Source organism: Oncorhynchus gorbuscha, linkage group LG16, assembly GCF_021184085.1.
Source record: "Oncorhynchus gorbuscha isolate QuinsamMale2020 ecotype Even-year linkage group LG16, OgorEven_v1.0, whole genome shotgun sequence".
NCBI classification, from domain to species: Eukaryota; Metazoa; Chordata; class Actinopteri; order Salmoniformes; family Salmonidae; genus Oncorhynchus; species Oncorhynchus gorbuscha.
In genome coordinates this window covers 52,072,762-52,216,940 of record NC_060188.1, presented here as the reverse complement: position 1 = coordinate 52,216,940, position 144,179 = coordinate 52,072,762, and the positions used below count along the sequence as shown (strand labels likewise).

The window sequence follows — 144,179 nt, the reverse complement described above, 5'->3', positions numbered from 1 at the left end:
CACTGGGGGGTTATGTACCTTACTGTGATTGTTTTCAATTACAATAGTCAAAAAGAAACACAAATAGCTTCTTAACAAACACCAATATCTCAAGCAATAATTTTTATAGGACTGTCTGGGAGTGGTTTGACTTGGGAGAGGAAAACTGAATACTAGCTGTTATTGGCAGAGAGGTTTGGAACTCACTGTCTTTACCTAATTTACCACCTGGTGACATCACCAAGCAGGCCAAAACTCCATCGCAACAAAATAAGCTGAAATTTCAGACCTCTTATACTAAAAGGGCATTATCATAATTTTCTAGTATTTAATAGTATTATTCCAACATAGTGTGGAAATACATATAAACTACAGGATATCATGCTTTTGACTGTGCTGGGTCTTTAAGTGTATTTTTAACATGTGCAAATTTAGGAAATCTCAAAATGCTGTAGACCATTGGGGTTTTGAGTTCAAATCCCAGGTGAGAACATGTTGAATAATAATTATTGAATAAATAAACACAAATCTAATAATGTATGGCAAAGTGTATCAAATGTAGTATGTAAGTTGAAAATTAAACCATGAATTGATCAGTGGTTTTACCATTCAGGGCCTTGATGGGCTTGGCAACAGTAACAAGGGGTCACCTATAATGAAGCTAGGATGGCTGTGCCCTGGATAGAATGTGTTTTTGGTAAGACATTTTTTGGATAGTCCATCTGTAGATGCTCTTCAGACTATTAGTAACATTTCAACTAATTATCTGCTATCCCTAACCCTGGTTCTAACCCTTATCCTAACCCTAAACGTAACCCTTACCCTAACCCGAGCCCTAACCTTAACCTAAACCTTATTATAAACCTAACCCTAACTGTAACCGTAGCCAGCGGTTGCTTATCAACAGATAGTTTGTTGATAGTATGACCATATGTAGAACATCTACAGATGGAAAATCCGGACTATCCAAATAAAGTTCAACCTGTTTTTGGGTGGGGAGAGTATGTTTCTTTACGACCAATCGGTGACGTCCCCGGAACAAACCAGGAACGAGACAAAAACCTCCACGGGACCATGATAGAACATTCTAAGAGGAGGATTTCCCTGGAACAAACCAGGAACGAGACAAAAACCTCCACGGGACCATGATAGAACATTCTAAGAGGAGGATTTCCCTGGAACAAGCCGGGAACGAGACAAAAACCTCCACGGGACCATGATAGAACATTCTAAGAGGAGGATTTCCCTGGAACAAGCCGGGAACGAGACAAAAACCTCCACAGGACCATGATAGAACATTCTAAGAGGAGGATTTCCCCGGAACAAGCCGGGAACTAGACAAAAACCTCCACGGGACCATGATAGAACATTCTAAGAGGAGGATTTCCCTGGAACAAACCGTAGAACGAGACAAAAACCTCCACGGGACCATGATAGAACATTCTAAGAGGAGGATTTCCCTGGAACAAACCAGGAACTAGACAAAAACCTCCACGGGACCATGATAGAACATTCTAAGAGGAGGATTTCCCCTGAACAAGCCGGGAACGAGACAAAAACCTCCACGGGACCATGATAGAACATTCTAAGAGGAGGATTTCCCTGGAACAAACCAGGAACTAGACAAAACCTCCAGGGGACCATGACAGATAATCCCAAGAATGTCCTAAAAACGTCCTCAGGCACGTCTTCGGGACAAACCGGGAACTAGACAAAACCTGCCGGGGATCATGACACAGCATCCTGACCATTTTAGGAGACCATTTCGGGACAAAAAAAAGTGAAAACATTTTTAAAGCTCTGGGCCAATCACATACGGGCCTGTCTCGGCCAAAGAGGATGATCGCATTATTCAAGCAATTTGTGTTTTTTTTTAACAGATGGGGTTCTACTCAGTGTTTTTTTCTCAAATGTATGATTTGGCCACAAGTACAAGTAAAGAACAACAACATTATTTGGGTATGAGCAGTATATTATAATATATTGTAATTTTTTTTTTTAATGATTTACTTTAAGAAAAGCTCAAAAAAAATCCATAGAACCTTTAGCCATCATTTGTACTGAGAGCAAACTTGAGAGAGGAGGGGGGAGTCAAAGGTTGTGTTCTGTGAGACAAGTGTAACACCTGCTGGTACTCAGCAGTACTACTGGAGGGGATGCTGATGCGATGCAGCCCACTTGCAGTAGTTTTAGCTCTGTTAGAATACAATTGTCGCATTTTGGGGATAATATTGTGCAATATAGAAGGAGGCCCGACAAAAACAGAATAAAATATTATGCACTGCACACCTTTTCATCAGAATACTGGAGGTTGTTGGGTCAATATTGCTGTTGCCTCATCAAAACCAACTAAACTTAGTTATGACAACTACATTGAAACATTATACAAATGAATGTTCTTGGAAAGTTCATTTCTCGTCACACTGACTGATCCAAGAGTATTTTTTTTCTATATTGCCGTCATTGTAAAGCTAGCCATGACAAGAACTTAGTGAGTGCATCATGGAAAAAGTTGTCACAAAATTAGCTGACTCTGTTAATGGGCAATGTGTCAACAGGAAATATCCCACTAACATCACAACAGGACCTTCACCTCCAAAACCTGATGCAAAGGACACTCATTGAGCCACCAGCTGTCTCTCACTATCTTCTTCAAACAAACACCTCATGTGCTCTTTAGCATAGCTGAATCAGGAGCAGGTAGACCATACACAGGTCATCAATCCCTGGAATCGTCTGTATCTCAGACACAGGTCACATCAGTTATGTCCGATTCACTGGCCCTCTGCTTGGTCCACTAATGTCACTTAGTAAGACAAACATGCCTAACGAGGCGAACAACTGAATTGCCACTTACCATTTGATTTCATTGAGAGACTTCTCTTTTTTTTTCGCTGACACTGGCAAAGACCACAGGCCCTTGTTCCGAGACCCGTCTGCTCCAGCGGTATAAATGGGGGGAGGACCTGGTGTTCTGCCTCAACTAATTATTCCCTCAGCATTTTTGCTATTCTTCGACAGAGCTTCTTCACCACCACCAACTCCATAGGCAAGAGCTTGGGGGTCTATGCGTTTCACTGGAGGATTGGGAACGACAGTAGGGTTAGCGTGGTAGATCTGGGGGATGTAAATGCAACTAGAATATGAAAATGCCTCAGAACTCTTATCGTTTTTGTTGAACAAATGTATTTCTATATACTATGTCCTTTACTTCATCTAGAACCCAATAACTGTAGTTTTGTTGATGTAGGGATATGGTTTGTTTTAGAACATACTGAATGACAATATATCAACAGGATATGGGTCGTCGGCACAAAATGAGTTATATCAATCCAAGAACTAGAATAGAGATTGTTCTCATGCATTGCATGAAGCTCCCATAGTGTACTGGAAGCAGTGTGAACTTATCTGTTTCATTGTGTTTCCCTCATCCAGCCTACCATCACCATGGCCTTCTGGCTCCAAGCTGCATCTCTGCTGGTGTTGCTGGCGCTCTCCCCCGGGGCAGACGCTGCAGCTGCCCAGCACCTGTGTGGCTCTCACCTGGTGGACGCCCTCTATCTGGTGTGTGGAGAGAAAGGATTCTTTTACAACCCAAAGAGAGATGTGGATCCCCTTATAGGCAAGACACCTCTAGCACTGTCTGAATTCAAAAGGCTTCATAGCTGCTCGACAACTCAACTTGATCTAAGACCACAAGCTACTTTACTGTTTTTGTGTGTGTGTAGAAATGGCATGTAGGAAACTCATGGTCACTATGAATAACAATGTTGTGGAACAATGTATAACCTACAAATATTGAAATGAATGTGAAGGCAATGATGAGATACAGGGAAAGGCATAAACAGTAGTCCATACAACATATGCTGGTTTATGTTGTGCTATAGCACTCACTCAATATATTTTTCTCCTCTTGCAGGGTTCCTCTCTCCAAAATCAGCAAAGGAGAACGAAGATTACCCCTTCAAAGACCAGACGGAGATGATGGTAAAGAGAGGTATTGTAGAGCAGTGCTGTCACAAGCCCTGCAACATCTTCGACCTGCAAAACTACTGCAACTGAGACCTGTCGGACCACTTACCCTGCGTTCACCCACTGCCACGCTCAAATTCTCAGAGACAGCATCTTACTTAAAAGATTTGCAAACATGGAGTGCAAACAAGGAAAGGTCTACACGGGTTTTATTTTTTATTTATTGATTTTCCCCAGAGAATAAAGTTATATGAAATTAGCAAGGACTTTGAGTTTTCCTTTTGTGAATGGGACTTAGGTTCTGAGTAGGTTACTATGGCTTCTGTGCAAGTTGTGGTTTTGAGTTTACATGATATTGTAAATGCATATTGTGGTAATTCAGACATGTTCATATCATGTCCTCTTAGTTGCCTCGATTGTGTTACTATGCAGCTAAGAGCGGCCTTGCACAATGACCATTTTGTTCCTCTTTTTTCTCCCGGTATTGCATTATTTTGACTGTCTACCTTATCATAATCAACTAATATTACAGTGTTTTCAAAGATATTATGCTAACATCAGTAAGTGTTTTTGAGATAGGCCTATTGCACAGCTCCATTCACCTTGCTACTGTGCTTGGTTGATTCACCATCATGTTATAGCTCTCAGACAAGTGTTTGGTTTATGCAACTTTAGTTAGTATTTGATAATTATTATGCATTTGTCTGTCTTTAAAATTCATTCATTACTCAGTTCTGAACTCTTAATCACGTGGGCCCAGTTTTTCAAAACTTTTAATCTGGATCCGAGTGATCCGGATTCAGATCGATCGGGCTGTTTTTTTAGAAGAAAATAAAACTGATATAACCCTCTCACCAAAGGCTCAGATAAATCCGCGTGGAAATAATCATGAAAAGGATGAACTTGTATGAAATTGACTCGTTAGGGGGGAATGAGAAGCGAGGGATATTTACTAATAGATATTTAAAATGACAAACACACACGTAATACAATTTGACTGGGATGTGTTATTACTGTTATGAATAAAGACGATCAGAAATACAATACAATATAAAAAAGTATAAATAAAACCCCCGGGTATTAGAGTAGTCGACGGCCTGGTCGGAAGAGACCTGCAGTCTGTGGCCGCATTCTCCAGTTGTTTCCCCTGAGCCTACAAGTCTAGAGGAATTGTGACTCTTAAAACTCAGTCACTGGCACTGTTTAATCTAGCTGGCAAGCTAATGTTGGCGCGCATTGGAGCTTAATGATTGGCGATAGAAGACGAATGATTCAGCGAAGGAATGGGAAAACAAATGTTACTGGGAAACCATGTAGGCTTTCTGTTACATGTAGTATAGCAAAGTCATTTTCAGTTCGGATTGCTGCCACTAAAATGCCACACAGTAATCCTTACAAAAAAGTCGGAACGTTCGTTCAAATCGCTAACATGTTCGCCACAGACGGAAGCCTTGTTGAACTTACCTCCGTCTACATTAGTTCACATGAACGTAAACTTACATTAGTTCACATGAACGTAAACGTCAAAATACTTAAGTGGATGGTACATTAAAGAATTAAAACCAACACTAATTCTTAAACTATTGGCATGTTGTTTCTTTGAAGCTTGCACATGGAAGTAGTACAAGTGTTTGATGCGATGCAAACAACAGGCTTCATCAGAATAAGCATGCCCTCATGACAAGTAAACTAGTGTAAAGAACATCATGTACAAACACAGGAAATGTGTCAATCCTTGTTTTCTGTTGCCTAGAGTATCTAACCGGGATGTAAGGGATATTCAGAGTATTACCCAATCCACTTGTATATGAAGGAGACATGTCTCACTATAGGAGCACACATCACATTAGGAACTCCAGGTGTGTCAGAGGTCAGTAGTGTAGGAGCTTTCTTAGTTATTTGAGATATTCTTATCTCTGTTTCTGTTGCTTCTTCCGCTTCATTTCTTTCTTCAGTGGACTCATTTTCTTTCCTCCTGACCTCGCCACAGGTTCTCTGGTCATTACATTCTAAATGCAAAATGAAAGGTTCTGACATTTCTTCATCTTCTCTGTCTTGAAAAGTTGTCTTCAGCTGCTCTTCCTCCCGGGGAAGGACTGCCCGTTCCATGATCTCGCCATCACGGTTGACAACTCCATTGTGTCCTCCTCCCAGAGCGCTAAGAACCTTGGCGTGATCCTGGACAACACCCTGTCGTTCTCGACCAACATCAAGGCGGTGGCCCGTTCCTGTAGGTTCATGCTCTACAACATCCGCAGAGTACGACCCTGCCTCACACAGGAAGCGGCGCAGGTCCTAATCCAGGCACTTGTCATCTCCCGTCTGGATTACTGCAACTCGCTGTTGGCTGGGCTCCCTGCCTGTGCCATTAAACCCCTTCTACTCATCCAGAACGCTGCAGCCCGTCTGGTGTTCAACCTTCCCATGTTCTCTCACGTCACCCCGCTCCTCCGTTCTCTCCACTGGCTTCCAGTTGAAGCTCGCATCCGCTACAAGACCATGGTGCTTGCCTACGGAGCTGTGAGGGGAACGGCACCTCAGTACCTCCAGGCTCTGATCAGGCCCTACACCCAAACAAGGGCACTGCGTTCATCCACCTCTGGCCTGCTCGCCTCCCTACCACTGAGGAAGTACAGCTCCCGCTCAGCCCAGTCAAAACTGTTCGCTGCTCTGGCCCCCCCAATGGTGGAACAAACTACCTCACGACGCCAGGACAGCGGAGTCAATCACCACCTTCCGGAGACACCTGAAACCCCACCTCTTTAAGGAATACCTAGGATAGGATAAGTAATCCCTCTCACCCCCCCGCCTTTAAGATTTAGATGCACTATTGTAAAGTGACTGTTCCACTGGATGTCATAAGGTGAATGCACCAATTTGTAAGTCGCTCTGGATAAGAGCGTCTGCTAAATGACTTAAATGTAATGTAAATGTAAATCTTCTGAATCAACATTTTCAGATTTCTCTGGATTTTTCACATCCTCTTCCAGTTTTTCTTCTTCACTTGAAGTACAGCCTTCTGGCTTGTTCAATTCTTTCAACTTCTTTGCAGAGTTCTTCGACTCTGTGTTGTATCAGCGTCAGCCACAGATTCTAGGCACACTTGCATTGCTAGCAGTAACAGGTAATTCCGATGAAGGATTTTGATGGGTCCATCTCCATTTTCTGGCTTCAACCGGAACGCAGTTAAGTTGAATTATTGATTGTATTTTTGTTTATTCCATGTGCAACACTGTGTTGTTGTATTTGTAGAACTACTTTGTTTTATCTTGGCCAGGTCGCAGTTGTAAATGAGAACTTGTTCTCAACTAGCCTACCTGGTTAAATAAAGGTGAAATTAAAAATGTAAAAATAAAAGTTTGGCATTTGACTTTCAACAACATGCGGCGTAGAGGCCCAGCAATCTGCCAACTTGTGTATTCCTTTCAGTCCTAGATTCCGTATCAGGACTCTGTCTCTGGCGAATCTTGATCATTTTCTGTGTTGTCTATGTTCTGTTTTCCTGCAGTGGTCTCTGAGAGTTTGAATACAGCTTGCAACTCTTTATGTCAGACTTTTCTGATGCACCATCACTCGAGACTCCAAAGCATAGATCTACAGGTAACCTTGCTTCACGGCCAACATGATAAAGTACAGAGAATATCCGGTTGCTTCGTTCTGAGTGCAATTGTACAAATATACAAGATGTCTCAGGTTGAGGATCACCATAAAGGTTCATTTCTGATTCTTAGTAGGAAATACAAGCATCTTTTATACAGTGATCCGTATTGACTAGGACATTTGCTGTCTTACTGGAATCTGGTTCAATGGACAGAAAATCCAAAGTTCCGTCACTATGTATATGAGACAAGGGAGCAACTATTTTGAGTAGTGCGTTTCTATGGATACCGCGAGCACAGGATATGCAGTAGTCTTTGACCTCTGGTTTAATATGTGGCCTCTGGAAACGGTCTCTTACTAATCCATAAGTATTGTCGAAACCCCAGATGACCTGAGTCATCATGTAGTGACTTTAACACATGTAGTGATTTCAACCCCCAAACTTCTCTGGCAGAAGAAGCTGAGTTCAGTGAAGTCTGTTTGGAGGATTTGTATAGCAAAATATATGGCAAATAGAAATCCAATATGGATGGTGTTAAGAGATAGATGGGAGGGGTTGAATGGAGCTGAAGGGTGAGACTAATAACAACAAGAACACAAATGTAAAAGATATTGAGTCTGTAAAATGTATATAGGTTCAGAACTTTGTGAAGTTATATAGCAAATATAAATCAAACTGGATGGACATCAGAAATAGATGGGAGAGGTGGAGGTTAGAGGAAGGCCAGGACTAAAAACAAACCAAATATAACTTTTGTGAAATCGATTGTGTCCGTAAAATGTATATAGTAAGTATAAGCTGGAAGTAGAAGCCTAAGTGTTATTGTTTATTAGTTTCCTCCAATTAGGATACGGGTGGTAGGGTTTGCGGGATATGTATGTATGTATGTATGTATGTATGTATGTATGTATGTATGTATGTATGTATGTATGTATGTATGTATGTATGTATGTATGTATGTATGTATGTATGTATGTATGTATGTATGTATGTATGTATGTATGTATGTATGTATGTATGTATGTATGTATGTATGTATGTATGTATGTATGTATGTATGTATGTATGTATGTATGTATGTATGTATGTATGTATGTATGTATGTATGTATGTATGTATGTATGTATGTATGTATGTATGTATGTATGTATGTATGTATGTATGTATGTATGTATGTATGTGAATATATATATGGGTATATATATAAATATATTTACTAAACAAATATATGGGGGATTGGAAATGATGCAGACAATTAAGTTGATGGAAGTCACAATCTATCCGCAATATTAAAGCTGATCTACCCCCTAATACATTTAAAAAAGTGTACAGCACTCTGTCTTCAATCTTTAGTTTCTCCCATTCTCTTAGGAATACAGAGATGTCTGGATGTCCTGTGTTCATGACTCTCGTGACATCATAGTTTACTAGAGCTGACCACATCTCACCAATGCAGGGATGTTTTTGTTAAGATGCTGACCGCTCACTTGGACTCATTTTTGGCAACTGATGAGCGAGCACTCAATATAGTCAGGTTGTAGTATGATTGAGGAGTCGGTCTGATCCAAGAGTTGAAAACAAAATAATTTTTCTATTGTTTCGTTCTGAACAGAACCATCTTTTTTTGTTGTTCCGTTCCGCTGTTCCGAGCAGCAAAATAAAGTTCTAAACCAGTTCGAACCAAAAAAAAGCTCTCCATCACTCTCCTTGGTCAACAAGCCCTTACACAGCCTGGAGGTCTGTTTTGGGTCATTGTCCTGTTGAAAAACAAATGACAGTTCCACTAAGCGCAAACCAGACGGGATGGCACATCGCTGCAGAATGCTGTGGTAGCCATGCTGGTTAAGTGTGCCTTGAATTCTAAATAAATCTCAGACAGTGTCACCAGCAAATCCCCCCCACTATACATCTCCTCCTCTATGCTTCATGGCTGGAAACACGCATGCAGAAATAATCTGTTCACCTACTCTGCATCTCACAAAGACACAGCGGTTAGAACAAAAAATCTCAAATTTAGACAAATTTTATTTAATCAGGCAAGTCAGTTAAGAACAAATTCTTAACGACAGTTAACAAAATTTTCAATGACAGCCTGGGAACAGTGGGTTAACTGTCTGTTCAGGGGCAGAACGACAGATTTGAACTTGCAACCTTCCGGTAACTAGTCCAACGCTCTAACCACTAGGCTACCCTGCCTCCCCTTTTTTAAACAATTGGAGAGATTTCCTAATGTCCATTGCTTGTGTTTCTTGGCCCAAACAAGTCTCTTCTTCTCATTGGTGTCCTTTAGTTGTGGTTTCTTTGCAGCAATACGACCATGAAGGCCTGATTCACAAAGTATCCTCTGAACAGTTGTAACTCTGGGTCTTCCTTTCCTGTGGCGGTCCTCAGTTTGGTGATGGTTTTTGCAACTGCACTTGAAAAAACTTTCAAAGTTCTTGAAATTTTCCATATTGACTAACCTTCATGTCTTAATAACCTCTTGAAGCTAGGGGGCACATTTTTATTTTTGGAAAAATAACGTTCCCAAAGTAAACTGCCTATTTCTCAGGACCAGATGCTAGAATATGCATATAATTGACAGTTTAGGATAGAAAACACTCTAAAGTTTCCAAACTGTAAAAATATTGTCTGTGAGTATAACATAACTGATATTGCAGGCGAAATCCTGAGAAAAATCCAATCAGGAAGTGACTCTTATTTTGAAACCCCTGTCTTTCTATGCATCCCTATTGCCCATTGAAAGGGATATCAACCAGATTCCCTTTTCTGTGGCTTCCCTAAGGTGTCTACAGCCTTTAGACATAGTTTCAGGCCTTTATATTTTGGAGAATGAGCGTGAACGTCCACATTGCGTAAGTGGTCTGTTGTTGGCTCTCAGTGTGTTTTCTCGCAAAACAGAGAGGTAGCCATTTTTCCTCCTGGTCCTAGTGAAAAGCCAACTGTCCCAGTTGATATATTATCGAATAGATATTTGAATAGATATTATCCATTTCCGGTGGATTCCTAGGCATAACGCATCAAACTAACAGAGGTATTTGAATATAAATAAATATCTTTATGGAACAAAAGGAACATTTGCTGTCTAACTGGGAGTCTTGTGAGTGAAAACATCCGAAGCTCATCAAAGGTAAACGATTAATTTGATTAATCAAGGTTAAAGTAATGATGCACTATCATTTCACTTTGATTATTTGAGCTGTTCTTGCCATAATATGGACTTGGTCTTTTACCAAATAGGGCTATCTTCTGGATACCACCTCTACCTCTAACACAACTGACTGGCTCAAACACAATAAGAAAGAAAGAAATTCCACAAATTACCTTTTAACAAGGCACAACTCTTAATTAAAATGCATTCCAGTTAACTACCTCATGAAGCTGGTTGAGAGAATGCCAAGCATGTGCAAAGCTGTCATCAAGGCAAAGGGGGGCTACTTTGAAGAATCTCAAATATAAAATTATTATTGAGGTGTTTAGTACTTTTTTGGTTAGTACGTGATTACATATGTGTTATTTCATAGCTTTGATGTCTTCACTATTATTCTACAATGTAGAAAATAGTACAAAGAAAAACCCAGACAAGTACTTTGTTGGAAGCCACAATCTATTTGCATTATTAAAGCTGATTTACACCCTAAAAGAAATCTATAAAAAAATGACTTCACCAATGGATAGAGCAGCTTGCTATGGAGTGGGCAAGCTATGTTCATCCATTGGACAGACAAGTGTAGTGTATGGTGCGACATGCGACTGAAATTTTGCGTGTGAGGAGAGCGCTGGACATGAAGTTCTGGGCATCTTCTTGTTATGACATGCATCATTAGAATTATCTGTTGTCACCTCAAAACGTTTCTCCGTACAGGTAATTGTGCAGTTTATCAACGACGGCCCACTTCAAAACTTGAAATTCAAAGTTCAGACGGGGATGATCTTCTACTGATTAATGTGACTGGATGCAGGATTTGATCCTTGTATTCTCGTTATAGTATTCCGCCTAACGCTTAACCGCTTACACCGATATGTAGTATATATGGCTTTCAATAGCCTGCACCAGCCTGCACGTGTGCCGACACAGGTCTCGGCCATGTGGTTACTGCTTCAATCTTTGATTGATGGAGCCATTCAATCTTGGGAAATTGTGTGTCCAACATAGTTGACTGATGTTCAGCATAATTGACAAGGCAACGGGTGGCTATTTGAAGAATCTGAAATATAAAATGCATTCTGATTTGTTTAACACGTTTTTGGTTTAACGACATACCCAAATCTAACTGCCTGTTGCTCAGGCCCTGAAGCAAGGATATGCATATTCTTGGTACCATTTGCAAGGAAACACTTTGAAGTTTGTGGAAATATGAACTGAATGTAGGAGAATATAACACAATAGATCTGGTAGAAGAAAATACAAAGAAAAAACCAAGTTGAAGTGTAACTATGATGAAAATTACAGGCCTCTCTCATCTTTTTAAGTGGGAGAACTTTCACAATTGGTGGCTGACTAAATACTTTTTTGCCCCACTGTATATGTACCGACATTTGTTGTTTCTCTAAAATCTGCGATCTTGACATAACGACGCGCTGCATGATTTAAAACTGTCCCCTTGACGGAATGCCGATCCTTAAATTATTCAATGTTTGTTTACATTTACATTGTTTACAAACATTGGAATAAAACAAGCTTATATTTTGGGTTCTGATGGGGTATTACAGTTGAACGAATGGGTATATATAATTAATTTATGTCCAAAGATGGACAACTAAGGATTCTAGCTTTAAAGGCCCAGTGCAGTCAAAAAAAAACCATTTTGAAAAGACCCCCTAAAATGTTTGCCTGTTTTGGTGGGATGGAGTTATCTCCTTCCTTGTGACATCACCAGGTGCTGAATTAGTTAATAGACCAATAAGAAAGAGAGTTCCAAACATCTCTGCCAATAACTGCTAATTTTCAGTTTTCCCCTCCCAACAGGTGGAAATTATAGGCAATTAACAAGACACCCCCAATAAAGGAGTGGTTCTGCAGGTTGTGACCACAGACCACTTCTCAGTTCCTATGCTTCCTGGCTGATGTTTTGGTCACATTTGAATGCTGGCAGTGCTTTCACTCTAGTGGTAGCATGAGACGGAGTCTACAACCCACACAAGTGGCTCAGGTAGTGCAGCTCATCCAGGATGGACCATCAATGCGAGCTGTGGCAAGAAGGTTTGCTGTGTCTGTCAGCGTAGTGTCCAGAGCATGGAGGCGCTACCAGGAGACAAGCCAGTACATCAGGAGACGTGGAGGAGGCCGTAGGAGGGCAACAACCCAGCAACAGGATCGCTACCTCTGCCTTTGTGCAAGGAGGAGCAGGAGGAGCACTGCCAGAGCCCTGCAAAATGACCTCCAGCAGGCCACAAATGTGCATGTGTCTGCTCAAACGGTCAGAAACAGGTGAAAGCAGGTTTACATTGAGCACAAGTGACAGACGTGACAGTCTGGAGACGCCGTGGAGAACGTTCTGCTGCCTGCAACATCCTTCAGCATGACCAGTTTGGCGGTGGGTCAGTCATGGTGTGGGGTGGCATTTCTTTGGGGGGCCGCACAGCCCTCCATGTGCTCGCCAGAGGTAGCCTGACTGCCATTAGGTACCGAGATGAGATCCTCAGACCCCTTGTGAGACCATATGCTGGTGCGGTTGGCCCTGGGTTCCTCCTAATGCAAGACAATGCTAGACCTCATGTGGCTGGAGTGTGTCAGCAGTTCCTGAAAGAGGAAGGCATTGATGCTATGGACTGGCCCGCCCGTTCCCCAGACCTGAATCCAATTGAGCACATCTGGGACATCATGTCTCGCTCCATCCACCAACGCCACGTTGCACCACAGACTGTCCAGGAGTTGGCGGATGGTTTAGTCCAGGTCTGGGAGAAGATCCCTCAGGAGACCATCCGCCACCTCATCAGGAGCATGCCCAGGCGTTGTAGGGAGGTCATACAGGCACGTGGAGGCCACACACACTACTGAGCCTCATTTTGACTTGTTTTAAGGACATTACATCAAAGTTGGTGTGGTTTTCCACTTTAATTTTGAGTGTGACTCCAAATCCAGACCTCCATGGTTTGATAAATTTGATTTCCATTGATAATTTTTGTGTGATTTTGTTGTCAGCACATTCAACTATGTAAAGAAAAAGTATTTAATAAGAATATTTCATTCATCCAGATCTAGGATGTGTTATTTTAGTGTTACCTTTATTTTTTTTGAGCAGTGTACTTTAATTTACAGAAACGCCATGTATTTACTTAAAAAGTACATGGTAAATACACAATAATAGCATAATAGCTTTTATAAAGCTATCATGTTAAAAGTTATTGCACTCTGCTTGTTTTTCCAGGTTCCATAATAAGGCTGCTGTGTCTGTCATAGACTGCTGTTTGTATAGTCAATGGGGAGACAGGCCTACTTAACACCTCATTCACTGACAATCACAATGCCACTGAGACAGGGCTATATCAGCTGTCAGCAACAAATGGAGCAGCTATAACTTCTGGATTTGTTTGACCCTGGCAGTGCTGTCTGCCTTCTTGTTGGAGGAAGTGTGGTGCAAGAAGAAGGCTCTGCTTCGTCTAGCCTATTTTTTGCTCCTTTGCACCCCAGTAGCTCTACTTGTACATCTATAACCCCAGTTTTTAATTGCTGAATTGTAATTATTTCGCCACTATGGCCTATTTATTGCCATACCTCCCAAATCTTTGATTTTTCTATTGTGTTATTGACTGTTCGTTTGTTTATTCCATGTGTAACTGTCTTGTTTGTGTCGCACTGCTGTGCATTATCTTGTCCAGGTCACAGTTGTAAATGAGAACTTGTTCTCAACTGGCCGACCTGGTAAAATAAAGGTGAAATAAAAAAATATATTAAAATAGCCTGTAATGAACAGACAAGAGCAGGTGAGTGTCTTCTCAGGAAACAATTCATTGAAATGAAGTGGTATCGACTGACAGTAGTTCTGGCACTATGACCTTACAGTATGATATTTCAGCTATCCATAAGAAAAGAGAAATTGAACAGTACATCCAGCCACTGTTAAAGGTTGTTGTAGCACTCGAAACTGGACAGGAACCCTGACCGGAGCAATGCACTGTCTATAAAGGGTTCTCTTATTCGGTTATATAACATTTGATTGAACAAACTGTACTAGCATCAAGGTTTTCTGAGGGCATGACACAACTTTATGGCCTTTACAGGAGGTTGGAACTTAAAGTGATGTTTCACGTCAAGCAATCAATCAACTTCATTTGTTATTGCTTGATGTTATTTATTTGTTTGTCTTCTATTTTATTGAGTGCTTTGCCTGTGTTTGTGCAGGTGAAGGTGGTCATGAATATTTAAAGGACTGGCTATGGTGGGGTGGCCTTCTAACCAGTAAGTTTGTTTTGCCAAGTAGCAAAATCTACTCTCAATATTCGCCAGAAGCACTGTAGGGCTGGAAATTGCCAGGGACCTCACGATACAATATTATCACCATACTTAGGTGCCATCGTCAATCCACTTTTATTTTCCATTTGTTTGTCTTGTTTACCTACACACCTGGCTTTCATTTCCCTCATTAATTGTTGTATATTTAACCCTCTGTTCCCCCCATGTCTTTGTGTGGAATTGTTTGTTGTAAGTGCTTGTGCACATGTTGTGTTTTTTTTTTACAGTTACAATAAATGTTTGTTATTTTCTGCTTCCCCAGTGGGTGCCGGCGAAACGGCCAACTTTGCAGCATACATGTTTGCCCCAGCTACTGTGGTGATTCCTTTTGGCACTCTGAGTGTCATTATAAGGTACCCTTACCTCTCTGTTAGCTGGTTTATATCTACATACAGCTAGCTATCATTGCATTCTCTCAGGTGCTTCACTTTCCATGACTGGAAAACCGTATACCTATGTCACAAACCAGGTACCCATCCAACCTTTTTATGCGAGTAACAAGCAAAGTACATGTCTGATAAAAAATGTAACGACAGGCCTGATGGAAACAGAACATTTACGTCACGACTCCTACCAAAGGTAGCTCCCCGCTCGGCGGTCGTCGTCACCGGCCTACTAGCTGCCACTGATCCTTTTTTCCCCCTTGTCTGTTTATTAGTTACACCCTTGTCTGTTTATTAGCCCGCCTGCTGGGTGTGCAGGATTGTTTTCTGTGTACTATTGTGCACGCCTGTAAGTCACGGTTGTGCGTGTTTGTGTGTTTTTCTGGACAGTTTAGTTCACCGTGTTTTGGGGCATTTGTTTTGGGTGGCGTCGTTTTCACCTGTGTGGTGAATTAAAAAGTATCGCTACCCTGAACTCCCTGTTTCCTGCGCCTGACTTCTTCCTCCCACCACCCCGGGCATGACAATTTCCAAACGTCGACAGAACAAAATATGTGATCTTTTTGTGTCGCTAAAATTAACTATGCGAGAAATGTCGGTGGAAATGCTTTTATGTGCAAATATTGATACAATAACTATTATATCGAAGTGTACTTGGTGTCACGCGATGACATGTTGTGTGGTCCTCCCACTACGACTCGTCGGGAAAGCATGCAGTTTATTAGGATATAGAGTAAATAAATGATAATGAACATCACAGAGTGGTGAAAGTCTAAGGTGAGGAGCTTGATGCTCCTTTCCAATTAATATTGAGGGTCTTATTCTGGTGACATTGATCATCTATGCTTGGCTGCCATCTGACAAATATAACGTAGGCTATACCCGCACTGCATCTGCGAGCTGTTGGCGAGAGAGCCTGTGCCAATACCAAAATGTGCACAGTCGCTATACACTGAGTGTACAAACCATTAGGAACACCTGCTCTTTCCATGACATCGATTGACCAGGTGAATCCAGGTGAAAGATATGATCTCTTATTGATGTCACTTGTTAAATCCACTTCAATCAGTGTAGATAAAGTGGAGGAGACAAGTTAAAGGATTTTTAAGCCTTAAAACAATTGAGACATGGATGGTGTATGTGTGTCATTCAGAGGGTGAATTAGCAACACACAATATTTAAGTGCCTTTGAACATGGTATGATAGTAGGTGCCAAGCGAAATGGTTTCAGTGTGTCAAGAACTGCAACTCTGCTGGGTTTTTCGTGATCAACAGTTTCCCGCATATATCAAGAATGGTCCACCACCCAAAGGACATCCAGCCAACTTGACACAACTGTGGGAAACATTGGAGTCACCATGGGCCAGTATCCATGTGGAACCCTTTCGACACCTTGTAGAGTCTATGCCCCGATGAATTGAGGCTGTTCTGAGGAGGTGTTCCTAATGTTTTGTGAGAAATGCACCATTTTGTTTGTGAGAGCAGAGTAGAAAATGCCATAGAATATTTTTTATTCGGCACGGCTAAAGGTATTTTTATGTGCAATACCTCATCACGCACAGCCTTTTATCTGCCACAAGTCAATTTGATGGAAACATATCTCTGGTGGGAAAATTCACACATTGTTTATATGCAGATTTTAGAATATTCGCATGACAATCTGTTGCCAATTAGATGAAAGCCTAGCTAATGTTATCATGTTGTACCCTTATGTTGGTATATATGAACGAGTGCTGAGTGATTAGTGCTTTTTGAAGTCTGTTCATTTTTTTTACATTAAATGCGCTATGCATTATGTGGGTTCAATGCTGTAACAACACAGAATAAAACGATTAATACAAGTCTCATGATGGTAGTGACTGTCCGATACTGCTTATCACTTATTAACTATCATTTATTCACATTTGTTTTTATTTGATGACTTAATTATTTCATTCCAAGTCATCATCTCATCTCTATAGAGCTGCTGCCTATGCTGTCTGACAAAAAACAACAACATTATTTTAGGAGTTATTCAAAGTAAATCAACTTAAATCTGTTTTACCTCATTTCTACCACCATGTTACATGTGCAGTAAGAGTTTAAAAAACTATAGTCCACCTTTATTTGCTCAATACGAAAGTGGTCAGATGACGCAGATGCTAAGATACAGGACTGGTTTGCTACGACAGACTGGAATATGTTCCGGGATCATCTCTTGGCATCGAGGAGTATACCACATCAGTCACCGGGTTCATCAATAAAGCATCGATGACATTGTCCCCAGAGTGACCGTACGTACATACCCCAAACAGAAGCCATGGATTACAGGCAACTTCCTCACTGAGCTAAAGGGTAGAGCTGCCGCTTTCAAGGATCAGGACTCCAACCCACTAAGCCAATGTGAGTAAGACCTTTAAACAGGTCAATATTCACAAGACGGCAGGGCCAGACAGATTACCAGGATGTGTACACCGAGCAGGCACTGACCAACTGGCAAGTGTCACCACTGACATTTTCAACCTGTCCCTGGCCGAGTCTGTAATACCTACAGTTGAAGAAACAAAACAACCATTCATTGTGTAGCTAGGACCCTTGGGAATGCAAAGAGAGGAAGATCTTCAAAGGTAAGTGATTTATTTTATCGCTATTTGTGATTTTGTGACGCCTGTGCTGGTTTGAAAAAGTATTTTGATGTGGCGCACTGTCCTCAGATAATCGCATGGTATGCTTTCGCCGTAAGGCCTTTTTGAAATCTGACAATGCGGTTGGATTAACAAGAAGTTAAGCTTTTAAATGATGTAAGACACTTGTATTTTCATGAATGTTTAATATAACGATTTTGAATTTCGCGCTCTGCAATTTCACCGGATGTTGTCGTAGTGGAACGCTAGCGGGACACCGAGCCGTAAGAGGGCTTGTAAGTAAGCATTTCACGGTAAGGTCTACCCATGTTGTTTTCGGCGCATGTGACAAATAATATTTGATTTGATTTTGATAAATAAGGCATACTTTTATGGCTGCTAAATACCAACTATCAATCACTAAGATCATGTATTTTCAGGTAGAGATACCTCGCGAAGCAACTGCTCTTTAAATCAAATCAAATCAAATCCAATTTTATTTGTCACATACACATGGTTAGCAGATGTTAATGCGAGTGTAGCGAAATGCTTGTGCTTCTAGTTCCGACAATGCAGTGATAACCAACAAGTAATCTAACTAACAATTCCAAAACTACTGTCTTATACACAGTGTAAGGGGATAAAGAATATGTACATAAGTATATATGAATGAGTGATGGTACAGAGCAGCATACAGTAGATGGTATCGAGTACAGTATATACATATGAGATGAGTATGTAGACAAGTAAACAAAGTGGCATAGTTACGCCTCTCAACCACGCGTTCTTCTTTCTTCTCTTCATCTCCGTGTCTGCCCCATACGTGTCTGTAAGCGGCAATGGATTGTGGTCATTGTAGTTAATTACAATGTTTTCTGCGCTAAACTCTGGAGATTATCGGCCTGATGGAAACTACAACTCCCTACTACATCACACATTTCGGGCTTCATCTGATTTATCTCTAGAGAAACTGTGTATTGAGCTCACAGAAAAAAACTGAATGAAATGATTGGTCAGTTGCTTAAAAACCGAACATGCACTCAGAAATGTTAAAGTATTGAGAATATTTCTGGCCAAAACCTACCTAAAAAACAATTTAATTGTCAGGAGCTGGTCTGTGTAAGTCATTGTTTTACAGCAATCTGCTGTTTTGGGGTTTGCATTGATATTGAAATGACTGTAGTTGTGGCTTCTCTCTACGACTGAGCACCCCTGTTCATGATGCATCAAGGTATTTAAAAGGATATGGTTATTTCAAACCCAGTATCACAGATTATTGCGAAATAGACACAATTTGAAAATGTGCACAGGAACACGAAAAAGTATACTTTCTTTGTGTGCAGTACATGATTTTGCATACAGCGCATTTCAATCACAGATAGAGACAGTTAGTTACTTCAGACAGAAACAATAGGAGGGAAGTTGCTGGGGAGGATGAGTGGTTGTATAATGCTAATGTCTAGTAACACAAGAGTTGTGTGTTCGAATCTCATCGTGGACAACTTGAACTAATTAGCAACTACTTACTACTACTTACCATAGCAAAATTGTCAAAGGCTCCAGCCTCTGAGTAGCCATAGACTGTTCTCTCTGCTACTGCACGCCAAGTCTAGGTCCAAGAGGCTTCTAAAACAGCTTCTACACCCAAGCCATAAGACTACTGAACATCTAATCAAATGGCCACTCAGACTATTTGTATTGCCCCCCCCCCCTTTAAGCTGCTTTCTGTTATTATCTATGCATAAGTCACTTTAATAACTCTACGCACATGTATATATTACCTCGACTAACCAGTGCCCCCGCTAACTTTCTTATTTTTGTAGGTATTTTTCTTAAAACTGCGTTGTTGGTTAAGGGCTTGTAAGTAAGCATTTCACTGTTGTATTCAGCGCATAAAATTGGATTTGATTTTTAGCTACATTTCATATCTTTTGCAGAGGCATTGTTTTGTCTGAGTCACTTCCTTGTGTGTGTGTTTGTGTGTGATTGTGTCTGTGCGCACACGTGTGTGTGTGCCTGTACATGCGTGTGTGTGTTTGTTTTAGGAATTGGAGTCTAATAATTCAATCCACAGTATGTAGGATCTAATAATTTTGCTACAATATGAACACTATGATATTCTTCTTTGTAAACAGGATCCAGTACCATTTAAAATTGAAATAATTACTATAATGTGAAGTCATTATCCTTTTTCAACAATGTTCCTTATTGATTGAATGCCAACACAGAACCCCTTCAACTGTAACAGTGCAGTTGAACATTGAATTTATATTCAGTAAGTTATTCAGTGTACTTGTTTTGGACTCCTAACTAAATTCCACTATGAGACAACAAAAAAATCACTGCTTTCTTTCCAGGAGGAAGTGTGAACTGGTCCCAGTCAACAAAGAAGTGTCAGGTTTCTGCAGCACTGAGCTTTGTCAGGGGCAGAGCAGACTAATGATGTGGGTTTGTTATTAACGGCTGAGCTGAGAGCGGGACCATACTCTCTCAGACAGAGCCCAGGGACAGGTTGCTATAGAGCCCGCAGAAAGGTAACAGACTAACATAGTATTTATTTATTTTTTTACCTGTATTTAACAAAGCAAGTCAGTTGAGAACAAATTCTTATTTTCAATGACGGCCTAGGAACAGTGGGTTAACCGCCTGTTCAGGGGCAGAACGACACATTTGTACCTGCCACTCCAATATCAACCCTACGTAAAAAAAATACTACAGTTTACTATAGAATACTATACTACCTCGTATCCCTCGATCATGTAGTTTTTAGTATATAATATTGTAGTATACTGTAGAATACTATACCACACACTGTATTGATATGCTAATATTAGGTTTGCATATGCCTCGCCCCTTTCCCTCCCCCTCAATCCAAATTGTGCCACCCATGACTGAAAATCTACTGGCCAAGTATAGATCATATACTGTGTTCCTTACATGTTATAGGGAAAAAAAGCAGAAGTGCTGAACTGAGCTAGTCAGACTGCAATCTGACTGACCTACCTACCTACCTACCGGTTATGGATAATTTGTACTTTTAGAGTTTGTCCAGTAAGGAGAAAGCCCCCAAAAAATACACAAATGAGGGTTTCAGTGTGACAACACCATCACTCAAGTATCTAAAAGCCACAGGCAATGTAAGGGTTAATGGGTAGCCTAGTGTTACTAAGACATTGATTCTATCATATGGTAAACGAAGCCTGCTCTGGTTCCTTGTGTATCACTATCCCAGTCTCAGCGAGGTGTACTGTGGAGAGGGGAGCACGTTTCCCCCATTCTCACACTTCAATCCCTGTTCCCTTATGAAAATCCTCATCATATACAATTATCTGAACGTAATTCAAAATAATACCACCAATAATTTGTTAAAACGCTCGTGGTCACTGTCTGTTCTTTACGTTAAATATATGACTTTTAAATTATAATCTAAGGACTGTGTTTGGAGTTTTAGAACATTAGTGGTTCATGTTTCACATTGTGCATTTAATAATAAGCATACAGTAGAAAATAAAGCTTGACTGATAGCCAAACTTAATAGCTCAAATAAAAGCACCAAGACATAATGATGTCACAAGCAATACACAAGATGTCCAGTAGATGGAGATACGCACCCAGTTATAGACAAGTCTAACCATTCTTCTGGTTTAGGCTACTTATCACCCATACTAACATAGACGACAAGAACACAATACCAGCATGCAGAATAACAAATATCTTAAGTTCGTACATATTATACAAAAACAGCTTGGACTCTTAAGAGAAATGTCTACTTAGGGTGTATTAGGGACTATTGTACTATCTTGATATAGACGCATTAGCAGCCTACATTAGTGACAGGCAGTATGAACCAGTCAGCATCAGTCAAAGGTCAGGGTTGTGGCTTTGAACAAAGTAGTTTAACTGCACGATTTAGTTAATCAGCTCTTTGACTGTGAAGAGAGTTTATCCTTGTCTGATAATGTCCCAGAAGCACAAGCAATATGGAAATATATGACTTTTCTAAACTTTCCATCAATTTGCAATCAGTATAGCTAAGAGATGATCATCTTGTGTTTTTCTACTCCAATCATCGGCATTATGATTATGAAGAAGGGCTGATTATGTTCGGTGGCTAAGGAGGAGAAGGACTCATTCTGTTCTGTAATAGAAAATATGGAAGACATCGCTGTTGTTTGCTTCATTGACCATAATGTAGTGTTGATGAAGTGATTAGTTTCAGTCATTCATCAGCCAGTGCGTCAGTGAGCTCACCCTGTTCCTCTTCATGTTTATCAACCAGTTGGTTTCTGCCTTTGATGGTCATTTAAATCCCTAATCTTCTCACAGGGATTTGTCTCGTTGCCACTCAACTTGAAACAACATTCTGGTCACAGTAACATATTATGTTGTACTTCCCTCCTTCAATCGTTCTAGTTGTGTATAGTTACAAAAAAAACATGTTATTAACTGAAAGTGGCAAGGGATTAAATGCAGACTTCATAAATCTGCGCATATTTCCTTTTTTTGTAAAATGCCTTTTGTTCACCCTCATTGTGTGTTGTGTTAATTACTGCGATCACTCACCATTGAGTCCCGCTAGGGGTTTCAGCTGCCTCCCACTCAAATGAAGGATGCACAGAAACTAAATGATCAACTTAACCACGCTATAAGTTGTCTACCCCTGGCTAGATTCTACCAAGTGGAGAGATCTTTGTAATATTACTCATAAAGCTTACATGTAGCTAACCTTTACGTGTAGTAACTACAGTGCATTCAGAAAGTACTCAGATCTCTTGACTTTTTCCACAAAATGTGGAAAAAGTCAAGAGATCTGAGTATTCTGAAATTACATTTAACATTTACATTTAAGTCATTTAGCAGATGCTCTTATCCAGAGCGACTTACAAATTGATTAAATAAAACAATTCCTCGTCAATCTACACATAATTCCCCAGAATGACAAAGCGAAAACAGGTTTTTTTAAATGTTTGCAAATGTATAAAAATTACAAAACAGAAATAACTTATTTACATACTTTAAGTATTCAGGCACTTTGCTATGAGACTCGAATTGAGCTCAGTTGCATCCTGTTTCCATTGATCATCCTTGAATTGTTTATACAACTTGATTGGAGTCCACTTGTCCCACAGTTGACAGCGCATGTCAGAGCAAAAAAGACAGGATAGTGTCGAGGCACGGATCTGGTTAAGGGTACCCAAAAAAATCTGCAGCATTGAACACAATGGCCTCATCATTCTTAAGTGGAAGACGTTTGCAACCACCAAGACTCTTCCGAGAGCTGGCCGCTCGGCTAAACTGAGCAACCTGGGGAGAAGAGCCTTGGACAAGGAGGTGACCAAGAACCAGATGATCACTCTAACAGAGATCCAGAGTTCCTCTGTGGAGGAGAAAGTTACAGAAGGATAACCATCTCTGCAGTACTCCATCCAATCAGGCCTTTATTGTAGAGTGGCCAGACTGAAGCCACTCCTCAGTAAAAGGCACATGACAGCCCACTTGGAGTTGGCCAAAAAGCACATAAAGAGACCTCTCAGACCATGAGAAACAAGATACTCTGGTCTGATGAAACAAGATTGAACTCTTTGGCCTGAATGCCAAGTGTCACATCTGGAGGAAACCTGACACCATCCCTACAGTGAAAATGGTGGCGGCAGCTTCATTCGGTGGGGATGTTTTTCAGCGGCAGGGACTAGGAGACTAGTCAGGATCGAGTGAAAGATGAATGGAGAAAAGTACAGAGGGATCCTTGATGAAAACCTGCTCCAGAGCGCTCAGGACCACATACTGGGGCAAAGACCTTCCAGGACCTAAGACCTTCCAACAGGACAATGCAGGAGTGGCTTCGGGACAAGTCTCTGAATGTTCTTGAGTGGCCCAGCCATAGCCAGGAATTAAACCCAATCTCTGGAGAGACCTGAAAATAGTTGTAAAGTAAATAAAATAAAAACAGTATGGGGATGAGGTAGGTAGATTGGGTGGACTATTTACAGATAAACTATGTACAGCTGCAGCGATCTTTGGGTCTTTGGGTGTTTGAAATTCACTGCTCGATTGAGGGACCTTACAGTTAATTGTATATGTGGGGTACAGAGATGAGGTACTTATTAAAAAGTCCAAGCAACTTATTATGTGACTTGTTAAGCACATTTTTACTCCTACATTTATTTAGGCTTGCCATAACAAAGAGGTTCAATACTTACTGACTCAAGCCATTTCAGCTTTTCATTTTCAATACATTTGTTGAAATTAATACATAATGCCACTTTGATATTATGTGGTATTGTGTGTAGGCCAGTGACACAATCTCAATTTGATCCATTTTAAATTCAGGCTGTAACAAAACAATTTTTTTATTAAAAGGGGGTGTGAGTACTTTCTGAAGGCACTGCTACTACATGATATAGGCAGCAAGGATAGTTGTAATGCCTGTCATATAATTCCTTTGTGGATGTTTCAGAAGCTTGACGAGCATTTCTAATATGTTAGAAATGCTCGTCAAGCTTCTGCACTCACAACTCAATTATTTGTTGCCTAGAGACGTTCAAGCCTCTCCAGATGCAAGTGGACCTCCAATGCCACCATAATCTGATTAACTTCAATCAGGCATTTCCCTCTCCTAATACATAGAAGATGCATTAGACGTTGTGGAGCTGTCATCCTAAGTACATAAGGAAGAGGCATTATAAAGACTCCATATTTTTTGATGTGTGGTAAGGTCAAAGTGCACGTGTCCATGTGTTAAACATCTGGATGTCTAGGCTGCCAACCAGAGGCAACAGTTTTAAAGGAGTTTCTTTATGCACACTTTATGGACAACACAACCTGTCCAAATGGACCAACTTTAGGCCACCTGCTATTAGAGAAATCTCTGTGTCCAATAATGTCCAATCATCTTTGTGCACGGATTCGATCCCATGCCTTATGGCACACTTGATATCGTACAGTTTAACACTCAGTTTGAACACATTTCATAATATCACATTCTCAGCACATTGGGCTGTACAGGTGCATCAAAGCAGGGACCGAGAGACTGAAAAACAGCTTCTATATCAAGGCCATCAGACTATTAAACAGCCACCACTAACATTGAGTGGCTACTGCCAACACACTGACTCAACTCCAGCCACTTTAATAATGGGAATTGATGGAAATTCATGTAAAATATATCACTAGCCACTTTAAACAATGCTCCTTAATATAATGTTTATATATCCTACATTACTCATCTCATATGTATATGTATATGTATTCTTATTGGCAGACTCGACAGCCTTGGTTTCTAAAATGATTGCCTCGCCTGGTTTACCAACTATTTCTCTGATAGAGTTCAGTGTGTCAAATCGGAGGGCCTGTTGTCCGGACCTCTGACAGTCTCTATGGGTGTGCCACAGGGTTCAATTCTCGGGCCGACTCTCTTTTCTGTATACATCAATGATGCTCTTGCTGCTGGTGATTCTCTGATCCACCTCTATGCAGACGACACCATTCTGTATACTTCTGGCCCTTCCTTGGACACTGTGTTAACCTCCAGACGAGCTTCAATGCCATACAACTCTCCTTCCGTGGCCTCCAACTGCTCTTAAACGCAAGTAAAAACTAAATGCATGCTATTCAATCGATCACTGCCCGCACCTGCTCGCCCGTCCAGCATCACTACTCTGGACGGCTCTGACTTAGTGGACAACTACAAATACCTGGGTGTCTGGTTAGACTGTAAACTCTCCTTCCAGACTCACATTAAGCATCGCCAATCCAAAATTAAATCTAGAATCGGCTTCCTATATTGCAACAAAGCATCCTTCACTCATGCTGCCAAACATACCCTCGTAATACTGACCATCCTACTGATCCTCGACTTCAGTGATGTAATCTATAAAATAGCCTCAAACACTCTACTCAACAAACTGGATGCAGCCATCCGTTTTGTCACCAAAGCTGCATACACTACCCACCATTGCGACCTGTACGCTCTCGAGGTTGGCCCTCGCTTCATACTCGTCGCCAAATCCACTGGCTACAGGTTATCTACAAGTCTCTGCTGGTAAAGCCCCGCCTTATCTCATCACACTCACCATAGCAGCACCCACTCGTAGCACGCGCTCCAGCAGGTGTATCTCACTGGTCACCCCCAAAGCCAATTCCTCCTTTGGTCGACTTTCCTTCCAGTTCTCTGCTGCCCATGACTGGAACAAATTGCAAAAATCTCTGAATCTGGAGACTCACATCTCCCTCACTAGCTTTAAGCACCAGCTGTCAGAGCAGCTTACAGATCACTGCACCTATACATTTTTTATTTATTTTTTTCATTTAATTAACCTTTTTTTAACCAGGCAAGTCAGTTAAGAACAAATTCTTATTTGCCCATCTGTAAACAGCCCATCTATCTACCTACCTCATCCCCATACTGGTATTTATTTATTTTGCTCCTTTGCACCCCAGTATCTCTACCTGCACATTCATCTTCTGCCAATCTACCATTTCAGTGTTAATTGCTATATTGTAATTACTTCGCCAACATGGCCTATTTATTTCCTTAACTTACCTCATTTGCACTCACTGTATATAGACTTTTAGTTTTCTTTTGTTCTACTGTATTATTGACTGTATGTTTTGTTTATTACATGTGTAACTCTGTGTTGTTGTGTGTCGAATTGCTACACTTTATCTTGCAAATGCAAATGTTCTCAACTAGCCTACCTGGTTAAATAAATGTGAAACAAAATGTATATACTGTACTCTATATCAACTACTGCATCTTTATGTAATACATGTATCACTAGCCACTTTAAACTATGCCACTTTGTTTACAGTGCCTTGCGAAAGTATTCGGCCCCCTTGAACTTTGCGACCTTTTGCCACATTTCAGGCTTCAAACATAAAGATATAAAACTGTATTTTTTTGTGAAGAATCAACAACAAGTGGGACACAATCATGAAGTGGAACTCCATTTATTGGATATTTCCTTGTTCTTCATGATGCTCTCTGCGCTTTTAACGGACCTCTGAGACTATCACAGTGCAGGTGCATTTATACGGAGACTTGATTACACACAGGTGGATTGTATTTATCATCATTAGTCATTTAGGTCAACATTGGATCATTCAGAGATCCTCACTGAAATTCTGGAGAGCGTTTGCTGCACTGAAAGTAAAGGGGCTGAATAATTTTGCACAACCAATTTTTCAGTTTTTGATTTGTTAAAAAAGTTTGAAATATCCAATAAATGTCATTCCACTTCATGATTGTGTCCCACTTGTTGTTGATTCTTCACAAAAAAATACAGTTTTATATCTTTATGTTTGAAGCCTGAAATGTGGCAAAAGGTCGCAAAGTTCAAGGGGGCCGAATACTTTCGCAAGGCACTGTACATACCCTACATTACCCATCTCATATGTATACGTATATACTGTACTAGATACCATCTACTGCATCTTGCCTATGCCGTTCTGTACCATCACTCTTTCATATATCTTTATGTACATATTCTTTATCTCATTACACTTGTGTGTATAAGGTAATAGTTTTGGAATTGTTAGGTTAGATTACTCGTTGGTTATTACTGCATTGTCGGAACTAGGAGCACAAGCATTTCGCTACACTCGCATTAACATCTGCTAACCATGTGTATGTGACAAATAAATGTGATTTGATTTGATTTGAAGTTTACCATTGTGTAACAATAAGAGAGATGTAATGAAACAGAAACGCTTCTGACTCCGCAGCAATCAGGCTCATTCAAGGACTCAAGTCATGTCGGTAGAATTGCAAGGTTGGCATGGCAACATTTTTGGGGGACTGAAATGGAGAGGTAGAGTGTTAACACCTTGAACAATGAAGTTCTCCTTGAGTGTGTAACGATACTGCTGTGCTGCCTTGGCTCCCTAGCCCACTAGTCTAAGACCAGACACAGACAGTTGACATGATACAAGACAGGGTCATTCTTCTCCACCCTGGGCTCTGGGGAGATCTGCTTCATTAGCCCAGGCAGGCAGTAAGGGTCAGTCCACTCTGGAGGGACGAGCTATTGTTCATTTGTTGTCGCCACATGGAACGATGGCCAGAGGTTGACAACACATTAGATCACGTGATGTACAGAGTGATTTAGCCAGCGCTCATCTATCCTGGAGAGGTCTTAGATGAAGATGCTATGGTTTATACAGTGCGTACTGCAAGCATTGCATAAGGCACACGAGAGAAAATGAAAAAGTCAAGTCAACAACAACAGAAATCTTTCAGCTCCAAATTTCTCTTATCAGCTGTAACAATGCTCCTATAATGCTCCCCACTCATGAACTTATTCAACTGGAAGTGTGAAGGAGGGAGATGGAGAGAGCAAGCGAGGGATAATAAAGTGCTGTCATTATTGCGTGGTATATCAGGAATGGTGTCTTTTTTATTTGATAAATACTTGCAAATATTCCTGAATATTCCTGATGAAAAGGCACCTTTTCATATGAGCTTATGGCGTCTAGGTGATGTCAAGAATCAGCGAGCTCACTCTGTACATAGTGAGTTTGGGATTTCAGCTACAAACCTTTTAAGATGCAAAGGTGGGTGGAAGAGATAAGAGTGGTACACAATTATTCGATTTAAGAGCCCCATACTGTATGCACAAACTCATTTTACTCACAAAGGAAAATAAGTCACTTTACTACCTGTATGAAGATTTATAACTCTCAATAGCCTGTCAGTCCATGTCAAAAAGCCAGTTCATTCAAATTCAGAGGTTGGCAGTAAGTGTGACTGCAGATAAGGAGGGTTTTCTTTGGCGGATGATGGAGATCCGTTTGGCTCTCTAAAGCTAAACTATGAACTGCTTTAGAAGACGTCTAATGCTTGAAACTTGGAGAATACTGTCAACTAAAGCAGAATTTGATACTGAACAACAACAAACATGTATAAATGGTCTCACTATCAAACAGTCATGAAATAATAAAACAACAACATTAGCTTCGAGGAGACAACCAAGTGGGCGTAGAAATTTTCACTGGACCCAACGCTGCTAATAGAAATACAAGGGAGGGCATAAACATCATGTAAATAATTACGTTTATTCACAAATAAATCAGATGGCATAACAGAATAAAAAAAATGTTTAAAAAAAAAACTCAAATGTGTAGGCTCAGCCAAATTAAAACGCAAATAAACTATCTATTTTAGATCGGTAAAACAGATTCGATATGTGAATGCTTCCATACAGCCAGTACACAGTAGGTAGGGTAAAGCATAGCAGAGAGAACATTCGACCAACCTTTACTTGGCAATACTTAATTCCCGACTTGGAAGACTTCTAAACTTCCATGTCTAGTTGCAAGGGGTTCATTTGAATTTCGAAAACGCTCCATTATTAAATTCATGTTTTTCTCCATGAACTAATCCAACACTCTGTACCCCTGTGCACATTGTTAGATTACTTCCTCTCTTCCTAACACATATCAACTCAAAACAGGAAGGAAAAGTGGGATCCTTGGGATGTCCAATTCGGACGTCCCCCCATTGAAGGGTTAATGTAAGGGTTAAGGTTAAGGTTAGGGTTAGGTAAGGGTTATTATAGTTCAATTTTAGGGTAAGGGTAGGGTTTATGATTCGGGTTTAGGATAGAGATGTCCCATGGATCCGGTGTGGCTAGAGGGTGACCGGGGTGGAGCACAGAGACTATACACACTCAAGTAACCATGGAACCTTGTGGGTAACAACTATATGAAGGTGGCAGCAGGTAGCCTGGAAGTTAAGAGCGTTGGGCCAGTAACCAAAAGGTCGCTGGTTTGAATCCTTCAGTCGAGTAGATTAAACACAACATTTGTTGATGTGCCCTTGAGCAAGGCACTTAACCTCAATTGCTCCTGTAAATTGCTCTGGATGAGAGCATATGCTAAAATATAGAGAAAGACAGTTGAAGTTGGAAGTTTACATTCACCTCAGCCATATACATTTCAACTCCGTTTTTCACTATTCTTGACATTTAATCTTAATAAAAATTCCCTGTCTTAGATCAGGTAGGATCACCACTTTATTTTAAGAATGTGAAATGTCAGAATAAATAGAGAAAAGTATTTATTTCAGCTTTTACTTATTTCATCACATTCCCAGTGGGTCAGAAGTTTACATACACTCAATTAGTATTTGGTAGCATTGCCTATAAATTGTTTAACTTGGGTCAAACATTTCAGGTAGCCTTCCACAAGCATCCCACAATAATTTGGGTGAATTTTGGCCCATTCCCCCTGACAGAGCTGGTGTAACTGAGTCAGGTTTGTAGGCCTCCTTGCTCGCACATGCTTTTTCAGTTCTGCCCACAAATCTTCTGTGGGATTGAGGTCAGGGCTTTGTGATGACCACTCCAATACCTTGACTTTGTTGTCCTTAAGCCATTTTGCCACAACTTTGGAAGTATGCTTGGGGTCATTGTCCATTTGGAAGGCCCATTTGCGACAAAGCTTTAACTTCCTGATTGATGTATTGAGATGTTGCTTCAATATATTCACATAATTGTCCTTCCTCATTGTAATATTTGTGTTGTGGAGAAATGACCAGGCAGGAGACGGGAGTACAGTTAGTTTTCGTTTAGTCAAAACCCCTCGTTCTCTACAGTTCCCGGCACCCCAGTGCGCATGTGCATTTCCTATTAGGTGTAGTAACGTAACACTGTGTCACGTTCTGACCTTTATTTCCTTTGTTTTGTATTTATTTAGTATGGTCAGGGGGTGAGTTGGGTGGGCAGTCTATGTCTGTTCTATGTTTCGGCCTAGTATGGTTCTCAATCAGAGGCAGGTGTCATTAGTTGTCTCTGATTGAGAATCATACTTAGGTAGCCTGGGTTTCACTGTGTGTTTGTGGGTGATTGTTCCTGTCTCTGTGTTTGCACCAGATAGGACTGTTTTTGGTTTTCACACATTTATTGTTTTGTTAGTTATTTCACGTATAGTTCCTTCATTAAAGAACATGAATAACCACCACGCTGCATTTTGGTCCGCCTCTACTTCACCACAGGAAAACCCTTACACACTGCCGTAATGCATTACTGCTTAGTAACAGCACAGTAACTAATATAAACAGATGTAGATCCCAGATACTACACTTACGATGCCATATATTTTGTGAAGTGCACCAGTCCCTCCTGCAGCAAAGCACCCCCACAACATGCTGCCACCCCCGTGATTCACAGTTGGGATGGTGTTCTTCAGCTTGCAAGCATCCCCCTTTCTCCTCCAAACATAACAATGGTCATTATGGGCATGCAGTTCAATTTTTGTTTCATCAGACCAAAGGACACTTCTCCAAAAAGTACGATCTTTGTCCCACGTGCATTTGCAAACGTTAGTCTGGCTTTTTTTATGGCGGTTTGGACCAATGACTTCTTCCTTGCTGAGCTACCTTTCAGGTTATGTCGATATATGACTCATTTTACTGTGGATGCATGAACTTTTGTACCTGTTTCCTCCAGCATCTTCACAGCATCTTTGCTGTTGTTCTGTAATTGATTTGCACTTTTCACTCCTTCCTGAGCGGTATGATGGTTGCGTGGTCCCATGGTGTTTATACTTGTGTACTGTCGTTTGTACAGATGAACGTGGTACCTTCAGGCATTTGGAAATTGCTCCCAAGGATGAACCGCACTTGTGGAGGTCTAACATTTTTTTCTGAGGTCTTGGCTGATTTCTTTTGATTTTCCCATGATGTCAAGCAAATAGGCACTGAGTTTGAAGGTAGGCTTTGGAATACATCCACAAGTACACCTCCAATTGACTCAAATGTTGGCAATTAGCAATCAGAAGTCATGTCAAGCTGTTTAAAGGCACAGTCAACTTAGTTTACCTGTATGTAAACTTCTGAACGACTGGAATTGTGATAGTGAATTATAAGTCAAATAATCTGTCTGTAAGCAATTGTTGGAAAAAATTACTTGTGCCATGCACACTGTAGATGTCCTACCTTACTTGACAAATCTATAGTTTGTTAATGAGTGGTTGAGTGGTTGAAAACAAGTTTTAAAAACTCCAACCTACGTGTATGTAAACTTCCAACTTCAACTGTATGTGGTTAAACAGCTCCATATCCCTACAATGTGTATTGAGGTGATTTGTGTCACAAATAGGCCACTGCTGTACATAATGTAGGAAATAAACATGCTGTTTTCCAATCTGAGGCTATTCTGACATGTTGTCTGACATTTTAGACCAAGTGTGTAGATGATGTCCAATTTCATGCAAATTGGTTCAGTGGTTAATTCCATAGCCATTGATACAGGTGCTTCTTCACACAGGTAGACTTGAATCTGGGTGAATCTACATTACTGATTTCTACATAGATTTAAAAAAATTTAACTAGGCAAGTCAGTTAAGAACAAACTCTTATTTACATTGACGGCCTACCCCGGCCAAACCTGAACGACGCTAGGCAAATTGTACACCGCCTATGGGACTCCCAATCACGGTCGGATGTGATACAGCCTGGATTCAAACCAGGGACTGTTGTGATGCCTCTTGCACTGAGGTGCAGTGCCTTAGACCGCTGCGCCACTCAGGAGCCCACTCGGGATGCTGGAGTGCCTTATCAGTGGACAGCTGCTGGAACATCCGGGAGGGTCAATATGGTTTTACTTGAAACTCTTCTATATTTCGCTCTCAGACATTGTGATAAAGTTATTTTAGAATCCATTTTATCCTGTAGTGCTGCAATGCTGTGCAGATGATGTGTCTGTTATCTGTGTGCAGAGATATAGATCACCACCTCAAGCTGAACTTCGGCAAGACGGAGCTGCTCTTCCTCCCGGGGAAGGACTGCCCGTTCCATGATCTCGCCATCACGGTTGACAACTCCATTGTGTCCTCCTCCCAGAGCGCTAAGAACCTTGGCGTGATCCTGGACAACACCCTGTCGTTCTCAACTAACATCAAGGCGGTGGCCCGTTCCTGTAGGTTCATGCTCTACAACATCCGCAGAGTACGACCCTGCCTCACACAGGAAGCGGCGCAGGTCCTAATCCAGGCACTTGTCATCTCCCATCTGGATTACTGCAACTCGCTGTTGGCTGGGCTCCCTGCCTGTGCCATTAAACCCCTACAACTCATCCAGAATGCCGCAGCCCGTCTAGTGTTCAACCTTCCCAAGTTCTCTCACGTCACCCCGCTCCTCCGCTCTCTCCACTGGCTTCCAGTTGAAGCTCGCATCCGCTACAAGACCATGGTGCTTGCCTACGGAGCTGTGAGGGGAACGGCACCTCAGTACCTCCAGGCTCTGATCAGGCCCTACACCCAAATAAGGGCACTGCGTTCATCCACCTCTGGCCTGCTCACCTCCCTACCACTGAGGAAGTACAGTTCCCGCTCAGCCCAGTCAAAACTGTTCGCTGCTCTGGCTCCCCAATGGTGGAACAAACTCCCTCACGACGCCAGGACAGCGGAGTCAATCACCACCTTCCGGAGACACCTGAAACCCCACCTCTTTAAGGAATACCTAGGATAGGATAAAGTAATCCTTCTCACCCCCCTTCCCCCCTTAAAATATTTAGATGCTCTATTGTAAAGTGGCTGTTCAACTGGATGTCATAATGTGAATGCACCAATTTGTAAGTCGCTCTGGATAAGAGCGTCTGCTAAATGACTTAAATGTAATGTAAATGTAATATAGTAAGCTCATTGAATTAGATATTCATCTGAATAACATTTTTTACAGTGTGGGGTAGATCTACTAAACCATACTTGTACCGTAGGCATGTGCAGATACTGTACGAATTGTACTGGCACTGTATGTAGGCCTATGGAACATTGACATGCAGGAAACTGCAACATATAAAACATTAGAGGTTGCATTTGATCAGGTTAGATACTGGATCAATGTTGATGATTCACTTATGAACCAACTAGTGGAGCAACATCATCAGACTGTCTCTATATAGAGAACAAGCTAATAATACTAATAATACAATCTAAATCAGCAGAACATTTTATTCAAATATTTAACAAGTACCAAGATTTTTATTTAATTTTTTTATTTCACCTTTATTTAACCAGGTAGGCTAGTTGAGAACAAGTTCTCATTTGCAACTGCGACCTGGCCAAAATAAAGCATAGCAGTGTGAACAGACAACACAGAGTTACACATGGAGTAAACAATTAACAAGTCAATAACACAGTAGAAAAAAATGGGCAGTCTATATACAATGTGTGCAAAAGGCATGAGGAGGTAGGCGAATAATACAATTTTGCAGATTAACACTGGAGTGATAAATGATCAGATGGTCATGTACAGGTAGAGATATTGGTGTGCAAAAGAGCAGAAAAGTAAATAAATAAAAAAAAGTATAAAAACAGTATGGGAATGAGGTAGGTGAAAATGGGTGGGCTATTTACCAATAGACTATGTACAGCTACAGCAATCGGTTAGCTGCTCGGATAGCTGATGTTTGAAGTTGGTGAGGGAGATAAAAGTCTCCAACTTCAGTGATTTTTGCAGTTCGTTCCAGTCACAGGCAGCAGAGTACTGGAACGAAAGGCAGCCAAATGAGGCGTTGGCTTTAGGGATGATCAGTGAGATACACCTGCTGGAGCGCGTGCTACGGATGGGTGTTGCCATCGTGACCAGTGAACTGAGATAAGGCGGAGCTTTACCTAGCATGGACTTGTAGATGACCTGGAGCCAGTGGGTCTGGTGACGAATATGTAGTGAGGGCTAGCCGACTAGAGCATACAAGTCGCAGTGGTGGGTGGTATAAGGTGCTTTAGTGACAAAACGGATGGCATTGTGATAGACTGCATCCAGTTTGCTGAGTAGAGTGTTGGAAGCCATTTTGTAGATGACATCGCCGAAGTCGAGGATCGGTAGGATAGTCAGTTTTACTAGGGTAAGCTTGGCGGCGTGAGTGAAGGAGGCTTTGTTGCGGAATAGAAAGCCGACTCTTGATTTGATTTTCGATTGGAGATGTTTGATGTGAGTCTGGAAGGAGAGTTTGCAGTCTAGCCAGACACCTAGGTACTTATAGATGTCCACATATTCAAGGTCGGAACCATCCAGGGTGGTGATGCTAGTCGGGCATGCGGGTGCAGGCAGCGATCGGTTGAAAAGCATGCATTTGGTTTTAGTCGCGTTTAAGAGCAGTTGGAGGCCACGGAAGGAGTGCTGTATGGCATTGAAGCTCGTTTGGAGGTTAGATAGCACAGTGTCCAATGACGGGCCGAAAGTATATAGAATGGTGTCGTCTGCGTAGAGGTGGATCAGGGAATCGCCCGCAGCAAGAGCAACATCATTGATAGATACAGAGAAAAGAGTCAGATTGAAGTAGTGACTTAGCCCTGTGACACTACAAGACTTCCCCAGAAAGTTTTAATGAGGGAACAATATAACGTAATGACCCATTAACTCACAATTATGGGCTTCTCAACTAATTGCCAGCTCTTTTTTAGCGTGTGTCTCCCCTCCTGATGCCAGTGCAGTCATTAGTGTTGTGTTATGCTGTCTGGTGCCTCCAGTTCACAACACAAAGAACAAAAGGTCCTGGACCAGGCATAATCAACTAGATTCAGCTTGAGCGGATCATTTGTAGATTGCAAATTCACAGCAAGAAGCCCAAACAAGCCCCCTTTTTGCCCTCAGAACAGCCTCAATTCGTCAGGGCAGGTCATGTTGACTCCAATGCTTCCCACGGTTTTTGTCAAGTTCACTGGATGTCCTTTGGGTGGTGGACCATTCTTTATACACAAAGGAAACTGTTGAGCGTGAAAAACCCGGCAGCGTTGCAGTTCCTTGACTCAAACTGATGTGCCAGGCAACTACTACCATACCCTGTTCAAAGGCGCTTAAATATTTTGTCTTGCCAATTCACCCTCTGAATGGCACACATACACAATCCATGTCTCAGTTGTCTCCAAGTTTAAAAATCCTTCTTTAACATCTACACTGACAAAGAGATTTAACAAGTGACATCAATAAGGCATCATTGCCTTGATTCACCTGGTCAGTGTCAGTGTCATACTCAGTGTATATCTCTCTGTTACGTGTGGGGATACTTTGGAACAGATTTCCAAAATTATAATCACTTGGATATGCTTGTGTTTTTATAGTCCATTATGTACAACAATAAAAAATAAATGATCAGTATCCAGTTGAGGAACCCCGTCCTATATGTTTGATGAATTGGACATTTTGTCTCTTTGAAGAGTAAAAACTCTTTTACTCAGAGAAAATAACAGAAAGAAAGGAACAGAAAGGAACAGAGGGAAACAGACAGATAAAATCTAAAACACTGCCATTTGAGGCCCAGTAGGTTTCAGCTAGCCCTGAAATTGGATCAAGTCTGAACCTTTTTGTCTTTCTTTTAAAACCACAAAAAATGCCTCAGGATGTTTCCTGTGTTTGATATCGAGTGAAAATGGGCTGGGGTTTCTCCGACAGCGCCTTGCCTGGAAAGGTCAGCTCCGTGGGGGAAATTAAAGTGAGAACAAATGTGGCATTTATTATGATCAATACCCCACTTTGGGCCAACAGGAAGAGTCTCCCAGCACAGCAGGCCATGTGAAAAGAAGACCATTGAGACACTGATCTATGTACTCAACACCAAACACACATTCATGTACTGGTACTCACCTGTAGGAAAATCAGGAGAGGGTAAATAGGAGAAAGGTTTTACTCCTACATAAGTAATGAGGTGGGATCCACTTGATACCTCCAGTTTCACATACACCATCAGGCCTTTTGTGAGGATTCTAAAAGGCACTCTTAAAACAATTACCCATCTTCAGTTCACTGATTTAATGACACTATAGACCATAGAGATGCACCCAAGGGGAGAGTTTCTTTCTCTCTCCACAGACTATTTTCACTCTTAGCCTCATCATCCATCCTCCATAGAGCGCTGAGTAAAGGAAAAGAGAATCCAGACAATCCCAGTCATGTGGTTACAAAAGTTATTTTATTGAGAGCACTGTTACTAAACAAAGTTTTATTTCCCCACCTATTGAAATCCAAGTCACATCTTGGATTAGTCTTTTCTAAAAGCTATCTCTTGAGACAAATGTGAACACAAAGACATAAGGTAGCTGTTTCTTGCATTTTTAGAAGTAAATTAAACGAAGTAGTGGCAGACCAAAAATAGTATTTAAAGGACAACATACATTGAAATCTCACTATAAATGCACAAAATGAATTGGACTGAAAATAGATTAAAACAAAACTGTCTGAACCAATAGTCAACTGAATGGAACACTATTTCAATATCATCAGGGTGTCTGCACATATAGTTCATATCATACAAATGTGGATATTATTATAATTTTTTTAAAACAAATTAATTAAGGTACAAAAACATTTTCAGTTATGTGACACTCCCTTTTATTGTGCTATGCCATAGATGATGACAAATAGGGAGAAAATTGTATAGAATACAATTACTCTCAAGTCATACAGTAAAATATTAGGTGATGGATAGTAACAGATATGATGGATGGCTGCTCAGTGGACTATGAGATGCTTTCCCTTAACAGTAGAATACCATGTATAATATACAGTGTGTATTTTGAGTCCATTTTAAGAGTGTTCTTAAAAGGGAATGTTTATCACAAATCCATTCATGTACTGGTACTCACCTTAGATGTACTATGGATCAGCTGTGGGAAACTGTCTTCAATCATATGCCTTATTTCAAAATCACCATCCACAAATTAATTTAGTAGGTTTAAAAGAATGAAACGTTAGTGGATTTGTAGAGTTAAATAAAAAGGCACACCTTCATTTGTGGGCTAATTCTGCCATCCTATCACATCCCCTCATTTGCAGTTCTAAAGCCACTCTATTAATCATCTCATTAATGTCAAAGATGTTAAACCACTAGATGTTGTACTGCCATCTACTTACCAGCTAATTGGTAGTGGAACATTTCCATCTCTTTGTCAATGGCTTATACTTCAACCCTGAAGTATTAATGGCAAAATGCATCATGAAATAGCAGGTAGAAATTATAATCTCTTCTATCTGTATCCGTTTAATCTCTTCTATCCGTTTAATCCTTTCACCTTAGTTTGAAATCTAGTTGGATTCGTCACGTCACTGCACTTAAAGGATATCACTGTGGTATCAAATGACAGGTTAATAGATTGCCTACAGACTGGCGGTTTAAAACATTTATGAACAACAGAGAAAATGGTTGGGAAATATGTCATGTCTGCACAAAAACCTAGCTCGAAATAGTCATTTCAAAATGTCACATTTTTCTCCAGGTCAGGTGTTGAGCAAATTAGAGAGGACATCTGTAAGTAGGTGGCATTCCATTTCAATGGAGTGACATTAACAGAATGACAAAACAAAATCATCCAGTCCTGTGATGTGTCCTTCCAGTGCAAACATACAACAATACTTTTATTCAGTCTACTGTATGCATCTATAGATGGTGTACTAAGTGGATGTGAGCCATATGTTTGGATTTGGAAATGCTTGGATCTTTGTGTCTCAAGGAACAAAACCACTGTTCAGTATAAGGCAGACGACATAGCTGTACATGACTGTTATTGACATATCAAAATAAACAAGACAAACTGAATTGGCATAGTGCAATAAGTGTCACTATTCTTGGGTTGGGGGAAGAGCTTCTCTTTTTAGATACACCCCGAAATTATGCCCTCGATCAAAGTCCAAGACAGCCTCTTTATTGCAGCAGAAGAGATCCGGATAAATCTCTTTAGACAAGTCATTTTGTTCGTATTTTCTATCTTCAGGAGTCCAGCGTGAGCAGTCAGTGAATCCTCTTGGCAGTAGTTCAGTGGCGGTCGAGCGAAATGCCGCAGTGCAACACTTTCCCACCTTCTCTTTTTCCTTTCCTCGTTTTTGTGGGGTTTGGGGAAAGGCTGCCCGATCACATGCCCGTGGTGCTCAGGCCCATGCCCGCCTGGCTCATGCAGGGGAGAGTCTGTGCAGCTTTGGGGAAGTCATGGGCGACCAGCCGTCCGTTCTCTCCCCCGCTCCCTGTCCTGGTCATTCTGCTCAGGGTGGAGCTCAGCATGGCTGCATCAATGATTTGCTGCATGGGAGAGTTTCATTACACTACTGTGTTACATAACAACAACACAAAGAAATACATGATAGTTACACATGAACTCTCCTGAACTCCACTAAGGTAATCTGTTGAACTATTGAACTCTACTGAGTTAATCTACTGAACTCTACTGGGTTCATTTTCCTTTTCTGAGTTCAATCCTTCGGTTATGCGTAAAAACAATACAAAATTACTTGAAACAGCCACTAAGTTATCATCATCGATTCAGTGACCTTGTATAAAGCAGGGATTTGCAAACAGACAATCCTGACTTCTGTACTCTTGAGTCACTCAGTTGCTTTTATTCCCTCGTAAACTCTTGTGAAAGATGAGAGCATGAACTCTGCTTATTTCTCTCTGTTTATTTCACACAGTGGAGAGCCATGTGCAATAATTGTAGCATGCAAAATATGAGGCCGAACCCATAACAATAATGCAAGCAGAACCGCGCGGCGCTAGCTCCCAGCCTACTCTCTTTTGCATTAGTTTAACATAATGAAACCCTGTAGGCTTGAAACTGGAGCTAATGATCTAGATGTGGGCTGCTACATCCTCTGTGTATAAATGATTTAAATCCAGCACACTTCAATGGATTCCGAGGATTATGCTCTTCGGATGATGCAGACTAATTGGTATATTCGCAGCAGCGATTTGTGGCTGTGATACTTTAAACACAGCAGTTATGTGATTCTGCTGTCTACACGACATGACAAGGAAACATTTTCAACAGAACGGCTGTTCATGCTGGAGAGTTGAACGTGTACTGTAAAGCAGGCATGGAATCATATATACATTCAAATATAATCCCGTCATTAAATCACTTCTGCTGCTCATTTGCAACAACAACAAAAAAGTCCCTAGTTTCAAGTCTTCTCAACTGATGTAATTGGATGTTCGTTTTTTTTTTATATATAAATACATTCAAAACCGAAACGTTGTTTGGCAATCCCTGCACTGGCTGTAAGTAGCTCTGGATAAGAGGCTCTGCTAAATTAATACAATGTTGTTGTTTTTATTATACATTCTAATATTAAGCATTAAGATCCTGAGGTTAATGAGAAGTGGCAAATGAAAGTTATATACAAGTCTGAACTAACTCTGATAAGATGAAAAGATACCCACATCTTTGATCTAAATAGGAACTTCTACTCTAGCATGATCAAATGCATCTGCCAGTTTAAAATGTGATTGTTTTCAAGGGTCACCAGAGATGGCGACCACAAACATTAACACAGGCGTCTCTATTCCCAGAAGATACAAATACACCACAAGGGGAGAATAAGTACTGTACAACTAAGAGGTGGTGTGACATATTCTCCACCTACACACAAACTCTTCAGCACAATTACTCAAATCATAGTCATCTCGTAGCTGTAGGACTGCACAGAACCCTTCATTAAAGCAACTCTGTGCCCCACAAAGTGTGTTAGTCTTCAGTCCTGTAGTTGACTGGGATGTACAGAATCTCTGTATGAGTCATAGGGGGCGGCATAAGTAGACAATAATGGGTGCCAATGTAGAGTCATGAATATTGGCTCTTATTACATTACAGAGCCTTCGTCATTGCATAACGGTTATGGCAAGCGCTGCCTGTAGTCCTGCACTTACCTTCATCCTCCTGGACTCAATCCTGGACTTGTAACAGAACTCGACCAAGGCCACGAGCATAGCCAGCCCCAGCCCACCAATCAAGATGTAGAACACCCCAGCCACATTGCTGAGGCTCAGAGCACTGGTCTTGTCCTACAGACACAGAGACACAGGGTGAGCTGCATCAAATCACGCCCAAGAGACACACCACAGCACATCATAATACACAAGTATAAAAGGTAGGATAAACATACAACTGCTCTCTAAGGCTACTACACTGTCATAGTGACCTTATACGGCGCATACCATTAAGCATGCCTTCATGATTAATCAACAGGCTATTGTTTATCACCTATAAAGGTGCTGGCATGTCTTTCTAATTTAAGTGACTCCTATCAACAACAAACTTGATACAGTATGTGTCTAAGACTGACGGAAACATGCAGAGTCATGCATATCTAACAAGCTTGGGGTGAACATATCCTCAGAAAGTAGCGAATTCATGTGCATTTATGGTATACTGTATCTTTTACATGACATCATTTACACTCAGTCAAAATCACATATGCATTAAAAACCATGAATTCCATTCTACATCTCCTCGCTTATTTATTTATCCTTTACTTAAACCAGGAAGTCCCAGATTTATATGTAGTTGGTGTTGTGTATTCTAAATAGAGTGGAATCATGCAAGAGGAAAAAAGGTCATTGTTTTAGGTTTACTTCATAGGTAGGGGTATCTCTATAAAATATCATTACATTTTCAAATAAATGCACCAAATAAGGGAGGGCAATTGGTTCCGACAAACCATAGTAGTCATGACACCACAAGAGGGTTGTGCCAATCCATGACATTCATGGTCTGGGTTTGGTGGCCACCAGGCCGTGCCTTGGGTCTTATACAATAGCATGCACACTGTCTAAATAAAAGACAGAGACGAGGAAAACAGCACTAGAGGGGCCGATTCTGGGAGAGAAAATCGAGATAAGGAGTTGGTCTCGTATCAAGGGCTTTCTCTCCGCACCGTCATTTACACTTGTGTCTCTTTATTCGATTTTGAAAGTTAAGATCACAAATCAATCAAAATTAAATTCAGTCAGCAAACTGTGAATACTTTGTCCGTTGGTAACTCAAGAATATCCCAGGAATTGGAAAAGTTGGCATTGGAGCTGACAGTAACTTTATGGGTTTTAGCCATGTTTTTCATATACTATACAACTTCTGTTGTTATCATCACAATTGGCTGCATCAGCATTAGCTACACGGATTTTGGAGAAGAGAATCCAACACTAGGTATACGTTTTGGTTAGATGAAACAAGCATTTGCCAAGATCTAATTACGGGCCCGTTGACTTATCCATAGGACGTGAGGACACGGCAATTAACACTAATCACTAAGGTGTCTGAGTTCCACAGCTGACATGAATCGCAGTTATAAGGACACCAGTTTGGGTAAATGGCAGATTGGAGACAAAGAGAAAAAGTGCTGAGTGCTAGGGAGGGGGACGAGGGACCTTACAGAAGTGCTAATGCTCAATCTTGGTGTTAAGTATAGGACCAACACATGGACTGACCTTTCTTCCGGAGTCCTTGCTTCCACACTCTCCCTTATCGTACCACCATTTGTTCTTTAGTTTGTCTAAGACGGCTTGCTCATTGAGTTTCAACACCGCTAGGTTTACGGGGATTCTTCAACCAGGGAAATAACATAAATAACATTACCCATGTTATCTTATGTTATTCAGCACATAGTAAACATACACCCATTATTATGTATAGATATCTAGATAGATAAACAAAAAAAACACAATCACAACTTCAAACTGTCACTGCCAAAGTGATATGCATTAATACTCCATCTAGCTTTGTGTCCTTTCTCCCTACTGCAAGATGTGTATTACTATATCACTTTGGGTAACCGGCAAAATGTAAACACTCAGATATGCAAACCTGTCAATTATGGTTGCTCTATAAAGACAGTAGTTGAGAAAACATACTCAAAACTGTGTTCTTTCGGGGATTGCTAATACAACTACTTTGAAAGTAAACGGCACATTTTTGAAGAATTTATAATACAGTGTAGTTCTACGGTTACTCAAACTAACGTCACCAAGGACGACGGGGGGATTTGTGGTATTGCAGCCAGTGTGTTTTCCAAGGTACATTGCCGGTTACCCCCATCGTCGTGGTTACCCGCTAGGTTTCTCATACTGGGGCTGACCTTGGAATCACCTCCCCCGCTGCCGCATTCGCCCTTGTCGTACCACCATTTGTTTTTCAATTTGTCCAACAGGCCCTGCTCGTTCAGTTTTAACACTGCCAAGTTTACTGGGTTTCTTGAAATGATAATAGAATAATACTGGTCAGCATTTATGGAGATGTGATATGTGGTGTGTGGCAGAGGTGGTTCAGAAATAAGGTCTAAATGCGAAAAAGTCGGTATTGTCGTCAGAACAATGAGGAATGTATACAAAAAAATAAGTAACTAATAATGTGGCTGACACTGTACAATTAAGAAAAACATTTGTTTCTAGTATGTCAAAATGATATAATATGGCTAAACCATGACAGATTTTACCAAGCAAGACAAGGATTCTAGGTCGGAGAGCTATACATGTCAGTGATAGTCTTAGATTTTGGTGTGTGATTATATCGTTCCATGAACAATTCCTGAAATAAGTAGTTCCCTGGATAAGGAAAAGACGTAAATAGCCAACTTGCTGATTCACTTTGCAATATTCAGTTTCCGTCAGTCATCATTCATTCATTGTGTTATTGTTGTGGTCAAGGAGCACCATCCAAAGTCTTCACCCTTTGCTATTGCTGATCCACTGTGGACAACCCTCTCATTACTAACATGGCAGAAAGTGCTGCTGAAAAGAAGACTAATGGAAACATATAGCAGCATGAACCTCAGCAAGCTAGAGTCTTTCTCAGTAAAACCCCTGAATTCTTTCTTATCCAGAGAGAATTGGAAAGAAAGAGGTCAGTCTGCCTTTTGGGTGAGAAAAAGAAATCCACATCCTGTATTAGGATTAGTAGCATTTATCTTTGAGAGCATCGGTTTTCTTGTGATGCAGCTGACAAAATAAAGGGATGTGAGTGACGTTGATGTGGGGAAAAACAGGAAGGGAGAACATTACGTTTTCAACAGGTAAGGCAAGTTTAGGCAAGGTTGAGATGGAATGGTGGGCCACATCAGAAGAATAGCAGTGAATGACTCTTGGTCCAGTTGTGTTTCATGGATATTATGGAGAACTGATTACAGTTTACAACTTCATGATGGTGGATAAGGGTGTTGTCCGAATCTGACAGAGCAACATTGGTCGTATTTAGAACTCATGGTGAAGAGATTTTCCAAATGATCAAAAACAAAGCTCATATAGAATACTGTGCATCTGATGTGGCACAGTTGTTACAGTTCCTACAGTAGTTATTTCAACAGCATTTTCTACTTCCAACACACACAGACAATCATTAAAGTGCAAATATAGTACACTGTGGCATGGTGATCATTGATTGGTTAGAGCTAGTTTTAGATGGTTCGTTCTCAAGAGCAAGATGTTTACAACTTCAAGAATATAGAATAGGAAACCATCAATCCCATATACAGTACGTAACTCCAAATAAAGATCAATTCACATAATTGGCTCAGAATTTGATAGCGAATTTCAATTCCCAGCCACAGTGTGATACCAGACAGTTAATCTCAGAGCATGTATGAGGCAGTCCAGTCTGTACCAGCCATCACATCAGTGAGTGTAACTATGAAAGCCTTTGTGAAACACCACTCTCTTCAGTCACATTGATAAACATCTTATATGTGTATCAAACAAATGTGATGCAGGTAATGTGGAAATGGTACACTATAAACTAGGTAAATGACATGAGTGATCAATCCAAAAGGCTGCTAGGTGTGGTTGCCAAAGCCTATGGGCTTTGCGATTGGTTCATGAAAGACATGTTAATATGAGGAAAATAAAATCGGATTGAACACAGATGCATGGAAAGTGGTGAAACTCATGACTTCCTAAATTTGACATAAATAAAACTGGGTTACAGTGCCTTTGCCCTGAAATAACTAGGCAAATACTGGGTAATAATTGGTTTTTGGTACTAAAAATAAAATGTTAATTAAATCATGAGAGATGTTACAGGAAAGGTAACAACTAAAATGTACGATTCTATTTCTCGGGCTGTTTCTTGCAAAAATTCTGATTTGATATTTACTACCAAAGTACTCCTCTCTTGTAGTGTCTCCATTGTCTACTGTGTTTCCAAATTCATCCGTGTAACAGCACCACAGAGCTCGAGGATAAAAAGCTGCAGGTAGTAACATCAGGGCTTCGTTTAAAGTTCCTTTTAATTGGCTTTCATGTACTATATTTCAAGACTGAATTTATATTGTCATAACCGTTGTCGTCCCGTTTGCCTAGTTATTTAATGGAGAAAGACATTGTGACATGATATTGTATGAATAAGTAAAAGGACTGAACAGTCATGCTTCCAACATAAGTAGGTGTTGATGATACTTTATTAACTGAGTTGAGACAGTGGGGACACAAGCATTCTAGAATTCTGGTGAGAGTGGTTACAAACCATAAGTACAGTATAGTTATCTATGGCTGAATGAGATCTCACTATACCACTACATTAACTATTATGTAAGTATTATGCATTATTACTGAAACAGACAAAACGTGCATAATTTACCCATGAATTGTGAAATTAATATAACATTTAACTAAATGTATTGAAGCAATTATCTCTTCACTCATTATTATCTACATTAGAATTACATCTGAAAAATAATTTATAATTTATGTAAGCTCACTCACCTCATTGGGTCTTTGGCATTCACATGTAAAACACAACACGTGGTCGATCGTCATGGTGATGTGACCATCCTGTAATTACCTTAGTGCTGATCCCTTGGGCGTGGCAATGCCGTATCCTTTAGAGTCCAGGTTCCCGCCCACCTTCATAGTGTCACATGGTTTCCTCTGCTCGATGTACTCGTTCATGGTGGACTCCAGCAGGTAAGCATACCTCCCTTTGGACTTCCTGACCCGCACCACGCCCTCGTCTGTGGTCTTCACAAACACTGACGGGTCGGCAGACTTCATGTAGGACCACATCTTCTCAAACACGGCGATCTTCGATCTCTGGGGTGCAAAAACATGAATGACTTGAGTGAACTATAAAGGCTACAGATGTGCTCTTTGAGAATGTAACCGTCACATCAGATACTATATAGCCACATCATGACTTCCTCCAGAGTGGCGCAGCGGTCTAAGGCGTCACTACAGACCCTGGTTCGATCCTGGGTGTGATCGGGAGTTCCATAGGTTAGCGCACAATTGGCCCAGCGTCATCCGGGTAAGGGGAGGGTTTAGCCGGGGTAGGCCGTCATTGTAAATAAGAATTTGTTCTTAACTGACTTGCCTAGTTAAATAAAGGTTAAATATATATATTTTTTAAATGACTATTCTTTTTCAGTGATAACATCTAGAGGCCCAAAAATGTGTCAATGACTCCAGTCACCCAAGTCATAGACTGTTTTCTCTGCTACCGCACGGCAAACGGTACCGGAGCGCCAAGTCTATGTCCAAAAGGCTCCTAAACAGCTTCTACCCCCAAGCCATAAGACTGCTGAACAATTAATGTTTTCTTAACTATTTCTTGAACTGTTAAGGACTAGTAAGTAAGCATTTCACGGTAAAGTCTACACCTGTTGCATTCAGTGCATGTGACAAATACAATTAGAGTTGACTTGATTAGAGCAGCAGCTCACCCTGAAGAACTCTTTGGTGGAGCCTCCGTCTAGGGTACCATAGGCGATCTCTGTCTGCTTGGCCAGGTCCTCAGCACTCTCTATGGGCGACACCATCCTCTCCACTGTGAGGAAAGCAGCCAGGTTGGCCGTGTAGGAGGAGATGATGATGAGGGTGAAGAACCACCACACGCCCCCCACGATGCGACCAGAGAGGGACCTAGAGAGAAGAGAGAGGTATCTTTAATTATCAAAACACTGCCAATTTGCGATAGAAGCAAATGAAAAGGCAAAGTGCTGCGTGAGGTGAGTGACAAATCCATTTTTCAAGAGTAAAACTAATCGTTTGTCGGCACACAATGACACTGCATTGCGTTCTGTTGACACTACGGATAACCACTCGATCAATTGGATAATCATAGTTTCTCACAATGCCACAGGTATAGTGAGATTTCTAACATACACAATATGAGCAAAAGATATGCTCTTAAAATAGAGAGAGGGGGGCGTGTTTGCGCCACAGGGTTTTTTCCTCACTGTCGTTGTACCGTTGGTACTTTATATAGGAGTAGAGATTTCTTCGGTGGGTTGGGACATATAATAAACGAGTTTCCTTGTTCTCCTGACTTCTGCACCTACCTCTTCTTAGGAGGCACCTAACACTTCCATTCAACTTTTACGGTAACAAAAACCCTCATTTGCTGTATGATTTGGAAATGTTGGAACTGGGCCATGTCAGTTTCTAAAAGAAAGCACAATGGCTAATCTTTTGCAGTGACTTTCAAACTGAAAAAGCAACCCGCTTATAAGTGCCAAACACTGGCCGCACAATCTGCAAGATCGATGGTAATATTCAAACAATTTCCATGTAAACGCTGCCTACAGCCCACACGTCTATGCAAAAGACGAATGATTGTGTTTCTATCTCCTGCCTCTGTATAGGCTCTGAGATTAAACAGGCTATGATGTTGCACTGCTTACACACAGAAATGCTGTAGCCTACCGATACTGTCAAATATTTTAAATAGGCTATTGGTCTATTTACTTTTGAGCGTGGTCGACTATCAAATGAGCGATGGATAAATGGTAGCCTAATATTTGTTGTGTAGCGGGAATAAACCAGTCTTGTCAGAAAAGGAGAAACATGCCCTGTAATATGATTGATTTAGGCCTTTATAATAAAAATAAAATATATTAGGTGGGATGCTGCTATTTGATCTCCTCCAATGGCAAATGTATCTGTTTTATCATTAGGCCTACATTTATGTTTTTATTAGACTACCATTATTATAATTCCTGTGCATCAAACAACGCTATTTTCCCCAAAATGACTATATTTGCTTGCAATACAGTTTATCAACCGCTAGAAATTGTGCGTGCGCATGGTTTGAGATTTGCGTGTAGATACGCATACTTTCTCGTCAAGTTCAAAAAGGGATCAACACCAACCTTTGCGGGAAAACTGGCGCACGCAAACCTTTGATAAATGAGGACCCTGAACCCATCCTAGGTCTAAATCTGAGAGCCTTCTTACGTTCTGCTACAAATGTGTTCCAAACCACAGCAGGGACAGAGAGATGCAGCAGCATGTCTGCCCCAAAGATCACAGCGTCGCTGCGAAACAGTGATCACATTTATGTAAACAGAAACATGTATTGTTGGATTGTCTTTTGTAGGCTGCACCCATCCAATTAGTATGCATTGTATGAAACAATCTTCTCAAATTCAGGCAGATCAGGCGTAAACAAACATGAAAGTTGTGTGGGCCGAGGGGAAGATGGGGAAAGCTGATAGATCTGTAGCAAATGGCGTTCAGCCTTAGAGGAGCACTGAGGGTAAATGCAGATTTCTCAAAGATGACACTTCTCTCTTGGAAGCAGCAAGGCAGCTAACCATAGCAGAGTAATTGTGTGAAAATAAAAATAGCAAAGTGTTGTTCTCTGTTGTCTTAATCAAAGCAGAGGATAAGCTGACTCCAATATTTTGGATTCACCCTGCATATTCGGGGAGAAGAACATCCTCACCCACAGACCTGTTTCCAAATCCAGAAATCACTGCAACCGTTTCTCTGGAAGATTTGCTGAACAAAAGCTTGTTTTATTGCCCCGAATCCCTGCTGCACAATGCAGCTCACACACTAAAAGAGAATTTAAAAACAGCAACAACAGAGGGAGCCCAGGAATAGGGGTGGGGGGGGGGGGTGGCATGTGAGAATGCCACTGATAATACCAACAAAGGAAAGCAAAAACAACTAGAGAAGTACATTTCCAGAAGAAAATGTGTGTTTGCTAGCTTGTGGTTGTGAAATAACTTATAGTACTGGACGTAACTTCAGTAGTAATGGTAGTGACTTGTTATAGTTGAAAAAGTAGGCACATGGGAGAATTGATAGATTGATTAATTGATTGAATAATTCATAGGATATGATAGCTTGAACATGTGAAAGTTGTTTTGGTGTCTCTCTCTTAAACGATTCAAGAGTTGGTGGGTTATTTTATGCTAATTTATGCAAATATAGATGTTAACGTTGTTTAAATGTTTGTCGATTATATTGTTAAAGAGCAGTCGCATTTAACATGTTTACCACTGTGTTTTTATAGTTGGCATTGAACCCATTAATTTATATGCTAATTTACGCAACTTAAATTGCTTTGTAGTTCATAAAGATTTGAAAGTGTCATGTTTGTCATTTATTATCATGTCTTGTCCCTGTGCTCCCCATTCTATTCGTTTCCCTCTGCTGGTCTTATTTGGTTCTTTCCCTCCTTCTATCCCTCTCTCTCCCCCTCCCTCTCTCACTCTCTCGCTCTCTCTTCTCTCTATCGTTCCGTTCCTGCTCCCAGCTGTTCCTATTCCCCTAATCATCATTTAGTCTTCCCACACCTGTTCCCGATCCTTTCCCCTGATTAGAGTCCCTATTTATTCCTTTGTGTTCCGTTCCTGTCCCGTCGGTTCCTTGTTTAGTATTCACCATGCTGTGATTGCGTTTCGCCCTGTCCTGTCGTGTTTTTGCTGTGATTGTGTATCGCCCTGTCCTGTCGTGTTTTTGCCTTCATCAGATGCTGCGTGTGAGCAGGTGTCTCTATCAACTACGGCCTGCGCCTACCCGGCGACCTGCAGTCTGTGGCCGCTTCTCCAGTTATTTCCCCTCTACAGACTAGAGGATTTCTGTTATTCCCTGTTTGGACTTAAATAAACTCTGTTTCTGTTAAGTCGCTTTTGGGTCCTCTTTCACCTGCATGACAGAAGGAACCGACCAAGGAATGGACCCAGCGACTTCAGACGCTCGTTACACTGCCGTCGAGATCCAAGGAGCCATGCTCGGCAGACACGAGCAGGAATTGTCTGCTGCTCGCCATGCCGTGGAGAACCTGGCCGCTCAGGTTTCCGACCTCTCTGGACAGTTCCAGAGTCTACGTCTCGTGCCACCTGTTACTTCCTGGCCTGCCGAGCCTCCAGAACCTAGGGTTAATAACCCACCTTGCTACTCCGGGCAGCCCACTGAGTGCCGCTCCTTTCTCACGCAGTGTGAGATTGTGTTCTCTCTCCAACCCAACACATACTCTAGAGAGAGCTCGGGTTGCTTACGTCATTTCACTCCTTACTGGCCGGGCTCGAGAATGGGGCACAGCTATCTGGGAGGCAAGGGCTGATTGCTCTAACAAGTTCCAGAACTTTAAAGAGGAGATGATTCGGGTTTTTGACCGTTCAGTTTTTGGTAGGGAGGCTTCTAGGGCCCTGGCTTCCTTATGCCAAGGTGAACGGTCCATAACGGATTATTCTATTGAGTTTCGCACTCTTGCTGCCTCTAGTGAGTGGAACGAGCCGGCGCTGCTCGCTCGTTTTCTGGAGGGACTCCACGCAGTGGTTAAGGATGAGATTCTCTCCCGGGAGGTTCCTTCAGATGTGGACTCTTTGATTGCTCTCGCCATCCGCATAGAACGACGGGTAGATCTTCGTCACCGGGCTCGTGGAAGAGAGCTCGCATCAACGGTGTTTCCCTGCTCCGCATCGCAACCATCTCCCTCCTCTGGCTCAGAGTCTGAGCCCATGCAGCTGGGAGGGATTCGCATCTCGACTAAGGAGAGGGAACGGAGGATCACCAACCGCCTGTGCCTCTATTGCGGAGTTGCTGGACATTTTGTTTATTCATGTCCAGTAAAGCCAGAGCTCATCTGTAAGCGGAGGGCTACAGGTGAGCGCAACTACTCAAGTCTCTCCATCAAAATCCTGTACTACTTTGTCGGTCCATCTACGCTGGACCGGTTCGGGTGCTACATGTAGTGCCTTGATAGACTCTGGGGCTGAGGGTTGTTTCATGGACGAAGCATGGGTTCGGAAACATGACATTCCTTTCAGAGAGTTAGATAAGCCTACGCCCATGTTCGCCTTAGATGGTAGTCATCTTCCCAGTATCAGATTTGAGACACTACCTTTAACCCTCACAGTATCTGGTAACCACAGTGAGACTATTTCTTTTTTGATTTTTCGTTCACCGTTTACACCTGTTGTTTTGGGTCATCCCTGGCTAGTATGTCATAATCCTTCTATTAATTGGTCTAGTAATTCTATCCTATCCTGGAACGTTTCTTGTCATGTGAAGTGTTTAATGTCTGCCATCCCTCCCGTTTCTTCTGTCCCTACTTCTCAGGAGGAACCTGGCGATTTGACAGGAGTGCCGGAGGAATATCATGATCTGCGCACGGTTTTCAGTCGGTCCCGAGCCAACTCCCTTCCTCCTCACCGGTCGTATGATTGTAGTATTGATCTCCTTCCGGGGACCACTCCTCCTCGAGGTAGACTATACTCTCTGTCGGCTCCCGAACGTAAGGCTCTCGAGGATTATTTGTCTGTGTCTCTTGACGCCGGTACCATAGTGCCTTCTTCTTCTCCGGCCGGGCGGGGTTCTTTTTGTTAAGAAGAAGGACGGTACTCTGCGCCCCTGCGTGGATTATCGAGGGCTGAATGACATAACGGTTAAGAATCGTTATCCGCTTCCCCTTATGTCATCAGCCTTCGAGATTCTGCAGGGAGCCAGGTGCTTTACTAAGTTGGACCTTCGTAACGCTTACCATCTCGTGCGCATCAGAGAGGGGGACGAGTGGAAAACGGCGTTTAACACTCCGTTAGGGCATTTTGAGTACCGGGTTCTGCCGTTCGGTCTCGCCAATGCGCCAGCTGTTTTTCAGGCATTAGTTAATGATGTTCTGAGAGACATGCTGAACATTTTTGTTTTTGTCTATCTTGACGATATCCTGATTTTTCTCCGTCACTCGAGATTCATGTTCAGCACGTTCGACGTGTTCTACAGCGCCTTTTAGAATTGTCTCTACGTAAAGGCTGAGAAGTGCTCTTTTCATGTCTCCTCCGTTACTTTTCTCGGTTCCGTTATTTCCGCTGAAGGCATTCAGATGGATTCCGCTAAGGTCCAAGCTGTCAGTGATTGGCCCGTTCAAGGTCACGTGTCGAGTTGCAGCGCTTTTTAGGTTTCGCTAATTTCTATCGGCGTTTCATTCGTAATTTCGGTCAAGTTGCTGCCCCTCTCACAGCTCTTACTTCTGTCAAGACGTGTTTTAACAGGGAGCTTTTGATCTTCTAAAAGAACGTTTTACGTCCGCTCCTATCCTCGTTACTCCTGACGTCACTAGACAATTCATTGTCGAGGTTGACGCTTCAGAGGTAGGCGTGGGAGCCATTCTATCCCAGCGCTTCCAGTCTGACGATAAGGTTCATCCTTGCGCTTATTTTTCTCATCGCCTGTCGCCATCTGAGCGCAACTATGATGTGGGTAACCGTGAACTGCTCGCCATCCGCTTAGCCCTAGGCGAATGGCGACAGTGGTTGGAGGGGGCGACCGTTCCTTTTGTCGTTTGGACAGACCATAAGAACCTTGAGTACATCCGTTCTGCCAAACGACTTAATGCCCGTCAAGCTCGTTGGGCGTTGTTTTTCGCTCGTTTCGAGTTTGTGATTTCTTACCGTCCGGGTAGCAAGAACACCAAGCCTGATGCCTTATCCCGTCTGTTTAGTTCTTCTGTGGCTTCTACTGATCCCGAGGGGATTCTTCCTTATGGGCGTGTTGTCGGGTTAACAGTCTGGGGAATTGAAAGACAGGTTAAGCAAGCACTCACGCACACTGCGTCGCCGCGCGCTTGTCCTAGTAACCTCCTTTTCGTTCCTGTTTCCACTCGTCTGGCTGTTCTTCAGTGGGCTCACTCTGCCAAGTTAGCTGGTCATCCCGGTGTTCGAGGCACTCTTGCGTCTATTCACCAGCGCTTTTGGTGGCCGACTCAGGAGCGTGACACGCGCCGTTTCGTGGCTGCTTGTTCGGACTGCGCGCAGACTAAGTCGGGTAACTCTCCTCCTGCCGGTCGTCTCAGACCGCTCCCCATTCCTTCTCGACCATGGTCTCACATTGCCTTAGACTTCATTACCGGTCTGCCTTTGTCTGCGGGGAAGACTGTGATTCTGACGGTTGTCGATAGGTTCTCTAAGGCGGCACATTTCATTCCCCTCGCTAAACTTCCTTCCGCTAAGGAGACGGCACAAATCATTATTGAGAATGTATTCAGAATTCATGGCCTCCCGTTAGACGCCGTTTCAGACAGAGGCCCGCAATTCACGTCACAGTTTTGGAGGGAGTTCTGTCGTTTGATTGGTGCGTCCGTCAGTCTCTCTTCCGGGTTTCATCCCCAGTCTAACGGTCAAGCAGAGAGGGCCAATCAGACGATTGGTCGCATACTACGCAGCCTTTCTTTCAGAAACCCTGCGTCTTGGGCAGAACAGCTCCCCTGGGCAGAATACGCTCACAATTCGCTTCCTTCGTCTGCTACCGGGTTATCTCCGTTTCAGAGTAGTCTGGGTTACCAGCCTCCTCTGTTCTCATCCCAGCTTGCCGAGTCCAGCGTTCCCTCCGCTCAAGCGTTTGTCCAACGTTGTGAGCGCACCTGGAGGAGGGTGAGGTCTGCACTTTGCCGTTACAGGGCACAGACGGTTAAACGCAGGATTAAGAGTCCAAGGTATTGTTGCGGCCAGAGAGTGTGGCTTTCCACTCGCAACCTTCCTCTTACGACAGCTTCTCGTAAGTTGACTCCGCGGTTCATTGGTCCGTTCCGTGTCTCCCAGGTCGTCAATCCTGTCGCTGTGCGACTGCTTCTTCCGCGACATCTTCGTCGCGTCCATCCTGTCTTCCATGTCTCCTGTGTTAAGCCCTTTCTTCGCACCCCCGTTCGTCTTCCCTCCCCCTCCCGTCCTTGTCGAGAGCGCACCTATTTACAAGGTACATAAGATCATGGACATGCGTTCTCGGGACGGGGTCACCAATACTTAGTGGATTGGGAGGGTTACGGTCCTGAGGAGAGGAGTTGGGTTCCGTCTCGGGACGTGCTGGACCGTTCACTCATCGATGATTTCCTCCGTTGCCGCCAGGATTCCTCCTCGAGTGCGCCAGGAGGCGCTCGGTGAGTGGGGGTACTGTCATGTTTGTCATTTATTATCATGTCTTGTCCCTGTGCTCCCCATTCTATTCGTTTCCCTCTGCTGGTCTTATTTGGTTCTTTCCCTCCTTCTATCCCTCTCTCTCCCCTCCCTCTCTCACTCTCTCGCTCTCTCTTCTCTCTATCGTTCCGTTCCTGCTCCCAGCTGTTCCTATTCCCCTAATCATCATTTAGTCTTCCCACACCTGTTCCCGATCCTTTCCCCTGATTAGAGTCCCTATTTATTCCTTTGTGTTCCGTTCCTGTCCCGTCGGTTCCTTGTTTAGTATTCACCATGCTGTGATTGCGTTTCGCCCTGTCCTGTCGTGTTTTTGCTGTGATTGTGTATCGCCCTGTCCTGTCGTGTTTTTTGCCTTCATCAGATGCTGCGTGTGAGCAGGTGTCTCTATCAACTACGGCCTGCGCCTACCCGAAGCGACCTGCAGTCTGTGGCCGCTTCTCCAGTTATTTCCCCTCTACAGACTAGAGGATTTCTGTTATTCCCTGTTTGGACTTAAATAAACTCTGTTTCTGTTAAGTCGCTTTTGGGTCCTCTTTCACCTGCATGACAGAAAGTTGGTCTTGTAATTGGCCAAGGAGCAGGACCATTTGGAATAGCTACCACTGTATTCCCATGGTTCTTATTCAAACCCATGTTATTTTATGCAAATCATCATATTTGTAATTGTTATTGTTGAAAAAAAATGTATAGTATAAAAAATCTGAATGCAAACGATATAAGTTGGGTCAGTCTGAATATCTCAACGATGGTTTGGTGTTGATTGGTTAAACGGTGAAAGAGGAGATGGGTCTAGAATTTGTATTTTTTTTATCATTCAAGTCTCGCCCCTTTTTGCAATTGAAATGCATTGGTAGCTAATTTAAGACAGAGCAATTAGAGACAGAGAAATTAAATAATGAAGTTCATTTAGAGTTTCGATCTTGAACGGTTAGAAAGTACTGTGGCAATCTACCTCTTATTGTCACCATTTACTCTAATGTAAATATTGTACGTTTTAAATGCATAGCAAAAAGTATAAATTGTATCAAAAAGCCTTTGATATGAAATCTAAGCAGGGTCGTTCTCAGCATCTTATCGTTGGTTTAAACGGTGAAAGAGGAGATGCGTATCCATTTTCAAATGTTTCACCATTCAAGTCTATAGCTGTTGACTTGCATTGAGTTTTATGCAAATATGGTTGTAGTACAAAAAGTAGGAGGTTTCAAAAAGACGTTCTTAAGGAACCTGAAGTGGTCTGTCAGCACATTCTAACGTTGATTTGGTGTTAATAACATAAGCAGTTTAAGCGCTGGATAGAGCGGAATAATAATAACGTAAGTTTGTAAGAAATCTAGAGTGTTCTTTCCTTCAGCAGGCACACTAATAAGCCATTTCTTCTTTTCAACTTCAATTCATGACAGCTAACAGGCACAAGAACTGGACACAGGGGAATGCTCCAGGTCCAGCCACAAGATGGGAAAAACCTCAGCATGGTCGTCCAGTTACACTTCCAGCATGTTAGCGGCGGGGAACTCTTCTAAAATTGACATTTTGTTTACTTACATTTTCATGAAAATGCAACTAACGGGTCAGCAGGGTTGATATTAATGTTAATGCTATAACACTGCCATCAATTCAATATAAGAGGTAATGAGATACAATAACGATACACAAAATTGCCAATGGCAACAGTAAAATGAAAATTACATAATTTCCCAAGTGTGTGCTACAGAAAACACATGCCCACACGCATACACACACACACGCACACACACTAAGTTCTCCATCACGGTGAACTGTCCTCTCCAAACATTTGAGCTCATCAGAGGGAGGCAGTGTTATGTCAGTAGGTCTTTCAGCCAAGTCTGAGCAGGTAACGAGTCTCCAGAGGTCTGTATTATCTGAACAGGACAGTGCAATGATAGCAGTACACAGCTCAGATGTGACGGTCATCTCCGTTTTTGACAGAACTATTGTTCTCTTAAACAATGTTGAGCATGTCATAACACTCAGGGTGACTGGGTCACCTCTGCACTGTGAAAGGGCTGTGAGGCACGCAGGGTTGGGTTTGTGTGTGTGTGTGTGTGTGTGTGTGTGTGTGTGTGTGTGTGTGTGTGTGTGTGTGTGTGTGTGTGTGTGTGTGTGTGTGTGTGTGTGTGTGTGTGTGTGTGTGTGTGTGTGTGTGTGTGTGTGTGTGTGTGTGTGTGTGTGTGTGTGTGTGTGTGTGTGTGTGTGTGTGTGTGTGTGTGTGTGTGTGTGTGTGTGTGTGTGTGTGTGTGTGTGTGCGTGTGTGGGTCGGAGAAACAGTGTGTACTGTAAAAGGAGGAGAATGTGTGAGTGTGTAAAAGTTTGTAGCTATGGGATGGCTGGGTGTTGGGGTGTGTGTGTAACAGCAGAGCTGAAATGACAGGCTGTGCCTGGGGGAGGAAGAGGAGCGTCTGGGCATCTGGTCACGCTGATCACATCTGCCTGGGGCCTGGAGATCTGACCCTTTCAAGACCATGGCTCACTGCAGACACAGGCAGGAGGACAGGGAGACTAGCCAATGATTACACAGTGATCCTTCTCCACTGTGTACACCAGCGGAGGCTCCTCAGAAGAAGGAATGGGAGGACCATCCTCTTCAGTGAATTTCATTTTTATTTATTTACAATATAACATTACTGCATGATTGTAGTTTACTAATGCTTCAGTTCCATTAGCTATGTTGTCTATGACATTACTTTCTCTAATAAGGTGACAACGATGTAGGCTCTGTGTAGAAGTTATGATATGGTTTGGCTTGGAAACGTTTTGTCGCCTGGTCACATACAGCTGATGTGTTGTGCATTTAAGTCCACAACCAAGGGAAAAGGTGAGAGGAGGAGAGTGTGTAGATGCGAGAAGGAATACAACGTGGCTGCTATGGAAGTGAACTGTTTTTACAAGTGATCAGGGGTGTATTCATTCCGCCGATTCTGTTGCAAAAAAAATGCTTATTAAATGGAAGCAAATGGAACAAAACGGGGATAAACATAACTGAATTTGTCTAATAGAACATTCTCATTTGCAACTGCTGGACTAATAATTACACCCTAAATCAGCTAGATGCAGGCAAGAGTGTGCAAGGTGGTATTGAATGTGTGACTGTCCAAGTGTCACCTCCAAAAAACTTATTGACCTACGTTATAAACTTTCATTCACAGGCTAGGTTGTAGCAACCTCATGATGTGTATAGGAAAATCTTGAGTATCATGTTGTAGCTTAAACCTATCACTGTTACATTGAACTGGGTGAATGGAATATGAATGACAGTCATCCAATATGTTGTAAAAGAAATGAGGCCATGCTCATTGAAAAAAGAAAGAAAACAAGTGTCCTCTCATCTTAAATGGCACCGACCGCTACTGGTGTGCACACACATACACATTTATTTCAGTAAATTGATATCACCCTGGCTAGTGGCAAAATATGTGCTGTCAGAAGAAGCCAGATTATATTTAATTATATTAAAACCCATCTTAACCCTTTCACAACTCATCTATCTACAGAAGCCTCTTATGACATAGGTAAGTATGCGATACTTGTCCAGTAAATTACATTAATATGGTGTGAAACGTTACAGTAATGTTAGAGGTGCAGCACACATTCATCCAGCAATAGAAGAGGAGTGTATGAGACAGAGTGAGAGGGGTGAGGGCTGGCGAAGGTGTTCATAATCAACACGGTCACTTCTTCACTGCCTCACTCAATCCCTCAGTAAAACTCAAACTATTATATTGCCTCATTGAATGGGAGAGAATCCCATCAGCTTTACACAGGGGAGAACAAAAAGGTTAGTGTTTGCTCTAAATAAGGAATACCTTCCTAATATTGAGTTGCACCTCACCCTTTTGTCCTCGGAATAGCCTCAATTCCTTGGTGTATGGATTCTACAAAGTGTAGAAAGCATTCTAGGGGGATGCTGGCTCATGTTGACTCCAATGCTTCCCATTGTCATGCTGGTAAAAGAGGACCCAAAAGCGACTTAACAGAAGCAGAGTTTAATAATGTTCAAAACGGAATAACTGACATCCTCTAGATTTGTAGAGGGGAAAACAACTGGAGAAGCGGCCACAGACTGCAGGTCGCTTCGGGTAGGCGCAGGCCGTAGTCGACTGAGACACCTGCTCACACGCAGCGTCTGATGAAGGCACAAAACACGACAGAACAGGGTGATACACAATCACGGCAAAAAACACGACAGGACAGGGCGAAACGCAATCACAGCATGGAATATACAATATAAGGAACCGACGGAACAGGAACGGATTACAAAGGAATAAATAGGGAATCTAATCAGGGGAAAGGATCGGAACAGGTGTGGGAAGACTAAATGATGATTAGGGGAATAGGAACAGCTGGGAGCAGGAACGGAACGACAGAGAGAAGAGAGAGCGAGAGAGTGAGAGAGGGAGGGGAGAGAGAGGGATAGAACCAAACAAGACCAGCAGAGGGAAACGAATAGCATGGGGAGCACAGGGACAAGACATGACAATAAATGACAAACATGACAGTACCCCCACTCACCGAGCGCCTCCTGGCGCACTCGAGGAGGAATCCTGGCGGCAACGGAGGAAATCATCGATGAGCGAACGGTCCAGCACGTCCCGAGACGGAACCCAACTCCTCTCCTCAGGACCGTAACCCTCCCAATCCACTAGGTATTGGTGACCCCGTCCCCGAGAACGCATGTCCATAATTTTATGTACCTTGTAAATAGGTGCGCTCTCGACAAGGACGGGAGGGGGAGGGAAGACGAACGGGGTGCGAAGAAAGGGCTTAACACAGGAGACATGGAAGACAGGATGGACGCGACGAAGATGTCGCGGAAGAAGCAGTCGCACAGCGACAGGATTGACGACCTGGGAGACACGGAACGGACCAATGAACCGCGGAGTCAACTTACGAGAAGCTGTCGTAAGAGGAAGGTTGCGAGTGGAAAGCCACACTCTCTGGCCGCAACAATACCTTGGACTCTTAATCCTGCGTTTATTGGCGGCTCTCACCGTCTGTGCCCTGTAACGGCAAAGTGCAGACCTCACCCTCCTCCAGGTGCGCTCACAACGTTGGACAAACGCTTGAGCGGAGGGAACGCTGGACTCGGCAAGCTGGGATGAGAACAGAGGAGGCTGGTAACCCAGACTACTCTGAAACGGAGATAACCCGGTAGCAGACGAAGGAAGCGAATTGTGAGCGTATTCTGCCCAGGGGAGCTGTTCTGCCCAAGACGCAGGGTTTCTGAAAGAAAGGCTGCGTAGTATGCGACCAATCGTCTGATTGGCCCTCTCTGCTTGACCGTTAGACTGGGGATGAAACCCGGAAGAGAGACTGACGGACGCACCAATCAAACGACAGAACTCCCTCCAAAACTGTGACGTGAATTGCGGACCTCTGTCTGAAACGGCGTCTAACGGGAGGCCATGAATTCTGAATACATTCTCAATAATGATTTGTGCCGTCTCCTTAGCGGAAGGAAGTTTAGCGAGGGAATGAAATGTGCCGCCTTAGAGAACCTATCGACAACCGTCAGAATCACAGTCTTCCCCGCAGACAAAGGCAGACCGGTAATGAAGTCTAAGGCAATGTGAGACCATGGTCGAGAAGGAATGGGGAGCGGTCTGAGACGACCGGCAGGAGGAGAGTTACCCGACTTAGTCTGCGCGCAGTCCGAACAGGCAGCCACGAAACGGCGCGTGTCACGCTCCTGAGTCGGCCACCAAAAGCGCTGGCGAATAGACGCAAGAGTGCCTCGAACACCGGGATGACCCGCTAACTTGGCAGAGTGAGCCCACTGAAGAACAGCCAGACGAGTGGAAACAGGAACGAAAAGGAGGTTACTAGGACAAGCGCGCGGCGACGCAGTGTGCGTGAGTGCTTGCTTAACCTGTCTTTCAATTCCCCAGACTGTTAACCCGACAACACGCCCATAAGGAAGAATCCCCTCGGGATCAGTAGAAGCCACAGAAGAACTAAACAGACGGGATAAGGCATCAGGCTTGGTGTTCTTGCTACCCGGACGGTAAGAAATCACAAACTCGAAACGAGCGAAAAACAACGCCCAACGAGCTTGACGGGCATTAAGTCGTTTGGCAGAACGGATGTACTCAAGGTTCTTATGGTCTGTCCAAACGACAAAAGGAACGGTCGCCCCCTCCAACCACTGTCGCCATTCGCCTAGGGCTAAGCGGATGGCGAGCAGTTCACGGTTACCCACATCATAGTTGCGCTCAGATGGCGACAGGCGATGAGAAAAATAAGCGCAAGGATGAACCTTATCGTCAGACTGGAAGCGCTGGGATAGAATGGCTCCCACGCCTACCTCTGAAGCGTCAACCTCGACAATGAATTGTCTAGTGACGTCAGGAGTAACGAGGATAGGAGCGGACGTAAAACGTTCTTTTAGAAGATCAAAAGCTCCCTGGGCGGAACCGGACCACTTAAAACACGTCTTGACAGAAGTAAGAGCTGTGAGAGGGGCAGCAACTTGACCGAAATTACGAATGAAACGCCGATAGAAATTAGCGAAACCTAAAAAGCGCTGCAACTCGACACGTGACCTTGGAACGGGCCAATCACTGACAGCTTGGACCTTAGCGGAATCCATCTGAATGCCTTCAGCGGAAATAACAGAACCGAGAAAAGTAACGGAGGAGACATGAAAAGAGCACTTCTCAGCCTTTACGTAGAGACAATTCTCTAAAAGGCGCTGTAGAACACGTCGAACGTGCTGAACATGAATCTCGAGTGACGGAGAAAAAATCAGGATATCGTCAAGATAGACAAAAACAAAAATGTTCAGCATGTCTCTCAGAACATCATTAACTAATGCCTGAAAAACAGCTGGCGCATTGGCGAGACCGAACGGCAGAACCCGGTACTCAAAATGCCCTAACGGAGTATTAAACGCCGTTTTCCACTCGTCCCCCTCTCTGATGCGCACGAGATGGTAAGCGTTACGAAGGTCCAACTTAGTAAAGCACCTGGCTCCCTGCAGAATCTCGAAGGCTGATGACATAAGGGGAAGCGGATAACGATTCTTAACCGTTATGTCATTCAGCCCTCGATAATCCACGCAGGGGCGCAGAGTACCGTCCTTCTTCTTAACAAAAAAGAACCCCGCCCCGGCCGGAGAGGAAGAAGGCACTATGGTGCCGGCGTCAAGAGACACAGACAAATAATCCTCGAGAGCCTTACGTTCGGGAGCCGACAGAGAGTATAGTCTACCTCGAGGAGGAGTGGTCCCCGGAAGGAGATCAATACTACAATCATACGACCGGTGAGGAGGAAGGGAGTTGGCTCGGGACCGACTGAAGACCGTGCGCAGATCATGATATTCCTCCGGCACTCCTGTCAAATCGCCAGGTTCCTCCTGAGAAGTAGGGACAGAAGAAATGGGAGGGATGGCAGACATTAAACACTTCACATGACAAGAAACGTTCCAGGATAGGATAGAATTACTAGACCAATTAATAGAAGGATTATGACATACAAGCCAGGGGTGACCCAAAACAACAGGTGTAAACGGTGAACGGAAAATCAAAAAGACATAGTCTCACTGTGGTTACCAGATACTGTGAGAGTTAAAGGTAGTGTCTCAAACTTGATACTGGGAAGATGACTACCATCTAAGGCAAACATGGGCGTAGGCCTGTCTAACGGTCTGAAAGGAATGTTATGTTTCCGAGCCCATGCTTCGTCCATGAAACAACCCTCAGCCCCAGAGTCAATCAAAGCACTGCATGTAGCACCGAACCGGTCCAGCGTAGATGGACCGACATAGTAGTACAAGATCTAGATGAAGGGACCTGAGTAGTAGCGCTCACCAGTAGCCCTCCGCTTACTGATGGGCTCTGGCCTCTTACTGGACATGAAATAACAAAATGTCCAGCAACTCCGCAATAGAGGCACAGGCGGTTGGTGATCCTCTGTTCCCTCTCCTTATTCGAGATGCGAATCCCTCCCAGCTGCATGGGCTCAGTCTCAAAGCCAGAGGAGGGAGATGGTTGCGATGCGGAGCAGGGAAACACCGTTGATGCGAGCTCTCTTCCACGAGCCCGGTGACGAAGATCTACCCGTCGTTCTATGCGGATGGCGAGAGCAATCAAAGAGTCCACATCTGAAGGAACCTCCCGGGAAAGAATCTCATCCTTAACCGCTGCGTGGAGTCCCTCCAGAAAACGAGCGAGCAGCGCCGGCTCGTTCCACTCACTAGAGGCAGCAAGAGTGCGAAACTCAATGGAATAATCCGTTATGGACCGTTCACCTTGGCATAAGGAAGCCAGGGCCCTAGAAGCCTCCTCACCAAAAACTGAACGGTCAAAAACCCGAATCATCTCCTCTTTAAAGTTCTGGAATCTGTTAGAGCAATCAGCCCTTGCCTCCCAGATAGCTGTGCCCCATTCTCGAGCCCGGCCAGTAAGGAGTGAAATGACGTAAGCAACCCGAGCTCTCTCTCTAGAGTATGTGTGGGGTTGGAGAGAGAACACAATCTCACACTGCGTGAGAAAGGAGCGGCACTCAGTGGGCTGCCCGGAGTAGCAAGGTGGGTTATTAACCCTGGGTTCTGGAGGCTCGGCAGGCCAGGGAGTAACAGGTGGCACGAGACGTAGACTCTGGAACTGTCCAGAGAGGTCGGAAACCTGAGCGGCCAGGTTCTCCACGGCATGGCGAGCAGCAGACAATTCCTGCTCGTGTCTGCCGAGCATGGCTCCTTGGAACTCGACGGCAGTGTAACGAGCGTCTGAAGTCGCTGGGTCCATTCCTTGGTCGGTTCCTTCTGTCATGCTGGTAAAAGAGGACCCAAAAGCGACTTAACAGAAGCAGAGTTTAATAATGTTCAAAACGGAATAACTGACATCCTCTAGATTTGTAGAGGGGAAAACAACTGGAGAAGCGGCCACAGACTGCAGGTCGCTTCGGGTAGGCGCAGGCCGTAGTCGACTGAGACACCTGCTCACACGCAGCGTCTGATGAAGGCACAAAACACGACAGAACAGGGTGATACACAATCACGGCAAAAAACACGACAGGACAGGGCGAAACGCAATCACAGCATGGAATATACAATATAAGGAACCGACGGAACAGGAACGGATTACAAAGGAATAAATAGGGAATCTAATCAGGGGAAAGGATCGGGAACAGGTGTGGGAAGACTAAATGATGATTAGGGGAATAGGAACAGCTGGGAGCAGGAACGGAACGACAGAGAGAAGAGAGAGCGAGAGAGTGAGAGAGGGAGGGGGAGAGAGAGGGATAGAACCAAACAAGACCAGCAGAGGGAAACGAATAGCATGGGGAGCACAGGGACAAGACATGACAATAAATGACAAACATGACACCCATAGTTGTGTCAAGTTGGCTGGATGTCCTTTGGGTGGTGGACCATCATTGATATACAAGAGTAACTGTTGAGCATGAAAAAGTCAGCAGCGTTGCAGCTCTTGACACAAATTGGTGCGCCTGGCAACTACTACCATACCCTGTTCAGGCGCTTAAATATTTCATCTTGCCAATTCACCCTCTAAATGGCACACATAGACAATCCATGTATCAATTGTCTCAAGTTGTGAAAATCCTTCTATAAAACCTGTTTGGGATAGGGGGCAACATTTTCACATTCGGATGAAAAGCGTGCCCAGAGTAAACATGGCGGGCATGTTGTGGAGGAAACAGTAGTCAGAAATAGCATAATAAATATTCACTTACCTTTGATGATGCACTCCCAGGAATCCCAGTTCCACAATAAATGTTTGTCATGGCTTGTTTTTGTGTCTGAGCGCCGTACTCAGATTATTGCATGGTGTGCTTTTTTGTAAAGCTTTTTTGAAATCTGACACAGCGGTTGCATTAACCTTTTCATTTTTGGAAAAATAACGTTCCCGTAGTAAACGGGATATTTTGTCAGGACAAGATGCTAGAATATGCATATAATTGACAGCTTAGGATAGAAAACACTCTAAAGTTTCCAAAACTGTAAAAATATTGTCTGTGAGTATAACAGAACTGACATTGCAGGCGAAAGCCTGAGAAAAATCCAATCCAGAAGTGCCTCATGTTTTGAAAGCGCTGCGATCCAATGTGTCCCCATTGAGCAGTGAATGGGCTATCAACCAGATTACATTTACATTTTACATTTAAGTCATTTAGCAGATGCTCTTATCCAGAGCGAGATTACTCTTTCTCCATATTCTCGAAGGTGTATACAGCATTGTGACGTAGTTTTACGCATTTATGTTGAAGAATACCCGTAGGCGGTTACATTGCGCAAGTGGTCACCTGATGCTCCCAGAGAGATTCTCGCGTAAAATACAGAGGTAGCCATTACTCCAATTGGTCCTACTGAAAAACGAATTGTCCCGATGGATATATTATCGAATAGATATTTGAAAAACACCTTGAGGATTGATTATAAACAACTTTGCCATGTTTCTGTTGCTATTATGGAGCTAATTTGGAATATTTTTCGCCATTTTTGTGACTGCAATTTCCGGGCAATTTCTCAGCCAAACGCGAAGAACAAACGGAGCTATTTCGCCTACAAAAATAATATTTTGGGAAAAAAGGAACATTTGCTATCTAACTGGGAGTCTCGTGAGTGAAAACATCCGAAGCTCATCAAAGGTAAACAATTTAATTTGATTGTTTTTCTGATTTCCGTGACCAAGTTATCTGCTGCTAGCTGGACAAAATGCTATGCTAGGCTATCGATAAACATATTTTGAAAATCTGAGATGACAGGGTGATTAACAAAAGGCTAATATGTGTCTCAATATATTTCATTTGTGATTTTCTAGTAATATTTATGTCCGTTGCGTTATGCTAATTAGTGTCAGATGATGACAACGGTCCCGTTCACGGGATGGGGTGTCACTAGAGGTTAAGGAGAAGTATATCTTTAATTCTGTGCATAACACTTGTATCTTTTATCAAAGTTTATGATAAGTATTTCTGTAAATTGATGTGGTTCTGCAAATTCGCCGGATGTTTTCGAGGCACAACATTACTGAACATAACGCGCCAATGTAAACTGAGACTTTTGGATATAAATATGAACTTTATTGAACAAAACATACATGTATTGTGTAACATGAAGTCCTACCAGTGCCATCTGATGAAGATCATTAAAGGTTGGTGAAACATTTTATCTCTATTTATGCTTTGTGTGACTCCTCTCTTTGTCTGGTAAATGGCTGTATGTTTTTTGGTGACTAGGCTCTGACCTAACATAATCATATGGTGTGCTTTCGCTGTAAAGCCTTTTTGAAATCGGGCACGATGGGTAGATTAACAAGATTTTAACCTATGTCCTCCCATTCATCTACACTGATTGAAGTGGATTAAAACAAGTGACATCAATAAGGGATCATAGTTTTCACCTGGATTCACCTGGTCAGTATGTCATGGAAAGAGCAGGTGTTGTTAATGTTTTATATACTCAGTATACATACTGAATTAATTAATTAATGATGGATGGATTAATGCAGCTTTATGTCTGTTAAACGAATCAGTAATCTGTAATCAGCATGCATTAAGACGTCACACACAGATATTTACCTCAGAAGTTAAACTAGGCGTTAAGCGGCTCCTGTGGGTTGCAATGTTACCAGCCCTCTCCAAGTGGCAGTGCTGACATTTACAGAGAACAAACACATTTTTACCATGAATAAATAGCTGGGGTTTGCCCACAAAGCTGCTCCTTCCGTCTCCCATTGCTCTTGTAAAGATGTTGTTCTTCAAAGTCACGTTTCGATCTGGCTGTTTGGAGATTATCATCATTATGCACAACATGGCAGGTCTGCTAGTTACCGCATTCTCTGACAAATAACATCCTGCCAAACGCAGCTGGCCAACCAGTCTTTAAACTGCTCCCTCAGAGCTGTTGTCTATATATAACATTTGAGTTGTTGCACTGCAGGCCTTCTCACTGAACTCCCCAGCATGGGTAGCTAGTTGACCTTTCTATTTATACTGACCTTCAGGTGACCTTTCACAATCCCCCACATCTCAGCAGCAAATTAGACCCCCTCAGAGATACAGTACCATCACTGTAGTGTACATACTCGCCCAGCCTCACGTTGCACACCGTGAAATGTATGCAATACTGAAGAACCTACATGTGTATACAAAACACTTAGAACACCTGCAACTCAATACTAGGAAGGTGCTCCTAATGTTTGGTATACTTAGTGCAGATTCTTGCCGTAAACAATCTCAGAATGAGAAAGAACGAAGCATAAGAGTCTTCAAACTAATAGGAGATGTGTTCTTATATAAGTAGTACCTCCATTGTGATGTGTTACTGATTAAGAGACCCACTATGTGTGAGAGACATGAATGTAGCTTATCTGTGCTCTGGCCCCATGGGTAAAGAGCTCCTCATCCCACTGAATTCTTTCATCACTGTCTGACCCCCTGAGGTAGCAGGGAGGTGAATCACCACTGTGTCAGGTAGACCTCCTCTCCTCTGACAGCCTAGGAGACAAAGTCAAATCACCCGTCTGCCCAGAGGCTTAGACTATGAAACCTGAGAGACAGACAGAGAAAGAGGGAGAGAGAGCGGGAGAGCGCTCCCAAGCAAGTCAACTGAGGAGAAGGCACTTAAATGTTGGGCAAAATAGCAGATAAGAGAAGATCAATGCATTTGTAAAGATTTGATTTAGAGCAATCACCCATCTGCAGTACACCACCATGCCTGGTCGGAGAGTATAAAGTGACAGAGGAAAATAAACATGTACAGTACAAACTAAGACGGAGTGCTTGGGAGGTTCTTCTCCTGAAGCTTAACCATTCTGGCAGAGCTAAACGGACGCATCTAAGACAGGGAAAACAACATCTGTCACAGGCAGCTTTCTGCAACTGTAATCTAATTTGAGCCCATTAGTTCCCCCAAAGTAAAAGGATACACATGTCCTACCTAAATGACGGTGGCTGAGGAGCCAGCAGTTAGCACAAGCCAAGCGCCCAGAGGAGGGGGAGGCAGTGAGCCATCAGCAGGAACTTCACCAAACTGACCTGCACTATTGATCTTGTAAAGAATACCCATATGACTTTATGAGTGGATAAACGTATAATACACAAATGTTAACTTCTTCGAGATAGGGGGCGCTCTTTTAATTTTTGGATAAAAAAAACATTCCCGTTTTAAACAAGATATTTTGTCACGAAAAGATGCTTGACTATGCATGTAATTGACAGCTTTGGAAAGAAAAACTCTGACGTTTCCAAAACTGCAAAGATATTATCTGTGAGTGCCCCAGAACTAATGCTACAGGCGAAACCAAGATTAAATTTCATACAGGAAATGGTCCAGATTTTGAATGCGCTGTGTTCCAATGTCTCCTTATATGGCTGTGAATGCGCCAGGAATGAGCCTGCACTTTCTGTCATTTCCACAAGATGTCTGCAGCATTGTGACGTATTTGTAGGCATATCATTGGAAGATTGACCATAAGAGACTACATTTACCAGGTGTCCGCCCGGTGTCCTCCGTCGAAATTATTGCATAATCTCCAGCGCCATGCGCGTTTCCATTTTCTTCAGAGCAGAAAGTCAACTGCCACGAATGATTTATCATCAATAGATATGTGAAAAACACCTTGAGGATTGATTCTAAACAACGTTTGCCATGTTTCTGTCGATATTATGGAGTTCATTTGGAAAAAAGTTTGTGTTGTAATGACTTAATTTTCTGTTTTTTTTTCGTAGCCAAACGTGATGAACAAAATGGAGCGATTTGTCCTACACAAATAAGATTTTTGGAAAAACTGAACATTTGCTATCTAACTGAGAGTCTCCTCATTGAAAACATCTGAAGTTCTTCAAAGGTAAATTATTTTATTTGAATTCTTTTCTTGTTTTTGTGAAAATGTTGCATGCTGAATGCTAGGCTTAATGCTATGCTAGCTATCAATACTCTTACACAAATGCTTGTTTAGCTATGGTTCAAAAGCATATTTTGAAAATCTGAGATGACAGTGTTGTTAACAAAAGGCTAAGCTTGAGAGCTAATATATTTATTTAATTTCATTTGCGATTTTCATGAATAGTTAACGTTGCGTTATGCTAATGAGCTTGCGGCTATAATTACACTCCTGGATACAGGTTTTTTCCGTAGCCAAACGTGATGAACAAAACGGAGCGATTTCTCCCACGCAAATAATCTTTTTGGAAAAACTGAACATTTGCTATCTAACTGAGAGTCTCCTCATTGAAAACATCTGAAGTTCTTCAAAGGTAAATTATTTTATTTGAATGCTTTTCTTGTTTTTGTGAAAATGTTGCATGCTGAATGCTAGGCTTAATGCTATGCTAGCTATCAATACTCTTACACAAATGCTTGTTTAGCTATGGTTCAAAAGCATATTTTGAAAATCTGAGATGACAGTGTTGTTATCAAAAGGCTAAGCTTGAGAGCTAATATATTTATTTCATTTCATTTGCGATTTTCATGAATAGTTAAGGTTGCGTTATGGTAATGAGCTTAAGGCTGGTTATGGTTATGGTAATGAGCTTGAGGCTATAAATAGGATTGCTCGTCGCAACAGGTTTACTGAGCTGAGGTGACAGTGGAATATGAAAGAACAAAGGATGCCAGGCGAGGATCAGAGTGTCTTTACGCAGGACAGTATGGTCAGTTGAAAACAAAGGCGCAGGGCAGGGAATTGTGATAATGAGAATGGAACTCCTGCCCTATGCCAAGAGAGCAGTACGTAAGGAGACACAAAGCAATTGCAATCCAATATGTGTCTGTCATTTCCTTTCTGTGAGATACAGAGGTGGCACAATGACAAAAAAGGGTTGCTTCATTGTTAACTCACTGGAAGGAATGCATCAGGTAAAGCACCATAACCCAAAATCTATCTAGTTACTCCAATCTACTTACAGATAATCAGCATGAAAAAGAAACACTCTTTTGTGTCCCCAAAAATAACACTATCTTAAGGAAACCTTTGGATCTCCTCTCTGAGAAGCGTCTGTTGATGTCCCTGTCTGCCCTGCTAAGAGCACAACAAGCCCCTCCAAAAGCAGCCTCCTGGCCCGGACTGGACTCTGTGCACTGGACTCTATGGACTGGGCCCTGGGGCTTGACCTGGACTAGGATACCCCTGGCCTGGGTCTGGCCCGGACCTCGTTACTACTGCCGTGGGTTGTCAATAGAACAAAACCTCCTCAAGGCCCAGTCCAGCCATAGTGTCTGCCAGTCAGTCTGTCACTCTGCTCTGCTTCTGTTCTGTTCTGTAGGATGCCTCTGTATCCTGTCTGCTGATGACTCATCTCCGCTGTCTTCACTGTGGGGTAATTATTGTAACTACTTTTGTTCTTGACCTAGTTCATCACCATGTTGAAGGGGGTATGGGGGGGACAATGCATTTCATCACACTGGAGGATTTATCTTTAGCAGAGTGCAGTTGCAGTAGATCGACAATGGTCACCTGCCTTTATCAGTTCAAATGTTTTCACGCATTACCTGAGTTAATTGTATTTTCATTACCTTGGTATTAATCATAATAATGTATTTTGTTGTAAGACATTGTATGGAGGATCTCACCGTTAACAAATACTGTATTACTCAAGTACAACAATAAATTTAAAAAACACAATTCAAGATTATGTCTGCTGATGATGACACATAGTAATACTGATGAATGAGGAAAGGACGTTAACGTTGTTAATAGAAACACTACAGTTAACAGCAGGGGTAGAAAACAGATCACCTACCTTGGCGAGATGTCACAGCCCTGCTGCATGAAGGCGCCCAGAGAGAACCACAAGCTGTTGAATATCCCAAACTCATTGGTGTGCCCCTCGTTCTGCCCCTGGCCCGGTCCCTGTCCTTGGCCCTGGTTTTGGCCCTGTTGGGACTGGGACTGACCTGGCTCTCTCCGGGGACTGGAGGACGATGGCTGGTTGTGCTGCTGTCTCTGCTGCTGCTCTTGACCCTCCTCCCCATCGGAGTCGTCCCCCTGCCACTCGTACGGGCTGAAGCGACTGACCAGGAAGAGAACCACGCTCACGCCGATGTAAGCAAACACAATGCACATCCAGATCTCGTAGGCCAGAGGATCCAGGAAGGAAAAGACTCCAGGTTTGGACTTGGTAGGCTTCTTGATCATGATGGAGATGCCCAGGGACATGAAGGGCTTGGAGAAGTCGATCACCTCCTCTCTTACCAGGGTGATGGTCAACGGGGCTACTGCCACATCCGCTTTCTAGGAGGCAAGGAGATAATTACGTGTTTATCTATGTATACATCAATTCAAATCAATTCACCAACAGTATCCCTACACTCAGAAATCCCATCTCTGTACTCGTCCTTGGACCCATAAAGTCTTCAAGTGGAGATGACAAAATTATTTCCTAAGGTGAGGTGAAGGAATGTAAATAACTATTCCCATGGGCAGTGATTAGCATACACAACAGTAATAGTAAACTCTCTTTTCATAAGAGAGGACTTTCTGAGATAACTCTCTCTAGAGAGCTCCAGCTTACATAAACACTCAGTCTTTTCAAGCTGAATAATAATGAATCGCTTTCAAGAAATATTAGGCTTACTACTCTGAGAGAAAAAACAAAACCCTTCCAAGCGAGACTTGATTTGGTTGAGTCCACCCAGCACCTCTGTCATTGTATGGACAGAACATATTCTACATTACCCTAGACCAAACTGTTAGAGCGTATCTTTCATCTCAAGTTCCTGAGGGCAGAGAAATAGGGTTTGACATGAATCCCATGAAAAATTGAAGATATGGGAAGTGACAGTTTGGTAAGGGACATTTTCAATAACAGACTTCCTGGAATACATATCCAGCTACTGTATTGTGCTCATTCTGTTGCCTGTTACTAAACTTTTTGGGGGGGTAACGGGCAACAGCTTTCGACTATTTGGTACCTTACCACTTCAACATTGACAGCCTGTCTGGGCCCATCTTTGTGTAGTTATGTTTTGACATTGAGGGAGCTGCTGGACATGTAAAGTGAGAGGTATAGTATACCTTTGTCAGAACATATCTTAAGCTCATAGGGACACATTGTGTCCTGGCTGAAGCCAAGCTGTGACACACTTCTCCGACACATTGTTATTCTTCTCAAAGATTTTCATGTTAACCCTACATAGTATTGGAAAGAAATAAACTGCACCACAGAATGTCCTTTGGCTACAGCAGCAACATAACGTACAATGTAGATCTGTACGTGTTCCAGCGAACAGAACAGTATTTATACGAAAAGCCACATTGAATTTGTTTTGTGTATTTAGTATGTGACAAACATCCACTAATGAGATCATTGTCTTTTGTAGACATTTGTTAGGTTAAAAATAGGTTTAAAGTAGTGTCTGGTTGAATATTGAAGCATATCACTGGGGAAGAGCTATAGTGAAGGTTGTGATGCAGGTATTCCCAAACTGAGGTATGCCCAAATCAAATCCAATTTTATTTGTCACATACACATGGTTAGCAGATGTTAATCCAGGTGTAGCGAAATGCTTGTGCTTCCAGTTCCAACCATGCAGTAATATCTAACAAGTAATCTAACCTAACAATTTCACAAGAACTACCTTATACACACAAGTGTAAAGGAATGAATAAGAATATGTTCATAAAAATATATGAATGAGTGTATCAAGGCTGTCGGTAACTGGTGAAAGGAGTCAGGCGCAAGAGAGCTGAGATGCGTGGACAAGGTATTTAATACAAGATAGCACCAGTATAAACACAATACTATGGTGCGGGAAAAATACCGGTACCAGGAAATAAACGGGCATAATAACAAAACCCAGCAACAAAATACCAGCCGTCAGTAACAGCCTGAACAATAAAACAAACACGCACACAAACGTGGGGGAAACCAGAGGGTTAAATAATGAACATGTAATGGGGAATTGAAACCAGGTGTGTAGAAAACAAAGACAAAACAAATGGAAAATGAAAAGTGTATCGGCGTTGGCTAGAAGGCCAGTGACGTTGACCGCCGAACGCCGCTCGAACAAGAAGAGGGACCGACTCCGGCGGAAGTCGTGACAGAGTGATGGTCGAACGGCATAGGTAAGATGCAGTAGATGGTATAGAGTACAGTATATACATATGAGATGAGTAATGTAGGGTATGTAAACATTATATAAAGTGTGGTACACGCAATGCCGTTGGAGGTACGCCAAATAAAAATGTGATTCACATTTTTTCTTCACATTTTCAAACAGTCCATTTATATTTTCTAACGGGGCTATACATTTGGATGAGTTTTTTTCCCTCACCTGAGTAGCCTTGTTTCTCTGCCAAAAATCGAATTAAACCATCTAGTTTTCAGTGAAATAACAACACAATGTCAAATACAGGTAGCTTAGTCAAATAATGAACATAAATGACATTAACCGTTACTCTCTCGCGGGAATTCCACTAACAGTCCGTATGTAGCCAAACGTAGCTGTGGCTCATGTTGGTATCTGTACTGATGGCGCAAAAGCCATGACAGGGAGACATAGTGGACTGGTAACGCGCATGCAAGTAGTTGTTCCCGACGCCACTTGGGTACACTGCAGCATCCACGAAGAGGCTCTTGCTGCCAAGGGAATGCCTGGCAGCTTGAAAGATGTTTTGGACACTACAGTGAAAATGGTTAACTTTGTTAAAGCAAGGCCCCTGAACTCTCGTGTATTTTCTGCATTATGCAATGATATGGGCATGTAACGCTTTTATAACATACAGAAGTGCGCTGGTTATCAAGGGGCCAAGTATTGACAATTTTTTTTAAATTGAGAGACGAGCTTAAAGTTTTCTTTACTGACCATAATTTTCACTTGTCAGACCGCTTGCACGATGACGAGTTTCTCACAACTGGCCAACTGGGTGATGTTTTTTCTCGCCTGAATGATCTGAATCTTGGATTACAGGGACTCTCTGTATCTATATTCAATGTGCGGGACAAAATTGAGGCTATGATTAAGAAGTTGGGGCTCTTCTCTGTCTGCATTAACAAGGACAACACACAGTTATTTTCATCATTGTGTGATTTTTTTGTGTGAAAATGAACTCAAGCTTACGGACAATGTCAAATGTGTTATAGCGAAGCACCTGAGCGAGTTGGGTGCTCAATTACTCAGGTAGTTTCCCGAAATGGATGACACAAACAACTGGATTCTTTATTCCTTTCATGCCCTGCCTCTAGTCCACTTACCGATATCTGAACAAGAACAAGTCTCATTGAAATTGCAACAAGCAGTTCTGTGTGTGTGGCAGGCTTATAATGATGGCAAAAAACAACATTTGAGAGTGTGCTGACCCTGGTGCTAGAGGGGGTACGCAGCTGGAGGTTGAATGTTTGAAGGGGTACAGGACTATAACAAGTTTGGGAATAGGGATGGTACAATCGTGTGTACTGTTGCAAACATTGTACCACATTTGCAGCATTCTATTTTAGTTACTGCCAACTTTATAAACCGAATGAGCGGTTACATTAAGAATGAGTCAGGCTGTGTCAACTTAAAAAGCTATTATTGTCCTTGCCATTGGATGAATTCCATGGACTGCTGTGTTGTCGGAGAGTGTATGATAAACACATGTGTCCTCTTAGAGCGTAGTGAGGTGCCTGGTATGTTCATGAGATGGTTACTAACCCCATAAACCAGCTCGCCCACCATCCCGTTCCACATCTTGGACTCAGCGTCTCTGGCTCCGTACTTGCCATCGCTTACGACCTCTAGCTTATAGGTGTAGCCCACATGCTTGGCGATCTCGGCAGCCAGCTCCACACAATAGCCCTCATACTTATCGTTCCCCACCAGCTGCTCGTGGTTCTTCTTTAGCATCACATATGGCGATTCCTTGGAAACATGAAGGACAACATTGATGCCTGGTTCTTTTACATTTTCATCACATACTGCATGCATTCACCATGACTCTTTCAGGGGCATTTATTATTAAGCTTTCCTTGTCTACCTTTCGTTGGGATAATGTAGACGATACGGTATACTATATCACCTTCTATGCAAACATTGGTGGTATAGTGCAATTTTTTTTATGATGTCAGAATTTCTCAATCAAAGTACTGACAGATGTAGCCTATTGAATATCATTGTAGAATAGGCCTATGCATAAGATGCATCCCCCAATTGCAACATCTGCCTATGACCACAGAAAGCATGAAGACAATATGATATTTTGAATATCCTCAAACAACAAGTTAGGCATAGGCCTACCTGATTTCAAAATAGGCCATTATCACTGTCAATCGTGAATGATTATTCTTCACGTTTTACCAGTGAAATATCCAAACTGCATGCCAATCATTTGATCTCAATCAGTTTCATGGGAATATGCATTTAGATCTTCTTGAACGACCGTTTCATGAGCAAATGAAAGCAAATGATGTTAACAAACTATTAGCCTTTCTTGTAGGCTTATTTTGTTTAAATCAAAGCATTTATCCTGCCCGGTGGCGCGTGCAGTTGATTTCTTTTTGGTCTATTCAGCTTCAGATAAGGTGTTTTTGGTGTAACATATTATAGGCATACAGGATATGCTATTATACCGAACCAAAATATAAACGCAACATGCAACAATCTGTCAATTAGGGCCTAATGGGAATACAGATATGCATCTGTTGGTCACAGACACCTTAAAAAAAGGTAGGGGTGTGGGTCAGAAAACCAGTCTATCTGGTGTGACCTCCATTTTCTTGCCCCATGCATTCGTGACATATCTCCTTCACATACAGTTGATCAGGCTGTTGATTGTGGCCTGTGGAATTGTCCCACTCCTCTTTGGCTGTGTGAAGTTGCTGGATATTGACGGGAACTGGAACACACTGTCGTACATGTCAATCCAGAGCATCCCAAACATGCATAAATGGGTGACATGTCTTAGAGAACTGGGAGGATTTCAGCTTCCAGGAATTGTGTACAGATCCTTGTGACATGGGGCTGTGCATTATCATGCTGAAACATGAGATGATGGCGTGGATGAATGGCATGACATCGATAAAATGCAATTGAGTTTGTGGTCCGTAGCTTATGCCTGCCCATACCATAACCCCACCGCCACCATGGGGCACTCTGTTCACAACGTTGACATCAGCAAACCGCTTGCCCACACAACGCCAGACATGTGGTCTGCGGTTGTGAGGCCTGTTGGACATACTGCCAAATTCTCTAAAATGACATTGGAGACAGCTTATGGTAGAGAAATTAACATTAAATTCTCTGGCAACAGCTCTGGTGGACATTCCTGCAGTCAGCATGCCAATTTCACTCCCCCTCAAAACTTGAGACATCTGTGGCATTGTGTTGTGTGACAAAACTGCACATTTGAGATCGGCCTTTTATTGTACCAAGCACAAGTTGCACCTGTGTAATTATCATGCTATTTAATCAGCTTCTTGATATGCCACACCTGTCATGTGGATGGATTATCTTGGCAATGGAGAAATGCTCACAAACAGGGATGGTAACAAATTTGTGCACAACATTTGAGAGAAAAACGTTTTTGAGTATGAAAAATGTCTGTGATTTGACATGTTAGCTCATGAATCATGGGACCAAGACTTTATATTTTGTTCAGTGTATATTTGGTTCTGTTATGTAAAATACTAATGAATCATTATGTGATCTTGCAAGACATTGATTTAGCTTTGGTGTACCTTTACTAATCGAGCATCATTGTGAGAAGTGAGAAGTTTCTATTTGTAATATTATTATTATTATTAAGTGAGGAGTCGAACTAATAGGCAACAGATCTTGATGAGGGTTATTTTAAGCGATTTGAACAAGCTTTGAATCGTGGTGGTGAAAGAACAGTACCGTAACCAAGTGCTCGCATATCGTTCTGGGCTCCACTGCGCAAGAGGAGTCCCATGGAGCTTTATGAACGGCAAGGCAGACACGCTGTAAATTTGGATCCTTGATCTCGTTGGTGTGATGATGAGGTTCATGCGGTGGATCAGTTTGTCTGAATACGCAACAGAGGTAGTACTTTTCTGTAAGCTAAGCTCTCGGACAGTAGGGCGAGTTCAAGTGCGTCATACGTTAGCCCCAAGTCCATAATAAACTGTTTTGAGGACAGCCGTTTTAGAAACCCCTGGTAGAGTATTCTGTCTATCTTGCTATGTTGGATTTGGTCCGCTCAAAGTGCTCAAGCGTCTGACCGACGGGCCTCCGCACACACACGATTACAGTTATTCATAATTCACGCCACTGCCAGAGAGAGAGAGAGAGGACAGGGAGGAAACCATCATTTACCTACCTATAGGCTGCAATAGCCTACATATTTATGTAGTTACTCGTTCTATCGTTTTCATGGAATTTTTGTGGTAATTAAATCAGAATAAAATGTACTGAAATATTTTTACCAGGCGTGCTACAGCAGCACTACATCCCTGACCATGGGGCTTCACACCAATGTATGTACGTTTCTTTGTGTAGCCTACAGGAAGAGGCCTTCAAATGGCATTATTCATGGCCACCCTCTCGCACCGTCTCCTTAGTGTGGGTTGACTCAGATATGATGGGCGAGCAGCACTCCTGCTATTTCTGGCTGGCCAGGCCGGGGTGACTGTAAAGGGGCTGTGTGGAGCTCTGCCCTCCAGATAAAGCAGAACAGAGTTGCTGTGAAAACAGCCCTCATGACAAGGCTACAGGTGGACACAGCATAGCGTACAATCTGGAAATAGACCATAGTGTGGTCGAGATGGTGGTGTCAAAAGGACAGAATTGAGAGTTTAGATTAAGCCTGAAGCATTTTGAAACATGTAGATAACTTGACCCACTGGAATTGATAGACCATTTCAACAGGGATTGCTTACATGCTTACATGGATGAATGTGCTGTACAAAATAGAAACCCTGCAATTAGGATATGAAAAGTTTAAATAAATACACTCTCCAATTTCTCTGGGATAGTTGCCAATCATTTCTATCCCTTTGTGAATCTAACCAAAAAAATCCCTATTTTTCAGTATAGCCTTTACACCTGGCAGTCATTCTCATGCCAGTTCGTTCGACTGGCAGTGTTATTCAGCACAGCTGACGGGACTGATCAGAGGTGACCTGAACCTCTCTGATGTGTTGATATGGCAGAGCTACAACGGAGAAGCTGAATGCAGTCACCATGCAGAAAGGGAAAGAGCATCATCAGCAGGCTTGCCAACTCTGACCGCTCGGACTTCATAGCCAGGCAGGAGAGTCGCTTCTGGGACAGCCCTCAAAGACACACTAATACCACGGCTTCTGCTGCCAGGGCATTGTCATATGACAACATGAGAGAATTTGTGTATCTGTTCTTTTGCTGCAGCTACCTTCTGTTTACAAAGCTGTGCAGATATCACGAGGGCCAAAAAAATACCGACAGTTCTCAGGACTTTGTAACATCATACTGCACTGCCATACTGCCACATGGGTTGATAAAAGCGACTACTGTTCTGTTTCCGTACCAAACGCAGCTTTCAACAACTGTCATCTTTTGGTCCATGGAACATTATCACCATACAAACACAGAGCCTTTCAGTGAAGCTAGTGAGACTCACAAGGATAGTGGTCACAACGTATGTCCTGTTTTGCAGTCCGAAGAATTCTTCAACCACCGGCGTGTATACGGCTGTGTTCACATAGTTCTCATTCTCATTCCAGTAGCCCACCTGCAGTCGGAAGAGGTACAGTATGTCAACACACATAGCAGAGGAAATCCTACATTTCTATTTATAGTGTAATTTGTATGAATATACTGTAGTGTATTGTGGGGATAAGCACATCCCTTAACTCATATGGTTAATCCCCTAGCTAGTCCTTAAGCCATACTCCGTGATAACCAACGCCTCTTACTGTACTTCTTGGCCAGCCTGTCCTATTCTCAGGTTGTAAGACTGTCTTGGTGATAACATTAAAGAGAAATATACAGCCATCTTAATGCACAAACTCCCTGCATACTAAATGATAAGAGGAATTTGCTCCACATATGCAAGATCACTAAGTTCTATAGCTAATGTGACTCTGGTTGTCATGTGAAATATAAATGGGTATATTATAAACTCAAAGAACTAAGGTAACTCATTTTCTGATTCAATGTAAAGAAATGATTTGCATATGAATAACATAATATGAAAATTCTGACATGACGTGAACATTGGAGACAATGCCATTTAGTTAATTTTACTGTTATGTTTTGCTTGGCTCCGGCTGTTCTTGATGCTGGGCATATTGTTAGTAAATGACCAGTCCATTTCTATTGAAAAATCTTTTGTCATTAACATTAAATCAATCATTAAATCAAACATTTAAATCAAATTGGATGGATTCATTCTACTGTGTCTGTGTTTAGGTCAAATATCATACAGTATACTGTCTAACTGTACACAATAGATTTCCCCTGAGAATGATAAAGAGGTTGATTGATAATTATAGAGATTATAGACAAGTCCTGATTCACCTTCAGTGGTCCACTTGGGCTCAGCTCCATTATGCTGACCGTGAAGTTGGTCCGATGGCCTTTCTCGTTAAACTGGACATGTCCAGTCAATCCCTCAATCCGAACCTGTGGGACAAACCAGATATAGACCAGGATTGGTATGAAGAACTGCTAATAGATTAACGCTCAAGGCTTTTTAAGTACAGTACACAAAGAAATCAACATCTGCTACATTTCACACAATACTGTATACATCATCATAGCTACAAGCAAAAATAGCATGACATCATTTTTCTTATCTCAAGAACACAAGATTGCTATCTCAGGATTATAATATTACCAGTTGGTTGGGTTGACATTGCATGATGTCTAACATAATATAAGTCTCCAGGTCACAAGATAACTATCTAAGAATTACATATTGCTCATAGGCTTGCAATTGCTGTTTCTCAAAATGTTGGTGTGCCTGAAACTGGAGTGTTTAACGCAATAGTACTTCATTAAGATGGTATTGTATTTGATTTAATTGTATTTTATTGTATTGTACAGCATTTATCATAGTCATACATGATTCATTACATGTGCGGCTAGTATTGAGTTTGAATCAAAGTCATTGTCATCCAGCTGTGGCTGTGGAGTGTGTGATGCTAACTGCCTACCTGCTGTAGGGCTCTCTGGATGTCGATACCCTGGCCCCAGGGAGCTGGTGGGTTGGCCAGACACTCCCCAGCATTACCTCGCCGGGAAATGTCAATACGCTGCTTCCGAAGGTTCTGAAACGCAGTTGCCATGACGCTCACTCCGTCGTATGTGAGGGCTCCTGTGTACTGAGAGGGCAAATCCGAGGAGGCAACACATATGTGTTTATTGTAACCTTGAACACTTGAATAGGGAGATCTCTGAACAATGAGACAGTTCGATCATACCTTCAGTCTTCCTTTGGGTAGTTTGAGGTCTTTGCTGTCAAAGTCCACCCACTCTTCTATGGCCTTGCTGACATTTTCGTCAGAGTAGTTCATTAGCTGGAACCCAGTGATATTGGCACCACTCTTCTGGAACTCGGTGAAGTTCATGTCCAAAAAGCCCTAGGAAAGAAACCGAAGCAAACTTGAGCTAAGTAAACAAAACAGAGCCAAAAATGTCCCAGCCGTAATGATGGTGCAGATAATTGTATGACAGTCTCTTTTCAGAGTGCTGGTATTGAAAGTTTTGATTTCTCAGAGCTGCTATTCAGCTGTTCAACTCCACTTGAGAAGCCAGAGATTAAAAGTCCACGCAATCATTACAAATCTATGAAGCGCAGGACAAAAAAAAACACTTTTCTACAGTTCGACGAGCAATCTCCGCAGCTGTCTTTTTCAACTTCATCTGCCCACTTTTGTTACATGGATTTACAAATATGACTACTTATATTCATGCAAAGATAGAATAACACAGTTGTTTCAAGTCAAACACAGGACGACACTCTGACAGTCTTCAAGCACGCGGGTAAGTGTGCATACTAAAACACACAACAGACACACATCAAGAAAATTGCCTGAGGACTTCAAATTGGTACTTCAAAATTGAATTGTTCCTAGTGCTGTCTTTGATTGACGTAGGGATATGGTGGGCAACCATGTGGGAGAGACTCCCCTCACCGTATTTGCATTTAATTACCTGCTCCTGAGTCTAAGAGCATCAAACTACATTAAACCTCCCATCTGGAGTCATACTGCAGCTTGCCTTGGAAACAGGCTTCAGCAGACACTATTTTAATGCTTTCTTTGAATGATAAAAAGTCCCATATTCACATATTTCATTCTTACCCCGAGGCTACAATTAATCAGAAGAACGCTGGAAGTATAGGGGGATCTTCACACGTTGATAACTAAGATCAAGTCTTGTTACATAGGCCATGCTTAATCAATAAAGAGAGGTAGTGTGAATGTGTTTGTGAATTTATGTTTGTGTGTGTGTGTGTGTGTGTGTGCCCCCCTCCAGAAAATATCTCCCATGGTAATGAACCACAGGGATCCTATTCACACAGAGTGTTGCATCTTGCTGCCTTTATGATCATCATTATTCTAGAGTTGACAGCTCCCCCGTTTACTGGACCCAATTATAAGCTAAGAAATCCTACTTGTACAATTGCAGTTTTGGGGTGTTTCTTTTTCCTATAGCACAATCCAATTATGAATTTAACAATCCTGCCTGTGAAGTCACTTTTTTTTCTTCTCTGTTTCACAGTCCAATTATGAGGTCTACCACAAATGTTTCCAGATCTCTGAGTTGAGCCCTCTAGAGTACACTTTTAAACCATGCTCTTGACATGCAACCTCAAGCCAAACATACTGCATCCTCTCCTAAAGAAGTACTCCGTATAACACACCTAAATGTTAACCCAACATACCACTAAAGCAAAATGCTAGCTTGTTGCCTCTAGGGCGACAGTTAACTTCAGATCTCTGTATGAAGCTATGCTAACGTGAGAGTCAACCATAGCAATACAATAACTCACTAGACACTACAGTTCTATTTCTATGGAAACGTCTATGCTTACAGTACACCTGGATACAGTAAGTGTAAATGCAGAAGAATTCGAACAGAGTCCCTTCTGCCTCATATTTATTGTATCTACTATAAGCTCATAAGGTCCCTGCTGAATTTGATTTACCATCACAGTGCTTATCATTTTAGCCTACTAACAATAATAAAGTGATGGTGGCCAATGAATATAAACATCAAGCAATGAATTGATTCCATTAATAATGGAGGAATAACTTCTGTTTAGTTATGCAAAGGAAACACACACAAGCGCGCACACACACACACACACACACACACACACACACACACACACACACACACACACACACACACACACACACACACACACACACACACACACACACACACACACACACACACACACACACACACACACATTTTCCTACACATAAAAAGCTCAGAGCCTTGCAATTCCTTGCAGGAGGATCATTCCCTTGCTCAGCGGGTAATCAGCCATCTGTCTACATTGTGTTCTGCATAGACAAGCAGAAGAGCTACAGTCAGTCAGATTCAGAGAAGATGAAGAGGCACCAATACATGGAACAACGCCACCATCGATTAATCTAAACAATCAGTTTCTATCAATGCTGCATACATTTAAGCTACAGTTGTGCTTCAAAGTTTTTGATTCGTCAGAGGGGATGGAGTTATTATTTTACTTCTCACTGTGGCATCTGTAGTGTTTGTGAACAAAACAAATTCATACAACTTTCACAGTAGTGTTTCCTTACTGGGAGTTTCACTAATATCTACGATGACATTTGAAATAGATTGAAAATAAATAATGAAATTGTATTATGCAATGGATCTTGCATATTGCATTAAAGCTTCCATCATTTCAGAGACTTACCAGGTTTGCCAATATGTAGTGATACTTTTTTAGGTTTTTCTTCTGAGCAGCGATCTGGAAAGGATAATAGAAATGAAAATGATGTCATTTGGATCATGCATTTTGCATCACATCTAATGAAGGTGAGGCTATTTCATTACAGATGTGGATTGAAGCATCCCATTAATCGTGGTCATCCCAAAATAGGAGCTAATTGGTCCCATATTTGAGGAATTAATTGTTCATCACCCATCTCTGCCTGGATGTCGGAGTAAAATATCAGGGCTCAGTAGAAAATTTGCAGCTGGAACAACTCACTGTGGAGGGCTGGGAAGGATCTGGCATATGTCATTGTGGGAAGCCCAATTAGATCTTTAATGAATACATGTGCACGATCTGCATCAAAATCACTAGTACCCCTGTGATTGACAGGCCCGGGACAGCCTCTGGTTGGGGGACACAAAATGAAGCAGCCGTCAGGGTTAATTGAGCCTGACCACTGATTTCCAAATGCTCATCTGAAACCTACATGTTTGTGAACATACTAATTTCACTAGCTCTCTGCTGTTCAGACACCATGGCTGCGTTTACACAGGCAGCCCATCTCGTATCTTTTTCTACTAATTGGTATTTTCCAATAATTGGCAAAGGAACAGAATCGTGTGACCTGTTGGCAAAGTGGACACAGAGGAACATGTATGAGTACAGGGCCTGTTCTGCTCAATATCACGTTGATGTCATCTAATTCTAACATCAGCATACAGCTTCTGTCCATTGGAAAATGACAGTACTAAAGAGATCTTACATAGCTCAAAGGAACTGTTCTCTCTCTCTAAAACAAGATACACAACATTTATCAAAAGATTTTTGATGGTTTCAAAAGATTTAAAAAAATATATATATACACTGTATATATTTTTAAATATACTCACTGTGGGGATGACATTACCAGTACAGTAAATAACTTTTACCAGGGAACTGCTGTTGTTCCCGGAGAACTGACTGATGTTATGATCTAAAATCATACATATATCCTTCTCTTCACTACAGACCTCTCTCCACTATCCCCTGTCCAGAGACTGGCAAAGTATAGCACAGAGACACCATCAACATTACATGTTCAAACTGAACCCTTTTAACCCCTTTACACTCAGGGGAATTGGACTATATGGATAGGGCTAAAATGAAGTGTTTTGTGCAGAAGAAATATGGAAATGCATAACCATGGTTCCAATTTTAAATACAGAACAGTTGAGATTATGGGAACATTAGACTAAATGTCAGGACACAACAGTTCACTTGACACAAGAGGGAATACAAACATTACTTGATTTGATGTGCATTTGATATTTACTGTACTTTTTGCTGCATTTGTTGATAACTAAATCTGAAAATACACTCAGTAACAATATTCTTGGAAAATTTGGGGTAGGAACTGTCCAAAGTGTGCACAGTTCCTAAGTAATTTCAATGCACTTTGGTGACTCAAAGAGTCTTCAACCACAAGGTGCTTTTTGAGCTCTCCTAGCTGTGTCGTTGAGGAACTAAAACAAGCCCACCTAGTTTTGGCCTGCATCTCCGCCTTTACACAATTACTGTAGTTTACACAATCCAAAAACAGCCCATTATAAATCTCAATCTGGGTCAGGGGGAATCATTTGGAAGCGTGTTCTATTGCCAACATGACTAGTTAAATTATAAAATACAATCTTAGTGTTAGGCTTTCACAAGGCAATTCAGAGAAGCGGGTTGTCATTATGTGCAGTCCATCTCAAAATTTCTTAAAAATACAAACATAGGCATTCTTGTAACTGTACATCAAACCGTGTATATCACATGAGTTTTATGGAAATGTGAAGTGCACTTTGACTCACTGATGTTTGGCTTGTTTGTGACATTAAAGCAGAATTTATAATCTTTAATGTCTCATCTTTCAAAATACATTGAGTCCTCGTAATTTGGGGGACAGCAGCTGCTAGGGGACCAGGAACCACCGGCCTGAGAAGGGAGACATGAAACGAGTGTGAGATACGGTAGTGACTGGGCAGCTGTAACCTAACCCCGAGCTTCTCCATGAAGGCCCTCCATACTCGTGATGTGAATTGGGGGCCACGGTCGGAGACGATGTCCTCCGGAAGGCCATAATGCCGGAAGACCTGCTGGAAGAATGCCTCAGCAACCTGGAGAGCAGTGGGGAGACCTGACTTCACAATCTATCCACCACCACTAGAATGGTGGTGAAACCGTCAGAGGGGAGATCAGTTACAAAGTCAATGGATAGATGAGACCAGGGTTGCTGAGGCACGGGAAGCAGTAGGAACTTCCCTGCTGGAGCATTCCAGGGAGAGATGATTTTGGCACATACGGAACAAGTGACATCATGTGCCAAGGTGGGCCACCAGTACTTCTCAGTGATGGAGTGGATGGTGCGAGAAATACCTGGATGTCCAGCAATGACAGTGGGGTGTGCCCAGGTCAGCAGCCGATCCCTTATCCTTGTAGGAACGTAGGTGTTCCCGGCAGGACAGTTCAGGGTTGCGGGCTCCCTGGCGGCTCTCCACATATATGTCCCAGACCACAGGAGCTACTAAGTCCAAGACCACAGGAGCTACTACTCAGGAGGATAGGATTATAGGCTTACTCAGGACAGGGCCCTCTCCTGAATCGTAGAGGTGGGACAAGGAATCGGCCTTGGTGTTCTTTGAGCCTGGGCGACAGATTAGTGTGAAGTTAAACCTGGTGAAGAAAAGGGCCCACCTGGCTTGGCGCAGATTCAGTCTCTGTCCATATGTACTCCAGGTTCCAATGGTCGGTGATAATGATGAATGGTTCCCCTGTCATTGAGACAAAACTGCCCCACGCCTACCTCGGTAGTGTCCACCACCAACACAAAGGATATAGTGGGAGCTGGATGTTTCAGCACTGGGGTGATGAAACATCCCTTGAGAAGACAAAAGGCCTCATCGGCTGCTGGACCCTCCCTTAAGGAGAGAGCTGAAATTCCTCATGATCGACGGTAGAAGTAGGCAAACTTCTAAAACCGTTATAACTATTTAAGTGTGGTTGGGATTGGCCATAACCTGACTGCATCTACTTTCATGTCATCCATCTTCACTCCCTGCTGGCTGATTTGGTAACCCAAGAAGGAGACCGCCCTCTGATGGAATTGACACTTCTCAGCCTTGACGAACAGTTGATGGGCTAGGAGGCGTTCCAGGACTGCTCGAACATGTGTGATGTGATCCTCCAGATTAACCAAGTAGATGAAGATGTCATCAATGTATACGATCACCTGGCATCTGAGCATGTCCCTGACCACCTCGTTGACGAATGCCAGGAACACTGATGGAGCATTGGCAAAGCCAAAAGGCATCACCAAGTACTCGTACTGAACAGACATTGTGCTGAATGCAGTCTTCCACTCATCCTCCTCCCGGATGCGGATGAGATTGTAGGCACTCCGCAGGTCCAATTTGGTGAAGAAGCGGGCCCCGTGGAGCTGCTCGACGGCAGACGGCACCAATACTTCTTTGAGTCCTCTGTAACCAGTGTAATCCTCCACCCTTCTTGGCCACAAAGAAGAACCCAGCTGACGCAGGAGATGTAGAGGTGCTGATGAACCACTGTTGGAGTGCCTCCTGAATGTAATCCTCCATGGCCTGGGTCTCAGCCACAGACATAGGGCAGATGCATCTGCGTGGAGGTGTTGCATCAGCAAGCAGGTTGATGGCACAGTCCCAGGGGCAATGGGGGAGATAGGTGGCCCGGGTCTTGGAGAATACCTCCCTCAGATCCTGGTATACCTCCGGGATGTTGGGCTGAAAGGCAACCAAAAGGCTCTCAACCGACATGGAACCACAGGGAACAGGGCAACAGGTCCTCTGACATTCAGGTGACCAGTCTGTGATTCTCATCCTCGACCATGAAATGGTGTGGTTATGGCGTTGAAGTCAAGGGAGCCAGAGGATGATCTTGTGAACTGGTGATGAAGGGGATATTCTCCTGATGATTGGACTCCACAGTGAGGGTAAGCGGTTGAGTGATGTGTGTAATGGTTCCGGATCCTAATAGCCGACAATCAGGGTCTTGCACCGGAAAAGGAGAGGAGGGCGTGTGTGAAGTAATATTGAGAGAGGCGGCAAGGGTCTGATCCAGAAAATTCCCTGCGGCACCGGAATCCACTAAAACTGTTGACACAGGACATGAGGGACAGTTTATTGTGTTATTAGCTTGTTTATTTTTTACTTAATGTGTAACTCTGTGTTGTTGTCTGTGTCACACTGCTTTGCTTTATCTTAGCCAGGTCGCAGTTGTAAATGAGAACTTGTTCTCAACTAGCCTACCTGGTTAAATAAAGGTGAAATAAAATAAAAATAAAAAGTCAACCAACGAGATGGACACCAAAAAAATAGCCTAGCAGGAAGTGATGAAGATGGAATATTAGCTCCTGGCCCAGAGGATGGCAGATCACGTGACCGTCCCGCTATTCTAGTAGATCCAGGATTTGGATGTGCTGGACACCGCTGGAGTCTGTGCCCTCCTTCACCACAGTTCATACAGAGCTCCAGTTGTATCAGTCTGCAGCGCTCCGCCGCAGGGAGGTGTGTGACCCCTACCTCCATGGGTTCAGGCTCTGATTCCGAGTTTTCGCTGAAGGAGGGAAAGAAGCGATGAGAATGCCGACACTCCTGGAAAAGGTTATGAGCGCGTCCAGGGTAAGGCTGTCGTCCCGGCAGGCCAATTCCGTCTGGACCTCGTTGTGCAAACCTCTTCTAAATAGCATGCGAAGTGCTGGAAGGTGAGCGCGTACTCAGCAGCCACCTGATCTCCCTGCCGTGATTTAAGTAGATGCTCACCTCCCTCTCTACCCTCCGGAAGATCAAAGATCCATTTAAACAGAGCCATGAACCCCTCATGAATTTAGCTCCTCTCCTCGACCGCCGTAGCCCATTCCAATGCCCGTCCTGTCAGCAGAGAAATAACCGTGGCAACCTTACACCTCTCGGTGGTAGGGGTTTCCATCTGGTGTGTAAAATAAAGTGTGATGACAGTATTTGGATTGGGTACTGTCATATTTCTCTGGGAGGGATAAATGGGCATCGCTGCCCTGAGCAGTTTGCTGAATGGGCTGTTGGGCTGGCTCACTGGGTAGGCTGGTTCTAGAGTATTCTCCTGGAAATGTTTGAGATCCTACAAACTGCGAAGGACCTCATCCATGGGCATCCCCAATTGTGCCAGCTGGTCATGGTGCTGAAGCAGAAGGTAACCCTGTTCGTCGACCGTCTGAGAGATATCCAATTTTCCTGCTGCTTCCATTTTTTTGTTGGTAACAATGACACCATGAGGAAAGACACAGGTCAAACCTTTAATGAACAAGACAGCGTGCCAGAAGCGAGGTAACATGAACACAGGTGCAGTACCAACTGAGGAATGAACAAAAGGGACCTATAAAGGGGAGGTAATGAGGTCCAGGTGTGAGTCATAATGATGAGTGCCAGGTGTGCGTAATGATGAGTGCCAGGTGTACGCAATGATGATTCCCAGGACCGGTGGTTAGTATTCCGGCACCGTCGCACGCCGGAGGGGAGGAGCAGGAATAGATATGACACTTAAGAGGAGAAAGGGTTATTTTGTCACTCTAGCTGAGTGGTCCTCTTGTTGGAGTGAACCCATCCCACCATTGAAGTAATGTGTCTAGTTTACATCTATCTCCCTTTTCATTACTGGACAGTCTGTCAATCCAATGTTATTTACCAGGTTGAGGATCATGTTGAGTCTCTCCAGCTCACAGTCCAGGATGATGTTGTACTCCTTCTTCTTCTCTAGGTCCTGAACCACCTTCAAGAAGGCCGTCTGATCCATACCACTGTCCAGGTTCACTGATGTCACCTGCCATGTCTTCTCTGCTGCAGTGTCCAGAATCTTCTGGAGTACTGTCAGGCCTAAATGACAAGACAAACACCAAAGGTAAATACTAATTAGTCTGGGCATATTTGAGTAATTAAACCAAACTTAGGTCTATATATATTTATTTTCATCCTTTGTAGCCACTTAAATTGCATTTACACCTGCTTACTTGACTTCACCTACTGTATGGAGCAAGTCACAACAACGTTTTGAATTAACAGAGTTGATTTTCTCTAATCAGCTTCTATAGTAGAGTGCCTTCATAAAGTACTCACACCCTTTGACAGTATGAATTTTAAAAAGTATTACTTTAAGATTTTGTGTAACTGGCCTACACAGAATACCCCAAAATGTCAAAGTGGAAATATATATTTTTCAAAAATGTATTACAAATGAAAAGCAGAGTCAATAAGTATTCAACCCATTTGTTATGGCAAGCCTAAATAAGTTCAGGAGTAACAATGTGCTTAACAAGTCATATAATAAGCTGCATGGGCTCACTCTGTGGATAATGATTGAACATGATTTTAGAATGACTACTTCATCGATGTACCTCACACATACAATCATCTGTAATGTCCTTCAGTCGAGCAGTGAATTTCAAACACAGATTCAACCACAAAGACCAGGGATGTTTTCCAATGCCTCTCAAAGAAGGGCACCTATTGGTAGATGGGTAAAAAACAAACAATGAATATCCCTTTGAGCATATTAATTACACTTTGGATGGTGTCTCAATACACCCAGTCACTACAAAGATACAGGCGTCCTTCCTAACTCAGTTGCCGAAGAGGAAGGAAACTGCTTAGGGATTTCAATGGTGACTTTAAAACAAATACAGAGTTGAATAGCTGTGATAGGAGAAAACTGAGGATGGAACAACATTGTAGTTGCTCCAAAATTACTAAACTAAATGACAGAGTGAAAAGGAAGCCTGCACAGAACCCAAATATTCCAAAACATGCATCCTATTTGCAAGGCACTAAAGTAAAACTGCTAAAAATGTGTCAAATAAATGTACTTTATGTCCTGAATACAACACATTATGTTTTGGGCAAATCCAACACATCACTGAGGAATGCTCTCCATATTTTCAAGCATGGTGGTGGATGCATCATGTTATGGGTATGGGTTATGGGTTATGCTTGTCATCGGCAATAACAAGGGAGTTTTTTGGGGGGACAATAAAGTGAGGGGCGCCACCAACCCAGAAGATTGGGTGATCTCGCTCTCCGGGGCCAACTTGAGTAGTCTTTAATCAGGTCAATACCCACAAGGCCGCGGGGCCCGATGGTATTTCAGGGTGCATTCTCAGAGCATTCGCAGAACAGCTAACCGATATACTCAAGGTCATTTTCAACCTCTCCTTGTCCCAGTCTGTAATCCCCACATGTTTTAAGATGGACATAATCTGTTCCCAGGAACTCAAAGGCTTCATGCCACAATGAGTACCGGCTTTAGCACTCATATCTGTAATAATGAAGTGCTTTGGCGAGGCTGGTTATGAGACAAATCAACTAGATCCACTCCAATTTGCATACCGCCATAGACAACGCAATCTCAATTGCACCCCACACTGTACTCACCCAACCTAGATAAGAGGAATACCTATGTGAAAACTGCTGTTCATTGTTTACAGCTCACTGTTCAACACCATTGTCCCCTCCAAGCTTGTCACCAAGCTTAAGAAACTGATGGAGTGAGACTGAACACCTCCATCTGCAAACTGGATCTTGGACTTCCTGATGGGCCGACCCCAGGTGGAGAGGGTAGGCAAGCTGACCCTCAACACGGGGACCCTACAGGGGTGTATGCTTAGTCCCATCCTGTACACCATGTTGACCCACCATCACAAGTTTGCTGACGACACGACTTGGTAGGCCTGATGACTGGCGACGATGAGAGCCTACAGGGAGGTGGTCAGTGACCTGGCAGTGTGGGGCTGGAAGAACTACAGCAAATTTGGGCATGAGCACGCCCTCATCCACATTGACGGGGCTGCAGTGAAGCAGTGTCAAGAGCTTCAAGTTCCTCATGTCGAAATCACTAAGAACTTAAAATGGTCCGCACACATACGCGCAGTCGTGAAAAAGGCGCGTTGAAAAGGTTTGGCATGGGCCGTCAGACCCTAAAAAATACATACAGTTGCACCATTGAGAGCATCTTAGCTGGCTGCATCACTGCTTGGTATGAAAATAGCACCGCCCTCAATTGCATGGCGCTACAGAAGGTGGTGCGGACAGACCATTATGTCACTGGCGCCGAGCTTCCTGCCAACCAGAACCTCTATATCAGGCAGTGTGAAAGGAAGGCCTGGAAAATTGTTGACAACTTCAACCACCCAAGCCATAGACTGTTCTCTCTGCTTCCGCACGACAAGCGTGCATCAAGTCTGACATCAACAGGCTCCTGAACAGGTTATGATCCCCATACCATATGACTGCTAAATAGCTAACAGCTGAGTTGACATTTTCTATTTTATTCCTATTTTTTTCACTGTCTATTCACAGGGCCCTACACACTAATCACATTGATGCTCCAACACACATACAAACACTCACTCCATCATTTGCTCTCACACACATAACATTCACATGCACGTATAGTTGTTTTCAACTCTCTAGAGACAGCAGGAGTGGTAGAGATCGGCTATGAAAAGCCAACTGACATTTATTCCTGAGGTGCCTGACTTGCTGCACCCTCGACAACTATTGTGATTATTATTATTTGACCATGCTGGTCATTTATGAACATTTGAACATCTTGGCCATGTTCTGTTATAATCTCCACACGGCACAGCCAGAAGAGGACTGAACTCATAGCCTGGTTCCTCTCTAGGTTTTGGCCTTTCTAGGGAGTTTTTCCTAGCCACCGTACTTCTACACCTGCATTGCTTGCTGTTTGGGGTTTTAGGCTGGGTTTCTGTACAGCACTCTGAGATATCAGCTGATGTACGAAGGGCTATATAAATACATTTGATTTAGATTTTTTTTGTGACTCTACACAGATCCACTCCCATACAATCATCATATACACATTCCCAGTGGGTCAGAAGTTTACATACACTCAATTAGTATCCGGTAGCATTTAAATTTAAATTGTTTAACGAGGGTCAAACATTACGGGAAGCCTTCCACAAGCTTCCCACAATTAGTTGGGTGAACTTTGGCCCATTCCTCCTGACAGAGCTGGTGTAACTGAGTCAGGTTTGTATGCCTCCTTGCTCGCACATGCTTTTTCAGTTCTGCCCACGAATGGTCTATAGGATTGAGGTCAGGGTTTTGAGATGGCCACTCCAATACCCTGACTTTGTTGTCCTTCAGCCATTTTGCCACAACTTTGGAAGTATGCTTGGGGTCATTGTCCATTTGGAAGACCCATTTGCGACCAAGCTTTAACTTCCTGACTGATGTCTTGAGATGTTGCTTCAATATTTCCACATAATTGTCCTGCCTCATGATGCCATCTATTTTGTGAAGTGCACCAGTCCCTCCTGCAGCAAAGCACCCCCACAACATAATGTTGACACCCCCGTGCCTCACGGTTAGGATGGTGTTCTTCGGCTTGCAAGCCTCCCCCCTTTTTCCTCCAAACATAATGATGGTCATTATGGCCAAACAGTTATATTTTTGTTTCATCAGACCAGAGGATATTTCTCCAAATGTACGATCATTGTCCCCATGTGCAGTTGCAAACGGTAGTCTGGCTTTTTTAATGGCGATATTGGCGTAGTGGCTTCTTCCTTGCTGAGCGGCCTTTCAGGTTATGTCAATATAAAACTTGTTTTACTGTGGATATAGAAACTTTTGCACCTGTTTCCTCCAGCATCTTCAAAAGGTCCTTTGCTGTTGTTCTGGGATTGATTTGCACTTTTCGCACCACAGTACGTTCATCTCTAGGAGACAGAACGCGTGGTCCCATGGTGTTTATAATTGCGTACTATTGTTTGTACAGATGAACGTGGTACCTTCAGGTGTTTGGAAACTGCTCCAAAGGATGAACCAGACTTGTGGAGGTCTACAATTCTTTTCTGAGGTCTTGGCTGATTTCTTTTGATTTTCCCATGATGTCAAGCAAAAAGGCACTGAGTTTGAAGATAGGCCTTGAAATACATCCACATGTACATCTCCAATTGAATCAAATGATGTCAATTAGCCTATCAGAAGCTTCTAAAGCCATGACATAATTTTCTGGAATTTTCCAAGCTGTTTAAAGGCACAGTCAACTTAGTGTATGTAAGCTTCTGACCCACTGGAATTGTGATACAGTGAATTTTAAGTGAAGTAATCTCTGTAAACAATTGTTGGAAAAATGACTTGTAATCATGCACAAAGTAGATCTCCGAATCGATTTACCAAAACTATAGTTTGTTAACAAGACATTTGTGGAGATGATGAAAAACGAGTTTTAATGTCTCCAAGTGTATGTAAACTTCAAACTTTAACTGTATACTACCACCGTTCGAAAGCTTGGGGTCACTTAGAAATGTCCTTGTTTTTGAAAGAAAAGCACATTAAAATAACACCAAGTTCATTAAAAATACAGTGTAGACATTGTTAATGTTGTAAATGACTATTGTGGCTGGAAACTGCTTTTTAAAAGATATTATGAATAGCTACATAGGCGTACAGTCTAAAAAAAAAGGCCAGTTTTATTGCTTCTTTAATCAGGACAACAGTTTTCAGCTGTGCTAACATAATAACAAAAGTGATTTATAATGATCAATTAGCCCTTTAAAATAATAAACTTGGGTTAGCTAACACAACATGTATGTATGTATGTATGTATGTATGTATGTATGTATGTATGTATGTATGTATGTATGTATGTATGTATGTATGTATGTATGTATGTATGTATGTATGTATGTATGTATGTATGTATGTATGTATGTATGTATGTATGTATGTATGTATGTATGTATGTATGTATGTATGTATGTATGTATGTATGTATGTATGTATGTATGTATGTATGTATGTATGTATGTATGTATGTATGTATGTATGTATGTATGTATGTATGTATGTATGTATGTATGTATGTCGATCCAGTATTTTAAATATGGTACTGGTACTGACCCTGTATAGTATACTTGCTTACTTTATCATGTTCTTATTCTTATTTCTCCTGTGTTTTGGTTTTAACTTGTTATTTTTAGTTTTACATTGTTATTGTTACTGCATTGTTGGATTTAGAGCTTGCAACAAAGGCATTTTACTGTACATGTGCATGTGATATTAAAACTAGAGCTAAGCACAGGCAAAATCCCACAGGAAAACCTGGTTCAGTTTGCTTTCCAACAGACACTAGGAGCCAAATTCACCTTTCAGCAGGACAATAACCCATAACACAGGGCCAAATGTACATTGCAGCTGATTACCAAGATGTCATTGAATGTTCCTACGTGGCCTAGTTACAGTTTTGAATTGAATTGGCTTGAAAATCTATGGCAAGACGTGGCTGTCGAGCAATAATCAACTTGACAGAGCTTGAAGAATTTTGTACAATCCCGGTGTGCAAAGCTCTTCCAGATTTACCCGGAAAGACTTGCAGCTGTAATCACTGCCAAATGTGTTTCTAACATGTTTATTTTTCAATACATTTACAAAAAACATTAAAAAACATGTTGTTTTCACTTTATGGGGTATTGTGTGTGTGTGTAGATGGGTGAGAAAAAAACAAACAATTGAATTGTGTACTCTTGCCTTTAAATCCACCTTGGTAAATAAATAGGTATTATAAATTCCTAATACTTTTTGATCAGAAGTGGTTTGTTTAGCACAGTGCCACTGAATAGAGGGAACAGAGGATATCACCGAGCTAAACAGCAGACTGTGTGCGAGGCAGAGCTGCGCAGGTTGTTTTCACACCAGTCACCTGAAATCACTGTCACCACACCTAAAATTGACAGCCAAGCTGAGGCACCATGCTGCTGTCTGCATGCCTATTTATTCTCCTCAGCCAAATTATATGTGCTGCTTCGTATCTGCTTTCCCAAAGGCCCAAAGTTTAAAAAGGGACACATTTAGCATTTCAAATGCCCCCCCCCCCCGTTTAATACTGGAAATGGAAAGGCTAGAGTATTTTGCAATGAGGAAGACAAGGAGGAAGTATGTTTGAAGACAGTTAATCTGAAGACATTATGCAGTTGGGGGTGATCATAGTAAAAAGAGCCTATGAAGTGGAGGGAACTACTTCAGTGGCCCCCCTCTCCCCTTCCTTCCCCCATTCACGTCTCTTCTCTCCTTGAGGTACACGACTTGGAACTTAGATGGGTGACGTGCGACTGCAGCTGAACCATTTGAATTAATGCCTTTCCTTCCCTGTATCACTGCCTTTCCTTCCCTGTATCACTGCCTTTCCTTCCCTGTATCACTGCCTTTCCTTCCCTGTATCAATGCCTTTCCTTCCCTGTATCAATGCCTTTCCTTCCCTGTATCAATGCCTTTCCTTCCCTGTATCAATGCCTTTCCTTCCCTGTATCAATGCCTTTCCTTCCCTGTATCAATGCCTTTCCTTCCCTGTATCAATAACACCAGCACATCAATATTCCCCCCCATATAAATTCTCTCCGATTTATGTTCACCCGTATGTTTAATGATGTGGTGGAGGAAGTGAGGCTTGGGTTTTCTTTCTCGTGTGCCCTTCGGTTTATGTAAATCCGTTTTGAAGCAGAAGTATTAGCATGAAAATAAGGATCTTCTGTTCTGAGACATTGTTTCTGACATATCGTACACTCCCCTACACATTTAATGTACTTGGACAGTGAAGCTAAAATGTTTAATTTGGCTCTATATTCCGGCATTTGTCTTGATAAAATGTGTCATATAGAGGTGACACTGCAGAATGTCACCTTTAATTTGATGTTATTTTCATACATATTTTTTACCACTTAGAAATGAAAGCACTATATATATACAGTTGAAGTCGGAAGTTTACATACACTGAGGTTGGAGTCATCGTTTTTCAACCACTCCACAAATTCCTTGTTAACAAACTATAGATTTGGCAAGTCGGTTAGGACATCTACTTAGTGCATGATACAAGTAATTTTTCCAACAATTGTTAACAGACTGATTATTTCACTTATAATTCACTGTATTACAATTCCAGTGGGATAGAAGCTTACATACACTAAGTTGACTGTGCCTTTAAACAGCTTGGAAAATTCCAGAAAATTATGTCATTGCTTTAGAAGCTTCAGAGAGGCTAATTGAAATGATTTGATTCAATTGGAGGTGTACCTGTGGATGTACTTCAAGGCCTACCTTCAAACTCAGTGCCCGTTTGCTTGACATCATGGGAAAAACAAAAGAAATCAGCCAAGACCTCAGAAAATTTGTAGACCTCAAAGTCTGGTTCATCCTTGGAAGCAATTTCCAAATGCCTGAATTTCCAAATACTCTTCAAAGAGGCCCCCATTCACCTTTATCTCAGGGCCAGAGTGACTGTCTTCAAATGACATTTTTGATCAAATCAGACAGCCTCCTACAAAGTACCACTGCTAGGCAATCTTGTTAAGGCAACAATTAACAATAGAGCTAAAACAAAAGTATCAGATGCAATTTAAACACACCACCTTCAGCTCTGACCTGAAAATGACCAACCTGATAAATTACTTTATAATTCATCAGGTTAGTAGGCATTTTCATATGTTATAGTATAGAGGCAATTCCAGGCATTGTAAAAAGGCAAGCCGCCACCTTTAGGATTTGGTTGGAGGATCGCATTCGACTTTTAGGTGCCTTCACCTCCACCTACTGTACTGGTGTTTGACCTACCTACATTAAATTCTTCTTATGGTAATATAAAATTATTAGCCCTCTCAACAACAACAAAAACACCACCCCATTCCACTATTTAACCCTATCTAATCCTCCTCCAGACCAACGTTCTGAGAGGACAGAACCCTCCGAACTCTGTCTTTCTGCCCCTGAGAAAGGCAGTTAAACCGGGTGCCGATGACGTGGATGTCGATTCCGAGGGGTTTGGTTAAATGCGGAAGACACATTTCAGTTGAATGCATTCAGTTGTACAACTGACTAGGTATGCCCATTTCCTTTTACCACTCAACACCCACTGCAACTGTTTTGTAGTAAATCCTCGTAATCCTAAGTACTTCTCAGCTGGTGCCACCACAACCTCTATTTTCTGTGACTTCTGATCCATTTATGCAGTACAATTGACAAGCATGGCTATGAATGCTAAAGAGCCCACCTTACTGAAGCACATACTCTTCCCATCGCTCTCTGTCTACTCACAGGAATCCTTTCAGTATCCTTCACCTTGCAACCATCTTCCTCTACCACACTCTTCACTGCTTCGGCATACAACACTTTCTCTACTACTCTAACCCTGGCAACCTCAACCTGCCTTTCTCTCATTGGACACCTCGGGTCTCCAGCCCCATTGGCACCCCCACAACGTTCTTCACTGATACCACACATTCCTTCATCTCATGCCCTCCTGCACACTTTTCATAACTAGGAATCTCTCTTCTACACACTGCTGCAACATGCACATAAACATGACACCTTAAACATTGTAGTATTTCAAAACAAAAGCTCTCAAGGGATAACTTACACTTCCTAACTTGTCCTTGTCAGGCAAAGACTCTACATCAAAACACAGCAGGACAGACAATCCCTTCTTTGTTTCCCCACGCTCTCCACCGGGGGTCTGCATCGCACCAAATGGCGGGCATCACAGACACCGGCAATATTACATTTCTATTCCTCCTCAACACTCAATGCCACCTCTGTTATCACTTCTTTCAAAGGAGCCCTGCTCCGGAGAGCAAAGAAAGTCACATTTCTTGTCCCTAATCACGTGATCCGTAGCACCCTCTCCATCTGGACTGAAGAAACACAATAAATCATCACTATTCCACTCCGAGTTACTCTCACCAACTCAAAAGTTCCTTACACCACATATGGATCAGCCAAAATGCAAGGATCGATTCTCGCTACAAATCTCACTCCCACTGAGCCAGAATTATCCTTTTCCTCGGGACGAGGCCCGTCCTCACCGCACGTACTACATCCATACTTTCGGCAGGTTCCATCTCTGAGAAACGAGAACCTGTATGCCTCTTTTTGCACTTGGCACCAACCTTCCTCACCACACCGCTTCCCTCTACACTCAGCTCCTTCTCAGCAGTCATCACTGTACCGCCCCCACAATTCATTTGTCCTCAATCTCTTCACGTTCACTTTCCTTCTCTAACTCTTCCAAAAGTTCTGTGCGATCCTCCATTCCGTATTCCCTCAAAACATAACTGCCTTGAGCAAGGCAGTTAACCCCTAACAATTGCTCCCTGGGTGCAGATGATGTTGATTAAGGTAGCCCAACAAATCCTCCTTGGCATGAACAAAGTGGGAGATGATTTCTTTAGTTGTGATGTGGGACAGATTGTTGTTGTTTTTCTCTGGCCCTCTGTTTATAGTAGTATATGTTGTCTGAATCAACCAGTGGGCGACCTCAGTACCAAAGTCCTCAGAATTCTCTCTAAAACAACAGCTTTGTTCAGAAGGAAGAGCATAAGATGACATGTAGGTCTGTGTAGAGAAGAAATTAAATATAGATCTCTTTCTACACCGCATATGATTTGCATAAACATTAACAATGCATATCATTTACCAAAAATACCCAAGTACACCCAAATGGAGATCATACATTTGGAACCACAGCAAGCTGCTGCCTTTCTATATCAAGCTATCACTGCAGTCGATGTAGTAATGCACTCATACAATTAGTCACAGCTTTTAATTTGTATGCAGATAGAGCAATTACATCATGCATTCGTGATGCACAGGGCTAAGACTTTTCCTGGCCATGTGACCTGACAAGGAAAATCTCCTAGTGATGTGTGCTATGTATAATAATTTTGCCTTTGCATTCACTAGCAGTAAAAACAAAATATTTCATGCTCTGATAGAGATTGAATGGTTATCTAAGTCTGTTATTTTCTGTCATATATAGAAACAGAAAGTGACGTTTTTCTAATTTTAGTTGCGACATGGATTACGCAACAGATGACAAAAGTAGGTTGTCAGAAGTAACAGTGAGGTTTAAATGCAATTAATGTGAATTAAAACACTATGTCGAATCAAATGTTTAAACTGCCTCTGCTCGCCTTGCAATACACTTCCTGTCGTCTCTGTACAGGCACATAGAGCTCGTCTCAGCAGCTGTGAAATTGTCTCACACCGGAGAGCAAACCAGCTTTATCGTCCACTGAGCAGCACTAACCTGCAGATAAACTAGGGAGACAAACGCTGTGCACCCTCTATCTGTCTAGCGCTAGCAACGCGTCACACCACTGCAGCAGTGAAACGGAAGAGATCAGTGTTGGGATTGGCAAAGAAAGCAGCCTGGGCTCCTATCGGTCCCTTTCTCTGCTGCTTTCACTGACCTGCCCATCACAGCTCCTCTAAAATGTCGCACAAACCCAAATTCAATTTCTGCACTGTCTCTATTTGTGTAGTGTAGATTTTGTAACCCCGATATACAGTGCGGATTTTGGTCTTTATAATATAGACCCTGTCTAGGTTAAGAGGCTGAGCCTTTGTTGAGAAACAATAGCGTTGTCTTCCTTTTCACTATTGCAAACATATGTGTAAACTGGCAAGGAGGAGCCAGAAAACTGGATTACAATTATAAAGTCACGGAAAACAAAAGATACCATACAACACAAAAAGTAAAAAACAAGTTAAACCTTTTACAGTCCTCTTGTAGTCTGTGAGGGCAATCATTAGGGCCAGGACGATACCCGTATCGTGATACTAGTTAGTATCTAGGCAAGGAATTTAACTTCTTTAGAAATGCAGCCCTAATGTTGTAAATAAACATCAGGACGTTGTTGTCATCCAGAGTCACATGTATTTATTTTCCAATCTATAACACACAATACTTTACATTCAGAAGGTTTTTTAAAGGACCAAAGAGGTTAGGTCTGCTTCATGTTTGAAGTTCAGTCATGGGGGAAAAAAATATTGTGAAACTGCTATCGTTCCAGCCCTAGCAATCATACTGTAATGTAACACTTAAGGGAAAGTGGGATACCTAGTCAGTTGTACAACGGAATGCAATCTTCCACATTTAACCCCTCTGAATCAGAGCTGCCTTACACTTATATCATCTGCATGCGGAGAGCAGTTGTTGGGGTTTAACTGCCTTGCTCAGGGGCTGAACTACAGAATTTTACCTTGTCAGCTCAGGGATTTTATCCAGCAACCTTTCAGTTACTGGCCCAATTGTCCTACCCACCAGACTACGGGGAATCATGTCTTGCCGTATGGTTACAAAACTGTTCTCTGGAGTCTAGCCTTGAGGCGTCACACTACGGAGCAGGGCAGTGTGGCTTCTCGAGGCCTGAGCTCTGGCTTTAGTGTTAGAGTAATGCAGGAGTGATTCATCTCTGGTTATATCCTGAAGAGTACATATGTAATGTAAGCCTCAGCGCACGCACACACACACACATTACACATAGTCACAGACATAAACATTGGAGTGAAGTTCCCTAAAAGGCTTAAATAACCACTGACTGTGCAGTGCAGTATCCAGGCAACAGGGCTTGAATCAATGGCGGTGAGGGGGGTGTGTCACTCGGATGTGTCATGAAGAAGTCGACAACCTTGAGTTCCTTGTCCAAGACTAAAGCGCTACGGCTAGATAAACAAATCGATGGAGCATTTGTCCCGCTGCATGGATCTCACCGGAAATATACAACAACAAAAAACGATCCATGGTCAAAGAACCACTTATGTGCAGATCAGACTGTACATGTTAAAAAATAAGCAAGCAAGTACACATTATGTAATTATATTTGTTCATCTACGGTTCAGACACTTAGGTCTACATGTCCTGGGCACATCCACTGCATCAACCAGACTCTGCATCATTAAGCAGTTCACATCTCCTACTAGCTGCATCTGTTTCTGATGGCACTGAAGTTGAGTGAAGGTTACAGTTGAGTGGCTGCAAATTGAAGAGGAACACGCACCAGGGGCTCATTTCCCATAGGAGACCATCGCAGTTAAATATGCCCATCCAAGCACAAAATGTGCATTGAGGACGTACAGTTTACAGAGTACAGCTTACACATCTAGAGGAGCTTCTGGCAGAATACCAAACAATGCATTTAACAAACACAAATACATCCACAGATATCCACATATACAGCATGGCAACACTCAGTAGTCAGAGGGGAAACAGTACAGCAAACTTTAATTGGACGAATCTGACTGTACAACATTCCAAACCATTTCAATTAATGCCACTCTGAACTGAGAGAGAATACACCTAACAAATATCAACAATATATCCACAAATACTTCAATAATATAACGTATCCAGAATAATAGCAATTGCAGAGACGCTTGAGCTTAACATTGATCAACTGTGCTTTATCTGTGTATTGTGAAAGTATGCATCTCTTTTTGCCAAGTAGCCTAGTGTACAGTTTGACTGTCTCAAGAGGTTCCACAAAACAAAAATGACCGAATGATGAGCAGTACCTGAATGTGAGCTGTACATGTAAACGAACTTGGTCCATTTGTAGTGCTGGATCAGGGCAATGAGGGGCTCCTGGAGTTCCGGTCTCAGCTGGATCACAAACTGGTTGTTGGTTTCTATGGGGAAACTGGGTGTCACAAAGCAGACGTGGAGAGCCCCACAGAATGACATGAGCATGTTCATGGTCTTCCTGTCATACAGTCCGATGATGGCGTAGACTCCTTTGGAAAACTGTGAACAAACTGTGGAGAGGAGAAAAGAAAGAATGGGAAAGGTGATCACATCTGATTGCTATGTTTATTCATAGAAAAGACTGAACAGACAGGAAATCGGTGAGACATTAGAATGGGTGAAGGCATACATGTTAACTCCCCTAGAACAGAGACGGGACCGCCTTAAGTAGGCCCGGGGATACATTTATTTTAAAGGAACTCAGTCGGGGTCTCAACTTACTGTATACACAAAGTGCAAATTCTAAATGTGTTTGTGCATCAGCAATTTTTCTCGTATGTCAGTCACTGATAGTCACTCAATTGGCCCGTGTCAGCAAAAAAAAACAAATGTGATTGGTTAATTAGGCTAGCCAGCTTTCTAAGCGTGTAGTGATCATGGTTGAATTACCGACCCCGGTGGCCCCCACTCTCGGATATCATGTGAAAAACTGCAAACATTTCTCTCCACCCTATGGATCAGTAGAATTGCATAAAATTACTTATGAAATTTCTAAATCTTCTCTCTGCCCAATGGCAATTTTTTTAAATTGCAGCAAACTTGCTTTAAAGCAAACATTTTCTTTACTATTCATGGCAAAAGTTGTAGACTTGGAGGAATTTACTATAAAACATAACATTTTTCTCTCCTCTGTCGAGGAAACAGTCCTACTTGTATGGGAACATCATATCAGGAATGCAACATAGTATTATCCCAGCAAACAGGGAACATTTCCTGAACATTAGCTAAGATTCCCATTAAGTTCTATTTAGGGTTTTATCTATTGGGATTATAATGCTTTTGATAAATGAAAATGTTATTTAATTATTTTAAATGAAATATCCTTGGAATGTTCTCCTAGCATTCACTGAAATGTTGTGCACAACATCTGTACCAACCACCATAGAACATTCCCAAAATGTTCTCATTAGGTTTCCAGGTGATAACACAATGTACCTGTAATGTTTTCCCAGCAAACCAAAATTTGATTTGGAAAGTTCCCAGAACATTCGTCAAGGTTGTGGCAAATGTTTTCGTAACACAAAAACTGTCCAGTTGTTCTGTTGATTAAACCATGTTTGTCCTCTCCTCTTTTGACCTCACCCTCTCACCTTCCCCCCCTACTCACAAGGCAGGCAATACGCTCGACCTCATCTTTACTAGATGCTGTTCTTCCACTAACCTCATTGCAACTCCCCTCCAAGTCTCCGACCACTACCTTGTATCCTTTTCCCTCTCGCTCTCATCCAACACTTCCCACACTGCCCCTACTCGGATGGTATCGCGCCGTCCCAACCTTCGCTCTCTCTCCCCCGCTACTCTCTCCTCTTCCATCCTATCATCTCTTCCCTCTGCTCAAACCTTCTCCAACCTATCTCCTGATTCTGCCTCCTCAACCCTCCTCTCCTCCCTTTCTGCATCCTTTGACTCTCTATGTCCCCTATCTTCCAGGCCGGCTCGGTCCTCCCCTCCCGCTCCGTGGCTTGACGACTCAATGCGAGCTCACAGAACAGGGCTCCGGAAGGCCGAGCGGAAATGGAGGAAAAGTTCGCCTCCCTGCGGACCTGGCATCCTTTCACTCCCTCCTCTCTACATTTTCCTCCTCTGTCTCTGCTGCTAAAGCCACTTTCTACCACTCTAAATTCCAAGCATCTGCCTCTAACCCTAGGAAACTCTTTGCCACATTCTCCTCCCTCCTGAATCCTCCTCCCCCTCCCCCCTCCTCCCTCTCTGCAGATGACTTCGTCAACCATTTTGAAAAGAAGATCGACGACATCCGATCCTCGTTTGCTAAGTCAAACAACACCGCTGGTTCTGCTCACACTGCCCTACCCTGTGCTCTGACCTCTTTCTCCCCTCTCTCTCCAGATGAAATCTCGCGTCTTGTGACGGCCGGCCGCCCAACAACCTGCCCGCTCGACCCTATCCCCTCCTCTCTTCTCCAGACCATTTCCGGAGACCTTCTCCCTTACCTCACCTCGCTCATCAACTTATCCCTGACCGCTGGCTACGTCCCTTCCGTCTTCAAGAGAGCGAGAGTTGCACCCCTTCTGAAAAAACCTACACTCGATCCCTCCGATGTCAACAACTACAGACCAGTATCCCTTCTTTCTTTTCTCTCCAAAACTCTTGAACGTGCCGTCCTTGGTCAGCTCTCCCGCTATCTCTCTCAGAATGACCTTCTTGATCCAAATCAGTCAGGTTTCAAGACTAGTCATTCAACTGAGACTGCTCTTCTCTGTATCACGGAGGCGCTCCGCACCGCTAAAGCTAACTCTCTCTCCTCTGCTCTCATCCTTCTAGACCTATCGGCTGCCTTCGATACTGTGAACCATCAGATCCTCCTCTCCACCCTCTCCGAGTTGGGCATCTCCGGCGCGGCCCTATTTGGATTGCGTCCTACCTGACAGGTCGCTCCTACCAGGTGGCGTGGCGAGAATCTGTCTCCTCACCACGCGCTCTCACCACTGGTGTCCCCCAGGGCTCTGTTCTAGGCCCTCTCCTATTCTCGCTATACACCAAGTCACTTGGCTCTGTCATAACCTCACATGGTCTCTCCTATCATTGCTATGCAGACGACACACAATTAATCTTCTCCTTTCCCCTTCTGATGACCAGGTTTAAATCTCTGCATGTCTGGCAGACATATCAGTGTGGATGACGGATCACCACCTCAAGCTGAACTTCGGCAAGACGGAGCTGCTCTTCCTCCCGGGAAGGACTGCCCGTTCCATGATCTCGCCATCACGGTTGACAACTCCATTGTGTCCTCCTCCCAGAGCGCTAAGAACCTTGGCGTGATCCTGGACAACAAACTGTCGTTCTCAACTAATATCAAGGCGGTGGCCCGTTCCTGTAGGTTCATGCTCTACAACATCCGCAGAGTACGACCCTGCCTCACACAGGAAGCGGCGCAGGTCCTAATCCAGGCACTTGTCATCTCCCGTCTGGATTACTGCAACTCGCTGTTGGCTGGGCTCCCTGCCTGTGCCATTAAACCCCTACAACTCATCCAGAACGCCGCAGCCCGTCTAGTGTTCAACCTTCCCAAGTTCTCTCACGTCACCCCGCTCCTCCGCTCTCTCCACTGGCTTCCAGTTGAAGTCGCATCCGCTACAAGACCAACGGAGCTGTGAGGGGAACGGCACCTCAGTACCTCCAGGCTCTGATCAGGCCCTACACCCAAATAAGGGCACTGCGTTCATCCACCTCTGGCCTGCTCGCCTCCCTACCACTGAGGAAGTACAGTTCCCGCTCAGCTCAGTCAAAACTGTTCGCTGCTCTGGCTCCCCAATGGTGGAACAAACTCCCTCACGACGCCAGGACAGCGGAGTCAATCACCACCTTCCGGAGACACCTGAAACCCCACCTCTTTAAGGAATACCTAGGATAGGATAAAGTAATCCTTCTCACCCCCCTTAAAATATTTAGATGCACTATTGTAAAGTGGTTGTTCCACTGGATGTCATAAGGTGAATGCACCAATTTGTAAGTCGCTCTGGATAAGAGCGTCTGCTAAATGACTTAAATGTAAATGTATGAAACATTTGCCAGAACACATTTTGTCTGTTCTTTCACAGAATGTTTCATTAGGTTGTGAGAACAGTCGGGTTGGGTACATTGTGGGGTCATCACAAAATATATGTTCCTAAAACCCCAAACCTGTCCTGTTGTGTGAATGATTATACAATGTTTATTTTAGGCTGCAAAAAACAGTCACCTGATGTTACAAGAACATTCTCAGAACACATTTTGTCTGATATGTAAAGGTTCTCAGAATGTTTCCTTGGGTTTTGGGAACATTGTGGGGATATGACTAGAGTTCCAAAACACAAAAGTGACTGAAACATGGTCCTGCTCCTCTTTTTTTAACCAGCTCATGTTTAAAACAAATACGATGTGTTAAAACACCACTGGAGATACAGCTCAATACTATACCTGCGCCTCTGCTCTAGCCATTTTGTTTGCCTCCCTGTTGTGCTGTCTACCCATCTCAGCATCTTCTCTGCTGTCATTACGTGCTTCTTCTTGTTCTCTGTCTGTCTTAATGCCTTTATGTTATTAAAGCCAAGTTAATGACTTAAGATAAATTGCAAATTAGTGCCTGTCATGTCTTTTCCTACCATAAGTTTGAATTAATATTACAGGGCTCCCGACTAACATTTTCCCCTGGTATCACTGGTGCCATTAACTTTTACAGTTTGTGGGACCAGCCCCTGATTTTGTCGGACCCAAAATCATTAGTAATCATCTTGTGAAGTCATTCATAGTGCTTTATCAAGAAGTATGATACATAGCCTACTGGGGTATTCAATAAATTAATAGTTTCCTCTAACAGCTCCAGGCAGGAATGCATGATTCAAGATATTTGAATGGGCAACTTTAATCCAGTGATTATCATTCATTTTGGGTTGACAATTAGACTATAGTTACTGTCAAAATATAGAGATGAATCTTTATGTGCACTAACTAATATCCAAGCTGGTCATTAGAAATAGACATTGATTTGAAAAGGTCGTAGAACGTCCATATATACATTTACAAATGTAAAAAAGATCGCCCAGCGCTGGGCGAGAGCGAACTCATAGATCATCCTGATCTCGCAGGCTTACATTCTGTTTTGCCACAAGTATAGTCTGGCCACGACCAGATTCAAACTATTTGAGCCCCTCCCTTCCATCCACTGTATGGCCAGACCAATCGGCATCCTCTGATCATCTGTGGTTTGCAGAAGTCAAATCATAACAAAACTGTCTGCTCTTGAGGAGGTTGGTGTTGATGCTAGTATAGCAGCAGTTATATCAGAACTGGAGGGCATAACTTAATTGAAAGAAAATAAAATAACAGCATTGAAGGCTTTTCTCAGGAGTGAAGACATATTTGCTCTACTCCCGACTGAAGTTCGCCAAGAGCTTGATTTACCAGCTAGCTCTGTTTGGTAGACAAGAAAATGTGGAAGATCGAGTATCGACATTGATCGCCCTCAAAGAAGTTCACATCACATACACATAGTAAATATACATTTGGAATGTATTCAGACCCGTTGACTTTTTCCACAATTACTTTACAGGCTTATTCTAAAATTGATTAAATTGTTGTTTCCCTCCTCAATCTAGTTACCCCATAATAACAAAGCAAAAACTGTTTTTTAGAAATTTGGGCATATGTTTTACAAATAAAAACTGAAATATAACATTTACATAAGTATTCAGACCCTTTGCTCAGTACATATTACAGCCTCAAGTCATCTTGGGTATGATGCTACAAGCTTGGTACACTTGTATTTGGGGAGTTTCTTCCATTCTTCTCTGCAGATCCTCAAGCTCTGTTGGGTTGGATGGGGAGCGTCGCTGCACAGCAATCTTTTTCAGGTCTCTCCAGAGATGTTCGATCGGGTTCAAGTCCGGGCTCTGACTGGGCCACTCAAGGACATTCAGAGACTTATCCCGAAACCTCTCCTGCATTGTCTTGTCTGTTTTGCTTAGGGATATTGTCCTGTTGGAAGGTGAACCTTTGCCCCCAGTCTGAGGTCCTGAGCGCTCTGGAGAAGGTTTTCAACAAGGATCTCTGTTCATCTTTCCCACGATCCTGACTAGTCTCCCTGTCCCTCAAGATGAAAAACATCCCACAGCATGATGCTGCCACCACCATGCTTCACTGTAGGGATTTTGCCAGGTTTCCTCCAGACATGACACTTGGCATTCAGGCCAAAGTGTTCAATATTGGTTTCATCAGGCAAGAGAATCTTGTTTCTCATGGTCTGAGAGTTCCTTAGGTGCCTTTTGGCAAACTCCAAGAGGGCTGTCATGTGCCTTTTACTGATGAGTGTCTTCTGTCTGGCCACTCTACCATAAAGGCCTGATTGGTGGAGTGCTGTAGCGATGGGCGTCCTTATGGAAGGTTCTCCACAGAGGAGCTCTGTCAGAGTGACCATCAGGTTCTTGATCAGAACCAAGAACCTGTTGCATAATTTGCATAATTGCATAATTTGATATCAAACGAGTCCTTGCTATTGATAAATAACAATACTGTGCAGTCGCCTACATCGACCTGGCCAAGGCTTTCAACTCTGTCAATCACTGTATTCTTATCAGTAGACTCAACAGCCTTGGTTTCTCTAATGAGTGCCTCGCCTGGTTCACTAACTACTTCTCAGATAGAGTTCAGTGTGTTAAATCGTAGGGCCTGCTATCCGGACCTCTGGCATTCTCTATGGAGGTGCCACAGGGTTCAATTCTCGGGCTGACTTTTTCTCTGTATATCAATGATGTCGCTCTTCCTGTGGGTGATTCTTTGATCCACCTCTATGCAGAGGACACCATTCTGTATACATCTGGCCCTTTGGACACTGTTTTAACAAACCTCCAAACAAGCTTCAACGCCATACAACACTCCTTCCGTGGCATCCAACTGCTCTTAAATGCTAGTAAAACAAGATGCATGCTCTTCAATCGATCGCTGCCCGCCCAACTAGCATCACTACTATGGACGGTTCCGACTTAGAATATGAGGACAACTATAAATACCCAGGTGTCTGGCTAGACTGTAAACTCTCCTTATTAAGCATCTCCAATCCGAAGATAAATCTAGAATCGGCTTCCTATTTCGCAACAAAGCCCCCTTCACTCATGCAGCCAAACATCTCCCTCACTAACTTTAAGCGTCAGCTGGCAGAGCAGCTTACCTATTGCTGCAGCTGTACACAGCCCATCTGTAAATAGCCCATCCAACCAACCAACTATCTACCTCATCCCAATATTTGTTTTTGTTTTTCTGCTCTTTTGCACGCCAGTATTTCTACTTGCACATCTATCACTCCAGTGTAATTTGCTATATTGTAACTACTTCGTCGCCTTACTTCCTTAGTTAATTTGCACCCACTGTATACAGATGTTTCTATTATGTTATTGACTGTATGATTGTTTATCCCATGTGCAACTGTTGTTTGTGTCGCACTGCTTTGCTTTATCTTGGCCAGGTTGTAGTTGAAAATGAGAACTTGCTCTCAACTGGCCTACCTTGTGAAATATATATATATATTTTTTAAGTTGAACATTAATTGTACTCCTAGCTAGCAGTGGATAAATAACAGGCCTTCTCAAAGACAATTAGCAAACTATAGCTTGCTATATGACTTGCTCTAACATAGCGTTGACAATATGATGACTTCTGTTTGCAAGTGCATAAATATGGATGTTATTGATATACTTTCTCATGTAGAGTCTTTTGGCTCTTATTTTTTTTCAAGTCAAATTTTTGTCACATGCTTCGTAAACAACAGGTGTAAACTAACAGTGAAATGCTTACTTATGGGTCCTTCCCAACAATGCAGAATACAATAAAACAATTCAATAATAACAGAAAAACATAGTAACACGAGGAATAAATACACAATGAGAAATGATAACTTGGCTAAATACATGGGGTACCAGTTGTTTTTATATATTTTTTTATTTCACCTTTATTTAACCAGGTAGGCAAGTTGAGAGCAAGTTCTCATTTACAATTGCGACCTGGCCAAGATAAAGCAAAGCAGTTCGACACATACAACGACACAGAGTTACACATGGAGTAAAACAAACATACAGTCAATAATACAGTATAAACAAGTCTATATATGATGTGAGCAAATGAGGTGAGAAGGGAGGTAAAGGCAAAAAAAGGCCATGGTGCAAATTAAATACAATATAGCAAGTAAAACACTGGAATGGTAGATTTGCAGTGGAAGAATGTGCAAAGTAGAAATAAAAATAATGGGGCGCAAAGGAGCAAAATAAATAAATAAATAAATAAAATAAATACAGTAGGGAAAGAGGTAGTTGTTTGGGCTAAATTATAGGTGGGCTATGTACAAGTGTAGTAATCTGTGAGCTGCTCTGACAGTTGGTGCTTAAAGCTAGTGAGGGAGATAAGTGTTTCCAGTTTCAGAGATTTTTGTAGTTCGTTCCAGTACTGAGTTTGTGTGCAGGGTTACAGCAGCATAACACCCTGCATCCCACTGCCTGCTTACCTCTGGAGATAAGCAAGGTTAGTCCTGGATGGGAGACCAGATGCTGCTGGAAGTGGTGTTGGAGGGCCAGAACGAGGCACTCTTTCCTCTGGTCTAAACACATATATATCTCAATTCCCCTGGGCAGTGATTGCGGACATTATCCTGTATAGAGTGCTGTCTCTTGGATAGGAAATTAAATGGGTGTCCTGACTCTGTGGTCACTAAAAATGCCATGGCACTTATCGTAAGAGTAGGGGTGTTAACCCCGGTGTCCTGGCTAAATTCCCAATCTGGCTCTCATACCATCATTTCCACCTAATCATCCCCAGCTTCCAAATTGGCTCATTCCTCTACACTGTAACTATTCCCCAGGTTGTTTCCGTAAATGAGAATGTGTTCTCAGTCAACTTACCTGGTAAAATAAGGTTTAAATACAACATGTAAATGTGTACATAGGAGAGAAGTGAATAGGCGACAGGATAGATACTAGACAGTAGGTGTGTATGTGTTGGAGTGTCAGTGTTGGTGCATCGAGTCAAAAAGGGTTAGTGCAAGGGTCAAAGCAGATAGTTTGCTAAAATAGTCCGGGTAGCTATTTGGTTATCTTATGGCTTGGGGGTATTTGCATTTGTATTTGGTATCTACACTACTCTACTACATCATATATACAACACAACATCCATGTGTAGTGTGTGTGTATAGTGCATATGTTATCATGTGTATGTGTGTGTCTCCTCACAGTTCCTGCTGTTCCATAAGGTGTATTTTGTATCTGGTTTTTCAATCTCATTTTTCTGCTTGCAAGAGTTACAGTACCTGATGTGGAATAGAGTTCCATGTAGTCATGGCTCAATGTAGTACTGTGCACCTCCCATAGTCTGTTCTGGACTTGGGGACAGTGAAGAGACCTCTGGTGGCATGTCTTGTGGGGTATACAGGGGTGTCTGAGCTCTATGCTAGTAGTTTTTACAGACAGCTCAGTGCATTCAACATGTCAAAACTTCTCACAAATACAAGAAGTGATGAAGTGAGTCTGTCCTCTACTTTGAGCCAGGAGAGATTGACATGCAGAATAATGTTAGCTCTCCTTGTACCAGTGTTGTAGTACTCGTCTCGGTCTCTAGGCCTCATATTGAATGTCTCGATGGATACATTTGTACTCGGTCTCGGACAGTGAGGACTTGTAATTTCCTCCCGATACGAGCGGAGACCAGGCCAAATATATACTTTCTTTTTTTATATATCTTAACAGCCTTTATATCTATTATATACATGTTTTCGCAGTGGTGAACCTATAGGCCTTCAGTGTGTAACAGGTTTGTGATTCTGAAAGGACAGCAACTGTAATACCAGCGAACTCATGTAGGAAAGTGCACTTTTTGTAAAACACAAAGGGCCAGTGGTGGAGAGGAGGCTACTCTTAAGCAATAAAGCACGAGGGTGTGTGGTATATGCCAATACACCACAGCTAAGGGCTGTTCTTAGGCACGACGCATACAGCGTTTAGCCGTGGTATATTAGCCTTATACGACAACCCCCCGAAGTGCCTTATTGTTATTATGAATTGGTTACTAAACTAATTAGAGCAGTAAACATAAATGTTTTGTCATACCTATGGAATATGTTCTGATATACCACGGCTGTCAGCCAATCAGTATTCAGGGCTCTAACCACCCAGTTTATAATCAGATATATGCCGTATACCCAGGTAGGAAAGAGGTTTCAACTTATATCTACCAGTAAATGCTGACCACACTGTTCGCATTACGTGAGTGAGCGTTGCAAAATAAATGTACACAATAATGTTATTCAATCATTGCATCTAAACTGCTTGCTCGTGTCAACGAACATCTGCATAGCCAGGCACAAAAATAGAACTTGGTTCTATATCCTCATTGGTTTTCAGGAACATATTCTCACGTGGGTGATTGAAAGATGAACTGAGGTCCACGTTACAGTGTAGTTGGTGGTGGTAATGCACCTTAAAGTTGGTTGTCAACTGCCATTTGAAGAAGAAAAAGAAGAAGAAGAGATTACTAGAAATGAACTCGGTTTACCCTTCTATCTGTGGATTAATTGTCAGAGGAGAGCATTTCAGGTAAAATAACAACCCAATGTTTGTATCTCAGGAAAAATTAGCTAGCAACAGCAAATTAGCTAGCTAAATTGCCATGAATGTTTAATTCTTTTTGACCTGTCCCCAAATTAATATAGTTGATTCAGAGTTCATTTTGATATTTCATCCTGTATGTCCTGATCGTGTCTGGTGTGGATGGACAAAATCAACATCCAGGTGGACGCTACGCATGCATGTAAAGGCAACAATGGGTATGCAAGCCAGTCATTGAAAAAGTTTATTCTGAAGTGGTGGTAGTAGGCTATTTGTGATGCACAATGAATGAGGGGTGTAGACATGTATGGGCCTGGGTTGACAGAGACTCACCCACTGGGGAGCCAGGCCCTGACAGGCCCACCCAATCAGATTGATGTGGTTTAAGCATTGTTGTGGACTTAGACCATCACATTTTTGTATTTTTTTTCTATTACAAAAAGTGTGATTTTTGAGATTGAAAATCTCAAAAATCTATAGGAAAACTTCGTAAAACATTTTTCACACAAGGTGCCTTTCCTTCGCTGGGTGGGCCGTTTGGGAAAAACTTGGCAAAATTAAGAGTACAGTATATCCACTTCTCTAGGCTCCACTACACCACTGCATAGGGCAGATGGGAAGACAGCGGTCACACACAGCATTATGTTAAAGGATAAGTAGTCAATGAACTCGGACATAATTAGCCAGTAGGTCCCAAACAAAAACACAACCATTAAGCCTTTCCCAATCGAAATGTACAACTATTACTTCCCATTGCAAAAAACATTTCACATTTAGCACACAAAGTAACAGGTGAACCTAAAGTTTTTAAAATTCAAGTGGAATTGACAGCATTTTAACTACTTTGCAGATTTGAAACAGACAATCATATTATCAGTCAAAAATATCAAATTCCCAGTTTTTACTACAAAACCAACTTTATAAGAAATGTTAAAAAATATATGCAGTATATTTGACTCAACGTAGATGGAGGCAGTTCAATGCATGATTAATATAATTCATCAATACATTTCTTGGCCTCTGGCCTGCTGCATTGTTTGCCGCCTCCATTTGGGATGCACTGTTTCAGTTTCAATGACTCCATATTCTGGACAAAAAAGGGACAAATGTAACTAAGGCTAGGAATGTTAATACAATCAAACTAACAAGGGCAGTGATCACAAGTCAGTCATAATGTGGCTAATAGGCTAGCGTTTCTATTTATGTATAATAATAAAAACACAGAGCCTAAGAGTGTACAAAGCTGCCATCAAGGTAAAGGATGGCTACTTTGAAGAATCTGAAATATATCCATTATATTTTGATTTGTTTCAACACTTTCTTTTGGTTACTACACGATTCCATATGTGTCATTTCATCATTATTATTCTACAATGTAGAAAATAGTACAGATAAAGAAAAACCCTTGAATTAGTAGGTGTGTCCAAACCTTTTAACGTCGCACTGTTGCAACTGCCTGTAAACACACAGTCCAGTTCAAAGTGAATGATGGCACGCCTGTGTGGCAATGGCTTGTTTTCATAAAGGCCTACAGTAGCTCTGGACCTAGTTTTGTCCCATAAAATAAATGCTGTGGATATTAATGTTTTTCCTCATAATCCTGGACTATCGGACCACCATTTTATTACGTTTGCAATTGCAACAAATAATCTGCTCAGACCCCAACCAAGGAACATCAAAAGTCGTGCTATAAATTCACAGACAACACAAAGATTCCTTGATGTCCTTCCAGATTCCCTCTGTCTACCCAAGGATGCCATAGGACAAAAATCAGTTAACCACCTAACTGAGGAACTCAATTTAACCTTGCGCAATACCCTAGATGCAGTTGCACCCCTAAAAACTAAAAACATTTCTCACAAGAAACTAGTTCCCTGGTACACAGAAAATACCCGAACTCTGAAGCAAGCTTCCAGAAAATTGGAATGGAAATGGCGCCACACCAAACTGGAAGTCTTCCGACAAGCTTGGAAAGGCAGTACCGTGCAGTACCGAAGAGCCCTTACTGCTGCTCGATCATCCTATTTTTCTAACTTAATTGAGGAAAATAAGAACAATCCGAAGAGCAGCATTCCCCAAGAGAGGATGACTTTCACTTCAGCAGTGATAAATTCATGCACTTCTTTGAGGAAAAGATCATGATTATTAGAAAGCAAATTACGGACTCCTCTTTAAATCTGCGTATTCCTTTAAAGCTCAGTTGTCCTGAGTCTGCACAACTCTGCCAGGACCTAGGATCAAGAGAGACGCTCAAGTGTTTTAGTACTATATCTCTTGACACAATGATGAAAATAATCATGGCCTCTAAACCTTCAAGCTGCATACTGGACCCTATTCCAACTAAACTACTGAAAGAGCTGCTTCCTGTGCTTGGCCCTCCTATGTTGAACATAATAAACGGCTCTCTATCCACCGGATGTGTACCAAACTAACTAAAAGTGCCAGTAATAAAGCCTCTCTTGAAAAAGCCAAACCTTGACCCAGAAAATATTTAAAAAACTATCGGCCTATATCGAATCTTCCATTCCTCTCAAAAATGTTATAAAAGGCTGTTGCGCAGCAACTCACTGCCTTCCGGAAGACAAACAATGTATACAAAATACTTCAGTCTGGTTTTAGACCCCATCATAGCACTGAGACTGCACTTGTGAAGGTGGTAAATGACATTTTTAATGGCATCAGACCAAGGCTCTGCATCTGTCCTCGTGCTCCTAGACCTTAGTGCTGCTTTTGATACCATCGATCACCACATTCTTTTGGAGAGATTGGAAACCCAAATTGGTCTACACGGACATGTTCTGGCCTGGTTTAGATCTTATCTATCGGAAAGATATCAGTTTGTCTCTGTGAATGGTTTGTCCTCTGACAAATCAACTGTAAATGTCAGTGTTCCTCAAGGTTCTGTTTTAGGACCATTGTTTTCACTATATATTTTACCTCTTGGGGATGTCATTCGAAAACATAATGTTAACTTTCACTGCTATGCGGATGACACACAGCTGTGCGTTTCAATGAAACATGGTGAAGCCCCAAAATTGCCCTAGCTAGAAGCATGTGTTTCAGACATAAGGAAGTGGATGGCTGCAAACGTTCTACTTTTAAACTCGGACAAAACAGAGATGCTTGTTCTAGGTCCCAAGAAACAAAGAGATCTTCTGTTGAATCTGATAATTAATCTTAATGGTTGTACAGTCGTCTCAAATAAAACTGTGAAGGACCTCGGCGTTACTCTGGACCCTGATCTCTCTTTTGAAGAACATATCAAGACTATTTCAAGGACAGATTTTTTCCATCTACGTAACATTGCAAAAATCAGACACTTTCTGTCCAAAAATTATGCAGAAAAATGTATCCATGCTTTTGTCACTTCTAGGTTAGACTACTGCTCTATTTTGCGGCTACCCGGATAAAGCACTAAATAAACTTCAGTTAGTGCTAAATACGGCTGCAAGAATCCTGACTAGAACCCAAAAAATGTATCATATTACTCCAGTGCTAGCCTCCCTACACTGGCTTCCTGTCAAGGCAAGGGCTGATTTCAAGGTTTTACTGCTAACCTAAAAAGCATTACAGGGGCTTTCTCCTACCTATCTCTCTGATTTGGTCCTGCCGTACATACCTACACGTACGCTACGGTCACAAGACGCAGGCCTCCTAATTGTCCCTAGAATTTCTAAGCAAACAGCTGGAGGCAGGGCTTTCTCCTATAGAGCTCCATTTTTATGAAATGGTCTGCCTACCCATGGAAGAGACGCAAACTCGGTCTCAACCTTTAAGTCTTTACTGAAGACTCATCTCTTCAGTGGGTCATATGATTGAGTGTAGTCTGGCCCAGGAGTGGGAAGGTGAACGGAAAGGCTCTGGAGCAACGAACTGCCCTTGCTGTCTCTGCCTGGCCGGTTCCCCTCTTTCCACTGGGATTCTCTGCCTCTAACCCTATTACAGTGGCTGAGTCACTGGCTTACTGGGGCTCTTTCATACCGTCCCTAGGAGGGGTGCGTCACTTGAGTGGGTTGAGTCACTGATGTGATCTTCCTGTCTTAGGTTGGTGCCCCCCCCTTGGGTTGTGCCGTGGCGGAGATCTTTATGGGCTATACTCGGCATTGTCTCAGGATGGTAAGTTGGTGGTTGAATATATCCCTCTAGTGGTGTGGGGGCTGTGCTTTGGCAAAGTGGGTGGGGTTATATCCTTCCTGTTTGGCCCTGTCCGGGGGTGTCCTCGGATGGGGCCACCCCTCCTGTCTCAGCCTCCAGTATTTATGCTGCAGTAGTTTGTGTCGGGGGGCTAGGGTCAGTTTGTTATATCTGGAGTACTTCTCCTGTCCTATTCGGTGTCCTGTGTGAATTTAAGTGTGCTCTCTCTAATTCTCTCTTTCTCTCTTTCTTTCTCATGAATCATGCCCCAGGACTACCTGACATGATGACTCCTTGCTGTCCCCAGTCCACCTGACCGTGCTGCTGCTCCAGTTTCAACTGTTCTGCCTTATTATTATTGGACCATGCTGGTCATTTATGAACATTTGAACATCTTGGCCATGTTCTGTTATAATCTCCACCCGGCACAGCCGGGAGAGGACTGGCCATCCCACATAGCCTGGTTCCTCTCTAGGTTTCTTCCTCGGTTTTGGTCTTTCTAGGGAGTTTTTCCTAGCCACCGTGCTTCTACACCTGCATTGCTTGCTGTTTTGGGGTTTTAGGCTGGGTTTCTGTACAGCACTTTGAAATATCAGCTGATGTACGAAGGGCTATATAAATACATTTAATTTGATTTTGATTTGGCTATGTTTCACCGGCCTGCGTACACTCCGGTCCTGGACAAGACGGATGTTTTTATTCATTTTTAATTACTGCAGCATCTATTAATTATCCAAATACACGGCCGCTTTCCCACTCTATATTGCTGTAGGATTTTCACAAATGCGTTAGTATACGTAATTCCCAAACATTTCTAAGAATTTATGAAAACGTGATAATGACCATGTCTACGTTTTATTTTTATTTTAACCTTTAATTTAACTAAGCAAGTGAGTTAAGAACACATTCTTATTAACAATGACAGCCTACCCCGGACGACGCTGGGCCAATTCTGCGCTGTCCTATGGGACTCCCAATCATGGCCAGATGTGATACAGCTTGGATTTCAAACCAGTGACTGTAGTGACACCTCTTGCACTGAGATGCAGTGCCTTAGACATTACATTTTTAAAGGGGCAATCTGCAGTTGTTACATACATGTTTAAAGGGACAATCTGCAGTTGTTACATACATGTTTAAAGGGACAATCTGCAGTTGTTACATACATGTTTAAAGGGACAATCTGCAGTTGTTACATACATGTTTAAAGGGACAATCTGCAGTTGTTACATACATGTTTAAAGGGACAATCTGCAGTTGTTACATTCATTTTTGTATTTAGATTTTTATAGGAATGTCCTAAGTTACCATTGTTTTGGAAGTGTCATTCTTCCTAGGGGTGTATATGAATAGACCTTTTATAATATTTGTTGCTCAAATGCTGTCAGCTCCACTTTAAACTTAAAACAAATATGTTATGAATGTCATAAAAACAGAATTACTGTATTTGGAAATTGTGCAATATTGTGGGAATGTTCGGTGGAAACTGTGTATATCACAAGAATATTCTTGCAACATCCCAGACAACTCCTATAACTTAATACAATATTCTGGGAACCTTTTAAATAACTTAGACCAGGTGTTTTTGTCAACATTCTTACAACATTATAGGAATGTCCTGTGCAACCCAACCTAACCTAATGAATGTCAACACAACTGAGCATATTTTGGGAACCTCTCTTGTAATGTACCCAAACTGTTCCCACAACCGAATTCAATGTTCTGGGAACATTTTAAAGAACTCAATGGCTTTTCTGTAAACATTCAAGCAACATCAAAAGGAATGTTTTGTTCACCCTGATACAAAAACGGAATGTCAGCACAACTGGACAGGTGTGGTGTTTTGGAAACCCATAATGTTCTCACCAGACTGTTCCCACAACCTAATGAAACATTCTGGGAACCTTTTAAAGAACAGACAGAATGCGTGTGGGATGGGATGTTTGTGACAGCTGTCTTTGCATTGATTCTCTAAGCTGGTGTTCCTTTCATCTTATTCATGTCTGTGTATATATTTAATTTCTTTCCATAGTGTAGCGCAATCATTTCTGCACTGTCACTCATTGTTGCATCTCTCTGCAGGTTTCACTTTTAATTGTTTGCTTGTTATTCATTATGAGTCTCATGTAGGGAGTCAGCCTGGAGCCAAAAGCCATCTAAAAAGACTAGAGCTGGTGGCATAAAACGACATGATAAAGGACTGCCGCAACGGTGCTGTATACACATGGCCTATATAGAGCATTTTCATGTATGTATATCATCTGCTAGCAACTCAGCTTCCTTCATTCAAGTAGACATGGCTGTTCATTGGAGAAAGAAAACTAATGCTAACCAAACAGTACCTTTTTAAATGGGCAAACTGCAGTTGCTACATCAATTTATGGACTTAAATTATTGGTAGGTACCCATAGATTTTTGAAGAATATAAGTTACAAATGCCTCATGAGCTAAGTTAAACTGTCGTAGCCCATCAGAACACAAAATATAAGCTTGTTTTACTTTCAATGTTTGTAAATAAAGTACATGTAAACAAACACTGTATAGTCTCAAAACATGTATTTTTTTTTTAACGATCATTTTTATATCATGAATGGTCAATGCATCCAACCCCATCCCTCAGCTTATTACCGAAATAGTGGCGACGAGAACGCTTTGTCATTGTCTCAAATTCAGATTGCCCCTTTAGGGGAGACTGGCCCAAAAAATAATCCGAATTGGAAGTACTTTTGTAATGCTGATTTGAATGAATTATTATTATTATGATGAATTATGCTAGTTTGTCTGATTTATAGTGTGCTGATGTGATTAGCTTTAGTGTGTACGTTATGTTGTTTCTATTTAAATCACAACTTCTGATGAATTTGTCCTTGTAAAAGCCAGGGCCATATTTTCCTCCAATGCCAAAGATACCAGAAGCTGACAAAGGATATTTTATTACTTTCAAGATACACATCTTTCTCTTTAGGAGATACAAAGGCAATACAAGACTCCACAGTTCTGTTATCTCCTTTTACCACAGTACATTTTCCCATGTACTAATCTCGTCATAATATACCCTGCATTGTATTTCATACAAACTATTCCAACACATTCCTATTCATGAGCATGACCTTGGACTGTTCTCAATTGAGGTAGTTCATGTCACAGCCTGCATTAAGCAGTGAGAAAAACAGGTGTTTCTCCTGGGTTGTTTTTGGGGAAATGCAGAATGCTCCAGAAGTGAATGATCCTCTCTGATCCTCTGGCTCCCCAGTGAAGATCAGCTGATGGCAGCTGGGGCTCTCTGTTCTGGCAGCCTGCTCTCTTGCTACAGAGAGGATCAAATAAAGACTGGCCGTCCAGTTGGGACTGTCTTACACAGCCGTATCATTGCTGAGGCACTTTGTGTTGACAAACAGTGATAACACATATTGACTTTTACGAGCATCATGCTGGAACTGGAGCCAGGCCTCATCATGAATCAGAGCCAGAGCTCAATACAATCCACTTCTTAGGCCTAGACTCAGGCTCTTAACGTGAATTGTAAGGCTTTCAATCTGCCCTCATGTTCTGCTGGCTTTGGTGCAAAAAAAAGTTCACTTGTTACAGAGTTTATTGAGTGAGATTTGGTGCTTTATGATTCCCAAAAGATATCTGCCATAGCCACTATCAGTAGAGCCAGACTGCACCAGACTATATAGCTACATGAGCTCTGTCAATTGTGTGATGCGCCCTAGTGGCACTCCCAACTGCTGTGACACTAATTCACCCAGTGTAAGAAGGATACAGACATAATGTCACTTAATGCGGACCAAGTCGTTTAGGGGTTCTAAGCCATTTCATAAAATCGGTCTGAAATATGGCCATACAACCAAATACTTAAAGCTCATATATGAGTGGACAGAAAAAAACAGACAGTATATCTGAACAACCCTGCACAAGGAGACCAGCTGTCCTCTCTGACCTTGGGTCTGTTCCTGTCGGCAAATTCTATCAAGCTAATGAGATATGTCACATACAATCAACATAGAAACCCCCTAAAACCAACCTATTCCACAACAGCGAGCTAAAAGACAATGCCCAAGTGTGACAGCGCTTTATTTTTAAAGATCCCAGAACCCTGCTAATAGTTGCTACAGGGCCTGCAGCTCGTCCTTGCTTCAAAGACAATGCCTCACAAAATGTAGGTGTTGGCTGCATGATTCAGAACCTTCAGCGGTAGTGTGTGGAGAACGAGAGCCAGGAAGGACTTCTTGTTGAAAAGACTGCAGGGAAGAAGGGGGGAGAGGCTTTCTGCTCTCTGTGTGTTTAACATAAACACTGCTATCACCATGTAGGCTGCTGTGGGGCTGTGGTTGAGTGACATGACTGGGGTGTCTGGCCTGGCTGCATGCATGTCACCACCCTGAAGGAGCTGACGTGTTGGGAGGATGACCAAAAGCACTCTCTGACGGATGAAACGAACACACCAGACAGCCTGACACAAGGATGACGTGCTACTAGTGTGGGTGTCCTGACAGGACTGAACAGTGGGGACCTGAATTTATTTGTGCCTCTCTCTTACTGCTGAAATGCATAGTCCTACACATCTATTGGAAACACCTTGACTTAGAAAAATACAAGGCCCCATGTCATGGTCAAACTGAGAAGGACTGATTGTGTACAGGATTGCACTTGTTAGTTCAGATGTCCTATTCATGTGACAAAACACACACACACATGCCAATTGTTTTATCCAGACATATTGTACATTAATTTCCTTAGGCCTCAAGAGTTACCAAGATCAATTGCTTTGCATTTTCTTTTGAAATATGGTGACTTTGTTCAGAATCAATGTAAATTGATGAGGCTGCATCAGACATTACATTAGATAGTCACGTCACTCATTCCTCCATATTCTAGCCACACCTTTAGGCAGGAGGCAAACAATGCACTCACATTGATGGATGTGTGCCACACATTAGAGAGACAGTAGTCTGAGACTGACAAGCATAGAATACCCAAACAATGGGAGCAGACCAGGGGCTTAAGGTGGCACAATATCTTTGCCTGTAATGGAATTACACTGAGACTCTTTGGACAATGACAATTTTGAACAATTTACACAGTAAATACAAATCTAAAAAACATTTACTGGAAAAAATGTGCCCAACTAAAGTTTGGTAACAGAATTATGGTAAAAATCTCCCTCAGTTTGTATCTGGACAGTTCTTAATTTAAATGTGTTTTTGTAAAATTGTCTGTGGAAATAGTTAGAAGTAGTCCTTGTGCATAAAGTGCATGGTTTGTTAACGTTTTGAATCAATGTTTTTTGTTTGGTATATATTTTAAAGTGAAAATCCGAGTCTCAGCGTAATTCCGTTACCATGAAATTGCCCATGTGCACTGGAGAGGACAACAACACTTTGCCTTTGATTCCCACATACTCTTCTGTCCAACTGCCCAAACTGAAGTCCATGCCATGCCTAATGGCCACTGCCCTCCTCCGCGGCACAACCCCACAGGCTCCTGATCAAGCATGCTGCTCCTGCGCCCCATTTGTATCAGATCACATTGTCATTTTCTACAAACAAGCAATGTCTTGCCACAGTTTACGGAGTATGGCTATCATCTGGATACCTGCTACTCCCCTTGATATCGTAATCTAAGCATTACAGAGCCTAACCACAGGAGAGCATTTGTCCTACAGCTGCTAAATACTTTCAATCTCCTCCTACTTAAAAAGATTTCCCCTTCTGCATTACCCCAGAGTTAATAGCCACATATTCACAATTCTTAACTGCAGAAAATAATCTGTTTAGTTATGATGTAATGAATAATAGATTAACCCTTTGACGCATACGATCAGATATTTGTGATCATTGTTGAGTGGTCCCTGCGGTGTACCATCGCAAATACGCGATTGGAACAGTAGCAACAGAACACATGACGCAACAAACATGCGTAAACAGCATTCTTGTCTGAAAATAATCTAAAACAATGTTTTCTACTGATGAGAAATAAAGGTCTTCACAACTTTAGTCCTCAGTTTGATCTTTCAATGTAAAGGCTAAATGCAAACTTCATCATCCAAACATCACATGGAACACATCCACAGCCAAACGTATTCCATAAACAAGTCTAAATAACAGGCTGCGCTGACAAAAAGAATGAAACATAATTTAGCAACCTGACAGCTAGACTTGTTTACAACGTATCACATCTCTGGTGACCACAAGGGAGAAATGTAATATTGTTTAGAAAAGAGATATGTGTCAGCTAAGCTAACAGCAGCTAAATTCTTTATGATGGCAGCCATGTTTGTTTATATTTGACAAGAAAATGCCCTAATCCCAGAATGCCATTCACTATAAGAGGCAAATAAACTAAGTCAAAGTCAATATGGATGCGCCCATTGCCTGAAAAATATGAACTGAGTTTGGCCCCTTTCCAGCATATTACAAATGTTCGACATACTTGTGACAGTGTATACAAGAACCGGAGCACATGACCTGACAAGTAGTTAACCATTTTTAACAAATCACAAAGCAAATCAAATGTTATCACCTCACAGATCATCACCCCAAATACAAGCCTACTGCTTAGTCTAACTGTCATGCCCTGATCTGTTTCACCTGTCCTTGTGCTTGTCTCCACCCCCCTCCAGGTGTCGCCCATCTCCCCCATTATCCCCTGTTTATTTATACCTGTGTTTCTGTTGCAAGTTCATCTTGATTGTTCAAGTCTACCAGCGGTTTGTCTCAGCTCCTGGTTGTTCCAAGTCTCTCTTCTTTGGAGTCCTCTGGGTTTTTTTTCTTTAACCTTTCTTTGCCTGTGCTGACTTTGTACCCACCCGCCATTACCACTGCCTGTCTCTGAGCCTGCCTGCAGTCATGTACTTTTGCTCTGCCTCTGGATTACCGACCTCTGCCTGACCTAAACCTGCCTGCTTTCCTATACCTTGGCCTCTGCTCTGGATTATTGACCCCTGCCTGCCTTGACCTATAGTTTGCCTTCCCCCGGTGCTTACAATAAACGTTGTTACTGCACAGTCTGCACTTGGGTCTTACCTTGATTCCTGATAGTACAAACTAGCCATGACTGATCCAGCAGACTTGGACCATCTCTGCAATGCCATCTCCTACCAAGGAGCCCTCATTGGCAGACGCATCGCGGTCTGAAGGGTTCCAGGCCGTGGCCGAACTTCACGACCTAGCTTTGGACGCATTGCGGGAGCAATTCCGTGGGTTGCCTACTAGGCAGCCTAACACAACGGTAACCTCCCAGCCCCTCAGTAACCCAGCTGGTAGCTGTGCCGTCACCCCAGTGTCATGACTGTCCTGATCAGGTCAGGTTACAGGAGACCACAACCCTACAGATTATCTCTCAACCCCAACAGAGGAGGAGAGATCTAGGGGTCTGAAGATGTGGGGGGTTTTATGACCCCTCACGCCCCTGGTAAATCTCAGGCCTTACAGACAAATTCCTTTGTCCTGTTACTATGGAGAACCAGCCTCAGAACATTAAACATGAAATAAAGGGACTTTGGAACAATGGTTTCCGTCAGCCACAATGGTGGTCACGAAGATAGATGGAATATGAAAATGTATGTCATTTTTGTTTTGTTATTAAAGGTTAATAGATTATGTTATTATGAAAACATTGTAACGTGAAGAGGGTTCCTATTAGATGTTTGATGTTTATACCTCTATATCTCTGATCCAAGATGGCGTAGCAGTCAGACGTCGTGTCGTGTCCCTTGTATATATCGTTTTTTTACATATTTTTCTTCGCATATCTTTTAAAACATTTTGCTAAACCTCAACATCTAAATACTCTCCTGCAACCCGCCTCACCCAATGTAGTGTGGATCTGCTTTTTTTTCTAAAGTATTTATATTTACTTCGGATCCGGAACCCCTCAACTGAAGCTAGCCAGCTAACTACCAGCTATCAGTCAGCAAACCATTGCTAGCGGTCATCAGCTAACCGGTCATCAGCTAACCTTTAGCTCTGAAAGCTCTCGCCAGTTTGAACAACGCGACTCTAACCAGAGCATAACGGACCTATTATTTTTATCCCCGGATTCCCACCGCAAACGGAACATTTTCAGCTGGATCTTCACAACTAGCTAACTAGCTAACCTCAACCCCGGATGATTACTCCTGGCTAGCATTTCCATCCACTTAGCTTGAAGCTAGCCGGGCCAGAGCTCCTGTGCTACCACCGAAGCATACTCCTGGGCTACAATATCCGGACCCATGACCGGTCTATCGATGTCACCGCATGAAGAGGCATAAACAGACTCACCCCATCGCGACGTCCCCTAAAGGCTAACTTTCTAGCCCTTGCTATCTGCTTACTTGCTAATTCGGCCTGCTAACTGCTAGCTTGTTTAGCCCCAGTCCGATAACTGCTAGCTTGTTTAGCCCCGGCCTACTAACTGTTAGCTTGTTAGCACAGGCCTGCTAACTGTCTGAATCGCCGTGTCCCCAGCCAGCCCAACCACTCACTGGACCCATATTTACTTTCAATCTCTTTTCGATTTTTAATTCGATTATACCTTCCGGTAACCTGCCTCACCCAGTGTGATATGGAATCGCTATTATTTTTATATTTAGAACACATTCAAGAACCTCCAGAAGCTAACCAGCTAACTAGCTACAAGCTATTTAGTCATAGTTAGCCACTGCTAGCGGCTCTTACCTTCTGCACAGCCAGCCAGTTTTTTTTTTACCTGGATAATACTCGCCAGTCTAGCTTCCCTGCCCCATCCACCGCTGCCCCCTGGACACTGATCACTTGGCAACATAGCTGATGCATGCTGGACTGTCCATTAATCACGGTACTCCATTCTGCTTGTTTATGTTTTATCTGTCGGCCCCAGCCGCACTCAGGCTCTGTGTGTAGTTAATCCGACCCTCCCTGCCAAGTCAACGCCATTTTACCTGCTGTTGTTGTGATAGCTGATTAGCTGTTGTTGTCTCACCTACTGTTTTAGCTAGCTCTCCCAATTCAACACCTGTGATTACTGTATGCCTCGCTGTATGTCTCTCTCAAATGTCAATATGCCTTGTATACTGTTGTTCAGGTTAGTTATCATTGTTTTAGTTTTCAATGGAGCCCCTAGTTCCACCCTTCATACCCCTGATACCTCCTTTGTCCCACCTCCCACACATGCGGTGACCTCACCCATTACAACCAGCATGTCCAGAGATACAACCTCTCTCATCATCACCCAGTGCCTGGGCTTACCTCCGCTGTACCCGTACACCACCATACCCCTGTCTGCGCATTATGCCCTGAATATATTCTACCATGCCCAGAAATCTGCTCCTTTTATTCTCTGTCCCCAACGCTCTAGGCGACCAGTTTTGATAGCCTTTAGCCGCACCCTCATACTACTCCTCCTCTGTTCCACGGGTGATGTGGAGGTAAACCCAGGCCCTGCATGTCCCCAGGCACCCTCATTTGTTGACTTCTGTGATCGAAAAAGCCTTGGTTTCATGCATGTCAACATCAGAAGCCTCCTCCCTAAGTGTGTTTTACTCACTGCTTTAGCACACTCTGCTAACCCTGATGTCCTTGCCGTGTCTGAATCCTGGCTCAGGAAGGCCACCAAAAATTTGGAGATTTCCATACCCAACTATAACATCTTCCGTCAAGATAGTACTGCCAAAGGGGGAGGAGTTGCAGTCTACTGCAGAGATAGCCTGCAAAGTAATGTCATACTTTCCAGGTCCATACCAAACAGTTTGAACTACTAATTTTAAAAATTACTCTCTCCAGAAATAAGTCTCTCACTGTTGTCGCCTGCTACCGACCCCCCTCAGCTCCCAGCTGTGCCCTGGACACCATTTGTGAATTGATCGCCCCCCATCTAGCGTCAGAGTTTGTTCTGTTAGGTGACCTAAACTGGGATATGCTTAACACCCCGGCAGTCCTACAATCTAAGCTAGATGCCCTCAATCTCACACAAATCATCAAGGAACCCAGCAGGTACAACCCTAAATCTGTAAACAAGGGCACCCTCATAGACGTCATCCTGACCAACTGGCCCTCCAAATACACCTCCGCTGTCTTCAACCAGGATCTCAGCGATCACTGCCTCATTGCCTGTATCCGCTACGGAGCCGCAGTCAAACGACCACCCCTCATCACTGTCAAACGCTCCTTAAAACACTTCTGTGAGCAGGGCTTTCTAATCGACGTGGCCCGGGTATCCTGGAAGGACATTGACCTCATCCCGTCAGTTGAGGATGCCTGGTCATTCTTTAAAAGTAACTTCCTCGTCATTTTAGATAAGCATGCTCCGTTCAAAAAATGCAGAACAAAGAACAGATATAGCCCTTGGTTCACTCCAGACCTGACTGCCCTCGAACAGCACAAAAACATCCTGTGGCAGACTGCAATAGCATCGAACAGTCCCCGCGATATGCAACTGTTCAGGGAAGTCAGGAACCAATACAAGCAGTCAGTCAGGAAAGCTAAGGCCAGCTTCTTCAGGCAGAAATTTGCATCCTGTAGCTCCAACTCCAAAAAGTTCTGGGACACTGTGAAGTCCATGGAGAACAAGAGCACCTCCTCCCAGCTGCCCACTGCACTGAGGCTAGGTAACACGGTCACCACCGATAAATCCATGATTATCGAAAACCTCAACAAGCATTTCTCAACGGCTGGCCATGCCTTCCTCCTGGCTACTCCAACCTCGGCCAACAGCTCCGCCCCCCTCCCCGCAGCTATTCGCCCAAGCCTCTCCAGGTACTCCTTTACCCAAATCCAGATAGCAGATGTTCTGAAAGAGCTGCAAAACCTGGACCCGTACAAATCAGCTGGGCTTGACAATCTGGACCCTCTATTTCTGAAACTATCCGCTGCCATTGTCACAACCCCTATTACCAGCCTGTTCAACCTCTCTTTCATATCGTCTGAGATCCCCAAGAATTGGAAAGCTGCCGCAGTCATCCCCCTCTTCAAAGGGGGAGACACCCTGGACCCAAACTGTTACAGACCTATATCCATCCTGCCCTGCCTATCTAAGGTCTTCTGTTCTTCCACTAACCTCACTGAAAGCCAAGTCAACAAACAGGTCACTGACCATCTCGAATCTCACCGTACCTTCTCCGCTGTGCAATCTGGTTTCCGAGCCGGTCACGGGTGCACCTCAGCCACGCTCAAGGTACTAAATGATATCATAACCGCCATCGATAAAAGACAGTACTGTGCAGCCGTCTTCATCGACCTTGCCAAGGCTTTCGACTCTGTCAATCATCATATTCTTATCGGCAGACTCAGTAGCCTCAGTTTTTCTGATGACTGCCGTGTCTGCAGACAGAGTTCAGTGTGTCAAATCGGGGGGGAATGCTGTCCGGTCCTCTGGCAGTCTCTATGGGGGTACCACAGGGTTCAATTCTCGGGCCGACTCTTTTCTCTGTATATATCAATGATGTTGCTCTTGCTGCGGGCGATTCCCTGATCCACCTCTACGCAGACGACACCATTCTATATACTTCCGGCCCGTCCTTGGACACTGTGCTATCTAACCTCCAAACGAGCTTCAATGCCATACAACACTACTTCCGTGGCCTCCAACTGCTTTTAAACGCTAGTAAAACCAAATGCATGCTTTTCAACCGCTCGCTGCCTGCATCCGCACGCCTGACTAGCATCACCACCCTGGATGGTTCCGACCTTGAATATGTGGACATCTATAAGTACCTAGGTGTCTGGCTAGACTGTAAACTCTCCTTCAAGACTCATATCAAAATCTCCAATCGAAAATCAAATCTAGAGTCGGCTTTCTATTCCGCAACAAAGCCTCCTTCACTCACGCAGCCAAACTTACCCTAGTAAAACTGACTATCCTACCGATCCTCGACTTCAGCGATGTCATCTACAAAATAGCTTCCAACACTCTACTCAGCAAACTGGATGCAGTTTATCACAGTGCCATCCGTTTTGTCACTAAAGCACCTTATACCACCCACCACTGCGACCTGTATGCTCTACTCGGCTGGCCCTCGCTACATATTCGTCGCCAGACCCACTGGCTCCAGGTCATCTACAATTCTATGCTAGGTAAAGCTCCGCCTTATCTCAGTTCACTGGTCACGATGGCAACACCCACCCATAGCACGCACTCCAGCAGGTGTATCTCACTGATCATCTCTAAAGCCAACACCTAATTTGGCCGCCTTTCGTTCCAGTTCTCTGCAGCCTGTGACTGGAACGAATTGCAAAAATCGCTGAAGTTGGAGACTTTTATCTCCCTCACCAACTTCAAACATCTGCTATCTGAGCAGCTAACCGATCGCTGCAGCTGTACATAGTCTATCGGTAAATAGCCCACCCATTTTTACCTACCTCATCCCCATACTGTTTTTATTTATTTACTTTTCTGCTCTTTTGCACACCAATATCTCTACCTGTAGATGACCATCTGATCATTTAGCACTCCTGTGTTAATCTGCAAAATTGTAATTATTCGCATACCTCCTCATGCCTTTTGCACACAATGTATATAGACTCTCTTTTTTTCTGCTGTGTTATTGACTTGTTAATTGTTTACTCCATGTGTAACTCTGTGTTGTCTGTTCACACTGCTATGCTTTATCTTGGCCAGGTCGCAGTTGCAAATGAGAACTTGTTCTCAACTAGCCTACCTGGTTAAATAAAGGTGAAATAAATAAATTAAATAAAAAATACATTGTACGTTGTATGGAAAATATCCAAATCAAAGAGAATGTTTTGAGGAAGATGAAATGTTAAGTTAGTTGTCTAAAATTGGATTTTAATAAAATCTAGACCTTGCCTCATTAACTTGGTACGCCCAGAGAATTGCCCTAAAGGCGGTTACGCCCACTTCTAACCCAAGCGTATAAAACCTGTGAGTATAAAAAGTCAACGAACCCAGAACGCAACGCAAATTTGAAGACAAAGATATTATTTTCTACCCAAGCTACGGATGACTAGCTGTGTCTAAGCGGGTGAATTCAAGTCGAACCACCTAGCCTCCATCTCCCATCGAATCGTGGTATCTAAAGGGTTTCATTCCTATGCTGTGAGCTCTGAGCTACAGAGCTGTCTGTCCTCAGAAGACCCCTTCCAGAGCAAAGGGTGAGGGAACAGACTCCTAAGCCAAAAGGACACTGACATCGGGAGGACGGTCAGAGAGGAGTAGTGCGTCATCGAGCAGCCTGGACAGTCCACGCAGAGAATCCTCGGAGATCATCCCCACGTAATTACATCATTAAATTTGGACCCATAAGAGCGGCAGTTTGGGGCAAGGCTAGGGTTAGAATAGCATAGCTGACAAATTCACCCAAATGTATATTTCTCTTGTGTACTTTCTTTTTTCTCTCTCTTTTGAAATCCCCATTGTGGGTAACACGCGCCATAGTGTGTTGGCCCATTATATTAAGTTCTAATCAATAGCCTATAATGTGTTTTGTCTATATGTATCTTTTATCATCATTTTAGATTTTTCGTAAATAAATATTCAACTAAGAATGGTGTGGTACGAACTCATTGGTGAGACCCGGGTCCGTGCAGATTCACAGGCTATACGACATTCAGAACGATATTGGTAGAGGCAACTGGTTAATTAGCGGCTGTTGTAAAATCGATATTCTGATATTCTTTGAGTTAATTTGGGAAATAGAAACTCAATAAAAACTAGTTTTCCCATGGTACCCCAGGTTAATGAGTTAATAATTGCTTCATTCAGTTAATCACGCAATTAGAAACTTTAATCATTCGATGAACAACAGTCGTAACATTAACTAATTCAACGTCACGACACCAGTTTCCCAGGAACCCCACTTATCTCTCCCGGAGCACAACGACGGAGATTCTAGAACCTGCTGAGCCTTTCTCTCCCAGTGCTCCCTCATTTTCGAGCTGCAGCTGCCTTCATTCCCCTCGGCCCGCTCATTATTACGCTGATGTCCGGGAGGGCACTCGCCTGGGCCGCTGCGGTGTGGGAGCAACAATGTGCCTCAGTCTGGAGGTTTTTGAGGCTCCGGTGTCCAGGAAAGAGGCTGCACGGAGGTTGCTTCGGCAGGACTCCATCAGTCTGCCACATTGTGGTGGAGTTCCTCACGCTGTTAGCGGAGGGTGCTTGGAACCCGGAAGCGCTGTTCGTCACGTTCCTGCACGGGTTATTGGCGGGGGTAAAGGAGGAGCTTGCAGCCCGGAAACTACTGACGGGTCTCGACTCACTCATCACCTTAACCATCCAAATCAATGGACGGTTATGTGAACGTAGAAGGGAGAAGAGGTCTGATTGCGGTCCCAATCGCTTACTCAAGGATCCCACCTTAAATCTGATGAACTACAGAAGACCCCAAGAGAATCCGAGGTTACCCAAGGAAATCCAAGAGCCTCCGAAGACTGCCGAGTTGCCTCTTCCCGAGCTGATGCAGGGCTAGGCTGCCTCCAGCAGACCGCGTACGCAGACTGAGCACCCAGAGCTGTCTGTATTGCGGTACTGTTGGTCATTTTGTGTCTACCTGTCCTTTCAGCTCATTTGTTGGTGTGAGTAATCTGGTGGGTCTTAAAAGAGAATTGTTAATTCTCCCTCTACTCGCCCTCTCCATGCCAACCTGCTGTGGGGCGACCAGTCCAAGTCTCTTCAGGTACTCATCGACTCGGGAGGCCAATATGAGTCTCATGGACGTTACCCTGGCATCCAAGCTGGGCATCCCCAATCAACACCTCTCCATCCGCCTGGGTGTTAGAGAGCTAGACGGGCGCTCTATAAGCCGGGTCACCCACCAGACCACCCCTGTCAACCTACAAGTGTTGGGGAACCACAGTGAGACGATCCAATTCCTGCTGGTTGAGTCTCCGCAGGGTCCTGTGGTATTGGGAAGCTCTTGGCTACAGCAATACAATCTCTCCATTGACTGGGCTACTGGTGCCATCATGGGCTGCAGCCCGTCCTGCCACACTCATTGCCTGAAGTCAGCTCTCCCTGCCTTGGGATGTCTTCTTGGGGCTTGGAAATTTGCCCCGGTTCTCTTCACCATGTCTGACTGTCCCTTGTCTCCTGTTTCCAGGCCCACTCTTCTCCCTCGTATCATCGATGCCTGACCAGCTTACATGGTGAGATGCCTCCTCAAGGTTTGACCTCGGGGCAGGGGATTCCAGTACCTGGTTTCGCTTGTCTCCACCCCCCTCCAGGTGTCGCCCATTATCCCCTGTGCATTTATACCTGCTTTTTTACCTCTGCTGTCTGACCACTGCCTGTCTCTGAGCCTGCCTGCTGTCCTGTACCTTGGCCTCTGCTCTGGATTATTGACCCCCTGCCTGCCTTGACCTGTCGCTTGCCTGCTCCAGTGGTTACAATAAACATTGTTATTTCACACAGTCTGCACTTGGGTCTTACCTTGATTCCTGATACTAACTGTGGTGCGAAAACCGGGCATGAAACCATTTTAGGGGGATTTGTTGGGTTTTCAAGTCTATGGAGGGTAGAAATGGAGAAGGGTAGAAATGGAGAAGGGTATCATGGGGGGAAATTATGCAGGAAATATTACTATGTTGGGGGATTTATCGATAAATGGAGTTTCAAACACAGGAAGTTTATACACTAAATAAAATTAAAACCTTTGGAACGGGGGGTCTGAGCTGGCAACCCTGAGCTACCAGTTACAATCTGATGGCGTGTTTTAAAACAACTGGGAACTCGGAAATTGCAGACTTCAGTGCATTCAAGAGAACTGGGAACTCTGGGGGAGGAAATAGCGCCGACTTGGAAACTGGTCATCCAATCCGGAATTCCAACTTCGGAACTTGGGTCTTTTTCTAGAGCTCTGGCTTTCTGACCTGAAGATCACTGACGTCATGATTTGACCTCACAATTTTTCCGAGTTCCCAGTTGTCTTGACAGCACCATATGTTAGTTAAGTGAACTATCCCTTCACCTTGGTTTTTTTCTAACATCTTTGGTCTGACAGACCCTAAAGTGACAACCAGAATGGATTGTATGATGTCAACAAACATGGCACCACACGTAGCTGGACAATAGCTTAGCATAAGCTCATAATCAGTCCATCCTTCAAAGTATTTTACACACGTCTATTACAATCTATGCAAGAATCGGAATGCATGATTTGTCACCAGTATTTGAAGAAATTTGAATAAAACACTACATTATTCTCCATACATACATACGGTATGCAACAGTAGAAAGGACAACACGATATACAGAAAATAAGGGACTTACTTTGAGAGGAATGCACACGTTATTTGTAAGGGAAACAATGACAGCAATGCGGCCACCAGCGAGACAATGTGCCAGGGGGTGCTGACTAGATGCGCACTGTCTTCATACTTCATACTTAATTGGGGAAACGCTTGGGCTCTTGTCAAAGAGAGAAGTTTATACGCCTCAAACAAATTGTCCGCAACAGTGAATTGGGCTACACAGGTGAAGTAATGAGGCAGAACACACCTCAATTCAAACTGTTGTAAGAAAATCTAATCTGTTAGAAAATAATTTGAAATTGACAAGTTGAAACAGCCTATAGATAACTAGCAGGCAGCGTACCTTGGTCTGAGGGCAGTGTGGGTTAACTGTCTTGTTGCATAACAATCACATTTTGGAACAGTGAGTGCATTCTGACATCACGTGCATAAAAAAACTCACGCTGGGGCGACCATTAGAGATGCTTGGAACTCGCGCATGAAAAGGTTAAATGGGTTCATTGAGGCAGGGGCCTGCTAAACCATTCACATAACAGGCACAAGCTCCTTGGAGACACCAACGTCAATTAGGTTACAATTTCTTGCTATATCAAAGTAATCACACAGGATTAGTTCTGTATTACACATGGACCTTTAACATGATTGTCTTTCCAGCTATGACTTTTCACCACTATCATGAGGGGAAACGGGTGTGTACTGTAAATGTGCTGTTCACGACTTCCACCACACACACATACTGTAGGTTACAGCTCAGTTTTCCCTATAGCCAAAACTATTGGCTTCAACATAGTGGTAGCACTAAACCATGTACAGTACCAGTCAAAAGTTTGGACACACCTACTCATTTAATGGTTTTTCTTTATTTTTACTATTTTCTATACTATAGAATAATAGTGAAGACATCAACACTTTGAAATAACAAATATGGAATCATGTAGTAACCAGAAAAAGTGTTAAACAAATCAAAATATATTTTATATGTGAGATTCTTCAAAGTAGCCACCCTGTGCCTTGCAAAAGTATTCACCCCCTTTGTGTTTTTCATATTTTGTTGCATTAAAACATAGTTTTACTTGGATTTCATGTAATGGACATGTAATGGACATACATAAAATAGTCCAAATTGGTGAAGTGAAATTTTTTAAATTACTTCTTTCAAAAAAAAGTGGTGCGTGCATATGTATTCACCCCCTTTGCTATTAAGCTCCTAAATAAGATCTGGTGCAACCAATTACCTTCGGCAGTCACATAATTAGTTAAATAAAGTCCACCTGTGTGCAATCTAAATGTCACATGATCTGTCACATGATCTGTCACATGATCTCAGTATATATACACCTGTTCTGAAAGGCCCCAGAGTCTGCAACACCACCAAGCAAGTGGCACTATGTAGACCAAGGGGCTCTCCAAACAGGTCAGGCCAAGGTTGTGGAGAAGTACAGATCAGGGTTGGGGTATAAAAAAATATCAGAAACTTTGAACATCCCACGGAGCACCATTAAATCCATTATTAAAAAATGGAAAGAATATGGTACCACAACAAACCTGCCAAGAGAGGGGCCGCCCGCCAAATCTCACAGACCAGGCAAGGAGGGCATTAATCAGAGAGGCAACAAAGAGACCAAACATATCCCTGAAGAAGCTGCAAAGCTCCACAGTGGAGATTTGAATATTTATTTTATTTAAATTTTATTTTACCTTTATTTTACTAGGCGAGTCAGTTAAGAACAAATTCTTATTTTCAATGACTGCTTAGGAACAGTGGGTTAACTGCCTGTTCAGGGGCAGAACGACAGATTTGTACCTTGTCAGCTCGGGGATTCGAACTTGCGATCTTTTGGTTACTAGTCCATAGGACCACTTTAAGCCATACACTCCACAGAGGTGGGCTTTACGGAAAAGTGGCCAGAAAAAAATAAGCAAACATGTTTGGTGTTTGCCAAAAGGCATGTGGAAGACTCCCCAAACACATGGAAGAAGGTACTCTGGTCAGATGAGACTAAAACTGCGAAAACGCTATGTCTGGCGCCACCCCAACACCTCGTATCACCCCGAGAACAACATCCCTACAGTGAAGCATGGTGGTGGCAGCATCAAGCTGTGGGGATGTTTTTCCATCGTCAGGGACTGGGAAACTGGTCAGAATTTAAGGAATGATGGATGGAGCTAAATACAAGGAAATTCTTGAGGGAAACCTGTTTCAGTCTTCCAGAAATTTCAGACTGGGACAGAGCTTCACCTTTCAGCAGGACAATGACCTTAAGTGTAATGCTAAAGCAACATGCTGGTGGTTTAAGGGGAAACATTTAAATGTCTTGGAATGGCCTAGGCAAAGCCCAGACCTCAATCTTATTGAGAATCTGTGGAATCTGTGATTTCTGTACATAAGCGGAACCCATCCACCTTGAAGGAGTTAAAGCAGTTTTGCCTTGAAGAATGGGAAAAACTCCCAGTGGCTAGAAGTGCCAAGCTTATAGAGACATACCCCAAGAGACTTGCAGCTGCAAAAGGTGGCTCTACAAAGTATTGACTCTGGGCGGGTGAATAGTTATGTACACTCAAGTTTTCTGTTTGTTTTTGTCTTATTTCTTGTTTGTTTCACAATAAACAATATTTTACATCTTCAAAGTGGTAGGAATGTTGTGTAAATGAAATGATACAACCCCCCCCAAAAAAAATACATTTTAATTACAGGTTGTAAGGCAACAAAATAGGAAAAATGCTAAGGGGGTGAATACTTTTGCAAGCCATGGTACGTACACTTTCAGTCATGGAATAGTGAACCAAAACAACTTCTTGTGACTCTCAAACCCGGGTCCGGGAGCGTAATCATCGCCTGACACTAATTAGCATAACGCAACGGACATAAATCTTCCTAGAAAATCTTCCTATTCATGAAAATCACAAGTGAAATATATTGGAACACAGCTTAGCCTTTTGTTAATCACCCTGTCATCTCAGATTTTCAAAATATGCTTTACAGCCAACGCTAGACAAGCATTTGTGTAAGTGTATCATAGACTAGCATAGCATTATGCCTTGCTAGCAGCAGGCAACCTTGTCACGAAAATCAGAAAAGCAATCAAATTAAATCATTTACCTTTGATGAACTTCAGATGTTTTCACTCACGAGACTCCCAGGTAGATAGCCAAAGTTCATTTTTTCCCAAAATATTATTTTTGTAGGCGAAATAGCTCCGTTTGTTCTTCAAGTTTGGCTGAGAAATCGCCCGGAAATTGCGGTCACCACAACGCCGAAAAATATTCCAAATTAGCTCCATAATATCGATAGAAACATGGCAAACGTTGTTTATAATCAACCCTCAAGGTGTTTTTCTAATATCTATTCGATAATATATACGTCGGGACAATTCATTTTTCAGTAGGACCGATTGGAGTAATGGCTACCTCTGTATTTTACATGAGAATCTCTCTCGGAGCCACCATGACCATTTACGCAATGTGGCCGCCTACGGCTATTCTACAACAGAAATGCGTAAAACTATGTCACAATGCTGTAGACACCTTGGGGAATACGTAGAATGTATAAGCTCGTTGATGGCACATTCACAGCTGAATAGGGACTCATTGGAACGCAGCGCTTTCAAAACCTGGGGCACTTCCGGATTGGATTTTTCTCAGGCTTTCGCCTGCAACATCAGTTCTGTTATACTCAGACAATATCTTTACAGTTTTGGAAACGTTAGAGTGTTTTCTATCCAAAGCTGTCAATTATATGCATATTCTAGCATCTTGTCCTGACAAAATATCCCGTTTAAAACGGGAACGTTTTTTTTCCCAAAAATGAAAATACTGCCCCCCTAGTACCAACCGCAAAAGTACAATGTAAGTCTTCAAATAGTAAGATAGATACCATTGTTAACTAAATGTTTTATGAGTTTTATGATGATTTTGTTGGAAAACATGTTGACATTTCCAGGGGCTTAGCTAGCTTCCAGCTAGCTACATTAGTGAATAAGGGGAAAATGCTAACTATGTTTTACTCACTAAATGTGTTTTTTCGAGCTACGAGTCTGAAATGGGGAATTGAATTTCAATGCAGTGAATATTTGTTGAAAGTCAAACTGAAAAATGTCAATAGTAGGATTTTTCGGCGATCTCCTCAGCAAATGTGTTATGTGCTACATCGGATAATTGATATAAAATGTTTATATTTCCATTACAATTCTGTGTTGTGTCCCTGTTCTTTTACAATTATTCATAAATCCTTTATGAATGGGAAAATATTAATTCAATTACATTGACTGCATAGAATTCATATATAGATGTTTAATGTTGGTGTTATAGAGCAGTGGCAAACTGTACAATTGATTAATATTAAGTGCTTAGCTATAAATGCTTTATAAATGGGAACATAGATTTTACTTGACCTTGACTGCATATATACTGAACAAAAATATGAATGCAACATGCAAGAATTTCAAAGATTTTACTGAGTTACAGTTCATATAAGGAAATCAGTCAATTGAAATGAATGAATTATGATTGGGAATACAGATATGCATCTGGTCACAGATACCTTAAAAAAAGAAAGCCTGTCAGTATCTGGTGTGACCACCATTTGCCTCATGCAGTGTTACACATCTCCTTCACAAAGAGTTGATCAGGCTGTTGATTATGGCCTGTGGAATGTTGTCCCACTCTTCAATGGCTGTGCAAAGTTGCTGGATATGGCGGGAACTGACGGGAAGTTGTTGGCGGGAACTGAAACATGCTTTCAAACACGTTGATCCAGAGCATCCCAAACCTGCCAATGGGTCACATGTCTGGTGGGTATGCAGGCCATGGAAGAACTGGGACATTTTAAGCTTCCAGGAATCGTGTACAGATCCTTGTGCCGTGGGGTCATGCATTATCATGCTGAAACATGATGTGAAAGTGGTGGATGAATGGCACGACAATGGGCTTTAGGATCTTGTCACAGTATCTCTGTGCATTCAAATCACCATCGATAAAATGCAATTGTGTTCGTTGTCCGTAGCTCACGCCTGCCCATACCATAACCCCAACGCCACCATGGGGCACTCTATTCACATCATTGAAATCAGCAAACCGGTCACCGGAAACAGACGGCTCACAAGTCATCAACGAGCAGCTTCATTAAATAGTACCCACAAAACACCAGTCTCAATGTCAACAGTGAAGAGGTGACTCTGTGATGGTTACTGAACACAGGAGTGATGGTTGCTGATTATGAGCCTCTGTATACCTATGTAGATATTCCATTAAAAATCTACAGTTTCCAGCTACAATAGTCATTTAAAACATTAACGATGTCTACACTGTATTTCTGATAAATGTTATGTTATTTTAATGGACAAAAATGTGCTTTTCTTTCAAAAACAAGGACATTTTTAAGTGACCCCAAACTTTTGAATGGTAGTGTGTATATATAAATAAATCATATATACACTGAGTATAGGAAACATTAAGAACACCATCCTAATATTGAGTTGCCTAAATGTTTTGGTTTCATTTTGTTAAGACAGTCCAGGACGGTACTTCTACATAGCAGATTGTGGGAACAATCCTTTTTTAATTTTTCTAAGTAAAATACTACAGAAAGGTACCTAAAATACATTTTTGGCAATTTTTTTACAAGAAAATGTTATCTAGAATAAAAGTTTGACAACATATCAACAATTCCCTATGCATTAATCTGGAGAATGCGTCTGAGGATATAACAACACAAAATGTGGTGAATACAGATGCTTCTGAGGCATAAAAATGAGTTAGTGTGTGGAAAAGGGCAGTTAAAGACAAGTACACTACCAATCCCCAAACACCTATTTAGAACCAATCACCATCTCTTTGAAGTAAGTTACTACATATATTCCAGTTTGTAACATTTTATATGAAATGGCCTTTTAAAAGTAATTACAATTCATCACAATTTGATGACGGTAGTATGATATGACTTTTTGAAAAAACTCATTTTAATACACCGAAATACCCAAATCTCAAAATGTAATTTTAGCCTGTGGTACCTGGTCTTAAGATGAGATCCAATAGAATGTTCAGGCATTGTTTTTTGAGAAACTCATTTTCAATGAGCATGTGAACGTTCCAACTTGTCTCAACAATCCTTTATCAAAAATCTGCCTGTGAACATTCAATTGCTTAGACTCCCACACAACAAGACATATATAAAAATGAAAAACAGATAGCTACATTTTTAGAGAGGTTATCATATATCAATTTGATCAGGGGCTTGTGGGGAACAATTTAATACCATCAGATCTTTGCCACCCCAAAGTGGGCAAACTTCTAGTCTGACCCATGGACTACTTAGGAAACTTCTTCACTCAATGAGGATTAGCTTCAAATACTCCAGCACTGATAGATCATACAGATAGCGGTTTGGGATGACTGGTAAATCCTATTCCATTCAACTTTGTCCATCTTTATCTGTTTGTGCCTCCAAAATGAATGACAATTCTAGACTCGATTGATTAGTGAACTACTATATCTAGTAATTGAAATTGGTTTTCTCAACCTTTTCACTGGAAAACCAGTCTTTTGAATAGACATCACTTGGTTTTACTGAACGAGAATACACTGTAACCATCACCACTATTTTGTCTATGCCCCGACATTGCCCTCTATAGGCCTGATGTCAGGATACAGGGCATGACATTATGGCTTCAACCTATACACTTGTGGTGGTTAGCTTTAGGTGGTCAGAGAGTAAATATCTAATACTTATAGAAATGTTTGAATACCTTATAGGTCTTTAAGACCAGGCTGAAATGTCATTTTTGCATCAAACTATCAATTTTGAGATTTGTTGGTATTTTGATCCGTTCATATTAGTATTTTCCAAAAAGAAACATAAAAATGTCACATTTTTTATTTTAACCACTTTAAAAAGCTCTCTACATTGCATTGAATTACACATAATTTAAAATCCCATTTCATACAGAATGTTACAAACTGGACAATATTTACTAACTTACTTTGAAGAGACAGTGATTTGATCTAAATCGGTGTTTGGCATTTGGTAGTCTTATTTCAGTGTACTTGTCTTTAACTGCAATTTTCCGAAAGATAGACTCTTCACACACGGCAATTCATTTTTCTCAGCTTTAGAAGAATCTGCAATGACAGCATGCTAGCAGTTAACATAAGAGTCCCAGGTATTGTGGTGAAGCTAGTTAGCAATTGCGCTAACGTTTGTTAGCAACTTCCTTCAAACTGCACGCAGAGACATAACATTTTTATCCACAAGTTCATCCGACTCAGGGGAATTTCCAAAATCCTGAAATATCCCTTTAAGATATGTAGCTATGTGGGACACCGTAGGTCATGTGTGGCACAAAAGACTGTCAAGAGTCCACTAACTCCATTTACCATGTGTGTCCAAGCTCTCTACAAGGTGAGTGATACTGTGCTGCCTCGGAAAAGCAGGCATCTGTGTCTGCACTTCCTGAGACCCTGGCTGTAGATGTGTGTGAACGTGTTTGTGATGCATGCAGTCACATTAGCCTGAATAACCTCAATGCATTCTGCATTAATCCTTCACCATGGTAGGCATCAAGTGGTTTCTCTGAGTTATTGGTAGCCTAGTTAATGGTTCTAATATAATAATTGGATGTTATTATTATTCTACTATACAGTTATTATTGTAACTGTTATTATGACTCTCCATGTCTTGTCATTCGTCTCGCTCACCCTGGGCAATTAAATTATGTTTTTTATGATGATGGTTGCGAGATTATGGCCACATAGTCATCTGTCTAAAGTAAATCTGGCAGTATCATAAATGATGACAAAAGGGTTTCCTACTAATGGTTTGCTTTCTTTAAAAATATCCTTGTATTCCCAAGACACAATAGTGTACTTAAGACAAAATCATCATTGGCCCCCATTGAGAATGCCTGGGGCAGCACAGTCAGAATGGGAGTCAGTCGGGCTGAGAACGTCCATCACAATAGAGTGGCGCGACCGTGAAATCCATCAATAGGTTGTCTCCTGTCTTATACAGCCTAGTATCAGTATGACGTTGATCATGACTACGATCAATTGTGCTATCCGAAGAAAAAGGTCATTTACAGTGCATAAGCTACATAGTCTACGTCTTTTTAAAACGCACAATACAGAATCTAGATAGTCCAGTCTATTTTAATGTAAAGTACAGAATCAAGATAGTCCAGTCTATTAAAAGAATCAAGATAGCCCAGTTTATTTACATGTACAGTACATAATCTAGATAGACATTGACCATTTCAATCAACTGATAAAAACACAGCTTCTCCTTTCCTAAAGCAAATCCTGATGTCCTGAACAGCTCACACTAATGTCTAGAATCAGGAGGCATTGATAGGAACAATACTGAATCACTGATCTCTTATAACAAGTAGCCCTGGACACAAAAGCCACTGTCTAGTAGTCTAATGCCTTTTATGTAGACAGGGCTGAGGTTAACATTATTGGAAGCTTGAGGAAACTTGGGAAGACAGCCTGAAATGTTTTTATTATAGGCTACTCAATTGAGTAGGTTGTGTCATTTTCAGATCATTTGCTTCTCATATTTTTGTAAATGATGGTTCCCTGATAGTGCTGTTGCACATCATTTCCCCCTGATACAGCTCAACTCCCCCAGTTGGATGACACCTTTCATGACTGAAATGATTAATAAAAGAACATCTCTTAGTAGTTTCTGGTGCCCTTAAAGCCCATTATTCTCCAACTGTTGGGCAGCTCCCTTAGACAAAATTAAAGACAAAAAAAGTAGTTGCACGATGCCAACATAATGGTGCATTAAACTGTTTTAATCTATCAGAAAACTGCAGATTTATGGAGGTATGTGTGCCTAGGTAGGATCATTTCCTACCTCCAAAATCAAAACGTCAGAATGTAGAAGGGGTGACATGATCTTTGACATGTATTAAAGCAACAGATGTTAATGCAATCCAGACAGCATTTGAACACCTTGAACACTGTCATCAAAATGGGAACACTGCAATTACATGTACTCTTCATTTGGGGGATAAAGGCTAAACTTACATGCATATGTCATAGCAAAGCTACTTGCGGTGTCGACCATGTCCACCTGTGGTACCAGTCTGGGGATATCCTGGTGATGGGAGAGTGCAAAATGAAAAACCTCATTTTCATGGGAGCCCTTTGGGAACAATCCCCCTGTTAGCAAGACAAAGACAAATATTGAAGACAAGGTTGAAAATAGGTTCACATCAACTGTCCTCATACAACGAATATTTGAATGTATTACAAAATTTGACGTATGGAGACTGTCATGCAACTTTGGAAATACGCAGCAGTTTAGATATCAAACTAACAGGATGCAATAGTGATATAATAAGCATTCCGTGTTGATAATACTCACCTATATTGATATTACTTGGGAAACTTGACCCATAGCAAAACCCAACACAAAAACTGACAAAGACCAAGGTAAAGCTTCGCAGCATATTTCCTTTTGCATTGGCGACGAACAAAGAGACAAATTCCAAAAGGTCTGCTTCTGTTTCTCACAAGGCTCTGTCAGTTCACTGACTCACAATGCATCCATAGTTGTAATAGACCAACTGAATTTGCAGAACTGTATTGCAGCCTGGTCTCATAGCAGCTTCAGAACCGCTCTCTCCCTATGGTGGTAATCTCTTTCGCTGACTCTGCTGTGCACGCAGACCTAAGAAGAATAACCATGCCAATAAACGAACCGACTGAGAGCCCTACCTACATTCGATATAGTCTGCGGAGTTTCAATTATTATATCAGTATGAAATGGGAGGGAACGATGCTTTTATCATTCTAGCACAGTATTCATACACGGAAAATGACGCGTAAATGAATTGGTACAGCACTGGGAATGCCCAAATCCCTTGCCCAGACTGTACCACTTTTGTAGCTGTTAAAGTAGCGGAGTTGCCAAGACGTTTATGGCATAATGATTGTGCATGCAGCTCTTTACCTATCTATTTTTGGTAATAAAGTGTAACCTAAATTGATTAGTTAATAATTATATTTATGTACACACGTATGGTAAAACAAATATTGACACTTTATTAGGTTATTGCAGACTATAAAATGTATAGCCCAATCACCTGCTCTGTCACATAATAGCATATAGGACAAAGTGTTTAAATTCTGCTGCTGGAGCAGAAATAAGAAAACAAGACGTCGTATTGTCTTCACTGGCAACCGAGATCAACTCTGCGCGCACTATTCAAGGATATCGGAAAATAATGGGCACCGTAGAATGCTGCGTGATTGCCCTGATAATAACCTCATTACAGGCTTGTTTGAACCCACGATTGTTCTCTTGTCTGGAGGCTTATGACTTTGGATCGTGGGAGAGACACTGACAGAGAATACATTTTTCCCCCAGTGGGAATCGAACCCACAACCCTGGCATTGAAAGCACTATGCCCTACCAACTAAATCAAACCCATACCGCTGACGTTGCAAGTAGCATACTATACCAACTAAGCGACACGGGACAATACAGCGATACAAAGAGGTTCAACATTACTTAAAACTGCAGAGCAAAAGTAAAATCATAGGTAGTAAAACATCCCCTTGGCAGGACAACTCTCCAAACACGTCTGAAACAGGTTAAAAATGTATGTTCCTTTACTAGGTAAAAAAAAAGCATGTGCACCTGTGTCAGTCTGAACAACCAAGGAGAACACGGTAACAATTGACAAGACAATTATCCGCAGTGGTGTAAAGTACTTAAGTAAAACATATTTTAAAGTATTACTTGAGTAGTTTTCTGGGGTATCTGTACTTTACTATTTAGATTTGAGATTTATTTTTAAAGTTTTACTTCACTAGATTCCTAAAGAAAATAATGTACTCTTTACTCCATACATTTTCCTTGACATCCAAAAGTATTCCTTACATCTTGAATGCTTAGCAGGACAGGAAAATGATCAATTATACGCTGGTCAAGAGAACATCCCTGGTCACCCCTACTGCCTCTGATCTGGCAGACTCACTAAACACACATGCTTCGTTTGTAAGTGTTGGAAAAATATAAACAATAAAATGATGTCCTCCGGTTTGCATAATATAGGGAATTTTAGATGATTTAAACTTTTGCTTTTACTTTTGATAATTACATATATTTGAACAATTACATTTATTTTTTTGATAATGAAGTATATTTAAAAACCAAATACTTTTACTAAAGTAGTATTTTATTGGGTGACTCACTTTTACTCAAGTCATTTTCTATTCGGGTATCTTTACTTTTACTCAAGCATAACAATTGGGTACCTTTTTCCACCACTGATTAGCAATTGGGGTGTGCGTGGCCAATCAGCACAGGCTATATGGAATGTTTGAACGGAATGGTAAATACAAAGACAAAGACATTACTTGCTTCAACGGTTAAATAAAATAGTCTAGTCCAAGTGAAGTCTCTCCCTCATTCACACTGGATTTGTGAGAGGCCTCTGATTTAAAAAAAAAAGACTGAGTTGTTCATCTCTTACATATCTGTATCCACATCCCAGAGTTTACAATGTTTCCATGCTAGCAGTAAAGCAACATTTTAAAACAACATTTGTTGAGCATTTACTGCGCAATTCTATACATTGCAAACTCACAGCAAAGAGCACATGAACGATTCATGTTAACGTACTTCTCTATTTTTCACAAACTACAGTGGGAAGCCAGGAAATTAATAAATTATGAATGCATTGTGCATACACCGCATCCATAAAATGCAGAATGACAAAGCATTACAAACCTGAGAAATTAAACGCTGTTTAAATCAGTTCTGCTATGTGCTGTGGGCACAGTTTGCAGTAGGGGGCGGAAGTAAAGCCCATTCATTGTGCTTACATCCATGGCATGTTGTTTTGTGGTATTCATAACACATTATGCAAGATGCAGTGTCATCCAAACACATTTCCTCACCTTGGATTCTAGATGAAAATGTAGATATCGTAAATACAGCAATATAGTAGTGCAGAGTAAAGATGGCATTTTCACCGCCACAATGAATCACAGAATTTCACAAGCAGAGGGTCAGCCATTGTTAAATTCACAATGCGTACAAGAAGATGAATATTTCTGAAATATGAACATTTCGGTGTATTGGTTAGAACACAAACACTATGTGGTAAGAAGGAATATGGTTTGACTTGTGAATGTGTTTGGAGACAGTTGAGGGTGAGTGTGGATGTCACCTCAACAGGAATGTCACCATGGTACTGGACAATATAGAATGACTAATGAGATGAGTAAGAGGAGGAATGCAAGGTACCACTGTCACTTCATATGTATCAGAGATGGTTCACTGAACCACTCCTTCATGAAGAGTATAACCTTAACTCAGACCTGAAGACTTGTGTTAGCTCCAAGAGCCAATGTCTTGGCTTTAGCTCACTGGGCTATACTGTCATCTAGAGTTGTGCAGACGGTAAAGGGTTTGATGCCTGTCGTCAGCAACACACGCACAAGTGTGTCATGTTTTGTCATATATTGTCATGTCTTGTCCTTGTGCTTCCCCTTCTGTTCGTTTCCCCCTGCTGGTCTTATTAGGTTCTTTCCCTCTTTCTATCCCTCTCTCTCCCCCTCCCTCTCTCTCTCTCTCTCTCTCTCTCTCTCTCTCTCTCTCTCTCTCTCTATCGTTCCATTCCTGCTCCCAGCTGTTCCTCATTCTCCTAACTACCTCATTTACTCTTTCACACCTGTCCCCTATTTTGCCCTCTGATTAGAGTCCCTATTTCTCCCTCTGTTTTCCGCTTCTGTCCTTGTCGGATCCTTGTTCGATGTTTGCTGTGCTGTGTTCTTGTTCCGTCGTGTTTTTGCCTTCTTCAGATGCTGCGTGTGAGCAGGTGTCTATGTCAGCTACGGCCTGTGCCTTCCCGAAGCGACCTGCAGTCTGTGGTCGCGTCTCCAGTCGTTCCTCTCTACTGACGAGAGGATTTCAGTTTTCCTGTTTGTATTTTCCTGAGATAATTTCCAGGATTATCATTTTTGTTAAAGACTGGAATAAAGACTGTTTCTGTTAAGTCGCTTTTGGTTCCTCATTCACCAGCATAACAGAAGGATCCGACCAAGAATGGACCCAGCTACTACGGATTCTCTCTACTCTACTGTCGAGTTCCAGGGAGCGATGCTCGGCAGACACGAGCAGGAATTGTCTGCTGCTCGGCATGCCGTTGAGACCCTGGCCGCTCAGGTCTCCGACCTCTCAGGACAGTTTCAGAGTCTTCGTCTCGTGCCACCAGCTACTTCCTGGTCTTCCGAGTCTCCGGAACCTAGGGTTAATAACCCACCATGTTACTCTGGGCAGCCCACTGAGTGCCGCTCCTTTCTCACCCAGTGTGATATTGTGTTCTCTCTCCAGCCCAACACATACTCAAGAGAGAGAGCTCGGATCGCCTACGTCATATCACTCCTTACTGGTCGGGCTCGGGAGTGGGGCACAGCTATCTGGGAGGCAAGGGCTGAGTGTACTAACGATTATCTGAACTTTAAAGAGGAGATGATA

At 42.5% G+C, this 144,179-nt stretch overlaps 2 protein-coding genes across 3 annotated transcripts; one reads left to right on the top strand and one right to left on the bottom strand.

Annotated features, from left to right (window-relative positions):
- The first annotated feature begins 2,960 nt into the window (after positions 1-2,960).
- LOC124000570 (insulin) lies at positions 2,961-4,214 on the top strand. Its single transcript, XM_046307047.1, has 3 exons — positions 2,961-3,028; positions 3,415-3,601; positions 3,899-4,214. The coding sequence occupies exons 2-3, from the start codon at positions 3,427-3,429 to the stop codon at positions 4,039-4,041; spliced, it is 318 nt and encodes a 105-aa protein (XP_046163003.1). The 5' UTR covers positions 2,961-3,028; positions 3,415-3,426; the 3' UTR covers positions 4,042-4,214.
- Positions 4,215-36,897: 32,683 nt separating this feature from the next.
- On the bottom strand, positions 36,898-140,465 carry LOC124000488 (glutamate receptor 1-like). 2 transcript variants are annotated; one of them, XM_046306871.1, is made up of 16 exons: positions 140,055-140,465; positions 139,715-139,849; positions 100,077-100,316; positions 87,403-87,590; positions 81,670-81,723; positions 79,196-79,354; positions 78,929-79,096; positions 78,291-78,395; positions 77,392-77,502; positions 73,491-73,697; positions 69,599-70,089; positions 46,403-46,601; positions 45,526-45,773; positions 42,830-42,944; positions 40,626-40,760; positions 36,898-39,002 (listed from the first exon to the last, which is right to left on the bottom strand). In XM_046306871.1, the coding sequence occupies exons 1-16, from the start codon at positions 140,137-140,139 to the stop codon at positions 38,838-38,840; spliced, it is 2,805 nt and encodes a 934-aa protein (XP_046162827.1). In that variant the 5' UTR covers positions 140,140-140,465; the 3' UTR covers positions 36,898-38,837. The 2 variants fall into 2 exon arrangements, with proteins under 2 accessions (XP_046162827.1, XP_046162828.1); XM_046306872.1 differs by lacking the exon at positions 42,830-42,944 and adding an exon at positions 42,183-42,297 and having other exon boundaries at positions 140,055-140,464.
- Between the last annotated feature and the right edge of the window lie 3,714 nt (positions 140,466-144,179).

Excerpts from the sequence above, each read along its gene's own strand:
- LOC124000488 (XM_046306871.1), bottom strand. The coding sequence starts at position 140,139 with ATGCTGCGAAGCTTTACCTTGGTCTTTGTCAGTTTTTGTGTTGGGTTT. Across the intron at positions 100,317-139,714 it reads CTTTGCTATGACATATGCAT|TTTGTTCACAGTTTTCCAAA; the intron begins GTAAGTTTAGCC and ends TCCTCTCCACAG. Across the intron at positions 39,003-40,625 it reads TTGAGTCCAGGAGGATGAAG|CAAATCATTGATGCAGCCAT; the intron begins GTAAGTGCAGGA and ends TCTCCCATGCAG.
- LOC124000570 (XM_046307047.1), top strand. The coding sequence starts at position 3,427 with ATGGCCTTCTGGCTCCAAGCTGCATCTCTGCTGGTGTTGCTGGCGCTC. Across the intron at positions 3,602-3,898 it reads AGATGTGGATCCCCTTATAG|GGTTCCTCTCTCCAAAATCA; the intron begins GCAAGACACCTC and ends CTCCTCTTGCAG.